The following is a 144179-nucleotide window of genomic DNA, read 5'->3' on the forward strand; positions in this document are numbered from 1 at the left end:
AGGTGGGGCTAGCACTTTTGTGAACACTTGGGGTGCTGTAGCTGGCCTGAAGGGCAAGGCTACAGACTGAAAAAGCTGTTCTACTTCGAACCGCAGAAACCTTTGGTGAGCGGGAAATATAGGGACATGCAGATATGCATCCCTGATATTGATAGATGCCAGAAGTTCTCCTCCTTGTAGGATAGAAACTACTGACCTGAACGATTCCATACGAAAGGAGCGGATCTTCAGGAACTGATTTAGACTCTTTAGATCTAGAATGGACCTGACATCTCCATTTGGTTTTGGTACCGTAAAAAGGTTTGAATAAAACTCCAAACCTTGCTCTTCTAAGGGGATCTGTATGATCACCCCTTGAGCCAGTAATCGATCTAATGCCCAAAACAGAGATTGCCTTCTCCCTGGATCTTTGGGAACGTTTGATCTCAGAAAACGAGATGGTGAAAAACTCCCGAAATTCTAGTTTGTATCCTAGAGACACCGTGGAGATGACCCATCTGTCCTGAATTTCCTCTTACCTGACTTCTGAGTATTGCAAAAGTCTTCCCCCCACTATGGCGAGGGGGGGCACCTCTTCATAATGAGGCTTTAGAATTCTGCTTTACAGATTTCTGGCCTCAGGTCTTCTTCTGTGCCTGGGCCTGACCCCGAGGCTTTCCTCTAGAGTCTGACGGTGGAGGCCGTCACCACTGACTAGAGGCGGATGCCCCTGGCACAGGGAAAGGAGTCAGTTTAAATGAAGGATGTTTATACTTTCTTTTGGGCAAAAGAGTACTTTTCCCATTAGAAATCATTTAGATGTATTTATCCAAATCCTACCCAAATAGACGATCCCCATGAAAAGGGCAACTATTCAGAAGCCTTTTGCAAGGTGCTTCGGCTGACCAATTTTTTAAACACAGGGTTCTACGCATGTGTACTAGCACAAGCACAAGGCGGGACGCCTGGTGAAGAGAGTCTTTCATGGCGTCTATGGCAAAACATAGTGCCCTTGGTAGTTCGGGCAAATCGCAGGCCTTTTGTGCAGGGACCTCTTTAAGGGCCTGTCTAAACTGGTCCCATAGGGACTGACAGATGCCTATTGCCGCAACTGCAGGCTGAGTAACCGCACCTGTCAAAGAAAAAGAGGATTTTAACAGATATTACAATCTTTTATCAGCTGGATCTTTAAGCATTTGTGCATTGTCTACTGGACAAGTTAGATTATTCACACTGGAAATTGCAACGTCAACTGCTGGTACCTTCCATCTTGTGGTGAATTTCTCCTCCATTGGGATAGAGTGCTGTGCATCTCTTTGGAGGGAGAAAATGTTTATCTGGGTGATCCCATTCAGTATAAATAAGCTTTTCTAATAATGCATGTACAGGAAATGCATGAAAAAAGACTGTGAAGGTTTTAAGGAACCTAAGAAGAAACAAAACTATCAGCTGATTCTGCTAGAGGTAGCTTGAAAGAGGCAGAACCATCTCTATAAGAGACTGTACCAGCAATCTCTCAGATTGCAAGGCTGAAAAACGTTCATCTACCGCTGTTTCCTCCGCAGAAGAGTAATCGGTTTACCTTTCTTCCTGATCACCTGAGGGTAACACCTCACCCTCAACCCACTGTTCCCTTGGTAAGGGGTGTAAGGTGGGGGAGGGGGATCTAACATGCTTCCTATCCTTTTGGATAGCGGATGCGATGAAAGTCGCTAACTTTCCTTCTAGGCCCTGCAGGGCAGAGAAAAACGCATTTCAGTCATGTCATACAGGGGCTGAAATGTGAGAAGCAATTGCACCAGCAATTGGTCCCAATGACTCACCCTGGCTTGCCATATCTGTTATCTCAGGTGAGGATAACAGTGTGGAGACACGACTGGAGTTCCCAGCGCCTAGGGGTGGAATTTTTGGTACCTTTGGGGTGTCTTTTTTGGGAGCCATAGTGCTGAGGCACTAGCAAATGCAAAACTCGCTGAGCAAAATAGTCTAGCAAAAGACAATGTTAAGCTTTTTAGTGTTGTTATAATGTTATTTCCTGTACTGGAAATGCCTACATCCCTTACGCGTCCCCAGCACTCTGGTTCTGTGTGTCTGACTCCAGCTGTAGCTATGAGCCTGTCTCTATCCCCAGCGCTTGCGCTGTGTGCTCCTCGTGTACTTATGTACCGCAAATGGCGCCGCGCCTTAGCCACGCCCTTAAGCCACACCCCCTCCGTCAATCAATGCCTGACGGCTGCTCTGTGAGCGAGAGAGGAGGCAAGGGAGGGCTGGGCAGGGCAAAGTTTAAAAACTTCTGTGGGGATAAAAGAATAAACTCCATATATATGAAGCCGCTGACGCCGCCCGGGGGGAGGGATACAAGCTATAGTCGTACCTCCCTCCCCCAGGGGAGAAATGTTCTGATGAGGATCCCCCTGGCTTGCTGAGACCACACACGTGCTGTTAAGCTTGGACTTCTGAGCTGACTGAGAAGCAACGTACTAGGTATGCATGTACTTCCTCTAGTGGAGACTTTATATATAGTTACATAGTTACATAGTAGGCGAGGTTGAAAAAAGACACAAGTCCATCAAGTCCAACCTATGTGAATTTAGGCATGACAACATTTATTTATGTAAGAAAAAAGCATAGGTAGACTTTTTACAGTTCTTAGGCTTCTTCCCTTACCTTTTCCTTACTGCAGGATACTGCTGTGACAGATCCAAACTTCAACCTTCATGGCGGGCTGCGTTAGCAAACCTTCCAGGACCGGGTCCCTATTATAGGGGGTCCACTGCCTTGGACCTGTATAGCACCCCTCAGGAAAACTTAAAGGTAATGTAGCATGACCAAAAAAGTCCTGGGTCCTGGGGTCCAGCCCTACAAAGAGAGGCGTTACAGGCAAAACCTCGTTCTTCTTATGCAAGGCCTGGGTACCATCCACTTTGGCCTCAGTGGCTTGGATGTATCTGGTGTGGCGGCTATTTAAATCCAGCATGGATCCCTCCAGTGGAGCTCCTCAGAGCACATCTTCAATCGTGATCAACAGCTTAGACACTGGCAAAAAAACTGAGGTACTCCTGGAAAGAGGGGTTATATAGGGAGTGTCCTATGGCTCTGTGTCCTATGATGTACAATAAAGAAAAATACATACGGCACCAACAAAGAACATATCATAACTTTATCACTATGCATTGAATGCTTCAACAAAGACTTTACCTCCTGTGCTGTGTCTCTGATGAACTCGCAGGATAAAGTTGGGGTTAAGTAAAATTTATCATCATTTCCATTTTCATTTTCCTTCTTAATGCAAGGCTTCTCTTGTTCCTCCATGCTTATAATGTCCACATCCACATCCACTTCTCTTTCCTTTTTAAGAACCTTCTCCAACTCCTCTACCTTACGACAGAGAGCCTCAGAAGAGGAATAAAAGGAAGGCAACGCTAGAAAATACACAATATAAAAATTCACCATAATTCATTTGATATTTATACCCAGGAAACACAACATATTAGGAGGTGACTGCCTGGAGCACACAATGACTGCTGTATATGCTGTATTAGGTGCGCCTATACATCTATGAGTGCTGCCATGGTTTGATAGTCACCTATAGTACTGAGGATCTTTGTTTTTGCACACAAATAGTGAGGTCAGTATGCAGTGAACACAAGTGCATTTACATGGGTGCACTGCAACAGCTACATGCAATGTACAAGTATTTTATGACAAACAACAGGTTGGAGAAAAAGCAGTATTCAAGCTTGTTTTAGGATTCATATGCAAGTTTACCTCATTGATGTCGAAGTGATCAGAGCACATATAAAGCCACCTGATCACTTTTACACAGTGAAAATGCTGGCTATCCTACTTGTGCCCCCATCCCCCTTTGCATGCAATTCCTGGGATCGCCTGCTCTTCCTAAGCGTTCAGAACCACAAAAAAAGGATGTCAGAACAGCATACTACATACAGTGGATGTAGAAAGTGCTCAGTTCTCACTTCCAGGTTAGCGATCTGCAAAGTAACGTCCAAGAGAGAAATGGAGCAGGACCTTTCTGTCCCTGGTCTTTTTTGGCAGAGTGCAGAGGAGGCATAAGGGGTCTAATATACTTCTGAAGTCTATATAAAAAAAAAAAAATCAACTATTACTGATTTGCACATAGCTATCACATTAGCTGTTGGTATGAAGTTCTTGTTATGAAATGCTGTATTCGTTTTATGCCAGATGTAATGGAACGCACACCTTCCAAAAAGTAAAATTTTAGGCTCATCAGTCCACAGAATATTTGCCTAAAAGTCTTGGGCATAATCAAGATGTTTTTGGTAAATGTGAGATGAGCCTTTGTGTTCTTTTTGGTCAGCAGTGGCTTTGGCCTTGGAACTCTCCCATGGGTGCCATTTTTGCCCAGTTTCTTTCCTATTGTTGAATCATGAACACTAATCTTACCTGAGGCAAGCGAGGCCTGCAGTTCTTTAGATGTTGTTCTGGGTTCTTTTATGACCTCCTGGATGAGTTGTCGTTGTGCTCTTGGAGTCATTTTGGTTGGCCAGCCACACCTGGTAAGCTTCACCACTGTTCCACGTTTTCACTATTTGTGGATAATGGCTCTTACCGTGGCTCACTGGTGTCCCAAAATCTTAGATATGGCTTTGTAATCCTTTCCAGACTGATACATGTCAATGACTTTGTTTGTCATCTGTTCTAGAATTTCTTTAGATCACGGCATGATGTGTTGCTTTTTGAGCTGTGAGAAGTTGGCACCCCATGTTTGTAAAACCTGAATAAAAATATACCATTCGTTTGTGCCGCGTTTGTGCTGATTTGTGCCGCAAAAATGAGCGTTTGTGCCGGTTCGGTTTCTGAGATATTAAACATTTAATTTAATAGCAAGCCCCGCCCACTTTGCACCCCATATTGCTGAATTTTAAAAACAAACGAGTCATTCATTTGTGCTGGTTTGTGCCGCTTTGGTTGCGGAGATATTGTGCGTTATATTTGCTGAAACCCCGCCCACTTCGCACCCCATATTGCCGAATTTTAAAAAACAAACATGCCATTCGTTTGTGCCGCAAAAATAAACGTTTGTGCCGCTTTGGTTGCGGAGATATCGTGCGCCCATTTCGCACCCCATATTGCTGAATTTTAAAAACAAATGTGCCATTCGTTTGTGCCACGTTTGTGCTGGTTTGTGCCGCAAAAATAAACGTTTGTGCCGCTTTGGTTGCGGAGCGATTGTGCGTTATATTTACTGAAACCCCGCCCACTTCGCACCCCATATTGCTGAATTTTAAAAACAAATGCGCCATTCGTTTGTGCCGCAAAAATAAAAGTTTGTGCCGCTTTGGTTGCGGAGATATTGTGCGTTATATTTGCTGAAACTCCGCCCATGTTGTCAAACCACACTGACTTTACACCTCGTTATTAAATCTTACATACAACTAGATTTATTTGTTCACAGTTTGTGCAGATTTGGTGGATATTGTACATGATGTTTTACTTCACATGCATAGATTTGCCACCCCCACAGGGATCTCCCCCCCCTTTCGATTCTCTAGCACTAACTGGAAGAACAGACGGAGGAGGAAATCTGGGGAGGGGGCGGGCACAGCTGGCTCTGGCTCTATTGAGCTAGAGCCAGCTTTCAATCAGGCGGCAGGGAGGATCTCAACAGTATTGTCAGTATCTGTCCTGGCTGCAGCGCGGCTCTGCGCTGTCAGGATATAGTGCGCAATAGCCCGCAACGTGCACATGAGTTTTTTTTGTCACTGGAGAACATACTATATGTCATCTTGTGAACAAAAAGAAAACTAAGGCCAAAAGAGGTTGGGCCATAGTTCTCTTTTAACAAAAGTTTAAACCAGGTGTTAACCAAGCAAAACAGCACTCCAGCAAATTCTCTTATATAAGTCACTTCTTTATTTAATTCCTTTTTTTGAAAAACATCTATGTCAGTAAACATTCTTTTCCTGACAGACTCCATGGCAGACTACGTGTGGGTTAACCCCGCCTCCTCTCCACTGCTATAGGACCCCTATCCCATAAATTTGAGCTCACCGCTAGAGACTGTTCCGTAATAAGCCAACTCATGACCAAAGGGTGGGAACTCCGTCTGCCATGGAGTCCATCAGGAAAGGAAAATTACCGTAAGTATTTGACAATAAATTTTCTGTTTTCCTGACAGACTTCATGGCAGACTACGTGTGGGAAATAGCTAGCCAAACCACACGGGTGGGTATGCTGATAAAAAGAAGTTTAATTCTCCCCGTCAACCGACTGGGTTCTTAACCACTTGACGACCGCCTCACGCCGATGGACGTCGGCAAGGTGGCACGGACAGGCAAAATCACGTACATGTACGTGATTTGCCTTCCGCGGGTGGGGGATCCGATCGCTCCCCCCCCCGGTGCCCGAGGCGGTCGCCATTTCTTCCCGGGCGATGAGAGGTGAGGGGGAGGCCATCCATTGTTGGCCACCCCCTCCCGATCGCTCCCGGCGAATGATAATGCTTCCTTTCCCTCTGTAATGTAAACAGAGGGAAAGGAAGTGATGTCATCCCTCCTCGAGCCGGTCTTTTCATCGCGGCGCCGAGGAGAGAAGACATCAAGTAAGTCTGCACAACACTACACTAACAGTAGAACACGCCAGGCACACTTGTCACCCCCCATCACCCCCGATCACCCCCCTGTACTCCCTGTCACTCTGACACCAATAGCATTTTTTTTTTTTTTTGCATTGGTGTCAGTTACAAGTGTTAGGGCAGTTAGGTTAGCCCCCTTTAGGTCTAGGGTACCCCCCCTTAGGTCCAGGGTACCCCCCTAACCCCCCCTAATAAAAGTTAACCCCTTGATTACCCCCCGTCACCAGTGTCGCTAAGCGATCTTTTTTCTGATCGTTGTATTAGTGACACAGGTGACGCTAGTTAGGGAGGTAAGTATATAGGTTCGCTGTCAGTGTTTTATAGCGACAGGGACCCCCATATACTACCTGCTAAAGGTTTTAACCCCCTGATTGCCCCCTAGTTAACCCTTTCACCAGCGATCACCGTATAAGTGTTACGGGTGACGCTGGTTAGCTAGTTTGTTTTTTGTAGTTTATTACAGTTTATTACAGTTTATTATAGTTTTAGGGCACCCGCCGTTTATTACCCTATAAAGGTTTAACCCCCTAATTGCCCGGCGGTGATATAAATTAAATTTTTAGGGTCAGCTTAGGTCTGCGTCGCCCCAGGCAGCGTCAGGTTAGCGCCAGTACCTCTAAAACCCACGCACGCAGCATACACCTCCCTTAGTGCTATAGTATCTGAGCGGATCAATATCTGATCCGATCAGATCTATACTCCCCAGCAGTTTAGGGTTCCCTGAAACGCAGTGTTAGCGGGATCAGCCCAGATACCTGCTAGCACCTGCGTTTTGCTCCTCGGCCCAGCCCTGCCCAGCCCACCCAAGTGCAGTATCGATCGATAACTGACACTTACAAAACACGAAGCACACATAACTGCAGCGTTCGCAGAGTCAGGCCTGATCCCTGCGATCGCTAACAGTTTTTTGGTAGCGTTTTGATACAGTCGCTGACAGTCAGGAGCTTTTTTGCCTGTGAGTCTCACTAGTGTACCCCTAAATTTAGAGCCCAAAATGGCAAATCGAAGGTACACTAGTGAAGAGGCCTACACGTTTCTGAGTATGACAGATAGTGAAGAGGAAGTCACTCATCTGTCAAGTTCAGGCTCAGAATACGAACCTGTAGAGAACAGCGGCTCCATGACAGATAGCTCTGACGACAGAGTTGTGGTCCCTGCTAAGGTCAGGCGTACCAGACCCCAATCTTCTTCTGTCCTTGAAGTGCAAGAACCGCAGGGCTCTCGTATGGAGCAGAGAAGTACTAGCGCCGCTATTCCTTCTGGTGAACTGGCAAGCACCAGCGGCCTAGTACACCCTGGTCGTACATCCAGCACTGCAGTATCACGTGGTGACGTGGCGAGTCCCATAAGTGCAGTTCAAGCTGGCGAGGTGGCAAGCACTAGTAGTGTCCCGCTGCCACCAAGAAGACAAAGACAGGCCCGTCATGCCCATAGTGCCCTTCCTGCTGCATTGGCCAATCCGAATTGGGAACCGTACTTCCCCCTTTCACTGGCCAACCCGGAATTCAGGTGGAAACAGTTGACTTTACGCCACTGGATTTTTATTCACTGTTTTTCACCGAAGATCTCTATAGATCTATTGTGGACCAAAGCAATTTATACGCTGGTCAACACATCGCCGCTAATCCCCAGTCCTCCCTTGCCAGAGATTGGAGACCAATTACGGTCTCCGAATTTAAGACCTTTCTGGGCCTTTCCCTCCTCATGGGGTTGAATAAAAAGAGTAAGTTGCGGTCATATTGGTCCACTGACCCAATTTACCATTCACCCTTGTTCTCTGCTTCCATGGCCAGGGCACGATACGAGCAGATTTTGCGGTTCATGCACTTCAACGACAATGAACTCTGTCGTCCTCGTGGAGACCCTGCATATGATCGGCTCTACAAAATTCAGCCCCTCGTAAACCACTTCAACCAACGTTTTGCAGACTTGTTTACCCCCCATCAAGTTGTCTGCATTGATGAGTCCCTGATTAAATTTTCTGGCCGCTTGTCATTCAAACAGTACCTTCCCAGCAAGCGTGCCAGATACGGGGTCAAGATGTATAAGCTCTGTGACAGGGCCACAGGCTATACATATAGTTTTATGGTTTACGAGGGCAAAGATAGTCACGTAGAGCCGACAAACTGCCCTGACTACATAGGAAGCGCTGGCAAGACAGTGTGGGACTTGGTGTCACCCTTATTCGGAAAGGGGTACCACTTGTATGTGGACAATTATTATACGAGCGTGCCACTTTTTAGTCACTTGTTTGATCAGCAGATTGGAGCATGTGGCACCGTGCGACCTAATCGCCGGGGCTTTCCCCAGCGGCTTGTAGATTCCCGTCTTAGGCTGGGGGAGAGAGCCTGCTTGAAGTATAATAATTTGCTCGCTATGAAGTGGAGGGATAAGAAGAATGTTTTCGTTCTCACCTCCCTTCATGCAGACACGACGACCCAAATTCCTACGGCGACTGGTGTTGTGGAGAAACCCCTCTGTGTCCACGAATACAACCTTAATATGGGAGGGGTGGACCTCAACGACCAGTTGTTGGCGCCATACCTAGTTGCCTGTAAGGCCAGACGCTGGTACAAAAAAGTGTCTATTTATTTCAATTGGCTTTGCTGAACGCTCATGTGCTATACAGAGCTTCAGGACAGACTGGATCCTTCCTTAAATTCCAGGAAGAGATCGTCAGAGCCCTTCTGTTTCCAGACGGTGCTCTACCTCACCTTCCCCAACCAAATGCAGTAAGCCGGCTGCATCAGCGGCATTTTCTTTATGCCATCCCGAGTACCCCTACCCAACGAGCCCCCCAAAAAAGATGTCGTGTCTGCAGCAAGCGCGGATTTAGGCGTGACACCCGGTCTTATTGTCCCTCCTGTCCTGGCAATCCTGGTCTTTGCATGGGTGAATGCTTTGAACGCTACCATACATTAGTTGAGTATTAGCGTATGGTTCAGCACTGCACAGACTAGGCACACTAACACAGGGTCTCCCAAGATGCCATTGCATTTTGAGAGACCCAAACCTGGAACGAGTTACAAAAGTTAAAAGTTACTAAAAAAAAGTGTAAAAAAAAAAATAAAAAAAAAATAAAAACACAAAAAAAAATATAAAATAAAAAAAAACAAAAATAGTTGTTGTTTTATTGTTCTCTCTCTCTCTCTATTCTCTCTCTATTGTTCTGCTCTTTTTTACTCTATTCTATTCTGCAATGATTATTGTTATTATGTTTTACCATGTTTGCTTTTCAGATTTTTTATACTTTACCGTTTACTGTGTTTTGTTGGTAACCATTTTATTGTTTTCAGGTACGCCATTCAGTTGCAGCGCGGATTTATTTATCTTGACAGCAACAGCGTTTGCTCCCACGATATATAAAGCCGTGACTCCAGCGCTGTCGGAGGTGATTTCACCACCACAGTTACATACTTCAGCATATATGCCGAAGCGTGGGGGCAGCAGTGGGTGGAGGAGCAATTTGCTCCTGCCTTTTGCGGGAGGATGCCCCCATGCTTCGGCATATATATATTTTAGGCACAGGTTGCGTTAAATGTTTTATTTTTTACTATGTTTTTTTTTTGTATTTGCTTTGCAGGTATGGTAAGTCTTACTGTTATACTGTAATGTTACTTTGTTTTATTGTTAACCATCATTTGCTTAGCAGGTACGCCATTCAGTTGCAGCGCGGATTTATTTATCTTGACAGCAACAGCATTTGCTCCCACGATATATAAAGCCGTGACTCCAGCGCTGTCGGAGGTGATTTCACCACCACAGTTACATACTTCAGCATATATGCCGAAGCGTGGGGGCAGCAGTGGGTGGAGGAGCAATTTGCTCCTGCCTTTTGCGGGAGGATGCCCCCATGCTTCGGCATATATAAATGGTGCATGTATGCCCATCATTAGAAGTGGGTGGATAAAGGGAGGTATTCTAATGGTGGGCATACCCACCGATCAATATCTTTTTTTCATTCAGCCCACAGGCTGCATAAAAAAAAAGGTTTACAATATATGCCTAACAAGGACCAGCAACGTACTGGTATGTTGCTGGACTTTGAGTGGTTATACCAGAATGATGCCTGCAGGTTTAGGTATCATCTTGGTATCATTCTTTTCAGCCAGCGGTCGGCTTTCATGTAAAAGCAATCCTAGTGGCTAATTAGCCTCTAGACTGCTTTTACAAGCAGTGGGAGGGAATGCCCCCCCCCCACCGTCTTCCATGTTTTTCTCTGGCTTTCCTGTCCCAACAGGGAACCTGAAAATACAGCCGGTGATTCAGCCAGCTGACCATAGAGCTGATCAGAGACCAGAATGGCTCCAAACATCTCTATGGCCTAAGAAACCGGAAGCTACGAGCATTTCATGACTTAGATTTTGCCGAATGTAAACAGCGCCATTGGGAAATTGGGAAAGCATTTTATCACACCGATCTTGGTGTGGTCAGATGCTTTGAGGGCAGAGGAGAGATCTAGGGTCTAATAGAGCCCAATTTAAAAAAAAAAAAGAGTACCTGTCACTACCTATTGCTATCATAGGGGATATTTACATTCCCTGAGATAACAATAAAATTAATAAAAAAAAAATAAAAATGAAAGGAACAGTTTAAAAATAAGATAAAAAAGCAAAAAAATAATTAAGAAAAAAAAAAAAAAGGCACTCCTGTCCCCCCCTGCTCTCGCGCAAAGGCGAACGCAAGCGTCGGTCTGGCGTCAAATGTAAACAGCAATTGCACCATGCATGTGAGGTATCACCGCGAAGGACAGAACGAGGGCAGTAATTTTAGCAGTAGACCTCCTCTGTAAATCTAAAGTGGTAACCTGTAAAGGCTTTTAAAGGCTTTTAAAAATGTATTTATTTTGTCGCCGCTGCGCATTTGTGCGCAATTTTAAAGCATGTCATGTTTGGTATCCATGTACTCGGCCTAAGATTATCTTTTTTATTTCATCAAACATTTGGGCAATATAGTGTGTTTTAGTGCATTAAAATTTAAAAAAGTGTGTTTTTTCCCCAAAAAATGCGTTTGAAAAATCGCTGCGCAAATACTGTGTGAAAAAAAATATGAAACACCCACCATTTCAATTTGTAGGGCATTTGCTTTCAAAAAATATATAATGTTTGGGGGTTCAAAGTAATTTTCTTGCAAAAAAAAATTATTTTTTCATGTAATTAAAAAGTGTCAGAAAGGGCTTTGTCTTCAAGTGGTTAGAAGAGTGGGTGATGTGTGACATAAGCTTCTAAATGTTGTGCATAAAATGCCAGGACAGTTCAAACCCCCCCCCAAATGATCCCATTTTGGAAAGTAGACACCCCAAGCTATTTGCTGAGAGGCATGTCGAGTCCATGGAATATTTTATATTGTGACACAAGTTGCGGGAAAGAGACAAATCTTTTTTTTTTTTTTTTGCACAAAGTTGTCACTAAATGATATATTGCTCAAACATGCCATGGGAATATGTGAAATTACACCCCAAAATACATTCTGTTGCTTCTCCTAAGTATGGGGATACCACATGTGTGGGACTTTTTGGGAGCCTAGCCGCACACGGGACCCCGAAAACCTAGCACCGCCTTCAGGCTTTCTAAGGGCGTAAATTTTTGATTTCACTCTTCACTGCCTAGCACAGTTTCAGAGGCCATGGAATGCCCAGATGGCACAACCCCCCCCAAATGACCCCATTTTGGAAAATAGACACCCAAGCTATTTGCTGAGAGGTATAGTGAGTATTTTGCAGACCTCACTTTTTGTCACAAACTTTCGAAAATTGAAAAAAGAAAAAAAAATACATTTTTCTTGTCTTTCTTCATTTTCAAAAACAAATGAGAGCTGCAAAATACTCACCATGCCTCTCAGCAAATAGCTTGGGGTGTCTACTTTCCAAAATGGGGTCATTTGGGGGGGTTTGTGCCATCTTGGCATTTTATGGCCTTCAAAACTGTGATAGGAAGTGAGGAGTGAAATCAAAAATTTATGCCCTTAGAAATCCTGAAGGCGGTGATTGGTTTTCGGGGCCCCGTACGCGGCTAGGCTCCCAAAAAGTCCCACACATGTGGTATCCCCATACTCAGGAGAAGCAGCTGAATGTATTTTGGGGTGCAATTCCACATAGGCCCATGGCCTGTGTGAGCAATATATCATTTAGTGACAACTTTTTGTAAATATTTTTTTTTTTTTTGTCATTATTCAATCACTTGGGACAAAAAAAATAAATATTCAATGGGTTCAACATGCCTCTCAGCAATTTCCTTGGGGTGTCTACTTTCCAAAATGGGGTCATTTGGGGGGGTTTTGTACTGCCCTGCCATTTTAGCACTTCAAGAAATGACATAGGCAGTCATAAACTAAAAGCTGTGTAAATTCCAGAAAATGTACCCTAGTTTGTAGACGCTATAACTTTTGCGCAAACCAATAAATTTACGCTTATTGACATTTTTTTTACCAAAGACATGTGTCTTTGAGTAAAGTGAGTTTATTGGATTTTTTTTATAACAAAAAGTAGAAAATATCATTTTTTTTCAAAATTTTCGGTCTTTTTCTGTTTATAGCGCAAAAAATAAAAACCGCAGAGGTGATCAAATGCCATCAAAAGAAAGCTCTATTTGTGGGAAGAAAAGGACGCAAATTTCGTTTGGGTACAGCATTGCATGACCGCGCAATTAAAAGTTAAAGCGACGCAGTGCCAAATTGGAAAAAGACCTCTGGTCCTTAGGCAGCATAATGGTCCGGGGCTCAAGTGGTTAAACCAAAGATCGAAGAGGATAGAGAAGCAGGTTCTATGCAATAGTGTGACATAAAGGTGTTAATGGAGGCACATGAGGCTGCCTTGTAGATGACATCAGGAGCCACATGCAGGGCTGCTGCCCACGAAGCCGCAATACCCCTGGTAGAGTGTGCTGTCACCGCCTCTGGAGGAGCCAGGCCCTTAGCCCTATAAGCCTGCTAGATAGACTGGACGATCCAGGTCACAATCGTTCTGGACATTTCCCCTTGTTGTTGCCGGAGTGTAGAGCAAAGAGGAAGTCGGAGCGTCTAACGGAGGATATAACTCGTAGGTATTCCTTCAGCATTTCGCCTACATCCAGAGGATAAACTTCAGAGGAACCTGGGGTCCTGAATGTAGGAAGGACAATTTCTTGGTCCTCATGGAACACTGAAAAGTCTTCAGATTTGAGCCAAGCATAGGGATGAGGACCACCCGGTCCGGGAAGAAAGTCAGGAATGGTTCTTCATGACCCAAGGACCCAATCTCAGAAACCCTTTTAGCCAAAGTGATGGCTACTAGAAAGGCGGCTCTTGCTGAAAAGTCCTTAATAGAAAGATCCCGCGGTGCTTAGTCCAGACAGTGAGTCGAGGACCAGGGGAAGATCCCATCTGGGGAATCTTGGTCTTCTTGGGGGCTTGAGTTAGAGGGTGAACAGCCCACGATGTACCAGAGAAGGCCGACAAGGCAGAGACTTGGACCCTGAGAGAGTTGATGGACAGAGACAGATCTAGACCAGATTGAGAAAAGCTGAGAATATCCTGGGATTCCTGGGTCCCTGAATGATCTGCCCGTAGAGGATGAGAATTTGACAAACTTGGCCCAAATTCTCTCATAGACTTTATTCGTGCTTGCCCTTCTCGAGCCCATGAGGGTGGAAATTACTCCTAAAGCACACCCGAGAGACTCCAGCCTTTCCCTCTGAAGAACCAGACCATCAGTCTCAATAATGCCGGACAAGGATGCAGGACTGTCCCCCTGAGAAAGAAGGTCCGGCCTGAGAGGAAGAGGTAGCGGGTCCCAGAAGCTAAGCTGGGTCAGGAAGGGAAAACCATGGCCTGTTCGGCCAGTAAGGTGCTATCATCACCACCTCGACCGCCTCGGCTTGAAGCCTCCGTAAGGATCTGAGGATGATCGGGAACGGGGAAAAGGCGTACGCCCTGTTGGAGCTTCCACTGCCCCGAGTGTAATACTTCTGGATTTTGAAGTTGCAGGGGGATGCAAATCAATCTACTTCGGGATTGACTCCCAAGGACAGGATCCACTCAAACGTCTGAGCATGCAGTGACTACTGCGCGACAGGAAGTCCGCTTTGACATTCTAGACTCCAGGGACGAAGACTGCTGAAATATTGGCCAGATTTTTCTGAGCTCAGGACATGATGGGCTCGACTTCTTGGAGCAGAGTAGAGCTCCGAATGCCCCCCTGTCTCTTCACATATGAGACCGCTGTGGTGTCGTCCATCTTCAGTAAAACTGACTTCCCCTTCAGGAGATGAGTGAAAGATTGGAGGGCAGACCAGGCTGCCCGTAACTCCAGGACATTCGGTTGTGAAGACGGGCACCCCTCTTGCCTTGAGCAAGTTCTGACCCGCAAAGGGCTCCCCAACCAGCACCACTGGCATTGGTCAAGACCGTGACCCACGAGACGGGGACGATGGAGTGGCAGGTGAGCAGATTTCTGCGCTGGGGCCACCAGAAGAGGCTGTTCCTCATCACTGAAGTTATGTGAATGGACTGATTGTCGTCCCCCAAATTTCATTGTTGAAGAAACCCTATCTGAAAAGAGCGTAATCTCCCCAGAGACCACATGACCATGGGGGTTGTAGAGACCATTGTGCCGATAATCTTTAAGCATTGCGAGGCTTTTAGGTGTGAAGAGCTCAGAGCTCGGAAAATTCTTCCTTGAATGACTGGAATATTTTCCACGGGGAGAGAGATGGAACTTTCTACCGTGTGGAACTAAGTACAGTATATCAGGCACTGGACTGGTTCCAGATTGTTTTTTCCCAGACGTGCTGGAAGAGAAGCAGACGCACCCCCACCCGACCCGCCTGGGCAGGTCCAAACTCAAAATGGCTTAGCCGGCTTTCGTCCACTGGACGCCTGGCTCTTAGTGGGCTTCTGGAAAGATGCCTATCTTCTGCTCCAATTCCTTCTGATATCTCGGCCAGGCCTGTAAGAGCGTGCTTCCCTTGAATGCTCAGTACTATGTCTTCTGTGCTGAGGCCTTTTCTGATTGAACAGATGCCTAACCTGATGCAGGAAGCCTGACCTCCCACCTGTGGCCCGGGCTATATTGCTATCCAGTTTGTCACCAAACAGCGAGGACCCTTTAAGGGGATGCTGGGTCAGCGAGCCAGGGGCACAACCACAAGGCCCGCTTGGCCGTGACTGAGGACAGCATAGTCCGGGCCGACGGGTGGATAAGGTCGATTGAAGCCTCCCTCAGGAAGGCTACCGCTAGCTTCAGCTCCTGGATTACCGAGCCCCTGGCCAGTTCTTCTGAGACTCCTCTGATCATGGAGTCTACATTCTCCATCCAGACCTCCATGGCCTTGGACATGGCAGCAAGGGCCAAGGCGGGTTTGCAAGCCATCCCGGCTGACCCGTAAATCCTTTTAAGATCTTGATCTATTCTTCTCTCAAGCCCATCTTTGAAGGATACCGCATATTCCAGAGGAATACTGACGCATTTAGCTAGTCGCATCAGAGCTGCGTCTACGAGGGCAGCGTTTTCCAGATATTTCACTTCCTCAGCCTTGAAGGGGTATAACCTGGAGGTCCTACTTGACGTAGAGGTGTTCTTATCTACCTTGCTCCATTCCTCGTCCTTTAATTCAGAAAAGAGTGGAAAATTGGAATGTTCTTTCTCCAGATGCTTACAGAATATCTTCTGTTTAGCCGGGGGAGTAGAAGAGTCTTCCCACTTAAGGGCCTCTTTGACCGCTTTAATTGGAGAAACCAGGGTGAAGTTGAAGCCTCCGACAAACTCCTCTCCCTCCATCTCGCTGTGCGAGGAATCAGGGGAGGAATCATAAGGCTGTAATGGGCTCCTGGGCCTCATCAGCCAGGGAGCCAGATAATGTGGTGGACTCCACTCTTTATGGGATTGTTGCACCATCCGTTTGACCAGTGTCTCCATTTACCGGCTTTCAGCATCTTTTTCCCGACTGCCTTGGCATAACAAGGGTCACATAAGGACTTGACTTCCGGGACACGGGTCCCACAGCCCCAGCAGGATCTGTGATCAAAACGGCTGTCGTGGCGGTGGGTGTGGTGTTTGGAGGAGGAATGGTAACATCTCCATTGTTGGGAGGAGGAATGGGAACAACTCCTCTGTTGGGACGAGGAATGGGAACATCTCCTCTGATGTTGGGTCCTAGACGGAGAGTCACGTCTGGACCTTGATGAAGAAGGTGGGCGTTGCGGCCTGGCAAGGCCCCTGTCATCTTGGACAGTTAGCTGATGGTCTGACCTGGAAGGGCTAAAAAGGGAGAAGGGAGAACATGACGTTTAGGGAATCAGTCCATCTGCACGTGGACCTGGCCCTCCCCTTCTCATGCCCCACATACCTAGAGCGTGAGGGCTGGCCGCACGGAGATGGTGATCTGTCCATGGCATCCTGGCGGACGAATAGGAGGCGATCCTGCAGCTTTGAGGGAACACTCACACGTCCTGGAACAAAGGAGTACAAATAGCAGTGCAGCTTCCTCTTTAAGAGGCATCTTAGCCCCCCTTCCCTCTTTTACCATAGCCCCTGGCTGAAGCTGACCATGATCTGGGAACCTGGGGCCTGAGGAGCTGACGCAAGCTGCCTGTAGTAATCCTAATGCCCTGTACACATGATAGGATTTTCCGATGGAAAATGTGATAGGACCTTGTTGTCGGAAATTCTGACCGTGTGTAGGCTCCATCACACATTTTCCATAGGAATTTCCGTCACACAAAATTTGAGATCTGGTTCTCAAATTTTCCGACAACAAAATCCGTTGTCGGAAATTCCGATCGTGTGTACACAATTCCGACACACAAAGTGCCACGCATGCTCGGAAACAAGAGAAGAGCAACACTGGCTATTGAGCGTCATTTTTCTCGGCTCGTTGTACACGTTGTATGTCACCGCGTTCTTGACGTTCGGAATTTCTGACCAACTTTGTGTGACCGTGTGTATGCAAGACAAGTTTGAGCCAACATCCTTCGGAAAAAATCCCATGGATTTTGTTGTCGGAAAATCCTATCGTGTGTACAGGGCATAAGAATGACAGGGCTCTCAGGGATTCAAACATCCCCGCCGGAATGACGTCACCACCATGCCCGGACTGCGCCTGCGCAGTGACAACCTGCCGTAGAGCGCCTGTATGGCCGCCGGGTCCCCTGCCGCACCGCGCATGCGAAAAACCAAGCCTCGGCTTCGTCCGAGGATCGCACATGCGCAGTAGCGAACCGGAGCCGCGGCCTGGAAGAGGGAGCCGAACCCTGGAACGCTCTTGCGTTCCAGGCGCCATAGAAACAAAAAGAAAAAGAAGACAGCAAGGCACAAGAGGGAAAAACAAACAGGGAGCTTTCATATACAAAAACTGCTGCCATGGAGAATCTTCAGACCTGCCAGCCGTTCCACCGAGCCTGGGCATACGAAGGCCGTCCCCACCACAGGACACAGGGGCCTGGAGCCACACACCCGCCCATGGCTGGGCCCTGGGCTATCTTGAAACTGCCCGGCATCAACATCCACGATCAATTTTGGACATCCGTAAACGTAAGTGCATTGACTTGTATTTTCAATGAGAAGGACAAAAAAGGAATGCGGTCTCTAGTGGTGAGCTCAAATTTATGGGAGTGGGGTCCTATAGCATTGGAAAGGAGGCGGGGTTAACCCACACGTAGTCTGCCATGGAGTCTGTCAGGAAAAGAATGTTTACTGACATAGATGTTTTTCAAAAAAAGCAATTAAATAAAGAAGTGACTTATATAAGAGAATTTGCTGGAGTGCTGTTTTGCTTGGTTAACACCTGGTTTAAACTTTTGTTAAAAGAGAACTATGGCCCAACCTTTTTTGGCCTTCATTTTCTTTTTGTTCACAAGATGACATAGTATGTTCTCCTGTGACAAAAAAACTCATGTGCATGTGGCGTGTTATTGCCCACTATATCCTGACAGCGCAGAGCCACGCTGCAGCGCCACGCTGCAGCCAGGGACAGATTCCGACAATACTGTCGGGATCCACCCTGCCGTCTGATTGACAGCTGGCTCTGCCTCACTGGAGCCAGAGCCAGCTGTGCCCGCCTCCTCCCCAGACTTCCTCCTCCGTCTGTTCTTCCAGTCAGCGCTAGAGAATCGGAAGAGGGGGGATCGCTGTGGGGGTGGCAAAACTATGCATGTGAAGTAAAACATCATGTACAATATCCACCAAATCTGCACAAACCACGAACAAATAAATCTAGTTGTATGTAAGATTTAATAACGAGGTGTAAAGTCAGTGTGGTTTGACAACATATACTACTCAATATCTCTGCAACCAAATCGGCACAAACGTTTATTTTTGCGGCACAAACGAATGGCGCGTTTGTTTTTAAAATTCAGCAATGTGGGGTGCGAAGTGGGCGGGGCTTGGATTAAATTGAATGTTTAATATCTCAGAAACCAAACCGGCACAAACGCTCATTTTTGCGGCACAAATCAGCATAAACGCGGCACAAACTAATGGTATATTTTTATTCAGGTTTTGATTGGCTCACTAATTTTCCCAGAAATTTGCACGTCAGATTTTAGGCATCCTCCGCAATGTACTTCTTCACTCCCATTCAGATTCACTTTGTACACTGACATAACCAAATTGCTATTTCTTCAGAAGTTGGGTATACACTAGTAGATTTTCAAGTGAACATTTATACGAAAATTCGCATTACAATAGACGGCTTTGTGATTAGTCAGAGGTAGATCTAAATTTTTTTTGCTTTTAACATTCGATTTTGGAGTGAATGGACCTTACTGAATGAAAACCACATACACTGCATTGCCCTGTACACACGGTCGGACTTTCCGACAGAATATGTGCGATCGGAGCTTGTTGTCGGAAAATTCCGGCTGTGTGTGGGCTCCATCAGACTTTTTCCATTGGAATTTCCGACACACAAAGTTTGAGAGCATGCTATAAAATTTTCCGACAACAAAATCCGATCCTTTAAATTCCGATCGTGTGTAGACAAATCCGACGGACAAAGTGCCACGCATGCTCAGAATAAATTAAGAGACGAAAGCCATTGGCTATTGCCCCGTTTATAGTCCCGACGTACGTGTGTTACGTCACCGCGTTCAGAACGATCGGATTTTCCGACAACTTTGTGTGACCGTGTGTATGCAAGACAAGTTTGATCCAACATCCGTCGGAAAAAATCCATGGATTTTGTTGTCGGAATGTCCGATCAATGTCCGACCGTGTGTACGGTGCATTAGTGTTTCGCTTGTTTGAAAAAGATTTTCCATCCTACTTCTTCAAAATTTTCTCATCACTGCAGTTGAAAGCGAATATCGATTTGACTCCACTAACGATTAGAAAACTGAATGAACGTTTTTAATTAGGTCAGCTCTTTGGACATAGGTAGCACATCCAAAGTAGCAGCCATCAGCTTGTGCCCCATTCTGTCCAGAATTAAACTAGAAGCGACAATGATTTTGTCACTTCTGGTTTCAGACCCGTCATCAGCCAGGAAAGCATGTAACCAAGCAGATCTCTGCTAGGTTAAATGTTTTGGAGGACAGGGTAGACAAGACATTGGGGTCTTTTAGATTCCAATGCCTCCATAAAGAGTACCGGTTATCTGCCCAATGCTATCACATAGGGGTTAATTGTAATAAAGTTAAATAAAAAAATTATAATAAAATGTAATAAAAAAATAAAACTTACTACGCATTGCACTGCACACCCCCACAACGTGCACATGTGCGTCAACCACAATCGCACCACACATGAGGTATTGCCGCAAATGTCAGAGTGAGACCCATAATTCTAGCTTCAGAGCTCACAGTTATCTCTAAACCGATGAGCTGTAAAGGCTTTAAAAGTGCTGGAGATTTTTGAGTATTATTGTTTTTCACAATATCACGGGTGACAACATTTGGAGACTTGTCATGTTTGGTATCTATTTACTCAACACAACCCCACCTTTCATATTTAGAAATTGGTATTCTATTGTGTTTGTGTGTAATCAAATTACCGTACATTATATTATATTTTTCCTGAAAATATGTGATTGATAAACATTTGAACAAATATCATGCGACATAAAAAAATGCAACCACTATGTTTTAGTCTACAATGCCTCTGCTGTCAGAAACTATATCATGTTATGGTGTTTTTAAGCAATGTTATGGCCAAAAAATGCAGATTTTTACATGTGCTTTAACCCAGGTACACACTAAAGCCTCCTACACACGATCGGATTTTCCGAAGACAAAACCTCGGACTTTTGTCCAAAGGCTTGTGCCTGGATTTTGTCTTGCATACAAACGGCAGGGAATTGTCGGCCAACAAACACGAACGTAGTGACTACATGGTTTTTCAGCTCTTTAGCACCACCCTTTGGGCTCCTTCTGCTAATTTTGTATTAGTAGAAGTTTGGCGAGTGTTGATTCGCGCTTTTCATTTAGCGCTTTTCAGTTCGGTTCTGAATGGCCGTTCGTCAACCAGACATGTTGCGGAATCGGAGGAGATAACGTGTTTATTATTGGCCTTGGAGTTATTGCTTTGAACCAAGTCCAGTCCAGGAACAGGAGGAGGAGGATTTCTTGGACCAAAAATTGGTTGCTTTATTAATCGTGACCAATTATGTCATATGCCTTTGCTGCGGGAGCTCCAGGAGAATAATCCAGATGATTTTCGGAATTATCTCCGGATGACGGACCCCTGCTTTCACCAACTCTTGGCATTGTTGACCCCCTATATTAAGAAGCAGGACACATGCATGAGGCTTTTATTTTATTTTTTGGTTGAATAATAATGATTTGATTTGTTATATTTTCTATATTTTTGGATTCATAGAATGCACTTTTTGGTTAAGTTCTGTTGGCAGATAGCATGTTTAGTTTTATTTGTTTTCATTTTTTAATGCACAATAAAAAAATTGAGCAGAATAATACTTGGCTATGTGTTTTACTTCAAATGACAGTTTGGGAGTAGGCAGTTACATTTACAAAAAATACAATGTAAAATTGACAAGGGACAATAACAATAATTTTCCCCAAAAAACAAAATCATAAAATATTATTCTTGATATCACTAGAAAAAAAAAGCCTTTGAAAATTTGTTTGCAATAACCCCATCAGTATCACCAGCAAAGCAGCTTCGTTATTATCACATTAAAGAAGAAGAGAATGTGCGCTGCATTTCGAGATTTCATAATTTGCCACGTCACGAATGTTAATTCTCCATTAGGAATGCTAGTTTACAAGACTGACCGCTTCTGTTCTGGCTCGTCCTTGCTTCCGAGCATGCGTTTTTGTACTTTGGATTTTTGTCCGAGAGACTTGTGTACACACGCTCGGAAAATCCGACAACAGACATTTGTCCACGGAAATTTTAAAACTTGCCATCCAACATTTGTCTGCGAAAAATCCGACAACAATTGTCCGATGGAGCGTACAGTCTGTCATCACACATTTCCCGTTGGAAAATCCGATCGTGTGTACGCGGCTTAACAGTTTTTTTTCATGCACGAAAAAAAAATGATGTACTAACCATGCGAGGTTAGTATAGCAATCTCCTCTGCTCAGCTGTTGTGTTCTGACAGGGGGACCCCCCCCAGAACAGCGCTCTCTGCCATTGATTGAGAGTGCTTGGTTCTCCAGCATGCACGCCAGACAGAAGCCGACTTCTGTCAGACAGACCGACATACACGTTACACGTGGGCCGAATGTCTGTCTCTCCCGACATTCGGCCCATGTGCATGTCATCATTACCATACAATGTAAGAAGTCCAGTTTCTACACCTTTAACCCTTTGTTAAGACAAACTGTTCAAATCTAGTTACAAGTAATAATGAAGATCTGTCTGCACAGTACATACAGAGTTAATTATAGAAAACACAGGTGCCCAGCCCCCTTGTAAACCTACAGAACTACCTCTCCTTTGCTGTAAGGTGCAGAATAAAGCACCTAAAAAGTGCATGTTGCCATTCAATTTTTTTTATGCCATGTTATGCGTATGAAAACATGTAAATAATATAAAGTGGTGTTATCCCAATTTAGAAATACATTTTAACCACTTGCCGACCAGCCGCCGCAGTTTTACTGCGGCAGAATGGCACGGCTGGGCGAAATGACGTTATGTTACGTCGCTTCGCCCTGTGGCCACTAGGGGCGCACGCGCCCGCTGCTCGCCCCCAGAGCCGATGCGAGTGCCCGGCGGGTGCTATGACCGCCGGGCTCCCGCGATCGCTCATGACAGCGAGAACCAGGATCTGTGTGTGTAAACACACAGATCCACGGTTCTCTGAGGGGAGAAGAGACTGATCGTGTGTTCATACAAAGTATGAACACCGATCTCTCTCTTCCCCTAGCAAGTACCATCCCCCCTACAGTTAGAACACAGAGAGGGAACAAAGTTAATCCCTTGATTGCCCCCTAGCATTAACCCCTTCCCTGCCAGTGACATTTTTACAGTAATCAGTGCATTTTTATAGCACTGATCGCTGTATAATTGTCAATGGTCCCAAAAATGTGGCAAAAGGGTCCGATTTGTCCACCGCAATATCGCAGTCCCGATAAAGAAAAAAAAAAAAAAAAAAAAAAAAAATCACAGATCGCCGACATTGCTAGTAGAAAAAAAAAAATAATCAAAAAAATGCCATAAATCTATCCCCTATTTTGTAGACGCTATAACTTTTGCGCAAATCAATCAATATACGCTTATTGGGATTTTTTCTTACCAAAAATATGTAGAAGAATAAATATCAGCCTAAACTGAGGAAAAAATTTGTTTTTTTGAAAAAAAAAAATGTGGGATATTTATTATAGCAAAAAGTAAAAAATATTGTGTTTTTTTGTCACTGTTCTTTTATTTATAGCGCAAAAAATAAAAAACGCAGAGGTGATCAAATACCACCAAAAAAAAGCTCTATTTGTGGGAAAAAAGGATGCAAATTTCGTTTGGGTGCACGACTGTGCAATTGTCCGTTAACGCGACGCATTGCCAAATTGTAAAAAGTGCTCTGGTCAGGAAGGGGGTAAAATCTTCCGGGGCTGAAGCGGTTAATGCAGACTTATTTGAAAAATTGAATCCACAGACCCAGAACTATTTTGCAGTGGGAATTTCTGACTTTTCTCTGTCATTCTGGACCCGCATACCTGTTTAGGGTTAGTGACTCTTAAAACAAGTGGGTCAGAACAACCAGGCAGTTAGAATTTCAAATCAGTAACAGTAAGCAATGGCCATGTAATGGAGAGATAAGGTGCCTTGTACTTACAAGCCTCGTTGTCTATTCGAGTCAACACATCTTCAATAGATTCCCGATCATCATTTGAGCTCTCTGGATCAGGAAGAGTGTAACCATGAATGCGGCACCAGTGTACAATTTCCTTGGTTTTTAGTGGAGCAATAGTGCTAAATTTTGGCTGCTTTTCAATTATTTCTTGAAGCATTTTTTTCATGGCCACAGCTCTTTGCCACTAAAAAAATAAATTAAAAAAATAACAAAAAATAGTACATTTAACGGAAAACAGACATCAACAGATATTCTGTGTCAGATTACTGCTAGGAAAAAAAAAAAAAAAAAAACAGAAATACAGAGATGACCCACACTATCGTATCTAATATACTTATACTCATCTTCCCTTCACAGTGAGATTGTTCCATTTCCCTTAAAAAAGGAGTGCTGGGTGTTTGAGTAGCCTAAATGTTGTCATGTGGGGGCAGGGAGATGGTCTTTAGTCCTGTATAGATAAGCCGGCATGTGGGCCTTTACCACAATTTTGATTTATAGGGTTTATGTCCCCCTCACACGTAATGTAGACAAAAGTTTACTACAAATAGAAACTGAATGGATATATTCCTTGCAGGCCATAAGATATCCTGGATTAAATCAGGCAATCAGTTACAAGCCCTTTTTATAGATACTGATGTAGGACTGTACCTTGCCTCCGTCCGGTCATAACTCTCCAATACATGTGCAGTTTCCTCATCGAACAAAATGATGGTGTGTGTATATTGTGTATTGTAAGTGTACATTCAATGATCAGTGTATAGGAGTGATTATCATGTTTTGCTTTATTATAGCTATTTCTGTAATCATATGTTCATATTCTTTATATGCAGTTTTTTGTGCGTGGACTTTGCTTGCAAGGCTCTACATGCAGTATTGGTAGGCCTTCCTCTTTCGGATACTTGTGACATTTGCCACTGTTTCTATTTTTTTCTTCGCTGACCTATTGGCTACCGCCGTGCCCTATGCCTGTGGGATGTCCAGACCTGCCTTTTGGACCCCCCGTATGGACACCCGGGCAAGCCACCCCAGATGTGATCATAGGAATCCTGCCGAGCCTCTTTTGGCCCCCCCGGGTGTGCGAACTCAGTGCTCCATATTGCAGGAACTATGCTTTGCAGAGGCACCCGCCCTGCTTCCGGTGTCCCCAGGCCCAAAACAGCCTCGGTCACATCCCGCATAAGGCATACTCTCCACTGCCCCAGCAAGTGAATGTAGTGTTTCGTGTAGGTTTATGGCAGCTCACTTTGTTTTATCTCAGCCGCTTTGTGAAGCTATTAGATATCTATATGCTTAATTATACATTTGGTTTATTGACATTCAGCAAAGCCCATGTAAGTACTTTGCAGCCAGGTTCCCTCTGATTTATATGCCCCTTTGTTTATCTGTTTGCAGCCGGAAAAATTCTTGATTGTTACCATACCATTCAAAGAACAAATAGCCCTCATGCACACAGGCTGTTAAAATAACGTTATGAAAATGCCAGTATCTTTGCAGTGATTTTTTTAAACTTTTTTCAGCGTTTTTGCAATAGCGGTTTTTAGCGTTTTTGAGCGGTTTTCCGCGTTAGCGTTTTTTTTTTTTTTTCAAATTTTTTTTTTTTTTTTTCAATGGATCAAAAACGCTAAAAAACGTTGGTGAATGACGTTTTTGAGCGTTTTTCAGCGTTAGAGCATTTTTACAGCTGAAAAACGTCTCTCAGAACCCACTAGTCCTGGGTTTTTTTTACTGCTTAAAAACGCCTATGCCACTTGCAGCTCAAAAACGCCTAGGTGGGCATGAAGCCATAGACTAACATAGACAGGCCTTTTTAAGCTGCAAAAAAAGCTCAAAAAAGCAGCTGTAAAAACGTCCGTGTGCATGAGGACACAGGCTTCCCATACCACCAGCAGATTTAACTCTAGTATGTACTTAAAGCGGAGTTCCATCCTGAATTTTTTTTTCCAGAATCGGACTCCTCTAAACCTATAAAAAAACATTTGGAAGAATTTTTTTTTTTTTTTTTTATACTTACCAGAATCGCCCTGTTGCTATGTAGTTCTCCTAATCTGCCGTTTCCTGGTCCACGGAGCTCCTCGTCGCTTCCTCCCTCGCCTGTGCTCCTGGGAAATGATGTGTCATCATTTCCCAGGAGTCTGTGGGCAGTACTGGGATGTTGCCATAACAACGGGGCAGGACCTTCCTCTGTCGCAACCCGTTGTTATGGCAACTTACAAACAGTCGGCGCTATGGCCGGTGAATCGCACATGCGCGAGATCAAGAGGTGCATGCTGGTTACCCAGCATGCACCCTTCCAAAGCTAATACAGGAAGAGATATTGATTGGGCTTCACATGCCCACAATCATGATGGCAACGGCCACAAAAGGAGGGACAAACTTGTGAGTATTGCATTTATATTTTAGCAACATCCACTATTAACCTGGTATAATCGTTTTTTTATGCATAATGCATTATGCTCGGATCAATTAAAAATAAAAATAAAAAAAGTGTCCGGAACTCCGCTTTAATACTATGACCAGCCTTTGCTGTTTTTGCCTGTTTAAAGAAAATATCTGGTTTATGTATATATTTTTTTTGCATTTTGACCCTATACCCCCCTCTATGGGAGGTCCAGCCTTGGTCATGATACCCCTAGCAGTGGGTTTGGATGGTGCCAGTGGACAGACTTTACTTCCCACATTCACAGATTTTATGGTTCTTTGACTCATTCATTTTGGAGGTTGGGTATCGGGTACTTGTATGGAAGGTACAGCCATGTTTAAGCAGTGTCCATTTATTGTTAATCTTTTGATTTATGCATCATTCGATGTCTCAGTGTGATTTATTTGTTTTATTGGAAGTAGGGTTGCACCGATACCGATACTAGTATTGGTGTCGATACCGAGCATTGCAAATGCTCCGATGCCTAGTCCGACACCTGGGCAGTCAAGGGATGATCAATGCGGCGGTGGGGGCCGTAGATTTAATTGAAATCTATACAGGGAGATTGCTGGTAACGATCCCCACGGCTGCACCGATCATCCCTAGCTGTCCCCTGTGTCCTCCTCTGTGTTCCTAAGGTCCTCCTCCGCTCCGCTTGAAGCGCCCCCACCCCTTCCTCGCACCACACATGAGGTATCCCGTGAACGTTAGAGTAATAGCAATGATTCTATCACTAGACTTCCTCTGTAACTCTAAACAGGTAACCTGTAAAAAAAAAAAAATTTAAAGCGTCACCTATGGAGATTTTTAAGTATCATTGTTTGTCGCCATTCCACGAACGTGAGAATATCTTAAAGGGTGACATCTTAGGTGTCTATTTACTCTGCGTAACGTCATCTTTCACAAAAAAATTGGGGTATATATTGTGTTTTGTTTTTTTCATTTATTAAAGCGTATTTTCTCAAAAAAGAATTGCATTTGAAAAACCACTGCGCAAATACAGTGACATAAAAAATTGCAACAATCGCCATTTTATTCCTTACGGTCTCTCTCTCTCTCTTAGATAGAGATAGATAGCTAGCTAGCTAGCTAGCTATATATATATATATATATATATATATATATATATATTATAAGTAATTTTCTAGCAAACAATATGGATTTAAAAAAAAGTGCCAGAAAAGACCTGGTAAGGCAGGAAGCAAAAAAGAGGATGTTGCACAGCACAGTGAAGACAAGTATACACCTACTGCCCTCCTACTGACCCCCTATGAGGTACACTGTGTGCTGTGGATCAAGTGCATAACAAAGGTTAAGGCCCCTTTCACACGTGCGGACCGTATGTCCGTATTTCATCCATCCGTTTTTGGATGAAATACGGACATACATGCATCCCTATGGGATAGCGGGTGTCAGCGGATGTACATCCGCTGACACCCGATGTTGTCCGCCTCCGCTCTCGTCCGATTCTGCGGACGGAAGAAAATCCTATTTTTCTATCCGTCTGCAGAGCGGATCGGAGGAACACGGACAGACGGTCTGTGCTCATCTGATCCCCCATAGGGGAGAGCGGAGATCTGACAGGGCGGTCCCTGCACAGTGTGCGGGTCCCGCCCTGTCATCTGCCTGCTCAGCTGGGGAAAGCGGAGCGATCCCCGCTGAGCAGCGGATAAACACGGGGCGGATCAACACGGATCCGTCCCGTGTGAAAGGGGCCTTAAGGAAACGGAGTACACTTTCTGAATTTAGTACAGCTGTGATGTTTGCTAGAGCACATTTGTAGCTCGCTGACTGTTTTCTTTTACAAGCAGGAGCAGCAGAGGGAATTTACTTCTTGTGGAGAAGATGCTGTATTGCTGAAAAGAGTGCAGAGCATGTAAACACAACACTTACCCAGCAACTGATGTCAGCTACAAACTGGTGAAGATTATAACCAGAGCTCTTAATCATAAAAATTACAATGTTACAATAATGCTACAACTTAAAATTTGTATTTCTAAAATATTTATACACATTTCCAGAGAACTCCCAGTTTAATTCTTCCAAAAATTACCTCAGATGCTCTTCTTTTTCCAATATTCCAGCTGTAATACTGCTCCACTGAGCTTGCGCAAAATAAATTACTGCCATCCTCATCTGTGGGAAAAAAGCAAACATGTTTTTCATACCTTAATCGCCTCAATACCAGTATTACACTCCCCTTCCTTCCCAGGCCATTTTTCAGGTGGACTGACAATTTCTCAGGCCTGCAACACTGGACCCAAATGAATGTGACTTTTTTTTTTTTTGAGACAGCTTTCTTTTGTTGATGTTTAATGAGTTTTTTCAACTATATAAAAGGGAAATACCTCTATTGATATACAGAAACCCAAAAAAGTCCCTGTCAATCAATATAAGTGGCGCGAATATCAGTGATGACACCAACTGGTGTTCAAAATATTGAACCCTATGTGCTATGATGTTCTAGTGGTATTGCGTGATAATTAAATCAGTGTACCATACACAGAACAATCTATACCAAACATTATATCAAAAGTGGAAACATATTACGTGATAATTGTATATACCATACACAGAACAATCTATACAATAAATGTATATTATAAGTGAAAATATATAAAAAGAACTATAAATGTTTCATCCATGAAGAGTCCATAGAGAGAACACCGTGAAAAAAAGTGTGCGATTTTCTGAAAATGTCCACCAGTTCACTCAGTGCCAGTGATTCCTCTCCCTTTGAAATCAACACTCACCGACTCAATATGCCTCACACTCTCGTGTTTTGGCAATCAAGCATAATCATCTAGATGGTCAGATGAAGGTGACAGCTCCAAGTTCCATCCATTCCAGTATCATCTCATTCCATATAAAAATAAAGATGCACAAATAGTGTGATACCATAAAACATAAAATTTATTCAACTTGTGAAAAACTTCAATCATTGCACTCAAATAAAAACCTCTTGTAAAAAGCCAAAGCCACACTGCAATTCAATCCTCCTCTGTGAAACGCCCAGCACCACTGTGAATGAAGGTCGCGGCGGACCCAAGGTAAGCGATAACAGGCTCTCACCCCCGCTCACTGCAGCTCCTCAAATCGAGCACGAATCTCCCGCTGATACATGGAGATGAGAAGCAGCGTCCCGTCCATCACTATCTGCTACTGATTGATGCCGTACAGCCATGCCCCGACATGTTTCGTCATACCTGACTTAATCATGGGATTCTGTATATCAATAGAGGTTTTTCAGTTTTTATATTTAAGGTGGCTGCTTTGGACAAACTTTACAGATTCACTTATATTTTATAATCACACTAACTTCTTTCACAGGGGTATAACATCTTTTTTTTGGCTTTGAGCGCAGTGGGGGGGACTCAAGGAGGGCGCAGTTTTTTGAGTTTCATTTTTTTTACATAAAAGGGAAATAAACTACAAAAAAAGTTTCCCTTACTTTCTGTTATAAAACATACCATAAAAATGCCAGATTTACCAAAGCCATATAATAAATGGTCAAACCTAAACACTTTCAGTTTGTATCCAATCAGGCAGGCCCTTGCACTACATGGTTAAAGGTAAATCTAAAGGAAATTGAATAAGAAAATTATATAATGTATGGCCAGCTTAAGTGGGACAGTTTTAGAGTAGTACTATAGTCTAAAAGTTTTTTTACCTTAATGTATTCTATACATTAAGGTAAAAAATGCCCCACTACCTATCCAACCACTTCATCCATAAAAACTGACCTGGCACCATGTCACCACTGCCGCATCAGTGTTGCTCCCCTCTCTTCCTGGTTTTAATGGAGAAACCGAGGACAGTGGAGCCATAGGCTTCTGCTTTCAATCAAACTCCTGTGAGGAGGGAGTTTTCTAGTTAGGTGTGTGTCTATGGATACACAGGCACACACAGCTCAGCTTAGGACTTGATGGGAGTGCACATGCACAGGTGCCTCCTTACCCTGTTACAGGAGGTACCTGAATTAAAGGGAGAAGCATACAGCTCCAGCATGGACTGCTAGAAAAGGGTGAAAAGGGAGATTTCTACACAAGTAGGGGTTACCACTTTTTTATTTGAATGTAACGTTAATGTCCTTAACAGCTAGGCATTTAATAGCAATAGCAGTCCCCATATTTCTTTCGAGCCGGGTTTACATAATTTATAAAATTTTTATTTATTATTCTTATATAGCGCTGTCAATTTTCACTTTATATATTTACATATTTATTATATACCCACATCAGTCCTTGTCCAAGGAACTTACAGTCTAAGGTCCCTAACTCACATTCATACCCATACCAGGGCCAATTTATACAGGAGCCAATTGACCTATCAGCATGTCTTTGGAGTGTGGGAGAAACCAGAGTACCCGGAAGAAACATTACGGAAAAGAACAAGTCCAGTTGAATATTAGTACCATAAACTATACCGTGACATGGATAAATAAAAACTTTCATAGACATGAAAGCCAATTGTAAACCACCATAACTTTTTTTGCAACTAAAAACAGTCATGTAAGGCTTCATGTACACAGGACGTTTTTACAACCTCTCCTGAACGATTTAACTTGACAGATAGTAACCCACGTTTAAAATGTCCGTTCTGCCGCGTTTACATGCCGCGTTTGCGTTTAGAAGGATTTGAAAATAGCCAAAAATGAAAATGCCTGTAAACGAAACGTGGCGTTTAGAAGCGGTAGGCGCTTGAAATGCCTCTAAACTCAGCTTCTGAACCCATGCCTCTAAAGTCAACTGCTTAGAAAGGACTTTAAACTAACTATATATATATATATATATATATATATATATATATATATATATATATACACACACATACATATACATACATATACATACACATACACAAACACACACACATACCAACATGGGGTGCAGCTATATTTGCTCATTATTTACTTGCCAACCAGCGAGGTACACGTACATAGCTGGAATTCACGTGGTTATACCGGGATGATGCCTGCAGCTGCAGACATCCCGCTATCTTTTTTAGAGCCGGCGGTCAGCTCTCTTGCAAAAGCAATCCTAGCAGCTAACTAGCCGCTGTATTGGTTTTACAAGCAATGTTCCCCAGCAATACCCCCCGCAGCTTGCTCTGGGTCTCCCGTCCCACCAGGAGACCTGGGCGACCAGCCAGTGTGTCTGCCGGCTGGTCGGACACCCGAACAAAGCTGGGAAAAGCTTTGATCGGCTCTCCGCTATGGTAACCCGAAAGTGACTCCCGGATGTTAACAGCGTGATTTTTTTAAAAATCAAAAGCATTCAAGAACACCAATCATGCTGTGATCAGATGCTTTTAAAGGCAGAGGAGGGATTTGGGGTCTTCATAAAGAGTACCTGTCACAGGTATGAAAAGTCCTATTGAAAGCCTATTGCTTTCAATAGGACTTTTACATTCCTTGTGACAGCAATAAGAGTAAAAAAAATTAATTGAAAGCAACAGTGTAAAAAAATAAATAAAATTAAGGAATAAAAAAAATATATATATACAGTATCTCACAAAAGAGTACACCCACCCCTCACATTTTTGTAAATATTTTATTATTTCTTTTCATGTGACAACACTGAAGAAAGGACACTTTGCTATGTAAAGTAGTGAGTGTACGGCTTGTATAACAGTGTAAATTTACTGTCCCCTCAAAATAACTCAACACACAGCTATTAATGTCTAAACCGCTGGCAACCAAAGTGAGTACACCCCTAAGTGAAAATGTCCAAATTGTGTGTTAAATTTGGTGTTAACGCTCTCACTCTCTCATACTGGTCACTGGAAGTTCAACTTGGCACCACATGGCAAGGAACTCTGAGGATCTGAAAAAAAGAACTGTTGCTCTACATAAAAGGATGGCCTAGGCCTAGGCAACCTTGGTCCTCCAGCTATGGTGAAACTACAAGTTCCATAACCATTGCAAGACCCTGACCATCATAGGCATGACTCCTAGAGGCAGAGGCATGATGGGATTTGTAGTTTCACCACAGCTGGAGTGCCAAGGTTGCCTAGGCTAGAAGAAGATTGTCAAAACCCTGAAACTGAGCTACAGCACAGTGGCCAAGACCATACAGCGGTTTAACAGGACAGGATCCACTCAGAACAGGCTTCGCCATGGTCGACCAAAGAAGATGAGTGTCATATCCAGAGGTTGTCTTTGGGAAATAGACGTATGAGTGCTGCCAGCATTGGTGCAGGGGTTGAAGGGTCAGCCTGTCAATGCTCAGACCATACGCCGCACACTACATCAAATTGGTCTGCATAGCTGTCGTCCCTGAAGGAATCCTCTTCTAAAGATGATGTACAAGAAAGTCCGCAAACAGTTTGCTGAAGACAAGCAGACTAAGGACATGGATTACTGGAACCATGTCCTGTGGTCTGAGGAGACCAAGATACAGTGCCTTGAAAAAGTATTCATACGTGTTACAACCAAAAACATAAATGTATTTTATTGGGATTTTATGTGATAGACCAACACAAAGTGGCATATAGTTACATAGTAGGTGAGGTTGAAAAAAGACACAAGTCCATCAAGTCCAACCTATGTGTGTGATTATATGTCAGTATTACATTGTATATCCCTGTATGTTGCGGTTGTTCAGGTGCTTATCTAATAGTTTTTTGAAACTATCGATGCCCCCGCTGAAACCACCACCCATGGAAGGGAATTCCACATCCTTGCCGCTCTTACAGTAAAGAACCCTCTAAGCAGTTTAAGGTTAAACCTCTTTTCTACTAATTTTAATGAGTGGCCACGCATCTTATTAAACTCCCTTCCGCAAAAAAGTTTTATATCTATTGTGGGGTCACCAGTATGGTATTTGTAAATTGAAATCATATCCCCTCTCAAGCATCTCTTCTCCAGAGAGAATACGTTCAGTGCTCGTAACCTTTCTTCATAATGAATATCTTCCAGACCCTTTATTAGCCTAGTTGCCCTTCTTTGTATTCGCTCCATTTCTCGTACATCCTTCCTGAGGACTGGTGCCCATAACTGGACAGCATACTCCAGGTGAGGCCGGACCAAAGTCTTGTAGAGTGGGAGAATTATTGCTTTATCCCTGAAGGTAATCCCCTTTTTATTGCATGCCAATACTCTGTTTGCTTTGTTAGCAGCAGCTGTGCATTGCATGCCATTGCTGAGCCTATCATCTACTAGGACCCCCAGGTCCTTTTCCATCCTAGATTCCCCCACAGGTTCTCCCCCCAGTGTATAGATTGCATTCATATTTTTGCCAACCAAATACGTTATTTTACATTTTTCTACATTAAACCTCATTTGACATGTAGTTGTCCACCCCATTAATTTGTTCAGATCTTCTTGCAAGGTTTCCACATCTTGCGGAGAAGTTATTGCCCTGCTTAGCTTAGTGTCGTCTGCAAATACAGGGATTGAACGGTTTACCCGACCCTCCAGGTCGTTTAGGAACAAAATTAAACATGATTGGTCCCAGCACAGAACCCTGGGGGACCCCACTTCCCACCCCTGACCATTCTGAGTATGCCCCATTTATCACCACCCTCTGAACTCGCCTTTGTAGCCAGTTTTCAATCCATGTACTCACCCTATGGTCCATGCCAACGGACCTTACTTTGTACAGTAAACTTTTATGGGGAACTGTGTCAAATGCTTTTGCAAAATTAAGATACACCATGTCTACGGGCCTTTCTTTATCTAGATGGCAGCTCACCTCCTCATAGAAGGTTAATAGATTGATTTGGCAAGAACGATTCTTCATGAATCCATGCCGATTACTGCTAACGATACAGTTTTTCTTACGAAAATCTTGTATATAGTCCCTTATCCCCTCCAAGAGCTTGCATACTATTGATGTTAGCCTAACAGGTCTATAATTCCCAGGGATGTATTTTGGCCCTTTTTTAATCATTGGTGCTACATTGGCTTTTCTCCAATCAGCTGGTACCATTCCAATCAGTAGACTGTCAGTAAAAATTAGGAACAATGGTCTGGCAATTAATTGACTGAGTTCCCTTTGTACCCACGGGTACAAGCCATCTGGGCCCGATGATTTATTAATGTTAAGTTTCCCAAGTCTATTTCTAATTCCGTCCTCTGTTAGCCATGAGGGCTCTTCTTCTGATGTGTCATGAGGACAAACACTGCAGTTTTGGTTACTGAAGCCCCCCCGATTCCTTCGTGAAGACTGAGGAGAAGAATGAATTCCATACCTTCGCCATCTCCCCATCCTTTGTAACCAGATGTCCTTCCTCTATCTTTATGGGGCCAATATGGTCTGTCCTCCCTTTGTACTGTTTATATACTTAAAGAATTTCTTGGGATTTTTTTTGCTCTCCTTCGCTATATGTCTTTTGTGTACTTTCTTAGCCGCCCTAATTGCACCCTTACATATCTTGTTGCATTCTTTGTAAAGTCTGAATGCTGATGATGATCCCTTAGCCTTGTATTTTTTGAAGGCCTTCTCCTTTGCTTTTATATGCATTTTTACATTGGAGTTAAGCCATTCAGGACTTTTGTTCGTTCTTTTAAAAATGTATTTCCCAATGGGATGCACTGGCTTAAGCCCTTATTTAATATGCTCTTAAAGCAAACCCATCTCTCCACCGTGTTCTTTGTTTCTAAGATTTTATTCCTATTTATATCTTCTAGCAAGGTTCGTATTTTAGGGAAGTTATCTCTTTTGAAATTCAGTGTCTTTGTGTTCCCCTTGTGTTTCCCATTTGTGTGATTTATACTGAAGCCAATTGACCTGTGATCTCTGTTTCCTAAATAGCCCCGTGTTTCCACATCCGTGATCAGGTCTGTATTGTTGGTAATCGGTAGATCGAGTAACGCCTTGTTTCTAGTTGGTGCGTCTGACTCATGAAATTGTGAATTGTGAAGTGGAAGGAAAATAATAAATGGTTTTCAACAAATAAATATGTGAAAAGTGTGGCGTGCATTTGTATTCAGTCCCCCTTTACTCCGATACCCCTAGCTAAAATCGAGTGGAACCAATTGCCTTCAGAAGTCACCTAAGTTGTAAATAGAGTCCACCTATGTGTAATTTAATCTCAGTATAAACACATCTGTTCTGTGAAGCCTTCAGAGGTTTGTTAGAGAACCTTAGTGAACAAACAGCATCATGAAGGCCAAGAAGGCCAGACAGGTCAGGGATAAAGTTGTGCAGAAGTTTAAAGCAGGGTCAGGTTATAAAAAAAATATAAAAAAATATCCCAAGTTTTGAACATCTCACGGAGCACTGTTCAATCCGTCATCCGAAAATGGAAAGAGTATGGCACAACTGCAAACCTACTAAGACATGGCTGTCCACATAAAATGATAGGCCAGGCAAGGAGAGCATTAATTAGAGATTCACAGCTCAGGTGGGAGAAATATTAGGACAACTATTAGTCGTGCACTCCACAAATCTGGCCTTTATGCAAGAGTGGCAAGAAAGCCATTGTTGAAAGAAAGCCATAAGAAGTCCCATTTGCAGTTTGCGAGAAGCCATGTGGGGGACACAGCAAACATGTGGAAGAAAGTGCTCTGGTCAGATGAGACCAAAATTTAACTTTTTGGCCTAAAAAGCAAAAACGCTATAAGTGGCGGAAAGCTAACACTGCACATCAACCTGAACACACCATCCCCACCATGAAAGATGGTGGTGGCAGCATCAAGTTGTAGGGATTCTTTTCTTCAGTAGGGATAGGGAAGCTGGTCAGAGTTGATGGGAAGATGGATGGAGCCAAATACAGGGCGATCTTAGAAGAAAACCTCTTAGAGTCTGCAAAAGACTGGGGCAGAAGTTCACCTTCCAGGGGGACAACAACCCTAACTATACAACCAGAGCTACAATGGAATGGCTTAGATCAAAGCATATTCATGTGTTAGAAGTTAAGTCAAAGTTCAGACTTAAATCCAATTGAAAATCTGTGGCAAGACTTAAAAATTGCTGTTCATAGACACTCTCCATCGATTCTGACAGAGCTTGAGCTATGTTGCAAAGAATGGGCAAAAATGTCACTCTCTATATGTGCAAAGCTGGTAGAGACATACCCAAAAAGACTTGCAGCTGTAATTGCAGTAAAAGGTGGTTCTACAAAGTATTGACTCAGGGGGGCTGAATACAAAATGCACGACACACTATTCACAGATTTATTTGTAAAAAAAATTTGAAAACCATTTATAATTTTCCTTCCACTTCACAATTATGTGCACTTTGTGTTGTCTATCAAAAAAAAATCCCAATAAAATACAATTACGTTTTTGGTTGTACCATGACAAAATGTGGAAACTTTCAAGGGGTATGAATACTTTTTCAAGGCAATGTAAACTTATTTGGTTCAGATGGCGTCAATTGTGTGTGGCGGCAACCAGGTGAAGAGTACAATGTGTGTCTTGCCTACAGTCAAGCATGGTGGTGGGAGTGTCATGGTCTGGGGCTGCATGAGGGTTGCTGGCTCTGAGAAGCTACAGTTAACTGAGGGAACCATGAATGCCAACGTGTACTGTGACATACTGAAGCAGAGCATGATCCCCTCCCTTCGGAGATTGGGCCGCAGGGCAGTATTCCAACATGATAACGACCCCAAACACACCTCCAAGATGACCACTGCCTTGTTAAAGAAGCTGAGGGTAAAGGTGATGGATTGGTCAAGCATGTCTCCAGACCTAAACCCTATTGAGCATCTGTGGGGCACCCTCAAAACGGAAGGTGGAGGAGCGCAAGGTATGCAATATCCACCAGCTTCGTGATGTCGTCATGGAGGAGTGGAAGAGGACTCCACTGGCAACCTGTGAAGCTCTGGTGAACTCCATGCCCAAGAGGGTTAAGGCAGTGCTGGAAAATAATGCTGTCCACACAAAATATTGACACTTTGGGCCCAATTTGGACATTTTCACTTAGGGGTGTACTCTTTTTGTTGCCAGCGGTTTAGACATTAATGGCTGTGTGCTGAGTTATTTTGGGGGGACAGCAAACTTACACTGTTATACAAGCTGTACACTCACTACTTTACATTGTAGCAAAGTGTAATTTCTTCAGTGTTGTCACATGAAATGATATAATAAAATATTTACAAAAATGTGAGGGGTGTACTCACTTTTGTGAGATACTGTATATTTAAAGGCGAATGCGCTTGTTGATCCTGCACGCATGCAAACAGCGATCGTCCCACACATGTGAGGTATCACCGTGAATATCAGATCATGGTGCCGTAATTCTAGCACTAGACCTCCTGTATAAATCTAAAGTGGTAACCTGTAAAGGCTTTTAAAAGTGAAGCCTATGGATAGAAAAATGTACGTAGTTTGTCGTCATTGCACGGGCGTGCGTAATTTTAAAGCGTGACATGTTTGGGATCTTTTTACTCTGCGTAACTTCATCTTTTATATTTTACAAAAAATGGGTTATGTGTTGTGTTTTTTTTGCATTAAGACTAAAAAAAGTGTATTTTTTTCCCAAAGAAAAAAAATTGCATTTAAAAATCCATTGTGCAAATACTGTACGACATAAAAAACAAATTGCAAAACCCACCAATTTATTCTCTAGAGCCTCTGCTTTAAAAATATATATAATGTTTGGGAGTTCTAAGTAATTTTCTAGCAAAAAATACTGATTGTTACATGTAAATAAAAAGTGCCAGAAAAAGTCTGTGGTTAACCCCTTGAAGCCGGCACCACCCGACCCTTTAGGATGCCGGGAGCGGGGTTTATGATGAGCACGCAGGGCGTGTCCTCTCGGCACAACTGTATTTGCACTAATGAACGCAAATATGTGGCCACGCAGTGCCAATGCCCACCCGCTGAGAGGCCGGCACCAAGATGTTAAGGCTTCATGTACACATAGCCTATTATGAATGCTGGAAAACGGAAAAAATCGCGTCACGATTTTACTGCAATTTTGCCGCCAGCGGTCAAAACGTTCCTATCCTGAACGCGATTCTTCTGCATTCAGGAGAGGGAGGTCAAACCTCCCCTAACCGCAGTAGCGCCTAAGTCGATCCTTAAAGTGGATGTAAACCCAAATTTTTTTTTTTTTTGATATCATACTGTAGAGTATAAAATTTCCTATCATTTGAGCCCAGTCTTGCCACACAGAGTTAATCCATCTCTGAGCAATCCTCTTTTATTGTTCAGTGAGAAAAATATTGACAAACTGAGAAAAACTTTGTCAAATACTCCCCCTTGTTGTGAGTGACAGCCTAAGACACATGCAGTATTTTTTAATTCCCTCCCCCACTCCTTTCTTCAGCAGCTTTGCAAGGATTGGCTGTTCCACACCTCAGCATGATTTGGCATGCTGAAGTTATGTAATTACTTTCCTGTCTTTTCACTGGATGTTAGAGATCATAGCAGAAGTTCAGTGGAAGAAATACACAGGAGAAAATGCATATTGACAAGGAATGTAGAGGTGGGCGGGCGGAGTCTACTGACATCACGATCCACCGAGTCTAGACAACAGACCCACCCACAGAATATGCAGTTTTTCGGGTCTCATAACAGACAGAAGGGAGACATTTGACAGGTAAAGATACATGCAGGAGGCATGTATATCCTTATAGATAACCCCTATGGCAGTAGTTTAGAAAGGATGACATTGGGTTTACATCCACTTTAAAGCCTGTGTGTCCACACATAGGCTTTTATGAAGTTGAATTTAGGAGCTTTGGCAAAAAAAACCGCCAAAAGATTCTAAACTCCATTTAGCTGTAGTGTACATAAAGCCTAAAGATGCTGGTTCTGTTTCCAGCTTGGCAGTGTTACAAAATGGGCATGCTTTAATGCTCCTTCCCATAATGTAAAGCTGGCCATACACGGTTCAAATTTCATCTGATTCCTGCTGAATGCACCTAAATTTGAGCTGTGAGTGGTTCTGTTGGAACCACTTGACTCAACAAATTTTGAGAGAAAAAATCTGAATATAATAACCAGCAATAGAGCTGCACGATTCTGGCCAAAATGAAATTTTTTTGCTTAGCATAAAAGGATCACGATTCTCGCGTAAAATCTTTCACATTATACAAAAAAATTGGGCTAACTTTACTGGTTAGGTTTTTTTTTTTTTTTTAATTCATTAAAGTGTAATTTTTTCCCCAAAAAATAGCATTTGAATGATACAATGTGACATAAAATATTGCAACCACCATACCATATAATGTTTGGGGGTTCTAAGTAATTTTCTAGCAAAAAAAATTATTTTAACTTGAAACCAACAAATGTCAGAAAAAGGTTTAGTGTTTAAGTGGTTAAACTTCCCTAATTTTCACACCAAAGTGTGTTCCTTTGATCTAAAGGACAACTTGTTACAATGTTTATACTTAAGTTTCACTGCTAAAGAGTGTTGTGATTCTTGGCAGACTGCCCGTTTTTCTTTCCTTTCTTTTGATGGCTGTCGGCTTTAGCAGAGCAGAGAGAATTATCTACAAGAATCGCCAAATACTTTTTTTTAAGATCGCAACGGGGGAAAAAAATCGTGATAACGATTCTGAACGACTAATCGTGTAGCTCTAACCAGCAGTGCAGATTCCTCCATCCATGCTAAACAGTGTGGATAAAAGAATCTTTGCAAGTATGGATAGCTTGAGCCGATATGTCCACAGCTGTTAAGAAGAAAGGCAGAGTGATTACAAATGTATTGTTTGCCCCAACTGGTGTTTTTTTTTTTCCTACAAATCATCATATGTAACACCATAACACAACTATGGAAAAACAAGTACAAATATGCAAGGCACACCAAAACTGCTTTAAAGTGGATGTAAACGCTCACATATATCCAGTGAGATGAACATCCTCAGATGATACAGAGATGAAACAAATCTCCCTACATAAGTTTTACATGTATATCTGCTGTCTTCAGCTTTATATAACCTTTAGAAAGTGCACATGGTGTTACAGATTTTCTCTTCCTGTTGAGCATTGGAAGTAGATTATTGGCATACAACCAAGACAGCTGATTGGAGGAAAGTCACACCCCCCCACTCCACATTGGCAAAGGAAGGAAGGTAGAGCTCTGCTGTGAGAAGGTAAGCTGTCCGCTAATCCATTTATAACATCCTCCCAGGACAAATTTCAGGCTGCTTTTATCTCCTGTGTTGGAGAACTTGTCAGAAGTTATCAGGCTGATAACAGAGCTACAGAGCAGGAGAAAGACAAGACTCAGTGCTTTGGAGAGAGATAAGAAAACACTACAGATAGATGTGCCCAGCTCAAATTTCATGAATCAGGTTTACATCCACTTTAAAGGAAAACATTGCAATAATAACTAACTCTAAATACTCTTATGTGCTCACTAAAAATACACTAATTTTCCTTTGGCTGTCTCACTGCATATCTAACCTATGTACAAGGCTCTTGGTAGCAACTTTCTGTGCTATCTGCACATATGTATAAGCCATTCTTTTAATTACCTATATCATTACTATTAGTAGTTTTTATCTTGTTGTTCAATAAAATGTATCCTTTTTTACATATGCGTCTCTGCAGTATTGTTGTCTAATGTGCCTTTAAAGTCCCCTTCCATTGATTGAAGGTTATTCCCTTTGTTCGGTCTATACTGGAATGTTGGCACCCTCACAGCTCTCTACCATTTATACTACAAATTTTCCTTCATGTAATAAAACAATTCCAGTGATATGTAGACTGGAACACAATGGGTCTTTTTACTAAAGCTGGAGAGTGCAAAACCAGGCTCACGTCTGCATAGAAACCAATCAGCTTCCAGGTTCTACTGCCAAAGCTTAATTGAACAAGCTGAAGTTAGACGCTGATTGGTTTCTATGCAGAAGTGAGCCTGCTTTTGCACTCTCCAGCTTTAGTAAATAAACCCAAATGGTTTATGTCCAGGGTCAGGCAGATAACAGATAAATAAACAAAGCAGGATTTAGAATACACATTAGTATACTGCATTCTGACTTATATTTCTTACCTCTTTCACCTATAAGAGGGATCTTTTTCACGGTTGCAGTTAATAACTGCTTGAAGTTCTGCAGATGTTCTGTCCTGCAATTATCAACATCATCATACAACACTGTCAAAGTCATGTATACCACAGAAATGAATGCAATTTAAAAGTCTACACTGTTACATATATACTACCAAGAAAAACATACCCTTTCCTGTATTTTTCAGACATTTTTAATTTGAAAACATAGAAATGGAAATATGAAGAAATACAAATGTAACATCACCTGTTCCCGTAAAACAAACATTAAAGCAGACCTTCAGTCATTTTTTTCAGCTTTCCATCTATTAAATCTTCTGCTCTTGTTGTTTTAACTTTGGATTGTAAAACTTTTTTTTTTCCTGCCAGTAAATACCTTATACAGCCCACTTCCTGTTTCTTGTCTGGTAAAAAGCCTAGGCTTATGACATCATGCACAGCTCTCTCTCTCACTCTCCTGAGTTTGCCAGGAAGGGAGCAGGGATGAGTTAAAAGAGGGCCAACCAGAGCTGCAGAGCTGGAAGTGTGCCTCTGTGTGTCTGTGTAAATCCAGGAAGTGAACAGGCAGCAACTTCAGCTGCCCACAGTTAAAATGGATGCAGCCAGACTCAGTGGAGGGAGATTTCTGCAGCATATTTGGCAAGTACAGAATCACAGTATATATAAGATAATATGCAAAGTGGTTGGAGGGAAGCTTCAGAATGGCAAATATGTTTCTATTACAAATTATGCGGGCAGACTGCAGTTCTTCTTTAAGGTTTGGCCAATGGAAACTTCTTGAAAGCAAAGTAAAAAGTGTATCTGAATATTCAAACCAAATTCATTCATACCGCCATGCTTTTTTTTGTTGAGAAATCACTTACACTAGCATTTCTAGCCATGGCCTTATTGAGTAAGACGGTTCATGTAGCATTTACTTCCTGGAATTCATCTGCCCTTAGCTCGGGCATGCAGGAGGGTGTGCTTAGATGAGAAAGCCCCTCCTCCAGATGAAAGAAAAAAAATGCCCATGAAAACCCCTGGAATGTATGACATTATTTTGGCCTAGGCCAGAAAGATAGAAAGCAACTGAAGAAATGCAAAAAAAAAAAAGAAAAAAAAAAGAAGAGGGTTAAAACAGGTAAATATAATATAGTTTCCTATCTATTTACTAATGCTAGCAGCATAAGGATTCAAAATAGTCAAGGTTGATTGCGAGGATGAAGTGGAACTAAACTTTCTCATTTAACAATAACTATTCTTTTTTTTTTCCCCAAAAAAATTAACTAATAGTTATTGTTAAATGAGAAAGTTTAGTTCCACTTCACCCTCTCAATCAACATTGACTATTTTGAATCTTTATGCTGCTAGCTTTAGTAAATAGATAGGTAAGTATATCAAATTTACTTGTGATAAACTTTTATTTTTTTTTACATTTCTTTAGTTACTTCATAGTTTCCATGCCTAGACAAATGAGGTCATACATCCCAGGAGTCTTCAGGAGGGGTTTTTCTCAACTAAGCACACCCTCCTGCCTGCATGCCTGAACTAAGGGCAGATGGATTCCAGGAAGCAATTTCTACATGGATCATCTGCCCTTACTCAAGATGGCCACAGAAATGCTAGGGGTGTTTTTCTAAGTGATTTTGCAAACAAAATAAAGCATGGAGGTATGGATGGATGGGTGAGTTTGCTTTGAATATTCAAAATGAATTAAATAGTGCTTTTGAAGTAGCAGCGGTTACTCTGCTCTCCTGTAAGCAGTTTGAGCCCTGCTTTATGGGGGATTACAAGAGGCTGATCTCAACACATATTTGGGTACTTATGTCAGTATTGTATACAAATACATTTAAAAAAAATAATTAACATTTTTTTCTTCCCTTAAACTCTTAACTTCAGACAGATATAAAGGAAATGTGTAAATGCTAGCTGCCTGGCATTCTTTGAAACTGGACAATCATGTACGCGGTGAACTGTGAATATTTGATGTACACGTTTGTTCCAAATATGTGGCTTAGAAAACCACCGGGGACAGGTCAGCATGCTATCCAGGCAACACCACAGGGTACTTCATATGTTCATTGCTTCTCAGATTATGCTGCCACTTTCAGGTAAATAGACAATGGCCAAAAAAAAAAAAAATCCCCCACCCAGGTATAACCCCTTCCAACTCAGCCAAGTCTGAGTTTTTAACTAGTTTCCTTGGGTAATGGATGAGCCTCCCTTTGTCTCTCTGAAGATTTTTCTTCTATCCTTAGTCCCATAAAATGTTAGCCTATTCCTATTACCCCTGATGGGGGAATGGGGGGGGGGGGGGGCTCTTTCTGGATTGTTTGCTATGGCCAGCAGGCCAAGAGGGACTAAACCTGGACTGCTTGCCCTGTAGCTTGACTGGTGAGTGCCTCTTAATTGTGGAGCAAAGTGACAGTTTCCCCCGCCTGACGTTGCTTCCTGTGCTTTGGCATGTTTCTGGGCAGTTTTCACTTGAGGTGCCATAGAGCTCTCACCCCACCAATACATTCTTTTACTGGCTCATCACTATCAGAGGCTGCCTCACTAGTCTAAAGAAATGTGCAGGAAGGAGCAGGCAAGCTTCAACACTAAAAGAGATGCAGAAATTTTACCTCTCAGAATGGTCTGGGATTTGATAGTAATGATAGTAATGGCCATGTTCTGAAGCCTGCTGCAGGCCTGTGTCAACAGCTCTAGGTGCCTGAGCCCCCATTCACACCAATGCGACTTCAGGTGCGACATGCGATTTACAAAACATACTTGCAGTTGCACCTAATGTCTTTTAATGGCACCATCTTAATAGGTGTGATTTGAAAATAGCTCCTGCACTATTTTTGGCAAATTCATGTGCGACTTGCATTGACATCTGTGCATAAAATCACACAGATGTCCACATATCTCGGTATCCAGCTACCGGCAAAATTAGTGGACCTATAGTCTAGAAATTTTCTCCCCATCCTCAAAACCATCCAGCAAGATCACCAAAAATGGGATCTGGGCCCTTTCTCGGTTTGGGAGAGCAGCCATTGTAAAAATGAATATCCTTCCCAGACTCCTATATCTTTTGCAGACCTTACCGATCAAAATTCCACTAACATTTTTTTCCACATACAAGCAAATATGCAAAAAGCTAATCTGGGGCAAAAAACACCCTCGATTAGGTTGGACCAGACTAGTAACTCCTAAACTGAAAGGAGGACTTGGACTCCCAGATATCTATAATTCCTATTGGTCTTGCCGCTTGGCCAGAATAGTTGACTGGCACTTCCACACAAAGACTAAAGACTGGATCAGACTTGAGGAAGCGTTCTCCCAACTGCCAATCCATCACCTACCGTGGATTAGACCGAACTCGATCCCTAGGGAAATCACTGCCCACCCCCTAATTGGTCCTACATTACAGAATTTTTGCGCTGTGTGCAAAAGGTTTAATATTGCCTCTTCACCCCGGCCGTTGACCCCTATCGACCGAAACCCCGATTTCCCATCAGGGCTTACAGAGCTCGCCACACATAGTTCACATGTAGATCAATCGACTAGGGTGGAAACCTTTTGATAAGGGTAAGCTCTTACATTTTCAAGCCCTTTCCTCCCGCAGCCATGACCAAAACATTCCTTTCTTCAAGTTCCTGCAGATCAAACACTTCTTAACTAGCTCCAAACCACTCTCCAATTGGTGCAGATAATGCACCCCCTTCAAAGCAATCTGCTCTAAATCGGAGCCCCAAAGACACCTAATATCAGATATATACTCCCTACTGTTCACAGCTGACAATCCCAAAAACAACGTGACTAGTTAACAATGGGAAAGGGAACTTGCAAATGACATTTCAAAGGAGGACTGGGAGCGAACACTCTCCCACATACACAAAGGGCCCACAAATATCTCCGCACAGGAGAACGGATTCAAAATCTATTCAAGGTGATATAGGACCCCAGATAAAATCCACAAATACCACCACAATATTTCTCCACTATGTTGGAGATGCAACACGACCCACGGCTCTCTGCTCCACATATGGTGGGACTGCCCACTGATACAAAACCCTACTGGAAAGAAATACCCTGTTTCAGGGCTTTTTTTCCCTCAGAGAATAGGTGCAGCAGGAACCCACCCTCCCCAGTCAACCCACCCCCACCCCTATTCCCGCCCCCAACACCGCCATTCCTTGGGAAAGAGAAGTAAAGTGTTCTTTACCTTCTCTTCTCAGCTCACCCTCTCCCCCCTCTCCACAGCTCACCCCCTCCTCCCTCCACCCACAGGTTACCTTCTCTTCTCTCGTCCACAGTTCACCTCCCTCCCCCCCACAGCTCACCCTCTCCACAGTTCACCTCCCCCCACAGCTCACCCTCCCCTCACAGCTCACCCTCTCCACAGTTCCCTCCCCCCCCCACAGCTCACCCTCTCTGCCCTCTCCACAGTTCGCCCCCAAGCTCACCCTCTCCCTCTCTCTCTACAGCTCACCCCCCCTCCCTCCACCCACAGGTTACCTTCTCTTCTTCACAGTTCACCTCCCCCCCACAGCTCACCCTCTCCCCCCTCCATCCACAGCCAGCTCACCCCCTCTGTCCCCACATTTCACAATTCACATTACCATGCACAGTCCCCTCCCCCCATCCACAATTCCCCTTTTAACCTCTGTCAACATGTCACCTCTGCACACCCCCCATCCACTGCTTACACCCCCAGTCCACAATCACCTCTGCACTCCCATCCACAGCCTATCCCCCCCTCCACATTTCACTTCTGCGCCCCCATCTACAGCTCTAACCCTCTACAACCCCCCATCTTCCACCTCTGCACCCAAGCCCCCCCAGCACTCGTGACCCTGTACACATTTCCCCTGCTCACAACTCTCACTTTGCACAATCTAACCCCCCCAGCTCTGACCTCTGCAGAACATCCACAACTTCAGTCTCTACTCTCTCTGCACAACCAGCCCCCCTTCCTCCCCCTTTCCCTCCACAGCTATCTCACCTTCGTTGGTATTAGAGCCGTGCAGCAGACTTCCGTTCTGTCAAATCAGGCTTTTTTTTCCCCCTTCAGCTTACTGTGCAGTCTCCTCCATGCAGCTCCACCTGTCAGATCAGTGTAGCACAGAACCGAGGAGGAGTTTCAGAGAGCTTCACTCGGCTCACGCGGGGATAGCTGCCTCTGAAATCCCCCATTAATGCCGATAATTGCGGGCCCCCCCACCAGTCAGCTGTGGAGCACATTCCCTGGATGCCTAGCATACAGAAGCTGGTGGAGGAAGTGAATGGTATAGAAAACTTCCTCTACCGGCTTCTGTTTTATGTGACATACTGCAGAGAAGAGGGCTGCCTGAGGTGGCGGAACTGCGTTCCGGCAAGTTCCGGCAGAAAAAAAGCCCTGCCCCGTTTGATTTCTAATATAAACGATCTACACTCCAGACTTCACACCAGCTCAATATTTACTTCACCACACATCCTTACCCCAGTCGACCTACAAATGATCTCTTAACCTACACCTTATCAACGCAGCCAAAATGCTTATACCTTTACATTGGAAGGATAGCTCCCCTCCTAGTATCACAGAATGGCTTAAATGTGTAGGGAGGATCGCTGAAATGGAAGACCTAATCCAACAGGTGAGAGATACCCTGACAAAGTTCAGCAAAACTTGGGCATGCTGGATTTACTTCACAGAATCTGCGGAATTCCGCAGTCTATCAAAAATGACCCAATAGCTTAATCCGGGGGCACCTACACAGCATAAGATAACTAACTGAAACAACTAACTGTACCCTCCCACTTCATTCCCTGTACCCCACTATACCCCTACCCTTCTCTCCACAAAACAGAAACGAAGGTTCCTTAATAAAATTTTGAGCTATACCAGACAGAGTACGCATTACTCAATTCCAATGTACTAGTAGGAGATTCTGCCCTGAAACCCATCCCTGACGATGGGTTTAATACACACACTATCAGAGACACAGAGCAACTCACATATACGGCTCGTATTACCAGTAAGATTACATGATAAAAGCATGCTGTAAGCGCCCCCACCCATTCACAGTTTGCTCCCTTGGTGGCTCGCTCGGATTCTCCACAAACTCCTTATAGAGTCTCTCATATGTCTCATCTTATAACTCAATGGGCTCGACCCAAACGGGTCTTTCTGATTACATACATTGATATGTCTAACTGATTACTAAAGTTATCATTATTCTGGATGTACTCAAACTCTATTTTGACTGTACGTATGTAATTTTCTCTTTTATTTCTTCTCATGTACAATGGAAAATAAAAATATAACAAAAACATTGAAACAAAAACAAAAAAAAAAAACACAAAAAAAAAAAAATCACACAGATGTCAGCAAGACCACAGATGAAATTGCACTGTCCTGCGGCTTTGAAATCGTGCTGCAGTAGCACAATTTCAAAGCCGCATTCAGTGTGAACAGAGGCTAAATAGGATACTTGCAGTATTTTTATTTTATGAAATACAGTTGTTTTAACTGCAATGCATGTTGTAGTGGAGTCTGAGGGCCTGGGTGTGATGACTGACAAGGATCCCAGGAACACAATCCTTGTTGGGCAAATGTACAAATCCTTCAGCAAAAAAATTATTTGCATATAAGATTTGTGTTTTTAGCGGTCTACCTGAAATTTATATTTAGTACACACAGACTAGATTGCAGAACTTCAAGAAGCAACATGGAATAGAATTAATAGAATTACTTCACAGAGCTGGATTCCTGGTCTAAGTTATCTTCTATCTTGACTGCTGCACTGCTCGAATGGAAGGAGGAAGCATTGCTGTGGTCAGGTTCTGCTTTCACTGTAAACAAATATGCAATTTAACATGAAATAACAGCATATAAAGTTTTCACCACATTCACACCTCAGTTGTGCCCGCTCAATGTTATACATGGCACGTAACAGTGTTCCTCAGCCTCTTTCCAGTCGGGGCACCCTTGAAAAGTAATTTAAGTCTTGAGGCACCCCAGTCCAAGGCTTGGTTCACGTTACTGTGTGTCGTGGAACATACACAAAATCGCGCTCGTTCCTGACACACAGACAAATGCTCTGCTCTTTAGGGGTGCCATTAATTCTTAATGGTACCCCACACATTGGCAAACATGGGGTGATTTTGGTGCGGCGCAATTTTTAAAAAAAGGTTGGGGACTTCTTTCCCTGCATTTCTGTGGGTAGGGAAGTCCATTGAAATGAATGGGCTGCCTTACATGCAGCCACACAGATGTGAACCAAGGGCTTGTTCACATGTCAGGTTGGAGGGGGCGGTAAAACCACACGGTAAAACTGTTTTTACCACCAACTTCTCCCCCTTTAGCTGCAGAGACAGCAGCTGGGGGTGTACACATGCTTTGACTGCAGCTGGAGGTATACCCAGGGTGAATGGGGCTGCACTGCAACTACTCCGCAACTGTGTGCATTGCACGGTTGCGGTGTAGTGATGCTGCATTTACAGGCTTAAAACAGGTGGTGAGAAGGCAACATATTGCCTCTTTACCGCCTGTCAAACGCCTCGGATAAGTGATCTGAACATGGATTGCTTTCCAGAGGAGCATCAGTCCTTGCTACTATCACAAACCAGCCCTACAAAGGCAGTTCTGATTGTACAGGAATAGGGGAGTCGGGATTAAAGGTAACATACACACACACACACGTATATATGCACACATGCAGACACACGTACACAGGGTCAGACTGACCATTCGGGCACTCTGGCACTGCCCAAGGGCCCCATGCCACTAAGGGGCCCCATCAGGGTTGCCAGCCTCAATAAAACCAGGGACAGTATGTAAAAATCTGTGTTTTTTTTTTTAAATCCCAAGATTATAGCTGCCCGCCTCTCCAGTACCTTTTTCAGTGTGTGTGTGTATTCTGTGTGTGTATACTGTGTGCGTATATTGTGTGTGTATACTGTATGTGTGTGTGTGTGTATACTGTGTGTCCCCATAATCTATTGCCTGGGGGCCCCATATTCTCCTATTGCCTGGGGGCCCCATAATCTTCTCCTATTGCCTGGGGGCCCCATAATCTCCTATTGCCCGGGGGCCCCATGAGTTGTAAGTCCACCCCTGCACGTACACACACACACGTATAAAGCCCTTTTAAAACGAATCTAGCACAGTACCTTTCCAGTTTCTTATTCAGCCGGGTATTGCAGGGGGAAGCAGAGAGCACAGCACACTTCCTCTCCCTTTACTTTCACTTTTGAGATGTACAGTTTGGCAGGGGATTGGGAGATCGGGCTCATCTGACAGCCCTTCTCTCCCCTGATCCCGCGGCACACTGATTGAGAAAGGCTGGCACATAGTTCCGACAATAGCAATATAAGAAAACCTAGCATTGAGGTCTGTAATACATATGTATCATAAAGGCAATGGTAAATGTACTGACAACTCAACTTTTTAGACTAACAGAGTAATCTAGTCTCAAATAAAACATAATTTTTTGTGGCTGAGATGTGTGACAATGACCTGTTAGAGAAGAGCTGTTGGGAGCCAGACTAAGTGCGACTCTTGATGATAACACTGGTGTGGGTATGGTGCTAGATTTCCCACTGGGTAAAGATTTTATTAGGCTGGTACCAGTAGTGCCTGTGTGGTGTTGGACATGTATTTTGCTTGATGACACATTCTGTGTAGATGTACTGGAGCCTTCTGCAGCCTGTGAAAACAAAGAGGGGTGAAAGTGAGAATCAGTCCATAGATAATAAATGGCTACATTACACGAATGCATTTCACTTATCCTTGAACTCTTATTGTACCTGTTGAATTGATCCACTTGCCAACAAGGATGGCAATGATGTACTGGCCGTAGTTATTACCCCACCAGCGACCCTTAGCAGTGTGGTACCAGGTTTCTGTGTCTGCGATGTCACTGGCAATGACTTCAGAACATTTTCTGATATCTTTACTAATCCAGCTGAACCACTGTTTGCCTTAAATATGAAAGAAAAAAAAAACATGCATCCAAAAACTAGTGCTACCAGAGTTTTTAACAAGACAGCAGAAGACATGTGCATGTCACTGTCCCTCTATGTTAACACCATTACCATCAGAATACATTGTACAGTGACCCTAAAGTAACTTACAAAAGGAATATTACTGTGCTATGTATGTCAGATAAAAATTAGTTGATCATGATGCCTCAGAATGTTACATTATTCCACATTGAAAAACTCAACTCTGGCTCGTGCATACACAAGCCAGGTTCTAACTAAAAATCACTGTTTGTGATTGGGAATTTTTCTTTAATTTTCATAAATTATATAAATTATTACCCAACAGTTGTGTAGCAGTTAACAATTGTCAGTACATGAATGTGAACTAACTTAAAATTCAGTCAAGTAGCAAACCCAAGCATAAGGTGTGCTTTCCAGCACCAGATAATTAGAAAATAATTACATGCATTAGTCATATCCAATTAGAAATAAACCATTACCTGTGCAATCAGTGTGCTCTTCTGTCCAGCAGTTATTTTTATTGTTTGCTGACCCTGTGTAGATGATCCACCACTGCCCTGAACCACAACATTTGATCCGGTTTGCTTTCCAGATGTCTGTGGCGATGGCTGTCCAACTAAAAAGGTGCCCTGTTAAAGATGAACAAAACTAAGCACTGTTGGCAACAAAATAAACAGAAGCCATAGTAAATGTGGAGTCCTTTCCATGGGGCAATATACAGACCTGAGGTGTCTGTTTCAGAATATATGATGTGTAGGTGAGATGTTGGGGTAGCCCTGTAGATGTTCCTGCCGTGCCAGAGCCACCACTGCTGGATGCTCCCGACTGCAGATCTTAAAATACATGTTAAAGATTATTTACATTACAATATCAGTACAAATAGCAGACAAAACATTTGTACAAAAAAGAATGCAATACCAAATAATATAAACTACTGTATCACTTCGAGATGAATGCCTCCTTATGCAAGAACTCATAAACAAATAGACAAACACGACATATGTGATGCTATCTAACAGATATGATTCACCTCTTTTCAAGTTACAGGTTAAAAAATCACCATTTTATCTTCAAAGTGTTAATAAACCCAGACCCTGCATTCACTATATCTGGTCTCCCACAGTACAAAGAACATGGAAATGCATTATTTATTTTAGGAAATATAAACTACTAAATACCTCATAAGCAGTATATAGCAGTCTTATGACTTCTATCACTGTCTGGTTTGAAGCTTGCAGGAGGAGTTTTCATTCTCCTCTGACTGTCCTCTGAGGCTGCATGACCCCTGACCCTCTGTCTGGACAGTGCTGATTGGCCCTGTGCCGATCACATGCACCCAACCAAACTGAGCATGTGGAGAGTGCCTCCAAGGCTCTGTTCTTTCAGCAAATTGATTGGGGACAGCAAAAGAAGGGGAAGATCAGAAAAGACAGGACCAAACAGCCTTATTACACAATGCAGAGGATTAATCCTGTAGGTTCCACAGTAAGTATAACAATCATGCTTTACTCTATATACAAACTGATTTTACTGTTGTGGGTTTTAGTAACACTTTACCGAATGTCACAGAAAAAAAAAATAGAAAAACAAAACAACTAATGAGCACCTGGTGCCTTTTGCACCTTTGCATGCTTGTTCATATAGCCTACTTTACAAAAAGCTCAAATGCAATATTATTAGCGACTGTCTCTAAAGCGAGCTTTAACAAAACATTTCACAAATGTTTCGGAAACTGGTAAATTCTGTGTGCGAGCCAACATCAAATGTTAATAAATAAAGTATAATTAGCCAAAATATTATAAATACATGGTTTGGGTGTTAAACCATATCACAAGTGTATTCTCTGATCAATACAAACATATTCCTTTGCTAATAAAACATTTTTTTCCATATACATTATAAATAAACATGATGTGTAAAATTCTAGAAGTATAGGCCCTGTATGTACACTTACTTGCAGTATTAGCAGCTCTCAGGATTGCGCCTTGAGGTATAAGCAACAGCTTTCCTTTACCAGAAGTGCTCTTGCTGTTGGTGGTGAGGTATAATTTGGTGCCAGGAGGTAGATTTGCTAAGTTACCTAGGTTTGTGGATGGTAGCTGTAGAGTTGCCATTACTGTGGAAATTAAATACAATAAGTTATATCACTTCCAAAAAAAGAAGAAACATTAGGAGCTGTAAGAATGTAACATGAAAAAAAAGCAGTCACTACCAGGACAACTTTGTCTCTTTCAATGATTTTAATTAATCTTGGTTTCCAGACCCTTGCCTGGCTTTAGTTTTTAGATATTCAGATAAAGAAATTGATACAGAAATTGATTGCAATTGCTTAAAATATTTAGTGTGAAAACAGAGTGTAAGATACTGCCTTTAATGACAAAGAGTTGGAAAAGGATGGCAGACACCACTAACACGATTATTAAAGAGGGAGTCCACCCAAACCGCAAAAAAAATAAATATTAAAAGCCAGCAGCTACAAATACTGCAGCTGCTGACTTTTAATAAATGGCCACTTACCTGTCCCAGGGTCCAGCGATGTCGGCAGGCGACGCCGAGAACCCGCTCGGTTCTCGGCAGCTGCCGCCGCCATCCTAGGTGAGGGAATCAGGAAGTGAAGCGTTGCGGCTTCACTTCCCGGTTCCCTACTGCGCATGCGCGAGTCGCGCTGTGCAACGTGAGTGGTCCCCGTTATCTCCTGGGAGCTGTGTGTTTCCCAGCAGACAGCGTGGTGGGGACAGGAAGAGGCATAGACTCCCATGGGAGTCTATGCGGAAGTGGGTGCAAATACCTGTCTTAGACAGGTATCTGCACCCCCCTCCCCCCTGAAAGGTGCCAAATGTGACACCGGAGGGGGGGAGGGTTCCGAAAAGCGGAAGTTCCATTTTTGTGTGGAACTCCGCTTTAATTGGATGCTGAAGTAGGGTAGAAATGCTAAGCGAGCCGGTTTAACATTCTGGACTCAGTGTTAAGCCTTGTACTCAAGAGTTTTTTGTTGGATGCTAGTCTCAAATCAAAAGCGAAGAGGGTACTAACTATCAGAAAATTTTCGGACGAGAGAATTCAACGTCAGAAGTGACGTAAGGTGTTGAATTGTTTTTTGTATGTGTTCTTTCATTCCTGAGCATGCCTAGTCTTGCTCTTCAGATTTTTTTTTTGGCAGAAAATCGTACTAATGAAAAGAAAATCCGACATTGTGGTCACATCAGACAAAAATTTTGGAGCCTGCACATCCAGTTTTTGTCTGCCGAAAATTCATAATCGGCTGTCAAAAGCAGCATACTAACGATCAGAAAATCGGCAGATTGTTCATTGGACGAAATTTAAGTTCAGATTTTCTAAACCGTGTGTATGGGCCTTAAGACTGTAAAAGCCTACATATTCTGAGCAAGGGCTCTTTACTAGGGAATGATCACACCTGGGAGATTTCTTTATAAGACAGAACACATGGGTTCTCTTTGATCACTTCAGGAAAATGGAACAGGGGAACATGGATTAAGGTTAAAAACAGGAAGAAATGTAAAAACAGACCAGACAAAAGGGTGCTATATACATCCTTAAAGAACCATCACTAGGCGAAAAAAGGTTGTTAAATTCCCCCACAGGTCCCATTAAAATGCAAACAGTGGATAATGAATATATACAATATATTACATTTATAATACAGTATAATACATTTTTTAAATTTCTGTCATGCAGGCTTTAGCCAGGTTACAGCCAGCACTGAGCCCTGTCACTTCAAGGCAAACAAGGGCTTTCATTCACAAAAACACAAGCTGACAACAGCACACACTAGCTATCACATTTTCCTCAGACAGCGTAGTGAAGTACCTGACTTGTACGGTTGTCAGCTTGTGCTTTTTGAATGAAAGCCATTTTCTCCAGCTGCAATCATTCACTGGTGTGGGTACTTGAAATAGATTTCCAAATTTCCAGGATTACTCATATCAAATCTAAGCTTTAGCAAACACATATATTTTGTTTTTGAAAAGAAAGATATGTTATACCTTGCATTACAAAAGAGATAGTATCAATTATATGTTATAAAAAATTTTATGAAACTTTTTTTAAGCAATTTCAAGAGAAACAAATGAACCAAAAAGAGTTCATTCATTTTAGTTTGGTACAGCTTAGGGAACTTGAAGTTTGCACCAATTTCTATATTTTGAGCACTGTTGTGACATTCAACAGGAGTCAAGTTTGTATACCAACATCTCATTGTCATTTGTTGGAAATCGATATAGATAACATCATTTTTACAACATCACACACTGTCAGCAGTAAATAGAAGATCCCATAATTAACCTCCACCCAACACCAAGTCGTTGAAATTTTTTTATATTTAAAGAGGTGCAGGAAAAAATCTGCTGGAATACAAAGAGTACAAGAAGGTGTATGCCACATCCTGAATCTGCCTCTTGTTTACAATGCACTAGTTCACTGAGCTGGAATAGTATTGCATTCCGAGAGGAGAGAGGTACGGCTGTCATGCACAGCAGTCACTCTGCCCGACCTTCCTCTAGCACTGGTTAACAGAAAGCTTTGGATTTTGTGAATGGGTTCAAATAATGCAAAGCATTTGGGGGCTGGGCAATGAGCAGAGGGGCCTGAGGTGCGGCAGCAAAAGACCCCATGGCTGCTGTGTAGGACACCAGGAGCTAGGCATTCGGTGCACCAGAAATACAGTGATAGCTATACTCTCAGCGCTTAGTGAAACAGTAAATTGTAAAGAAAATAATGAAAGTGCTCTAGCAGGTGACATACACCTCCGGGCACTTAGTTCCTTTTGTGCCAGCAGATTAAAAAAAAAAAAAATTTGGAGTTATTGAAAGTTAAAATAATTAACATGAATCAGCATTGATGAGCAGAATATTTTTACAATACCTGACCCCTGGGTTCCGGTTTTTGCCGATGCAACTTGTGCTTTTGTCACGTTTTGTGAGGACTGTGTTAAAACACTGGCACTTCCACTGCTAACAACAGCTTTGGCCACACCTTGAGCTACCATTTGTTTGGCTCCCACTGCCTTGGCAGTTGTAGAGCTGGATTTGGCAACAAGGATCTGCCCACCACTTATAGTCACAGATGGTTTAATTGATGCTGGTACAGCAGATCCAACAGGAATTCCAACAACCTAAAGCAAAAAAAAAAATTTAAATCAGCCAGAAAATATCTACTGCGTCATTAAGGACCTTTAAGTAACTATAAAAAGGATATAGTTTACATACAAACAATATTATGCCTTAAAATATGTAACTGAGCAATTTTGCTGTTAGCAATTTTATGCACTGCAGGACACTACCTGTTTATGACTACTCAAAGCTGAGACGGTGAACGGGCAGTATTAATTTATATGCCAGAACCCATATGGTTCTGGCACTCTCAGCTGTGGGCGGTCCACTGATGTCGTCACGTACTTTGCAGGGCTATTAACCCCACATTGTATGTAAAAGAGGTTGGAGTGTGACCACGGCCCCAAATGCAAGGGTACATTTTGTCTAGCCCAGAATTCAACTTTAATAGATTATAACTTCTGCTAAATAGACATAATATTTCAAGAGCTTGCATTTCCTAAAACATGGTTAATTTCTCATAGTGTGCTAAAGATGCTGCATCTTACAACGAGTCTCATCATTGCTGCAAAGTAATTTGAAGTTCACCTAAAGCCAGTTTAATAGCTGCACACCTAGGACCGAATTGCACTACAGCCAACAGCTACAGTTCTGCATCTGTTACCACAACTCCTTTAATTACCTTAGCCCCCTCAGGATTGCCAAGATTCTTTTGGGGTGACACAGCAATCATCTGGTTACCCTTCACAGTTACGATTTGTTGGACTGATGGTTGCGATGTTGAAGGAGTTTCTTGCTGCTGCGAAGTTTCAACAGGCTCTTGTTTTATGATCACCTGATAATTAAAAAAAAAAAAAAATACAGCAAAATATTTTTTCAGTTCCAGCAGATTATGACACATTAATGATTAGAATGGTATACAGAAACAAACTGACAATTAGTTAAGAGATAATGGACATTTAAGTGCTTAAATTTGAAAAAGTGTGTTGGGTTACCTCCCTTACAAGGTCCATAAAATATAAAAAACAGCTCAGGGGTACCCAAAAAGGGTGTTAATTCTGCACAGCCATGTGATCAATATAACTAGATGCATTAACCAGCTGTGGACACAAGGCGTGATGCACATGCCCAAAAAACCTAATTAATGCGCACAGGGCGTATACAGTACCTAGTCATGCCTCTCTGCGCTTGCTGTGATGTGCAAAGTTGATGTGTAAAAACAGCAGCGGTAGAATGTAAAGGCTGCTGCTGTTTAAAAAAATAAATAAAAAATAAATATAAAAAAGAATGTACTGCGACAAAGTGTTTATAAACACTGTTAAGAAGAGATAGAGATGTTTTTTTCTACAACAAAACACATTTCGAGGAAGGGGAGGCTATGGGGCTTTTTTGAGCGTTTTTTGCAGCTTAAAAAGGCCTGTCTATGTTAGTCTATGGGTTCATGCCCACCTAGGCGTTTTTGACCTGCAAATGGCATAGGCGTTTTTAAGCTGTAAAAAAAAACCCAGAACCAGTGGGTTCTGAGAGACGTTTTACAGCTGTAAAAACGCTGATAAACGCTCAAAAACGCTCAAAAACTTCATTCACCAACGTTTAACATTTTTGAGCCATTGAAAAAAAAAAAAAAAAAATTTTGAAAAAAAAAAACGCTAAAAAACGCCAACGCGGAAAAACGCTCAAAAACGCTGAAAAAAGCTGAAAAAAGTTTTAAAAAATCACTGCAAAGATACTGGCATTTTCATAACGTTACTTTAACAAGCCGTGTGCATGAGGCCTTAGTTTACACTAGTTTACAGCTGTAACTAACTCCTTCTTCCCCTTATTTATTTTCCTGATTTTTTTTTTGTTTATTTCTTTTTTTCTAACTATTTTCATTGCCATTTGTTTTGTTTAGATTTTTTTACTGTTGCATTAAAAAAAAATGTGTTCATAACTATTGAATGCTTTGTACCAGAAACCTAATTTTACCATCAATTTAATAGGTAAATTTAAGCCTCGTGCATACTGTGGGGTTGATTTATTAAAACTGGATAGTGCAAAATCTAGTGCAGCTCTGCATGGTAGCCAATCAGCTTCTAACTTCAGCTTGTTCAATTACAGAGGAGCTCCAGGCACCCCCCAACATACTGTAGCTGCTGACTTTTAATATAAAGGACACTTACCTGTCCAGGGGATCCAGCAATGTCCTCCATCGAACCAATTCTTCAATCATCTTCGGGTGCAGATGCCGGTATCTCAAGTAAGGAAAACAGGCAGTGAAGCCTTGCGGCTTCACAGACTGTTTCCTACTGTGCATGCTTTTGAATGGTCCTGTAGTCTTCTGGAACTTATGAGGTGTCCCAGAAGACTGCGGGGGAAGGAGGGGGGGGGTTAGTCAAAGCTATGCCTCAGATCGCCGCGGCACATCTGAACGGAAGTGGGAGCGGATACTTGTCAGAATCAGGTACCCACTCCCCTTTAAAAGTGCCAAATGTAGCAGTTGAGGGTGATGCATATAAGCAGAATTCCCCCTTTTGGGTGAAGTTCCGCTTTAAAGTGAATGTAAAGGCAGAAGGTTTTTTTTATCCTAATGCATTCTATGCATCAAGATAAAAAGCCTTTTGTTTGTGGCCAGATTCAACAAGGTGTTGGAGGGGGGGAGGAGCTGCTGACCAAGATGGCCGCGTAAGGAGATCAAGGGTCTGACATGCCGCCACGCTGACAAGCAGATGCGCTGAGAGGCAGATACGTGGAGAGGCAGACAGGCTGAAAAACAGGAACACTTGAAGGCCAATATGCCGACAGTGGTAACCAGCTAACAAGCTAACAAGCAAGAACATACCTGGAGCGAGATTGAAGGCTCTGAGGCCATTCCGGAATACAGCAGAGCCGAGCAGTGTGAGCGGGAGGAGGAGACGAGGAAGTGGCAGATAGATTGGCGGCACTCGTGAGGATTGGGAGACCCGAAGGAGCGAAGGAAAACAAGCCTGTGGGGTGCCGGGACTGCTTCCGGGGACAGAGCCGGGAGACAGCGGGCGAGGATAGACGGGAGCCTCCGTGAGTCTGCAGTGCGGACGGCGGAGACACTCGTTACGGACGCCCTCTCCGGCGGAGGTCCTGGAGGCTGAGCGGCAGAGATCAGGCGATTTGAATGGACTCTGGGATATCCACAACTGAAAACGGTAGCCGCCGAAGGTAAAGCGTGCAGCCATCTCCAAAAACCAAAACCGCTCACAGGTAGGACTTGGAAATAGAAGCATAAAAAGGGTAAATCTAATCTTATGCAATCATAAACTCTAATCTTTGCAAATTAAGAAGGACATATCATTAATAAAAAGAAATAAAGAGAGATAAAGAGAGATATACTACCAAAGTAAAGGAGGATAATAAATAGCTTACTAACTCAAGGAGCAGCGATTGCTACTGAATTGCTTATTGTTTTGCAGGGGAAGTAAAATTTAAAGGGATATTGTATGCATATTACAGGACTATACTATACTACACTATAAGGAAAGAGGACTCTTTTTTTTTTTTTTGTCCCCTTCCCCCACCCTGGGATAGAAATTAAAAGTCCAACAAACAAAAGGGAAAGGGAAAGGATAATGGCACCTAAGAAAGGCAACAAAACACCGCAAAATCAAAAAGGTAAAAAAGATAAAGGAGAAATCAGCAATAGAGAAACTATAGGGGTACAACCAATACAAACAGCAGATATCAAGGAATTCTTCCAACAATTACAACCACAATCCCCTCATGCGATACAGGAATTACAAACATCACAGGAATCATCAAATTTAGCAGAGTCATCCGTAACATCTAGATCATCTGCAGAAGATCAAGTAAGTCACCCTAGAAATAGTTCACCAATTGATAAAACAGGGTCAACCAATAAACAAAAGGAGGAGGATAAGGAGAAATGGGATATAAGGGCGTATATTCGATCGCTCCCAACGAGGGCAGACATGGATCAATATATTCACAGGCTGGAAGAAACATATAAAATAGAGATACAAGAATTAAAAACATCTACTAAGAATACACAAGAAAGAATACATATGGTGGATAAGAGAGTCCTAAAAACAGAACAAGAAATTAAAAGGATGGAGGAAAAAATACAGAAACAAGAAAAACAACTAAAGCAAATAATAAGCAATGTAGATGAGCAAGAGAATAGAAATAGAAGATCAAATATAAGAATCAGAGGACTAAAAGAAGAAGTAAGCTCAAAAGAACTTGTAACAACACTTCAAAAAGTTTTTCAGGGGGTAGCCCAAGATATTGATATAAAAGACCTAATCATCGATCGGGCACATAGAGTAACAGGAATAAGGAAGACAGATTTAAAAAAGCCTCGGGATATTATTTGTAAAATGCACTTTTCCCATATAAAAGGATAAAATTATGTCCGCGGCCCGTCATAACAAAAATATTCAATACGAGGGAGAACCCCTGTTATTTTTTCAAGATATAACAAAATTTACGCTGGATCGCAGAAGAGCGTTAAGGCCTTTGGTGGAACAATTAATTAAGAACAATGTTCAATATAGATGGAAATTTCCATTTCAACTGCAGGTTCAAAGGGATGGACATACTATATCATTTAGAGATATGGAAGATTTGCCGAAATTTTTGGATATTCTTAAAATTCCAGAAATAACATTGCCGGATTGGCCTATTATATACATGCAGACAGTCAAGAAAGCGTAAAAAGGAACGGGGACTGCGGGGGGTGAGGGGGGGATGGTTGGAGGGAGGGGGAAGAGTTCTTTTTTTTTTTTTTTTTTTCCCCCAGTGTGTTGGCTTATACACTGGGGAATTGAAATTGAAATTGAGGATTTTTATCATTCTGTAAAGATTTAAATTTTTTTTTTTTTTTTTTTTATAAGGTGAAACATTTAATGGTTCATACACTGAGGAATTGAAGTTGAGGATTTTTATGTAAAGATTTTTTTTTTTTTGAGAGGGGTTAATAATAATGAATTAGGTGGAATATATAATGGTTTAAGCACTATGGGGGAATGGAATTTGAGATATTTTTATTGTTTATAATAATATTTTAAGGTGTATGCACTTGGGAATTGAAAATCTAGAAAAAAAGGAAAGTTTTTTTTTTTTCTTTTTTGAAAAAGGAAATTTTTTTTTTTTTTTTATAAGGTGAAGTATTTAATGGTTTATATACTGAGGAATTGAAGTTGAGGATTTTTATTATTATGTAAAGTTTCTTTGAGAGGGGTCAATAATAATGAATTAGGTGGAATATATAATGGTTTAAGCACTACGGGGGAATGGAATTTGAGATATTTTTATCGTTTATAATAATACTTTAAGGTTTATGCACTGGGGGATTGAAAATATAAAAAGGGAAGGGAAGGAGATTTTTTTTTTTTTTTTACAATATATAAGGTGAAGCATTTAATGGTTTATACACTGAGGAATTGAAGTTGGGATTGTTATTATTTAAAGATTTAAAATTTTTTTTTTTTTTTTCTGAGAGGGGTCAGTAATAAGGAATCAGGTGGAATAGATAATAGTTTAAGCACTGCTGGGGAATGGAATTTGAGATAATTTTATAATAATACTTAATGGTTTATGCATTGGGGAATTGAAGTTGAGGATTTTTTATTCTGTAAAGATTTAGAATTTTTTTTTTTTTTGATTCGGTTATGATAATACTTAATGGTTTATGCACTGGGGTATTGAGATTTTTATTTTTTTATTTATTTATTTATTTTTATAACTGCAAGGTATAGTGTGGAAAATTAACTTAATGGTTTATACACTAAGTCACTGTTGTATTGAGTTTGAGATATTATAATGAAATAACAAGGCTCAGAAGTGATAACATTAGAGACTGGTAAAATAGTAAGAGTAAAAGATGAATACAATAATTTATTGATTTATTGATGCATGTACATAGGTAAGGAGTATGAAGCATAAAAGAGAAAGAAATGTTTTTTTTTTTTTTTTCTCTCTCCAATAGACAATAGTGATAAATAGAAGAGTCAATATAATAAGCAGGATATACATATGGGAGTAGTGATATGAAAGTATTTAAATAAAGGATAATAGTAATAAATAGGGAATTATTTTTTTTTTTTTACTCCCCCCCCCCATTCCCCCCCCCCCTTCTTCTCCCCACGGCCCCACCACGTAGTTGTATGCATAATTAAAAAGCGGCATGAAGAGGACGAGTGGGTGACAATTCCTGGTTAGCAGGCTCAAAACCCCCAGATTAGGGAACTTACTATAGATAGTAAGATAGACTTTATTTAAGTCAAATAGAAATAGGGTAGATATAGTGCATGAGGTGTGTGAGTGAGAGTATAACTTTTTTTTTTTTTCTCCTCTCCTTTTCTCTCTCTATTGAATGGGCGAGATTAAATTCTGTTCGTTCAATGCAAGAGGCTTTAACTCTACTAATAAAAGAAATCAAATTTTAAATACATTTAATAAACAAAAAGTGGATGTTATACTGTTCCAAGAGACTCATTTTCGTTCGAATCACATTCCAAAAATTAATAATCAAAATTATAATTTCTGGATACATGATACATTTCCCTACTCCAAATCAAGAGGGGTATCTATTGCTTTTCATAGGAACGTACCTCACCAAGTAACACAAAAATATATGGGCAATGATGGAAGATCTTTGGTTATAAGGGTAATGATATATGGAAAAACTTTCACAATTATTAACCTTTATTTACCAAATCACGATCAGATAAAGACGGGAATAAGGGCCCTAAATAATAGCATGGAAAAAGCAGAAGGTATAGTGATTATGGGCGGGGACTTTAACTTTGTTATAGATACAAAAATTGATACAACTAATATACACGCTTATAGAAACAAGAGCCAGATAGAGGAATTTAGGGGGATAATGGAGAAACATCAGCTGGTAGATATTTGGAGGGCCCAACATCAAACGGAAAAAAAATATTCATACTATTCTAATATACATGATTCTTATCATAGGATAGATTATTTTTTCATTAATCATTTAGGAATGTTAATGACTCCATCATCAGATATAGGAGGATTCTTATGGTCAGATCATGCCCCGTTGTATTTGGAAATTAAGGTAATAGAACGAGAAAAAATAAAAAGGAACTGGAGACTAAATGATAACCTGTTAAAAGATAAAAAGAATGTATAGAGGACATACGTAAAACAAAGGAATTTATAGAGATCCACGAGAAGGACGAAACATCAATTCCCATACAATGGGAAACATTAAAATGCGTATTAAGGGGGACATTTATCAAACATGGCTCAAGATTAAAAAGAAGAAGGGAGCAAAAAAAATCCCAGCTGATAAAAGAAATAGAGGAATTGGATAAAAACCATAAACAGAATTTAAAACCAATAGAAAAAATAAAATTAAAAGAGAAAAGGCTGGAATTACAAACATTGCTCGATGAGGAAACCCTTAGGATTAGAGGCCGTAGAAGGGCACAATGGTATCAAGAAGGGAACAAAACAGGGAAGACACTTGCTAAGATACTAAAAGAACAACAGATCTCAACATCTATAATTAAAATATTAAAAGCAGACGGGGAATATACATATGACCCTAAAGATATAACGGAAGAATTCTACACATATTATTCTAATTTATATAACATTAAAACATCAGGGGGGAATAAGATGGAAGGCGGGAATAGAGAGAAAATAAAAGAATATATTGATGAAACTGCTCTCCCTAGAATCCATAAAGAAATATCTGAAAAACTGGAAACCGATATCTCTCTAGAAGAGATTCAGCAAGCGATTAAAGAATTAGTTCCAGGAAAAAGTCCAGGACCTGACGGATTCACTGCCAGATTTTTTAAGAATTTTCAGGACATAATTGCCCCTATATTAGAAAAAACATACAATTCGATATCTGATATACAAGGCTTTGTGCTACAAAGAACAGAAGCTCACATTACCCTGATCCCAAAACCGGAGAAGGACCATACACTATGCAAAAATTATCGGCCAATCTCATTAACCAACATAGATATCCGCTTGTATTCTAAAATCATTGCAAATAGAATAACACCAATCCTACCTAATTATATACAATTAGACCAAGCCGGATTTACAAAAGGGAGGGAGACTAAAGATAACATCATAAAGACCTGTACATTACTGGAGTATGCCCAAAGAACAGCTATTGAAACGTGCGTGCTGGCCGTAGATGCTGAAAAAGCATTCGATAGGATAGGGTGGTGCTTCTTGGAAGAAACATTGAAACAACTCGGTATGGGTCCGAAAATGTTTAACAGGATTGTTGCTTTGTATTCCAATCCAAAAGCAAAAGTGAGAGTGAACGGCATGTTATCAAAAGACATAAAGATATCAAACGGCACCCGTCAAGGATGTCCCCTTTCTCCCTTGTTGTTTGTACTTATAATGGAACATTTAATTACTGCAATTAGGAATAACAAAGATATCAAAGGGGTTAAGGGTGGGGGAGAAAGAATACAAGGTAGCTGCATATGCAGATGATCTACTAATATATAAGTAATCCCATTATAACTATCCCAAATTTAATGAAAGAAATTAGAAGATTTGGGGAACTAAGTTATTTCAAAGTAAATTACGACAAATCAGAGATACTGAACATATCAATTAACGAAAGAGTTAGCTTATTGATGCAAAAGGATTTTCCATTTAAATGGAAGCAAAATGCAATAAAATATCTAGGAATCTTTCTAACAAAAGATCTGAAACAATTACAAGGGATGAATTACGAGAAAGCAATTGGAAATGGTATTAAATCATTACAGAAATACGATAAATTGGTATACTCTTGGACAGGAAGAGTTAATACCGTAAAAATGGATATACTACCAAAGCTCTTGTATATTTTTCAAACGATACCATTGGAACCCCCAAAAAAACTAATGAAGGAGCTAAGAAAAGCTATAGTTGGATTTATATGGGTGCATAAAACTCCCCGGATAAAAAGAGAAAACCTAATAAGAAAGAAAAGCAAAGGTGGGCTGGCGTTACCAGACTGCACAAAATATTTGCAAGCAGCATCACTGATCAGTATAATAGATTGGTATCATAACAAAGAAAATAAGCAATGGGTCAGTATGGAGGAGGAAGTAATAGGGCCCCAACTAAAAACCCTTCCATGGATAGAACCCCACTTGAGAACTAAGAGAAAGGAGTTGACACTCTTTGGAAATGCAACACTAAAGGTATGGGATGGCATAGTGAAAAGTGGGAAGCTCTCCACGATGCTGGGACCAATGTCTCCACTGTTTTTCAATCCCGAATTCCCTCCGGCAATGGGATGTAAAAAATTCTTAAAATGGAATAGGGCAGAGGATATAAGATTGGTACAAACCCTGGAGAATGGGAAAATACCCACATTGAAGGAAATGGGAACGGAAAATGAAAAAAAATGGTTGCAGTACCAACAACTTCAGACGTTTATAGGACATAAAATAACCAGGATAAGCAGACCACTAACCAAGCTTGAAAAATTATTATTGGGAGAGCAGATTCCAATTAAGAAACTATCAAAAATATATGATGAATTAATCCTGGACGGTCCCCTTATGGAGATAATAAGCGTAAAGAAATGGGAAGAGGTATTGGAGAGACCATTATTGGAAGAAGAATGGGAAAAGGTTTTTGAAACTATACATAGAACAACCATTGCAAATAAATATCAGGAGAGGAACTATAAAATTGTAATGAGATGGTATAGGAGCCCAGTTACTTTAAATTTAATCAATAAAGGAAATACAGATTTATGCTGGAGATGCAAAATAGAAAAAGGTACAATGGAACATATATGGTACGGATGTCACCTGGTGAAAGGTTTCTGGAATAAAATATTTGACATTTATTATAAAGTATCAGGAGTAGAGCTGACTCCGAGCATAGAAATTTCATTATTGTCCCTGATACCAAAATCAATAAAGAAGATTAAAAAAGATATCATTCACCATATGACATCAGCGGCCAGAACAATAATAACAAGAGACTGGAAAAAACAAAAAGTCCAACAATAGCAGATTGGATATGTGAGATGAACGAGATCCAATATATGGAGGAACAGATAAGAGAGGAAGGTTATACTACAAACCAACTTCCTGAGATTTGGCAAAGTTGGGATGAGTTCAGAGCATCGCATGAAATAATGGAATACGTATAAGGAACGAGGATAGAAGGAACTTTTTTTTTTTTTTTTCTCGTCTTAGTACGAGTGTGATACAAATGGAAGAGATAGGTATACGGCGGGGTGGGTAAGGGGTTGTAGATTTTTAGGGGTTTAGGATGAGGAAACCTGGTGATGAATGATATAGACGGTTATAATTAAAATGCATAATCTTTTATGTAATAGAAATATGAAGAACTTGTTGTGAAACGTCTTGTTTAACTGGAAGTTATTATTTTTTTTTTTTTTTTTATGAAGTGATATTTATGATTGTTTATATGAAATGAAAATTTAATAAAGAGAGATTGAAACACAAAAAGCCTTTTGTGTGTAGTAGCCCCCGTAATACTTACCTGAGCCCCATCTAGATCCAGCAATGTTGTAGGATTGTCTCAGCGTCATTGGCTCCCGCTGCTGTGAATCAAAATCTGTCAATCAGACGAGAAAGGGAGCGGGGCCAGGCCACGGCTCTATGTCTGAATGGACACAGGGAGCTGTGACTCGGCTCTGGTGCCCCCATAGCAAGTTGCTTGCTGTGGGGGCACTCAACAGGAGGGAGGGGCTAGGAGTGCCGGTGAGGGACCCGAGAAGAGGAGGATACGAGCTGCTCTGTGCAAAACCATTACGCAGGGCCCGTAAGTATAACACGTTTGTTATTTTTACCTAACTAAAAACAAAAAACAGACTTTATAATCACTTTAAGCTTTGACAAAAAAGCTGGAAGCCGATTGGTTACTTTACAAAGCTGCATTCTCCAGTTCTAGTAAAGCAGCAGCTGCAAAAATGCAGTAAAAAGCTGCATTTTGCATAGGCATCAATGCATGTAGTAGAATGCTCTATTACATAGTGGGTGTACTGGTGTGAAAGCTGAGCAGATTAAACCAGGCAACTAGAGCTCCTATGATACAGTATATGACTTCTTCCTATTTAACAAACATGGCTCCTCTACTAACACACATCCGTTTACAGTCACCACACAGCACACTTTGATTTAACAGCCATCACCAATGTGTCCCTGTTGGGAATTTTCCTCTCCCTTCCAGTTTTAACGTGGACTCAAAATTTTAGCTTTTCCTTCCTGTTCAGTCCCAATGCCAATGGCCACAAAGACAAAGAGAAGGTATAACTTCCCAAAGGGGACACTAAAACTGGTCAGAGGTTCATGAATTCTCAAACTGGAAGTCCACACAAGTGTAAATAACCATTAACTGGATAAATGGGACCCTTCATTAACATACCTTTGTGAAAGCACCAAGCCCTCCAGACACAGGTTTGGGGCTCTGAGATTTTGAGTGACTTCCAATAGGACAAAGTGGAGGCATGGCAGCAAACAGAGTTTCCTCCTGCTGCAAAAAAAAAAAAAAAATTATATATATATCTATATCTATATATATATATAAAAAATATAACATAAAGAGATTACCAAAAGCACGGTGGATGTGTTTTGGGAAAGGGAGACAATGGTGTTTTGTCAATATCAAGTTTCTATTTTATAATAAACTGCTCTTTACATTATTTTTTTTCATTCGTTGTATTAAAAAATGTACAAATGCTCATTTAATACAGGGTGCTTCCATTATACAGAATTTGAACAGGACCCTAAGCATTTGCTACTCACTTTCTAAATTACTGTATCCAACACACTTATAATGAGCTGTATGACCATGGTGAGTCTCCCTTCTCTCATCATTCAGCTATGTGTGTGTCCTGAGTGGCAAATCAAATATCTATGGCTCATTTGGTCAAAGATTCAGCAAAGGTGGTGGAGAAATTATTCGATTGCACCACTTGCGATCTATCCCTATGCAGTATGAATATTAAGCTGACTAAAAAAAAAAAAAATAAATAAAAAAACTTGCCATGCCTCTAAATACTATGGGCTGCCTACTATCCAAAAAATTGATTTTTAAAACAGCTTACCTGTAAAATCCTTTTCTTGGAGTACATCATGGGACACAGAGCGCCATAGTAATGACTATCTGGGTTTATATGCTACCTTTAGGTGATTGGACACTGGCAACCAATAGTAAGAAGGTTCCTCCCATATAACCCCTCCCATACAGGAAGTACCTTCGTTTTTTAGCAAGCAATGAAGATCCCAGAAAAAGAGGGGAGGGACCTCTGTGTCCTGTGATGTACTCCAAGAAAAGGATTTTACAGGTAAGCTGTTTTAAAAATCCATTTTTCTTTATCGTACATCACGGGACACAGAGCACCGTAGTAATGACTATCTGGGATGTCCTAAAGCAATGCCTTTGAGGGGAGGGAACATACCTAAATCCCCCTTATTTTAGGCTCCAAATTATAAAGCTGCTTGCAGCAAGCTCTGGCCAAAAACAGTCTCCTTTTGAGATCTAACATCCAGTCGGTAAAACCTGGTGAATGTATGCACCGAAGACCAAGTGGCCGCTTTGCAAACCTGAGCCATCGACACTTGGCGCACTGCTCATGATGTACTAACTTCTCTGGTAGAGTGAGCCTTGAGATATCGAGGTGGAACCTTGTGTTTCAACTCATGCCTGGATGATGACCTGACGAATCCACCTAGAGATTGTAGAACTAGCTGCTGCCTGTCCTTTCTTAGGACCCTCAGGCAGAACAAAAAAAAAAAAAAAAGAGTAAGACTTCCGAAAAGGGGCTGACATATCCAAATAAACCTTAATAGCTCTCACCACATCGAGTGAATGGAGCAATCTTTCCTCCTTAGACTTAGGGTTAGGAACGAAGGAAGGTAAAACGATATCCTGATTCAAGTGAAAACTGGAAACCACTTTGGGTAAAAAATCCGGACGGGGCCGCATTACCACCTTGTCCTGATGAATAAACAGAAAGGGTTTCTCACAAGATAGGGCGGCCAACTCAGAGACCCTTCTTGCTGAGGTTATAGCCACCAAAAAGACTAATTTTTTAGTCAGTAGGATCAAAGGAATACGCTTAATAGGCCAACGGGTTGACTCTGTAGAGCTGAAAGCACCAAGTTCAAGTCCCATGGGCACAAGGGCGGTTTAATTGGTGGCCTCAAATGTAGTACTTTCTTGATAAAGGTTCGTACTAAAGAATGAGACGCGATTGGCCTCTGGAAAAAAAACGACAAAGCCGAAATTTGTCCCTTAATGGTCCCTAAGGATAAGTTTAAGTCAATTCCTGCTTGCAGAAAGGCAAGAACCCTTCCAATTGTATACTTGTGAGGGTGCCATCTTCTCTTCTCACACCATGAGATGTATGACTTCCAGACTCTATGGTAAATTTTCCTAGACACTGGCTTTCTAGCATTTATCAAAGTAGCCAGAACAGAACCACTGATACCACGGTCTCTCAGTACTTTGGTCTCAATAGCCATGCCATCAAATTCAGCGACTGTAAAGAAGGATGGTATATGGGGCCTTGGGACAGCAGGTCTGGGCGGAATGGAAGACACAATGGGTCCCCTACCGCCAACCTCACAATCTGTGAGTACCAAGACCTCCTTGGCCATCGTGGGGCCACTAGAATTACCCTTTTCTGCTCCACCTGTATCCTGCGTAACAGGTGCGGCAGCATCTGAATCGGAGGAAAGGCGTAAATGAGAGAATACCGATCCCAGGGAACCACCAATGCATCCGTCCCCACGGCAAGTGGATACCTGGTTGTGGACACAAAGCTGTCCACCTTGGCATTGAACCTAGATGCCAGGAGATCCACCTCTGGCATCCCCCAACGCTGGCATATTTGAAGGAAAACTTCGGGGTGAAGGGACCATTCCCCTGGTAACAACTGCTGACGACTTAGATAGTCTGTCTGCCAATTGTCCACCCCCAGAATATAGACTGCTGAAAGAGATGGCACGTGTCTCTCTGCCCAAGTCAGAATATGATTTATTTCCTTTTGGGCTGCCTAGCTCCGGGTACCCCCTTGGTGCTTGATGTATACCACCACTGTGGAATTGTCAGACTGGACTCTGACCGGAGACCCCCGCAGCCTGGCCGTCCAGAATACGAGGGCTAAGCGAGCTGCTCAAATTTCCAACAGATTGATTGGCAAGGTTTTTTCTACCTGGGACCATTTTCCCTGTACGGAGGCTTCTTCCAATACTGCTCCCCAGCCGAGACGACTGGCGTCTGAAGTTACCACCTTCCAAGTTACTGGTGGAAAGGACTTCCCTTTTTTTAAGTTGTTGGTCTTTGACCACAAAGAGAGGTCCTGTTTTACCTTTGGGGATAGGGACATTGGATGATCCAAGGCTAGGACAGACTTGTCCCAAGCCTCCAGGATTGTTCTCTGGAACAACCTGGAGTGAAACTGCACATAAGGAACTGCGCTGAAAGATGACACCATCTTCCCCAGCAGCCTCATGCACAATCGAATTGAGGGTCTTTCTACCCTTTTGACTTTCCTGATCAGCTCTACTATTGAGCTGACCTTCAAGGGGGGTAAAAACACCCTTTCCCGGGTCGTATCCAGGATCAAGCCTAGATATGTCAGGATTTGAACTGGATGAAGAGCTGATTTGTCCATATTCGGAATCCAACCTAGGCCTCTTAGAACATGAACTGTAGTTGAAACGTTCTCTAACAGGGTGGAATAGGACTGGTCCTTCAACAGAAGGTCGTCCAGATATCCTACCACCGATATCTTCTGGGACCTTAGAGAAGCCAACACCGGAGCCAACACTTTTGTGAAGACTCGAGGGGCCGTAGCCAGACCGAACGGTAGTGCTACAAATTGGAAATGACAGCCCTCTACTGAGAAACGTAGAAACCTTTGATGTTGGCCGAAAATCGGCACATGCAGGTATGCATCCTTGAAGTCTATGGATGCTAAAAAGTCCCCTTCTCTTAGAGATGCCATTACTGAACGAACCGATTCCATCCGGAAGGTTCGCACTTTTAGAAAGGAATTGAGGGATTTGAGGTCCAGAATGGGCCTTACTTCACCATTTGGCTTCGGCACTGTGAATAGGTTTGAATAAAACCCCTTGAACTTTTCTTTGTGCAGAACCTTGATAATCACCCCCTGCCGTTTTAACTGTTTTAAGGCTAGGAATAGGCTTTTCTTTTTCTCTAGATCTGAAGGAACTCTTGATCTCAGATACCGATTTGGGGGAAAATCTCGGAACTCTATTTTGTAGCCTTGTGCTATAGTGGAGATAACCCACTTGTCCTGCACCAACCCTGCCCAAGCATCTGCGAACCGCCGCAGTCTGCCCCCCACTTGTAATAGTGGGGGCGCCCCTTCACAAGGAGGACTTGGCATTGGCCTTATTCGGCTTCTGAGTCCAAGTTCTTTTCTGATCCCGAGGTCTTTTAAAAGGCAGGTGGTTGAGGCCGTCGATACCTCTTGGGAGAAGATGCGCCTGGCCCAGGAGCGTTCGGACTTTTAAAGGAAGGCTGCTTATTCCTTCTTTTCACAGGAAGCAAGGAGCTCTTCCCGACTGAGATTTTTTTGGATATACTTATCCAGATCTTCTCCAAACAAACGTTCACCATGAAAGGGAAAAGCCGCGAGTAGCCTCTTGCATGGCATCTCGGCTGACCAGTAGCCACAAAACTCTGCGCATATGTATTGAGAGTAGCGCAAAGCGAGACATCTGCTGGATTGAGTCTTTTAATGTGTCTACTGCAAAACATAAAGCGCGAGGAAGTTCTGTTAATTCATCAGAATATTCCTCCTGAACAGGTAGGTTCCTGACCAGTCTTTTAAAATGGTCCTTCAGGAATTGACAGATCCCAATAGCCGCAACAGCTGGTTGTACTGCTGATCCGACCACCGCAAAGGAGGCCTTTAGCAAGGATTCCAGCTTTTTATCCACTGGATCTTTAAATCCTTGGGCATTATCCACTGGACAGGTTAAGCTTTTATTTACTGAAGAAATAGCAGCATCCACTAAAGGCTTATCCCACCTTTTTTTGAACTTTTCCTCCATTAGGTACAAAAAAAAAAACCTTTTAGGAGGTAAGTATATTCTGTCCGTATGTTCCCAATCAGCGTAAATCAACTGCTCCAATAATGGATGCACAGGAAATGCCTGAGAACCTTGCTGCGGTCGCAAGAATCCCAATGTAGAACAGGAAAGTTCCGGCCCTTGTACAGGGGGCAACTTGAATCCTGCTCTTACCATTTCGGTTAAAGACTGGATAAACAGCTTTTGGGATTGCGAAGCTGACAACGGTTCCTCAGAACCTGAGTCCCCCGCTGAGGACTCCTCAGCTTCAGCATCTTTATCCCCTATGGCCACCTCCTCAAAATCCTCTGCCCATCCAAATCACAAGGACCCAATTGGCTAAGAGAGTCCTGGTGCTCAAGTGACTCCACTGGGACCAGGCTCAGGAGAGGGAGATCTATTTTGTTTCTTCCCTCCCTGTGTTACTGAGGCAATCATACCCGCTATTTTGCCTTCAAGACCAGCGAGAGCTGACTTTAAGTCATCCTTAGTAACATAAGCCGAAGCAGGGATATTGGTGGTGGTCACAATGCCTGACAAATGCAATGGCTCATCCAGGCCAAATACCTCAGGTCTTTCAGGGGAGACAGGTGCTGCAGTAGCCTGAGGTTGATCTCCTGTTTTTGAAGGAGTCACTTTAACCCCTGGATTAGCCCTGTTCCCTACACCTTGTTTTCTGGAAGACATTGCTTACAGGTTTTTGAGGAAAATTCACTGTGCTATATGTTGAATCAAAGCCAATACTATAGCCTCCTTACAGAGTTTGCAAATGCCCGACTCACATGCCCCACTCTGTGTCCCACTGCGACCGCCTCCTGGCTTCTCTGAGCCAACAAGAACAGCACTGACACACGCAGGCGTCTGACTTCCCTATATGTGCGTGCGGCGTCACGTGACGTACGCACGCCCGGGACTTACTGCGCATGCGCACACCCGCGGGAAACATGCGGCCGCGATGCCACCATCGCGCACGCTAGAGCGTGCACAGGAGGGAGTGGGCTGCCCATGCATGCGCCAACTGCACGTGCGCGCTGCCCGCCTGCATGCGCCCGCGACCCATCCACGCGGTCCCCAGCGGGAACCTTAGTCTGAGTGCTCCACTCTCTGAACCATCACAGTGGACACAAACAGACACTACAATCTGGCATGACAATCTGCATAACATTACTTGGAAAATAATGTAAAAAATGGGCCTCCAAAGGAAGCACTCACCGATCCTCGCAGCAGGGCCTGAGATAGGCCCAATCTTCCCCCATCACCACGGGTAATGCCACTGAGGACCTTCAGGGACCGGGTCCCCTTTTGTTTAGGGTCCACACCCTTGGACCTGTAAAGCACCCTTTAGGTTTCCTTGGGCAAATAAAAGACCAGAAATACCATATCACAAGGGTCCAGCTCCATAAGGAAACATTACAGGCAAGACCCTGTTCTTGAACCAGGGCTCTGGTACCATCCACTTTAGCATGATATGCCATCCGAATGTATCCGATTATAACATCCTCACTGGGACATTACCTGAAGAAAGAGCCGTGACCATCACCTTCAAGACACTGACAAAAAACTGAGGTACTTCCTGTATGGGAGGGGTTATATGGGAGAAACCTTCTTACTATTGGTTGCCAGTGTCCAATCACCTAAAGGTAGCCTATAAACCCAGATAGTCATTACTATGGTGCTCTGTGTCCCGTGATGTACGATAAAGAAAGGCATAATTTGTGGGGATACACGTACTGTCCTGGCGTTTTAGGGCCTCAAGAAATAAAGGATGCCAGTACATCAGGATTGATCAATTTTCAAATATATAAATACACCATAGTTTGTGTATACCATACTTCCTACAGACTAAATAATATATACTGATTTGGAGTTTTTTTTTTTAACCAAAAAAAATGCAGCAGTATACATTTTGGCCTAAATTTATAAAGAAAGATTATTTATTTACAAAATTTTATAACAGGAAAGAAGAAAAACATTATCTTTCAAAATATTCAAATCTTTTTCCATTTAATATTTAGCAAAAAAAATAAATAAATCCAGTGGTGAGTAAAGTTGTAGTAAACTCTGTTACACCACTTGTACCTACAGGTAAGCCTATAATAAGGCTTGTATAATTTAATTATTCTGCGCTCACCAACTAATAATGTGATCGATATTATAATAAGATTATATTAAAAAATCCTATATAAAAAATACAATTCATATGTAAAAAAGGTGAAAAAATTAACAAAGTAAAAAAAAGTGTGTATTATGCTGCTATCTCAAAGAATTAAATACTCATTTCACAAACATATATAGAAAAAGGAGATTGCGCAAAAAACTCAAACACATCAATAAAAATAGTGCAGAAACACGTGAGTGATAAAGCAATTATTGTGTCAAAAAACACATTTCCCTGTAACAAGCATCAACTGAGAACCGATATGTCTCTCTTCCCAGTCGATGCTTGTTACAGGGAAACGCGTCGGTTGGAGAGAATCTTGTGACGTCACCACGCACCAGCTGGCAGTTTGATAGCTTGTAACTGTGTGTTACTTGTATTTCTTCGCTGTGCTTAAATTTTGGATTCGCTGTGCTTAAATTTTGGAAATAAAACTACCATTATTTATTGCACTATGAAGTTCCTCTTTTTCTTCTAAATCCCTTTGAAACTTGTTGGAGGAGTACCAAGCAAAGTGGCTGGAATGCTGGAAAGATATTAAATCATCTTGTTATCCCGGATGAGAGAGAGCAGCTATCCCTTTTTGGAGCAGAGCAGGTGAAACATCACTGCTGATACTGTGGATATCAGGCGGATTTGACCCCTATAATTTGGGGTCCATCGTGTCTGGCAAGAGGCCATCTGGCTACTTTTAGCTTATTTCTCCGTTCGGATATTAAGCTTTGACCAGTCACAGCTGCAGATTTCCAGGAGCTGCTTTAGAAGCTATCTTCATTGTCATTCTATTTTAAATTCATTGTGTCCGTTCTTGGGACGTTTTAACACATTCATCACAAGTTGTTTATGGATTTTTTATTTCATAGTTTATACAGTGTGTATGTGTGTGGGACTTTTTTTGACACGATAATTGATTTAAAATGATTATTCACTCACATGTGTTTCTGCACTATTTTTATTGATGTATTTGAGTTTTTTGCGCAATCTCCTTTTTCTATATAATAAGGCTTACCTGTAGGTACTGTGAAAATCTCCTAAACTTGCACTGTTTAGGAGATATTCAGAGTGCATGCAGCTGATGACATCAACATCACCCATGCCCTCTGAAGGTCCAGCACTGTAAGTCGGAGCTTCAGAGCCCGTGCCTGTGGTACCTGAGTGCGGGAGTGACGTTATTGCATACTCGGCCACTTACGTAGCCACGAACACGGAAGGAAGACCGGGGGGAAGATGTCAGCCCTCTCGGTGACATTGCAGCACTGGAGGGCTTAGTTCTAAGGGAAGTCTTGCATAATGTGCTAGTATGCAATACTTGCACATTATGACATTATCTTGCAGGGATTTATTTTTTATTTATTTGTTTTTATTTTTATTTTTTTAACCACCTGTGGTTTACTACTGCTTTAAAGTACCACCAAAAGAAAGCTGTCAAAAAAAAGATAACTTCTTTTGGGTACAGCATTGCATCACTGAGTAATTGTCATTCAAAGTGTGACAGCACTGAAAGCTGAAAATTGGGGCAGGAAGGGAGTAAAAGTGCTCAGTATTGAAGTGGTTAATAAAGGTCTTATTTACACATGTATGCTGTATTCAACTGCTTTTTTTTTATGAATAAAAAATATGCATATACATTTTTACCTTGATATTCTGATTAACAAAACTGCTCCCATGAATTTTTGGCAGTGGAGAACGGGTTCCAGCCTGTGAAATACTGGAATGCTTGCTTGTTGGACTACCTTAAAGTTTAAAATAAAAATCTTATTAAAACTTAACTATTTCAGTGAAATGTTTCTCCTTAATAAAAGAAAAATAAGTCTTCATTCTACAAGCAAAGACACTGAAAAGTAGCGTACCATATTCTATTTAAAACACAGACAACCTGAATCCCAAAGGACAACTGGCAAACAAGACAGACAGATCGGCCACAACACCCACACAAAGCTCAGACAATTGCTTCAGTCTTTCATCTACAATATCTCATTTACATAAACAACATTTCTTAAAGAATTTAGCATTGATCTGCAAGAGGATTTTACTACAGCCCCAATTCCAAAAAATGTTGGGACATGGTGTCAAATTGCAGATAAATAAATATAGGATGCAATCAGCGCAAATAGAACGTACAATGGTTTGCCAGCTGAGCACTAAAAGATTAAAGTGTTAATAAACCTAAGGGGTTATTCTTTTGCATTGTTTATAAAGGCTGTTTGATTCTGTCCTCTCTGACCCTCCCTTTCTTTTACGGTCTCAAAAAAAATAATCTGATATTTACAGAGTCAGGGGACGAGCTGCACATGCTCAGTTTGGTGTATATTGTTAGAGAGTTGTTTTTTTTTTTTTGGGGAGGGTGGATGTGATCAGCACAGGGCCAATCAGCACTGTCCAGACAGAGGATGAGGGGAGAATGAAAACTCCTCCTACAAGCTTTACTAGGAACTGATAGAAGTCACAATGATGCTATATACTGCTGATTTATCAGTTTATATTTACTAAAATAATTGCATTTCCATGATCTGTGTACTGTGGGAGACCAGATATGGTGAATGCAAGTTCTGGGGTTGGGAACACTTTAATCACAACACCTTGAACAATATCAAAAACATAGAAAGTACAGTGCAAAATGCAAATATGAATAAATAAAAAGAAAGAATTAAAATGATAAAAACTGGACCCCTAAGCTAACAGGATGTGTCCCCTTAGGGGTAAGATGGAATCAGGAAGTAAAGCGATGTTTTCCAGATAAAGCTCAAAAATTCTCAAGCATGATCAGCATATATCCAGGAGGAAGAGCTACGCTCGGATGACGTCCCCCATTGCCATCCTGTCCAATGGAGATGTGTATGCTGATCATGCTTGAGAATTTTTGAGTTTTTAAATCACTGCATATATGTGAGTAGGATTTTATACAATAAAGCACTGACCTTTTTAAACGGAGAGCACTTAGATCCTCTTTTTCTTTACCTACATGTGTTGTGGGGGCGTTATATGAAGAACATCGCTTTACTTCCTAATTCCATCTTACCCCTAAGGGGACATGAGCTGTTGACTTTCTGTTAGCTCAGGGGTCCAATTGCTAAGGTGAGCGAGCAAGCATCTCACAGGTGGAGGGATTGTCACATATTTCCTTGTGTTCCTGGATCTCCCCTTTCCTGCACGTGGAGGATCTATGCTGTTGCTGTTTGGTTTTGGTGCTTTGGACTTTGGACATTTTTATCATTTGAACTAGGGTTGTCCTGATACCACTTTTTTAGGACCGAGTACAAGTACCAATACTTTTTTTCAAGTACTCGCCGATACTGATTACCGATACTTTTTTTTTAATGTTCCGTGACAGTGTTTTCTTTTTTTTTGGGGGGGGGGGGTGAACGGTGTATGTGTGTGTGTGGTTTTTTTTTTTTTTTTTTACAATTTGTATTTTTTACAATAATATTTTTTTTATTCTTTATATGTTTTGTTTTTTTTTTTTTAATCAGCCCCGTTGGGGGGCTTTGGTGAGATATCAGGGGTCTTAACAGACCTCTGATATCTCCCCCTTGAGACAGAGAAAGAGACAGAGGATAGAGATTCCCCAGTCCCTTTCTCTGCAGCCTCAGCTGCACTGAGAATAAATGGAGAGAAGACAGCGGCTCCTCTCCATTCATAAACTGACACATTGTAATCACAGGAGATTACAATGTTTCAGTTATGTGAATAGACAGAGTCAGCCGACTCTGTCCATTCACAAAGGAAGGAGGAGGAGGACGGCGGAACGGAAGGGGGAGAACGGAGGGGGACAGAGAAGGAGAGGGGAACGGAGGGGACATCGGAGAGTCACAGCAGAACGGAGGGGACAGCATAGGGGGACAGAAAAGGAGAGAGAAACGGAGGGGACAGCGGAGAGACACAGGGAAGGAGAGAGGAACGGAGGGGGACAGCGGAGAGACACAGCAGAACGGAGGGGACAGCGGAGAGACACAGGGAAGGAGAGAGGAACAGAGGGGGACAGAGGAACGGAGGGGGCATGGAGGAGGATGCAGTGACAGTCAGCGGTGAGCGATCACAGCTGTATGTCACTAAAGCTGCTGAAAGCCGCTGGGGGAGAATCTTGTAACTCCCCCACACGCCGATCACAGCTGTCTTCCAGGTATCGGGGGAAGCTTCGGGAGCATATGCCCGAGTACAAGTACTTGGGCAAATGCTCGGTATCGGTGCCGATACCGATACTAGTATCGGCATCGGGACAACCCTAATTTGAACGCTTTCTTTTTATTTATTCATATTTGCATTTTGCGCTGCACTGTCTATGTTTTTGATAGTGTAAAATTGACATAAAAACAGAATGCAATGATTTGCAAATCTGATAAACCCATACTTTATTCACAATAGAAAACATATCAAACTTTAAACTGAGAAAATGTACCATTTATAAATAAATAAATAAATAAATAAATAAACAAATAAATAAAGGGCCCTTTCACACTGATGCTGTTTTACCCATCTAAAAAACACAAGGAAAATGCCATACAAAAATTTCCCTTTAAATCCTATGGGACGCTTCACACAACTGTGCAGCAGGTGTATTGCAGTGCATTTTGAAAAGTCCTGCATGCGGCATCTTTGGTGCAGTTTTCAAAACCACACCATAAAACGCAGCTCCCCACTAAAATGAATGAAAAATGCATCAAAACACACACTGTGGTTGAGTTTTTGGTGCATTTTTTGAGTTATATGTCCATGGTTCACAGGTGCATGCCAACCAGGAAAAGTTTCGGAAACACATTAAAAACGCATATGCGTTTTCAAAACATTTTTTTTTTTAACGGAGCAGTCTAAAAGCATCCAAAGCTGAAAAAGCAAGGCCGGCCATAGACAGTTTGAATCTCGGGTGTTTCAGCAGGAACCGGCCGAGATTCAAACCATGTTTGGGCAGGCTGAATGTAACAAGTCGATCGATCTGGATTTTACTTGCGATTATCGCTAGCAGGTGCTATAGCCGCTAGCAATAATCACTGTCTTCTCCTTGTGGGGACTGCTTCCCCTGCCAGAAAAATACATCTCGGCAGAAAGGATTCCCATGTCAGCACTGTCTGTGATGTGTGTCTTTGTATTGCTTCCCTTATGTGAAATCACTGGTGTTCCTGCCAGTCCCTCTGCTTTCCTATTAAAAACTGACCACACTAAGCAGGAGAACACATCGTGGTCAGTTGTCTAGCTATGCTGGGAACTCGGTGTGCTCTCCTCCAATAAACAGACTTGTCCTGACATGCCACGCTGCACAGCCATTCACTGGAAAGCTCAGTGTGTTGCTGCTTCCATCCCAGCTTTTATCATTTACAATCACTTTAACCTTTCACCAACTGAAAATATTTGGAGTATCTTGAAAAGTAAAATATGAAAAAGATGACCCAGGACTGTTGAGCAACTAGAATCCTATATGAGGCAAGAATGGGACAACATTCCTCTCCCAAAACTCCAGCAACTGGTCTCCTCAGTTCCCAGAAGTTTACATTGTGTTGTTAAAAGAGGAGATGGTACACTGTGGTAAACATGGCCATGTCCCAACCTCCGGAAGATTTAGTTTATGCGATTGTTATAGCATCTACAAATTATGGTATATATGTATTGTTTTATTTATTTTCTATACTAGTAATGGAGGCGATCAACAAGTTTTAGCAGGACTGCGATATTGTAGTGGACAATCGGACACTGACACTTTTGACACTTTGTGGAGACCAGTGACACTAATACAGTGATTAGTGCTAAAAATATGCACTGTCACTGTATTAATGACACTGACTGGAAAGGGGTTAAACATGTAGGGCGATTAAAGGGTTAACTGTGTGCCTAGCCAATGTTTTTGTGTACTGTATATGCTGCTTTTACTATGGGAAGATATGGATTCTAGTCCCTCAAAGTCAATCCCCCCTCCCCCCTCAGTCAGAAAGGCGATCTGCACAGCAGAAGCGGCCCACCAGCGCCCACTGCAGGCGGAAGTACAGGGTAACCTAAATATACACATGATGCTGCACAGAGCTGCCGCCCTGTAGCAGTAAAACTGCTATAGGGTGTTCGGCAAGTGGTTAAATTTTCTCAGTTTAAACATTTGATGTTTTATATTTCAATGATTTTCATTGAAATTGAAAATAGTCCCAGGGTACAAATGAGTGTCTAGATCCATAAGTGAAATGAAGAAGTATCCATATGTTTTCAATTGTAAATAAAAAATGGGTTTATGAGATTTGAAAAGCATTCTGTCTTTATGTAGATTTTGCAAAGTGTCCCAACATTTTTGGAATTGGGGTTGTATAAATGACATATATGGCAACTTTTATAACAAGATCTAGCACAGAAACAATAAACAGGAAGCAATAGCTTTTACACTTGCTATGGAGACTGCCAAATAGTAACAAAAGTTGTTCAGTGGATAGGACACAAAAAGCAGGAGAGAAAAAAGGTAGGTTTGCTAAAGTAACATGAACAACAGGGAGCACAAACAGTTTTAAATTTTAAGCGCAAACAGCAGTTTAAGCAAGATGATGCACCAAAGGAAAAGTCAGCTATCAATTAGAGTCGTTTAGGAAAAGCTATAAATTGGAAGCACTCATTCTTATGAGCCTGTCATACTGACCTACCTATGACTGAACACTCCTGTGCTTAGAATGATGGGTGCAGTATGTAAAGGACTCTGCTACAAAGTCTAATGGGGCGTACACACGGTCGGACTTTTCGTCTACAAAAGTCCAACGGACGCCGACGGACTAAAGCTGGCTGGTAATCCGATCATGTGTGGGCTTCTCCGGACTTTCAGCAGACTTTTTCAGCCTCAAATCCGACGGACTTTAGATTTGAAACATGCTTCAAATCTTTACGTCGTAACTACGACGGACCCCGAAATTCGCTCGTCTGTGTGCTAGTCCGACGGACAAAAACCCATGCTAGGGCAGCTATTGGCTACTGGCTATGAACTTCCTTATTTTAGTCCGGTGTACGTCATCACGTACGAATCCGTTGGACTTTTGTGTGGTCGTGTGTAGGCAAGTCCGTTCGTTAGAAAGTCTGCTGCAAGTCCGCCGAAAGTCCGCCGGAAGTCTGTCGGACAGGCTGTCGGACTTTTGTAGACGAAAAGTCCGACCGTGTGTACGCCCCATAACACTTCGTACACACGGGCGGACTTTTCGACCGGACAGGTCCGACGGACTTTCGAACGAACGGACTTGCCTACATACGATCACACCAAAGTCCGACGGATTCGTACGTGATGGCGTACGACCGGACTAAAATAAGGAAGTTGATAGCCAGTAGCCAATAGCTGCCCTAGCATCGGTTTTCGTCCGTTGGACTAGCATACAGACGAGCGGATTTCTCGATAGGAACTGGGTCCGGTGGAGTTACGACGTAAAGTTTTGAAGCATGTTTCAAATCTAAAGTCCGTCAGATTTTCGACTGGAAAAGTCCGCTGAAGGTCCGATGAAGCCCACACACGATCGGATTGTCCGTCCGGTCGAAAAGTCCGCAGCATAATAGTCACTTCCTTTTCCTGCTCTCCTCAACAGACAACTATTAAAACTCACACTTCTCCCAGCCTGAAGCTAGAGTTATGTAAAGGAGAGATATCCTGTGCTTTTTACATCAATTCGGTTACAATGGCAGTTAAAATAACCCTGACAGGGTTGTAATAGGAGTAGTAGAAGTACAATAACACTTCTTACAGAACAGGGAAATCAAATGTGTTATATACCTTTACAACTGGCCAATGTAAGGCACAATATCAAGAACATAAGTCCCAAAAAAAGACAGCTTTGTGAATGGGGTATGTTGTTTATGGCTCATTTAAGTCAATAGTCATGGGCACAATGTTGCAGAGTCCAAGGTGTGTTTTGACTGAGCATCCATGAGTACTGACAACCAAAAAGAGAACAAATGCATGCACGGTGCATGTTGCCAGACTTCAGGTAAAGTTGCACAGGAGTGTTAAGAAACAGGCAGGCACAATGTGACTGGTGTCAATATATCTTTCATTATAGCTGATGATGCAACAAACAAAATTTGGAAAGAGACCATACCAGACACAATTTTGCAGCTCATTGTGATTGGCTGGAAAGATTTCCCAGGGGACTCAGCCAAGCTTGTTGCCTGTCCTTGGGGGACAATCTTGCAGCTGGCAGTGATAGGCTGGAAAGCAGTGCTGCCATGAGCTCCAATAGTAAACCTCTGAGTCATTTTTGTTGGTGTGCGCTCAAGTGCTGAGGTCTGAGTGTACAATGAGGGCTCTGAAGTCATGCTAAAACCTTGTTTTAATGAAAAAAAGATGTGTGCCATTAATAATACAATGTCACATTCATACAAAATGAATCCTCAAATTTCAAACAAAATAAGTACAAAATAATTGAATGCCTAAATCTTGCTGCAAATACAACACTTAAATTGAACAGGTTAGACAAATTAAGCTTCTACAATAAGACAGTTGTCGACTGAGGGCATGTGGTTCTCACCTATGGGCCCTTAAAGCACCAAAGGACTGCACATATTCATATTCACAGTATTCATAATGTTACAGAAGACTGTCTGAGATATGCTAAAGCAGATGGTCAAAGACTGCAAACATGTTAGCGCTTTGAGACTGAAGACTTCTCTACAGTAGACAGTCAAAGAACAGGGACTTGATGCTGCCATTACAGCACCATTGTAAATGAATGCTCCCACTACCCAGGTCATAAAAAGGGCCACATGTGTCCCTCGGGCCCCTGGTTCGGCACCAGGGTTTGAAGGAGTCAGAAATTATCTGCAAAGATGGCTGACATGATTCCCCAAATTAAGCTCCAGAAATAATTTCTTATGCATCTTGGCTTCCTAGATTAGAAGGCTTACTGTACAGTATTATAGCCCAAAGGTAAAGTTTATCTAAAGCCAATTTTTCCCTCCATCTAGGAAAGAAAGGTGAGGGGTTAGTACCTCTGTCAGGTATTATTGTAGTCTGCGTTTCCGGTGAGCACTATTAAAGTGCAGGAAAATCTGGCATTTTAAAGATAAAGTGCACTTTCACACAAAGCGCATGTATTCTTTTACGCCCCTCTCCTTTTCCCCCTCCACAGATGCATACTTACTGAGATCTGACACCCATATGTTGACATCCAGTGCCTTTTAAAGCGGAGTTCGGACAATAATTTTTTTTTATGCTAGTATTTTTAACGTAATTTAAATAAGCCTATACAATGTTCTTAATAGATTCTTCAAAAATATATAAAATTTACTGTAATATTGAAATCCTCACGTTCTCTTCCTGGAGTATGCATGGAGAGGGGCATGCTGGCTAACCAGCATGCACCTCTCGATCTCGCGCATGCGCGATGCAACGCCGGCCGTCGCGCCGATTGTTTGTAACGTTGAAATAACAATGGTCGGAAGGTCCCACCCCGTTGTTATGACAACATAACGCGATTACAGCCCTCGGCGCTCGCCTAGTTACTCCTGGGAAATGATGACAGACATCTCCCAGGAGCACCAGCGAGCACGGGCGCTGAGGGAAATAGCATCAGGCGCCTTGGAGAGGAAGAGGCAGATTACGAGGGACCCCCTAGCAACAGAACTGAAGAGGTGAGTAAAAAAAAAAAAAATTTTTCCAAAGGTTGTTCTAGGTATTGAATGGAATTGAATAATGTAAAAAAAAAAATTCTGACTGGAACTCCGCTTTAAGTGTAAGGGGCTCATATTCCTGAATTTCCCAGCCAGGAGATGGTGGTAGGTGAGCCCCATAGAAGTCCCAGGGAGAATAGACTTGTGGTGCTAGATGTCACCAAAATCCAGCTTCAACAAAAGTGTTGGATCTCAGTAAATCTGCATTTGTGAAGGGGGAGAGTGGGATCTTTTAGGTCAGGGGAGTATAAAGAATAAATATTGGCCTGGACTTAAAGTGGTTAAAGTTGTCACTGGAACAGAGGGAAAATCCAAAATCGGGACCTGTTCCAGTGACAATTGTCTAAGAGAAGGTTTCTCTTATTTGGAGGGAAGTGAAGAAAAAACTCCCAAATAAGACACAAACAGGCCAAAAAAAAACTTAAACTCTTGATGGGGCATTACTCATTATTGCTCTAAACAAGCCGGGCAATGTTGCTGCAAGCATCCAGGTGCCTTGTAGTGCTATGGTATAGTTTTTCTTAAAGTCACTACACTAAATTTCATGTTCCAACTTTCAAGTGTGCCCCAGGAGCCCCAAAATCTGGAGCACTCTTTTATACAATCATCCTCATTTAGGACACCCGATTTTGCTTCCCTGCTCACCACTGTTCAGTGTGGCTGACCATCAACCCATGCCGACCAGCGCACGACGATGTACGTCGGCACAATGGCAGGGCTGAGCAAATGGGCGTATGAGTACGTGCCCTTTAAATCGCGGCATTGCGGGCTCGCACCCGCCACGTACTCCGTGACCACTCCCTCAGACTCGATGTCCGCCAGAGGCCCGCGATCGTGTCACGGAGCGGCAGAACGGGGAGATGCCTATGTAAACAAGGCATTTCCCTGTTCTGCCTAGCAACATGACATCTACTGCTCCTTGTCATTGGGAGCAGTGATCTCTGTCATGTTCTAGTGAGACAATCGCCCCCACAGTTAGAATCACTCCCTAGGACACACTTAACCCCTAGATCGCCCCCTAGTGTTTAACCCCTTCCCTGCTAGTGTCATTTACACAGTAATCAGTGCATTTTTATAGCTCTGATCGCTGTATAAATGGGGACCGATGCTGCATCCACCTAAGTAAGTACGAAACTGCAAAAAAACTGATTCCCATACTTCTCCTTTAAAGCTACATAGGCACCTGCTACAAAAAAAATATACTTACCTTACACTGGCTTCCACACTTCAGAGAGTGACAATAAGGACCTTCTGGCGAGATCTGACTGGTGGACTACTAAAAGAGCTGCAACTTTACCCTCACCTGTGTACTGCAGGATCAAACTGGTGCAAGGTAAATATATTCTTTAACTTTTCTCCACAGGTGTATTTTTCTAAATACGCAATGCTGCATTTTAAAATGGGGGAATAATCAGACCTTGCATTGTGGTGCAAAGTCCACACAAATGATTTTAGTTGGATGGTAATAGCAGCTCAAGGATTGCAAAACTGAAGAGAATTGTAGCCATGCTGTGAAGATTTGCTTGTCTTCATCCTGCTACTTTTGCTGTATTTCTCACCAAATGGGACAAATGCATAGAATCAGGCCTGGTTCATTCACACCTGTGCATTTTTTAGTGGGTTTTCAATTTTTGCAGAAACACACTACAGTCCATTTAACATGGTTTCCTATGGATGTAGTTCACATCTGTGCATTTTATGGAAAGGGCAAGGGATTTTTTTCTGATTTTTGGTTCCATAGACTTCAATGGATCAAAAATGTATATTGAAAAATGCAAAATGCACCTGGAATATGCAAACTGCAACCTGCCTCAGAGAGTAAAAGCCGACAGAATAGTAGACTGAAGTAAAATCTTAATATGGCATCTGTTCACAGCAGGAACACACAAGAATTTATTAAACTGGAAAGCCAGTGCCCTTTTTACCCATCACCATAAAGTAAATTATTATGTTTTGGTGCATGCGACATGCAGGTTCATCTAAAATACATGCAATTCCTATGGAGTTGGAGTGTCCAGGACAATACTCAACTTATTTTTAATATTTTGGATAGAATGGAGAAGTGTTACATATTCTGTAATGTGCTTTATTCTGTTATTGACCTCATTGGGGAGATTATGCCTCACTTCCTGTCCTTGTGATGCCAATACAAGATATGGAGACCAGATTCGAGATATAGCCAGTAATAAAACGTTAACAGAGGCTATAATGAACATTTTGGCTGGGGTGGATTTTAAAGCACTGCCAGCAGCCATATAAGGATTATTTGGCTGCACGTATGGAAAGCTCTCATCAGGTTTAGGTTAGGGAATTCTTTTACTATATTTTTTTTGAAGAGAGAGAAACATAACAGAAAAATTGCACATACATAGTACAGTTACAACACGTGCCATGGTGCCTATGCAGAGGCCTAACCCTGAGTGCTTAAGTGGGGTACATAAATTCCAACAAAAAAGGACTGACTGATATGCAAGAACTCTAACAGATGTTCATAGAGCTCATGGATTGTTCATGAAGCACCTGTGTCCCGTCTTTTCTCAGCTCTAAACAACAAGTAGCAGAGTAGAACTGAAAACACTATTTGTAACAAAATTCACTAAATCATTCTCGACTTTGTGGTTTCATTATGCTGTAGCCATGGGGCAATGATGTTAGCCATTTACTGAATTTTAATTTAATTTTGTGGATAAAAGTAAGTGAATACCCTCTCACATGCACATTAGCAGGTTTGTATTGCTCGTTCAGGCTTTATGGAAAATTTTAAAACAAAAATGGATAATAACACATTTACCCTTTTCAGCCAATTCATGGCTTCCTTTGTGAGGAGAAGAGGCTTTAACTATAACAGGTCCTGGAGTGCTCCCATCAGACTGAGTAGTTTCATTGGAAGATTGTGAATACAGATAATCCTCGCCAAGGGAATGTCTGAGAAGCTCAACTTCAACAACCTGAAGATTACAGCAAACATGGGAGGGGTATTACAAACAGTTAGAAATCCGGGGGTCATATAATAAAGGAATAGCATCACATAATGTGGATTACTGATAAAGCCAGCTCAGATTCAACCAGAATTATATAAAAAAATTAAAGATCACAGTGCTCGATACATTAAAATATGCATAAATGAATCCAATATCAGTGGATAATTTAAATCAGTGCAAACAATGGATAGTCCATGCAAAAAAATGTATAAATAATAAAAATGAAATAGTGATGAAGAAATTGAATTTGAAATTTACTTAGCACATTCATAAGAGTGTGAACAGTACCAGCAGCATACTCAACCTACCGTTTGCTTATCATTTAGAAACTCGCAGGATTTTCACAATATATCAGATTCAAGCAGGTTGGGAGACCATTGTCAACTGTTAATCTTACCATACATGCTGCAACTAACTTTATGGTGTTATAGAGGAGCTCCAGCCTGGGCAAAAAAAATAGAAAAGAAAAGTCAGCAGCTACAAATACTGTAGCTGCTGACTTTTAATATAAAGAACACTTACCTGTCCAGGGATCCAGCGATATCGGCACCCCGAGCCGATTCTTCACTAAGGGAAACTGTCAGTGAAGGCTTCAGGCGCTGCTCTTTCTAAATGGTTCCGCCTTCTTCTGGGACTTGTGTGTGTCCCAGAAGGCATTGGGGAGAAAGGAGGAAGGGCGGGAAATACTCCCCCCTCCCCCGAAAAAGTGCCAAATGTGGCAGTGGAGGGGGGGGGGTTATTTAGGGTGCTAACAAGTGGAGCTTCCCCTTTTGGGGGGAGCTCTGCTTTAACTTTTGACTTAAGCAAAAGATAAACCTCCTTTATGAATATGTCTTTATTCTAAGAATGATGCATTCTTTTGTATTTATCCCTAAACACCTGGAACTTAGCAGCAGTTACCACCAGAAGAGGAATATACTATATGTTACTAAACACCCTCCCCCACAAACACACACTTTTTGACCCCTTTTTTTCCCCCATGGAGGGAATAATCATTGGTCTATCTCCCACATATTAGGGGCAGCAGGAGCAATCCCTGAATTATGGCTGCTATGGAGGAGATAAAAATTATAGGCACAACAACCTATTCTCTCTTTAATGCCGCGTACATACGGGCGGACTTTTCGATGGACTAGGTCCGGTGGACTTTGACGGACTTTCGAATGAATGGACTTGCCTACACACGATCAACCAAAGTCCGACGGATTAGTACGTGATGACGTACGACTGGACTAAAATAAGGAAGTTCACAGCCAGTAGCCAATAGCTGCCCTAGCGTCGGTTGTTGTCCGACTTTTCGACCGGACTCGAGTCCGTCGGAAAGATTTGAAACATGTTTCATTTCTAGGTCCGTCGAACTTTTGGGGAAAAAAAGTCCGCTGGAGCCCACATCCGATCAAATTATCCGACAGAGTCCGGTCCGCAGGACCAAGTCTGCCGTAAAGTCCGCTCGTGCGTACGCGGCATTAGACTCCTTTTGCTTCCCTCTCAGGACTAAGAGTTAAGCCATCTAAATCCAAGGCATTGTCAGTCAATCTTTCTCCTCCAGTGCTGAGGGACTTGAAATGACCCTTTCCATTTCACTGGCCTTCTTCCTTGCCCTATCGGGGTATCCGTCTCACTTCCTCCTATGCAGGAATGTATCAGGCCAACTTTCCACCCTTGCTCAAAAAATTGTCCGATATGTTATCCTCCTGGTCCCACTTACCTTTATCGTGGTTCCGTAGGATAACTGCAGTTCACATGTTTTACCTTCCGAAACTACTTTAGTTTTTTGAGCTTTGCCCGTTCAAGTGCCTTCACATATTTTACGGATACATCAACGTAAGTTTTTACACTTTATTTGGGGATCCACCCGTTCTCGAATTAGTAAACAAATCTTGTACGCTAAGAGGATTAATGGAAGCCTCTCGGCTCCTAATCTACAGGCCTATTATACCGCTGCGAGCATAGCACCGCTGTCTCATCTTCATGAAACACATCAACTACCGCTATGGGCCACAATCGATCTTGTCGATTCCAATCCCATCCCGGTGTCCTCCCTGCCCTGGTTCCCTCCGGCAACTGGGCCACGTTTAGCACACTCCATGAGATTATGGGATTCAGTTAAATATTCTGCGGGTCTGATCTCCCCCCATCTCCCTCTTTTAAGACTTCTTTATTGCCCATTTATCCCCCCAGGTTGCGACAATCCGGCCCAATTTTCCTGGTGGACTGAGAATGGTTTCACAGATATCCATTCCCTGTGTACTCTTACCAGGATCCTAACTTTTGATGCCCTACACTCTTCTCACAATATCCCTTTGCGAGAACATTATAGCTATCTTCAACTCAGACATTTTCTTCAGCAACCTATTAAATCTCGCCCTACTCCATATACTGTGACTCCTTTTGAGAGCCTATGCAGGGCTAGATCCAACTCCCCGGGCATTAAATCCCAGGTATATTCCTCTAAAATTTCGGCAAGAAAACCCCCATTGAGGCCGCATCACCTCCAATGGGGAAGAGAACTATGGAGGCAGTTAGACCCAGAGGATTGGCAAATAATGACCATAGTTCTTTCAAAGAGTTCCCAAAACGTCCTTATCTTGGAGAATGCCTATACAGTATTGTATAGGTGGTACTACACGCTAGCTAGATTGGCCCGATTTATCCCAACCTACTCTCCTCTCTGCTTTCGGGGGTGTTCACAAGAAGGGACAATGGCACATATTTGGTGGTCATGCCCAAGTGCATGCAGGCTATTGGTCAGAATCTATACCCTTCTTCACAATCTATTTCATGTTAACCTCAAAAGGGATCCCTATGATGCCCTACTAGGCAAGCCAATTGTTGAACTACTTCACCCGGAAAGGCAAGTTTGCTTGCGACCAAATTAAGATTGCCAAAGCATGGAAGACTCCTTTGCTTAGCCTTGAGGCTGTCAAAAATCGCAAGAACGGTATCATGGTAAATGGGAAACTAACAGCCATTCTCTCAGATACACATGATAAATTTCTCAGAGTTTGGCAACCGTGGATCACATTTTCTCAGCCCTCCCGTTTCGATAGTACGCTCCTCTCAATTTAACGTTTCCCCCGACACATACCCCGTGGACACTTCTCTCTCCTTTTTCTTTCCTTTTTGGCCTTTTCTCTTTCTTTCAGGCTTCTTCTCTTTCTCCTTTTCTTTTTCTGTTCAATATGCTTTATGCATTAAGTTAATATGGATATCGGGCCGACAGGTATTGCCCTGGTCCGGATGGTTATTTCAATAATACTGCTCTTTATGTTATCTTTGAATTTCCCCCCCTTTTTTTTTGTTCTACCCTCTCCAACTGGGAGACACTAGACTATGCATGCCTTCGTTCAGATATCTCAGATTCAACATTTGGTCATTTAGGTCTGTAGACATGCTATGACCTCCAGGATACCTCGAAAGGCTGCTTTTGGACTCTCCCTTACATTCTTAGTAACCTGGGCCATTATGTTTGTGACCTTTATTTGTCCTTGTTTTGTTAATAATTTTTTGATCTCATGTCGTTTACTATAAGCTGTAACCATCCCATTGCTGTCCGTATATGTTGGATTGTCTATTAATAAAACTTTTGTAAAAGAAAAAGTGTAACGCCCAAAATTTGCCACCTTGTATGGAGGAGGAGGAGGAGGAGGAGAATGAGCTGTCATTGAGACCTGGTGTAAAACGATGGTGCGTAATCACTGGCATCATACTTGAAGGGGACGCGTCAGATAAGACTGAGCCTGTTTTACCCACTGACCATGTAACCCCAATAGTCGGGTTGTTGGGTGTTAGCATGGGAGTATCCAACTGTAGTCAAGGCAAACCCCCCAGGATGCAGTCTGAAAAGGACTTTTCCAACAGGACCCCTTCTTTGTCTAAATGGATATTTTTATGCGGAATGTAGTATCACTTTTAATGCGCCAGCCGTTGAATTGTTATTTTTTATGTCTTTTAATTTGACACATAATAAAGAGACATGATTTTATGAACAAAATTGTAACACATTACCTATAAAGTCCCATGAGAATGGAGTTGCTTTTTCAAAACAGTTACCCAGAGTAACATTCAGGGATAACCTTTTTGTAACTGAAGCCTTTCTTTTTATTTATTTTTTAATTCTGTGTTTGTAATTAAAACTGTAAGAAGCTGTCTTGTGTAGGCAGCAAAATGTAGAGCCTGACCACTGTTGCCACATAGCTCTAGCTCTACAGAGCATTGAGAGGAAGAGACCAAAGAATCTCCTCTAAACCACCTCAGAGATAGAGCCACTGTCTCTTTCCCATCCCACCCTGGAACAAATGGGAAACCTTGTTAATAAATTTTCCAAAAGGATCATATACATTACAGAAATAAGTCCCTTGGATGACTTTTTTTGTGTTTTTGTTTCCTGGAGTTTTGTGGGATGTGTTTATTGTGTAGTGTTTGTATTGCAATGTTTTGTGACAAAATGGGAAAAATGTAACTAAATAAAATCAGATTAAAAAAAAAAGCTATTTTCTTGTCTTATTTACACAGTCTGACTGCAAAATATGTATGAAAAGCAAGACTTTTGTTGGGCTTTAAAGGAGAAGTTCATCTTTGGAAACATGTTACATGTCCCACCTGTTTTTAGGGAGGAACATGTAACATGTTCTCAGTGCTGCAGCTGCTGCCTGATCCCCCCCCCCCCTTCCCTGTGGCCAGCAGAATGGGGAGAAATTCCCTGTAGTAGCGGGGCCCCAATTAAAAGTTCTTCCATGGATAGAGCCCCACTTAAGACCTAAAAGAAACGAATTAACACTCTTTGTAAACGCTACATTAAAGATATGGGATGATATAGTGAAAGGGTGGAAGCTCTCCACGTTGATTGGACCTATGACCCCATTATTTCTCAATCCCGAGTTCCCTCCAGCTAGGGGAGTCAAAAAGTTTTTAAAATGGAATAGATCTGAATATACAAGACTGGTACAAGTCCTTGAGAATGGGAAAATACCCATGCTGCGGGAACTGCGGGATTGGAAAACGAAAACAAATGGTTACAGTACCAACAATTAAGGACGTTTATAGAGCCCAAAATATTTAAGATAAATAGACCGTTAACTAAATTTGAAAAATTACTGCTGAGCGAACAGACCCCAGTTAAGAACCTATCAAAGATATATGATGATTTAATTCCAAATAGCTCCCTCAAAGAAATAACAAGTATAAAGAAATGGGAAGCAGAAATGGGTAGATCCTTATCAGAGGAAGAATGGGAAAAAGTTTTTGAAGTCATACACAGAACAACTATAGCAAATAAATACCTAGAGAGAAATTACAAAATAGCAATGAGATGGTATAGGAGTCCAGTTACCCTAAAATTAATAAATAAAGTAAATACAGACTTATGCTGGAGGTGCGAAATAGAAAAAGGAACAACGGAACACATATGGTACGGATGTCCCCTGGTGAGAGGATTCTGGAACGAGATATTTGAAATTTATTATAAGGTATCAGGAGTAGAGATAACCCCAAGTATGGAAATCTCGTTACTATCTCTAATACCGAAATCAATAAAGACAATTAAAACAGATATCATCCACCATATGACATCCGCAGCAAGAACAATAATAGCAAGAAATTGGAGGAAAATAAAAAGTCCTACAATAGCAGACTGGATATGTGAAATGAATGAAATTCAATATATGGAAAAACAGATAAGAGAGGAAGGATATACAATAAATCAATTACCAAAAATTTGACAAGATGGGATGAGTTTCGGTCATCGAGAGAAATATTAGAATATCTATAAAAAAATATAGAGGGAATGTGGTGGAAGGGAATGGAAGGAAAAAGGTAAGGAGGAAAAGAGGGAGGATAGAGAGAAAGAGAAAAAAGGAAAGAGGAAATTTTTTTTTTGTTTTGTTTTTGTATGAAAGAGGTATGGATGTAGATATAGATATTGGGGGGGTGGGAATGAGGGAAAAGATTGTAAGGTTGAATAGGTCTTGGACAGGTATGGTTTCACAGTTTGCAAAAAAAAGGAAAATAATTATGTAATTTGAAGTATGAAGTATATACTGTGGAACTGTTTATGTTCAATTGGGATGTTTTGATACAAATGATTGTTTTATATGAAAAATTAATAAAGAGAAATTGTAAACAAAAAAAAAGCTATATTCTTGTCTTATTTACACAGTCTGACTGCAAAATATGTATGAAAAGCAAGACTTTTGTTGGGCTTTAAAGGAGAAGTTCATCTTTGGAAACATGTTACATGTCCCACCTGTTTTTAGGGAGGAACATGTAACATGTTCTCAGTGCTGCAGCTGCTGCCTGATCCCCCCCCCCCTTCCCTGTGGCCAGCAGTATGGGGAGAAGTTCCCCGTAGTAGCGGTCACTTTTTGAAATCAGCACAGCCATGTGGGGCTCCGCCCACACAGCAGCATCATTCATTCACACAGCTTTGTAGGTGAATGAACTACAAGCCCCAACATCCTTTGCAACTGTCGGCTTGTAGTTCTCAATAAACTACAATGGCGCTGTGGAGCGAAGTGTTAGTTCATTGATTCTTCATGTCAGATTGTATCTGCTTGCTTGTACGAGATGAACAAGCACACAGATACACTCATAGATCTGCAGGAGACCTGCATGGCACCAGCAATTTGCTGATCGCTGGTGCCATGCTTTACAGGCTCCAAAAATAAATAATAAATGCAATTTTTTTACATACAAAAAAAAGTGCATTTATTGTTTTTTTTCAAAAAAGTGAACTTATCCTTTAAAATGGAGCTCCACCCAAAAGGGTTCGCACCCTCCCTCTCTTCACTGCCACATTTGGCATTTGGGGGGGGGGGGGAGCAGATACCTGTTAAAACCAGGTACCCACTCCTGGGTAAGATCGCCAAACAACGATTGCGGCGATCTACGAAATATCCTGCCCCTCCTCCTTTCCCCCCCACTGCCTTCTGGGAGACACACAGATCCCAGAAGACAGCGGGACCATTCAAAAAGTACAGCATGACTCGTGCATGCGCAGTAGGAAACAGGCTGTGAAGCCGCAAGGCTAGGGGTGCAGACATCGCGGGATACCTGGACGGGTAAGTGTCCATATCCAGTTGCCTACCTTCAGAACGTCTAATAAATCTCTTCCTCTGTACTTCAGGCTTGTATTGTACTTGGGGACTGCCTGCAGTTTCTTATCTCCCCTGCTCCTTCACTTGCACAGCTCCGTGAACAGCTCCATGAGACCCGGTGTGTGTAGAAAGAGGAGCTGCTGATGCTATGATCAGAAGAAAGGAGAGAGCAGCGCCATTCTGAGTGCAGTATGTAATAAAAAAAAAAATTTAAAGGAGTTCAAATAAACTCACATGTAGGCAGTATTTAACAGGCGTGTATAAGATCCTTTTGCTCCCAAGACATGCCTGACGAAGGAGCATGTACGCTCCAAATGTGAGCTGCTCAAACTACGCCCCCTGTCCATCAATGCTGATGTGCTGATCGTGCTGACATCATCCAGCCTCGGAGCTGCAGAAACCACCGGAGTGGCCGGGGACTGACACACCACCGCTGCCCAGCCGGACATCAAGGGAGCAAAAGGATCTTATACACGCCTGTTAAATACTGCTACATGTGAGTTTATTTGAACTCATTAAATTGTTTTTGATTACATACTGCACTCAGAATGGCGCTGCTCCCTCCTTTCTTCTTATCAAACACAGAGCCTCTTCTACTCTCCTGAGCTGGCTGCTGTTCCTGACACAGACTAGAACCTTATCAGGTCTGGTCCTGGGAGCATATGGACTCTGCTTTAGAGCATATTCTTGGACGTTTTAGACTGTCCCAATTTCCACTAGTTGCCTATTTAAGCGCCTCATTTGTCTTATACTGATGCTACGATCAAGGAGCCAGTCAGAAGCATTTCTCATTGAATGATCTCTGTGACAGCCAATCACAATGACCAGTGTGTATATTTTAGCAAAAGTAACAGTAGCTGTCTTAGCTCCTCAGTGCCCTGACACACATCGATTTGTGAGATGAGAGGGCTGCAGCTAACACAGATAAGGGTTTATTGTGTGCACAGGGAATTTTAACCCTTAATTAATCTATACATGCCCTTATTTAACCTTCATTTTACCATTTAACCCATTCATTTCAGTAAATCACCCTGTTTAACAGTTTCAAAGGAAACCTTGTTTTTTGTAAATAACATTAACATGCTTTGTATCAAAAATGTTATTTTAGTGTGCAGTAAATAGAAAAAGCAGCAGAATAAAATATATACAATTTTCCTATAGTAATGGTACTTGTGTTAAAAATATTGCTGATCAAACTTGAAAAAATATAATTATTTTCACATTTTTACTTGTTTTTCCCTTGAAATGCAAATAAATTCATAAAATTCCCATAAGACCTTAAGATCACAAGAAAGCCCTGTTTGTCCCCCAAAAAATGATATATGTATCAATTCTGTATCATAAGTAATTACAAAGTTATAGCCTCATGTATAGACATAGCTGAAATGTGAAAAAATGGCCTGGTCCATAAGGGGTAAACAGGTGTGAGAGCTGAAGTGGTTAAATTAAAGTTATTGTAAAGGCTTGTTTTTTTTCCTATAAAAATAACAATCATGTTATACTTACCTGCTCTATTGCAGGATTTGCACAGAGCAGCCCGGATCCTCCTCTTCTCGGGTCCCTCTTATGTGGTCCTGGCCCCTCCCTCCTATTGAGTGCCCCCACAGCAAGCTGCTTGCTATGGGGGCACCCGAGCTGAGTCACAGCTCCCTGTGTCCATTCAGACACAGAGCCCCCGACCCGGCCCCCTCCCCCCTGATTGGCTAGCTGACTTTGATTGACAGCAGCAGGAGCCAATGGCGTTGCTGCTGTGTCTCTGCCAATCAGGAAGGAGAATTTCGGGTGGCTGAGACACATGTGGACATCGCTGGACAGAGAAGGACCTCAGGTAAGTATTAGAGGGGCTGAGGGGGGCTGCTGCACACAGAAGGCGTTTTATCTTAATACATGGAATGCATTAAGATTAAAAAAAAAAAAAACTTCTGCCTTTGCAACTCCTTTAAAAGTCAACAGCTACAGTATTTGTAGCTGCTGATTTAAAAAAAAAATTACAGGCTGGAACTCCGCTTTAAGTATGAAATGGGCAAAGAAAAAAAGCTTACCGTTTCTGCTCCTAGTGTCTGCAATCCAGTGTAAGTTTTGTCCAGCTACAGGAGTGCAACAAAAAAATAATAATTTGCATTAACAAGTTTACAAAATATTTAGCTGATATCATGTTAAATTTATCTCATACTTGATGCTGTTTAAAAAGAACCTCTAAAAATTGAAAAATAAATCAACTATTTGAATAAATAAAAAATACTGCAAGCCAAAACTGATTTAATCACTCATCTGCTTTTCAAAAAAAACTCAGGGGCCCTGGAGCAGAGCTATCCGCGTGTAATCCCATCTCCACTCTGTTTGCTGCTACACAGACCGATCTCAATCTTTGGGCTGCTATTAAAGTGGAAAATCCCTTTAAGCAAATAATTTTTGTGTTGTAACTACATATACTGAGAGACCCTGATCCTCAACGTCCTGTTCAGTCTTTATAAAAGGTAAATTACACAGTGCTGTACCGGCCACAGCAAGTCTGATGATAGAACACTACTGCACTTTTGTTAGCTGGCAAATGTATTGTGCATTATCCACTTTATTCACATAGCAGCCTCTCTCTGGATGCAGCAGCGTCCTTTTAACCACATGCCCACCAGCCGCTGCAGTTGTACTGCGGCAGAATGGCACGGCTGGGAGAAACGACGTTATGTAACGTCGCCTCGCCCTGTGGCCACTAGGCGGCGCGCCGCCAGAGGCGCACGAGCCAATGCAAGTGCCTGGCGGTCTCGATCACCGCCGGGCTCCCGCGATCGCTCGAGGCACACAGAGAACTGGGATCTGTGTGCGTAATGAGGGGAGAACTGACAGATCCTCTGTTCATACAGTCCACAGTCCACATCCCCCTTCAGTTAGAACACTTCCTAGGACACACATTAACCCCTTCACTGCCAGTGACGTTTTTACAGTAATCAATGCACTTTTAATCGCACTGATCGCTGGATTAATGCCAATGGTCCCAAAAATGTGTCAAAATTGTCCGACGTGTCCGCCATAATGTCGCAGTCACGATAAAAATCGCTGATCGTCGCTATTACTAGTAAAAAAAAAAAAATATTAATACATTAATATAAAACTATCTACTATTTTGTAGACGCTATAACTTTTGCGCAAACAAATCAATATACGCTTTTTGCGATTTTTTTTTTACCAAAAATATGTAGAAGAATACGTATCGGCCTAAACTGAGGGAAAAAAATGTTTTGTTTTTTTTTTTTATATATTTTTTGGGGATATTTATTATAGCAAAAAGTAAAAAAATTATGTGTTTTTTTCCAAATTGTCGCTCTTTTTTTGTTTATAGCGCAAAAAATGAAAACCGCAGGAGGTGATCAAATACCACCAAAAGAAAGCTCTATTTGTGGGGAAAAAAGGACGTTGATTTTGTTTGGGAGCCACGTCGCACGACCGCGCAATTGTCAGTTAAAGCGGCGCAGTGCCGAATCACAAAATGAACATGCTGTAACTTGCCAAAAGGGAATCCATCAGTCATTTTCTGAAAGCCTGAGCGTTTAGCCTTTGTTCATTCACATTCTGTCTTTTGTCTACATCAAAAACAAATGGGCACATTCGAGAATCTGGTTCATAGTACCACATGCCCCTGTTTCTCAGTGAATTTAATCAAGATCATGATAAGGATGAGTACTGGAGGTTTATTTCAATAGTCAACATACTTGTTCCATATCTGTACCTTCAAGTTATGTATGATATCTATCCGTTTGTTCTGACTGTCCTTAAAGTGGATCTGCACTCTCACAGGAAATTCACCCCATCCTCTGCGTGTTAAATGGAAAGGAGGCTCTCTAGAAACAAACCAAACAAACTCTAATCAGTCACTCTGCTCAAAAATAAAATAGAAAAATACTAAGAAAGAAAAAGAATTATTGCAACCTCAAGCAATGGTGTCCATTTTTTTAACGTTTATTAGTAAAAAAAAAAAAAAAAAAAAAAAAAAAAAAAAAAATTATATAATTAAATATATTAAATATATATATATATATATATATATATATATATATATATATATATATATAAACCTCTCAGATTGTTATGATAATGATTTTAGAAATAAATAGCAAAAAAAAAAAAAAAAAATAATAAGCAAAATTTTTTTTTTCTGAAACTGACTGCCTGTATTTAAAAAAAAAAAAAAATCTACTACTTGCTCCAAGCAGGGTTGCACCGATACTAGTATCAGTGCAGATACTAAGCATTTGCAAGAGCACTGCAAAGAATCGCATGCGATTTGAACAGAAAAGCGGTGCGATTCCTGTCCGAATCACATGCGGTTTCCCCCACCTCTCCTGAGTGAACCCAAGCTTGTCGTAGTGCCTTCAGCCTGGGTTCACACAGGAGCAGCACAGGAACCCGCATGTGATTTGGACAGGAATCGCACCGCATTCCTGTTCAAATTGCATGCACTTCTTTGTAGAGCAATTTGAGCTCATTCATTTCGTATAGTCTCAACTCGCACTGCAAAGGTATCAGTACTCGGTATAAGCGAGTATTTGACCGAAAATATCAGTACTCTTCGGTAAAAAAAAAAAGAAAAAAAAAAAAACAGTATTGGTGCAACCCTAGTTCCAAGACAAACTTCCCTTGTATGCATACAGTGAACAGTTAGATAATAGTCATGCTGGAGCTTACCTGACTTCTACAAGATCATTAGGCTTGTAGCTTGGGTGCAGGAAGAACCAAACCTTTTTCACAAAGTGATGAATGCTTGGCTCCTTTCTAGAGCCACGTACATAGACCATCCATTTATGTGTAGACTGATCATTCTCTTCTCGTTTGTCAGGAGGAATGTACCTTAAATCAGAAATAAAACAAATAAATAAAATTTACATACATTAAAGTGATTGTAAAGTCTCACTTTACAAAATAAAAAAAAAAAAAAAAAAAACACAACAACAACAAACATGTTAAACTTACCTCCTCTGTGCAGTTGGTTTTGCACAGAGCAGCCCAGATCCTCCTTTTATATAGTTACATAGTAGGCGAGGTTGAAAAAAGACACAAGTCCATCAAGTCCAACCTATGCGTGTGATTATGTGTCAGTATTACATTACATATCCCTGTATGTTGCGATCATTCAGGTGATTATCTAATAGTTTCTTGAAGCTATCAATGCTCCCCGCTGAGACCACCGCCTGTGGAAGGGAATTCCACATCCTTGCCGCTCTTACAGTAAAGAACCCTCTACATAGTTTAAGGTTAAACCTCTTTTCTTCTAATTGTAATGAGTGGCCACGAGTCTTATTAAACTCTCTTCCGTGAAAAAGTTTTATCCCTATTGTGGGGTCACCAGTACAGTATTTGTAAATTGAAATCATATCCCCTCTCAAGCGTCTCTTCTCCAGAGAGAATTTCAGTGCTCGCAACCTTTCTTCATAATGAATATCCTCCAGACCCTTTATTAGCTTTGTTGCCCTTCTTTGTACTCGCTCCATTTCCAGTACATCCTTCCTGAGGACTGGTGCCCAGAACTGGACAGCATACTCCAGGTGCGGCCAGACCAGAGTCTTGTAGAGTGGGAGAATTATCGTTTAATCTCTGGCGTTGATCCCCCTTTTAATGCATGCCAATATTCTGTTTGCTTTGTTAGCAGCAGCTTGGCATTGCATGCCATTGCTGAGCCTATCATCTACTAGGACCCCCAGGTCCTTTTCCATCCTAGATTCCCCCAGAGGTTCTCCCCCCAGTGTATAGATTGCATTCATATTTTTGCCACTCAAATGCATTATTTTACATTTTTCTACATTGAACCTCATTTGCCATGTAGAAATTTTTCTTGGGTCCTTCTTTGCTGCTCCTGGCCCCTCCCTCCTGACAAGTGCTCCCATAGACCAGCAGCTTGCTATGGGGGCACCCGAGCCAAGCTGAAGCCCTGTGCACATTTAGACACGCAGCTGTCGTTTGGCATTACATGCCATTGCTGAGCCTGTCATCTACTAGGACCCCCAGGTACTTTTCCATCCTAGATTCCCCCAGAGGTTCTCCCCTTAGTGAGTAGATTGCATTCATATTTTTGCCACCCAAATGCATTATTTTACATTTTTCTACATTGAACCTCATTTGCCATGTAGTTTCCCACCCCATTAATTTGTTCAGATCTTTTTGCAAGGTTTCCACATCCTAAAGGAGAAGTTATTGCCCTGCTTAGCTTAGTATCATCCGCAAATACAGAGATTGAACGGTTTACCCCATCCTCCAAGTCGTTTATAAACAAATTAAATGGGATTGGTCCCAGGACAGAACCCTGTGGGGACCCCACTTTCCACCTGGACCATTCCGAGTACTCCCCATTTATCACTACCCTCTGAACTCGCCCCTGTAGCTAGTTTTCAATCCATGTACTCACCCTATGGTCCATGCCAATGGACCTTTGTACAGTAAAGGTTTATAGGGAACTGTATCAAATGCTTTTGCAAAATCCAGATACACCACGTCTACAGGCCTTCCTTTATCTAGACGGCAGCTCACCTCCTCATAGAAGGTTAATAGATTGGTTTGGCAAGAACGATTCTTCGTGAATCCATGTTGATTACTGCTAATGATACTGTTTTCATTACTAAAATCTTGTATATAGTCCCTTATCATCCCCTCCAAGAGCATACAACTGATGTTAGGCTAACTGGTCTGTAATTCCCAGGGATGTATTTTGGGCCCTTTCATAAATATTGGTGCTACATTGGCTTTTCTCCAATCAGCTGGTCCAATCCAGTCAGCAGACTGTTCGTAAAAATTAGGATAAATGGTCTGGCAATTACTTGACTGAGTTTCTTAAGGATCCTCGGGTGCAAGCCATCTGGTTCCAGTGACTTAATAATGTTAAGTTTTTCAAGTCTAATTCTAATTCTGTCCTCTGTTAGCCATGAGGGTGCTTCATGTGACATGTCATGAGGATAAACATTGCAGTTTTAGTTACTGAAGCCCCCCCGATTCCCTCGTAAAGACTGAGGAGAAGAATAAATTCAATACCTTCGTCATCTCTCCATCCTTAGTAACCAGATTCCCTTCATCATTCTTTATGGGACCAATATGATCTGACCTCCCTTTCTTACTATTTATGTACTTAAAGAACTTCTTGGGATTTTTTTTTTTACTCGCCTCCGCTATGTGCCTTTCGTGTTCTATCTTAGCCGCCCTGATTGCACCCTTACATTTCTTGTTGCATTCTTTGTACAGTTGGAATGCTGATGATGATCCCTCGGCCTTGTATTTTTGAAGGCCTTCTCCTTTGCTTTTATATGCATTTTTACATTGGAGTTAAGCCACCCAGGACTTTTATTAGCTCTTTTAAATGTATTTCCCATTGGGATGCACTGGCTAATGCCCTTATTTAATATGCTCTTAAAGAATACCCATTTTTCCTCCGTGTTCTTTGTTCCTAAGCTTTTATCACAATTATTAACGTCAGCTTGTTGAATTAAACTTTGACAATAAAACCTGAAAGCTCATTGGTTTCTATGTAGAGCTGCACCAGATTTTGCACTCTTCAGTTTTAGTAAATCAACCCCAGTGTGTCAATTTTAGCTGACAAAAAAAATGGGTCATAGACATCATTTTGTGTATAAAAATCATGGACTGACTTATGAGTAGGAAAAAGCTGGATACCTGTTGAGCTAATGTGTGTCTACTACCTGAGGATGAGCAGGTGTTCAGTGCTTGTATGCATTTTAATGTGCTTTACATTTAAACCAATTTCAGCACACATACACCCGAACACGTGTCTGTATATTAACAAGATAACTGGGTATATTATATTATATAGCAATGTTTAGTGCATTAGACACTTCCTAAACATTTACTGCCTTGAGATGCCATGACTGCTTTATAGCATGCCAAGGTAAAGCCCAGGTACAAGACTACGTCCCACAGTAATCTGTAACAGAGCCCTAATGCCACAAGCTTGTAATGTGGAGACTAAACATAGGACAATCACATGTAAACAGCGTGTTTGATAAGAATTCAATCCCAATAAAATACTTGTAATGATGAAAGGTCAAAAAAGGGCATGACAAACATCTCCAACTAAAGAGCATTTGTTATTACTCAGAGATTTTGCAGCTTACTTTTGGGGTGACCACTACCTTTCTATGTCCAGGCTTATTTTGCCAAATAATCTCCAAACCAATCTCAGCAAAAAAAGAAATATACATTGCTTTTTAGATAGCAAGATTATAAAGTACACATCCACGTCTTAAAAAACAAACAAAAAGCCATCTGCAGATGACAGTAAACATACCTGGAGACGTTTCCAACAACCAAAGTTTTCTTCACAAAACGCCTGGAAGTGTCCACAGATCTTATAAACCCAGCAGTCTGGTTGTCATTTTCTGTTGGCACGGAATCCTAAATATACATTTCAAACGTAAAGGTTTTGTAAACACAACAGCTTTAGAAGGAGGAGCTATTAAGGTCTCTAAACACAACCAATTAACACGATAATCTGCTTTTCTTGCAATTAGTAAGTAGCTATCATGTCAGCCACCTCCACAGAATCATGCTTACTGACAGCACAGCTTAGGCAGAACATACTAACACACTTTTACCTCTTTAGTGGAGTTTTTTTTCTGTCATTTAGAAAGGTTCAGCTATGACATGCAGCGCAGAAGGGCCAATAGGTTAGTAACTCAATAAGGATTTTAATAAATCTGGACACGGGATTGCCCCAAGTTCTGCTGACATGCTGTTATCCCTCGGATGTTGTTGAGTAATTTTTCATTATTAAAATCAATAATGAGTTATTACACTATTGGTCCTTCTACTCTGCTTTTCTCTTTGTCTATCATTTTCATGAAATTGCAGCCCCCACTCTTCTTCAAGCAGGCCAGCTGCATACATTTTCCAATTATTGTCACAGTCACTCTTGAATTGTATAAACAGGACTACCTCCACATGATTTGTATGAGTGCAACCGTTATTTTCATACATTATTCTGTGTGATTAAATGTGCTTATATCAACACTTTAGTAGTGTGGCCACATTCAGCCCTGCATCCATTGAGACAAAGTTAAGCGCTGAGAGCTTTGCTGTTTTTTTTTTTGTTCTTGGGTCAGCTATGACATGCTACTGAGAAAAAGCATCTACACACAGGAGCAAATGGCTGAATTTTTCTATACAGGTGGGGCAGATTCTTAGATTCAGAGATTTCGTTATAGTATTGTATGAAATACTTGCAGCATTATGGATGATTAGTTGCCAACAGCATCCAGATTTCAGTAGGCTAACATAAATATTAATAAAATTGTACAACAATTAGCTACTATTAGTTACTATTCATTCACTTGCCTGAATATCAGCTCTTATCCTCTTTTCCTTTCCTTACAACTGCTTGAAAATCTTTTTCATGTTGTCCACTGAGGGACACAGGAAATCTGACCTTCAGGTATACTGGTGCCTACAGGTGGATTGGGCACTGGCAAACTAAAAACTGTAGGCCATCCCAGGCTAACCCCCATACTAACAGCAGGCCATAGTTTTCTAGCACAGCAGTACAGAGAGCATGATAGAAAAACACAGAAAAGTGGAACCTGTGTTACTCAGTGTATTACATGAAAAGTTTTTTTTGGAGAATACAAAAATCAAATCTTCTTTCTTGTCTGTTGAGGAACACATTAAGTCTTTTACCTACAGGATGTCCAAACTGAGGGTGAACAACACAGAAAACAAATGCTACAAGGCCCCCAAAAAACAGCAGAGAACTGGGGACTAGCTGCAACCTCATAGAGCCACTTGAAGGACCCTGGGCACAAAGCTGGTATCAGATGAGACCATAAAGTCCACCTGGTAGAACTGTGAACAGAAGACCAGGTGGCAGCCTTGTAAATTTTGGGACAAAATTGAGTTGATGTCAAAAGGCCCAAAAAGCACTCACAGCTCTAGTAAAGTGCGCCTTGTCAGGAAAGGAGGAACCAGATCCTGGAGGCCATATGCTTGAATGATGCTTTGAGTCACCTAGAAATGGTAGCAGGTGAAGCCCAAGTACTCTTACAGGGAACATTCAGGATGACAAAAGGAAATCAGTCTTTCTGAAAGAACCATCTTGAAAATGGAAAGACATTTCCTTTTGGTTAACTGCAATGCAGTTACAGCCAGCATCCCTGAAGCAAGGTGGCAGTGCCTAAAAAGTATCCAACAGGAATGCTACCAAATTGCTGCATCACATCTGCCTGGGCCAGTCTGGAAAAATGAGGCTGACTAGTACACTCTCCATCTTGATCCTGAGAAGTATACAACGAAGAAGCTTGTGTACTAATCCCACAGAGCCACTAGAGCATCCACTGCTTCCACTAAAGGATCCCTGTGCCTGAAAACAAGCCAGTCCAGATTGTTAAACCTGAAAGCCAGGAAATCTACATCTGGCATTCCTCACCTGCAATACAGGTCCTGAGACACCTCCAGGCATAGGGACAACACCCCAAGGTCCAAGTGCTGTCGTTTGGCAAAGTCATCCCGCCAATTGTCAATGCCTGTGATGTACATGGCAGGCAAGGCTGGAGCATATAGTTCTGCTCGATATAATGTTTGATCCACCACTCTTGCTGTGGTGAGACCTCTGGTTCTTCCCTGAGGCTGATGTATGCCACTACTCCAGCACTGTCCTGCTGAATCTGGATAAGATGACCTTTCAGCAGGATGGTTCAGAGCTGCAGAGACAGCCAAGTCATTCCAGGATGTTGATCAAAAGACAAGACTTCCCTAATTATGAAGCTTCCTTCACTGACTGAGCGTTAAGGACCCCTTCCCAGCCCTACAAGCTGGCATCCGAAGATGATCCAGAAGATGGAAAAATAAGGCCTTCACTGAATTCAGACCCGGATTACTTACCTACCAGGCCAGGTAAAGCTTGGTCCTTGGTGCCAATGAACTGCTCTGTCCAGAGACTTGACTGTTTTCCCCCTAAATGACAGAATCTTGCATTATAGAGGTCTGGAGTGAAACTGGGTAAATGGGCCTGCCTAGAATGATTCTTTTTTTATAGTTATTTATATAGAACCAACAATTTATGTAGCACTTTATATAGTGTACATTTACATCACTCCCCCCCTAACTTACATGCATTCGTATACATACTAGGGCCAATTTTGACAAGAGCCAAATAACTTATCGACATCTCTCAGGGAGAACATGAAAACTCCAAGCAGGTGGTGTCCTGGTTGGGTTTTGAAGTGTGGACCCTGCTGAAAGTCAGGAGTGCTAAGCCAGAGAGCTTGAATCTGGAGATAGAAAAGGTAAAACACTCTGAACAATATCCAGGACTAGACCCAGATACTCCAAACAATGGGTAAGTTCCAGTGAAGATTTTAGGCCGGCCATACACTGTGCAAATTTCTCTCCTGCAACCATGGATTGCAGAAAAGAAATTTGCATGATTCTTCCATTAACACAGACAATGCTGACAGGGGAATCAGCAATTGTCTTCTCCCGCCGGGGGAAGCTGACCCTGCCAGTAGAGGACAGCGATTATTGCTAGCTATAGGAGCCACCAGCAATAATCGTAAGTGAATCTGGTCAATCCACTTGGTACATTCAACCTGCCCATTAACAATTTGAATCTCGGCTGGTTCCCGCTGAACCGTCCAAGATTCGAACCGTGTATGGCCGGCCTTAAAGTTCAGGATCCATCCAAACCGCTGTACTGTCTGGATAGTCAATGTCACATTACCCGATGGAGCCCAGTGTGACTGTTCCTCAACAGAAGGTCGTCTAAGCGTCCCACAATGAGGATCACATGAAAACAGTAGGGCTAATACTGGGGGCAGCACCTTGCTGAACACCTGTGCAAATGAGAGACTAAAGGGAGAACAAACTGTAGTGTCAGAGCCCCACAGCAAAGTATAGGGTCGTGTAGTTAAATATTCTTGACGTTCAAAGAAGCCAGAATGTCTCTCTGGTGAAGGGAGGCGAGGACCAACCTGGAGGATTCCATGCAGTATTCTCTAGGTCAAATGATAACATTCAGAGCCTTGACATCCAAGATGGGACAGATTTCCTCTTTGGGATTGGGACTTTGAATAGGTTGGAGAAAAAGCCTTGAGACCTGTCACAGGAACTGTGGGCATGACACCTTGGTTCAAAAGACTTGAAAGGGCTTGATGGAGATCTGCCAATCTGTGTGGAGTCAAAGGAAATTTGGAGGTGGTAATAAACAAAATTCTAGTTTGTAGCCCTGGGTTACCACCTCTTCCACCTAAGCATCTATGATGTCATATGACACATATGATGTCCAAGTGTCCGCAATGGACAACAAACATCATTAAGGGCTTCGCCTTTATAATGAAGAAGGTTTGTCTGAGGGTTAGGCAAACTTTGAGCTTCAGACTTTTTGGATGGACTGGGAGTCAAGCCTGGGAAGTCCTTACGTGGAGGGGAGTGGAGAAACAAAAGGAACGTTTAAGAGGAAATGATAAAAGGGAGAATATTTTGCAGTATGTTCAGAGACCTCCCTTGAAAGCAATGGGGATCAGATGCTTCCTGAAGATGGGTTCCGCAATTCAGCCCTTAACCACAGTATGTTATGCATATGTACAGACAGGAGACCCGTGCAAGCACTCACAACTGAGGTTCATAGACATTTTCTCCATGCATTCTATAAGCACGGGATCAACTTTAACAGTGGTAAGATCTCTTTATAGATTTTGACCAGTCAGCCATAGTTTGGAACTGTAAAGTACAGCCAGGATGGGGTGAAGTGCACGACTCTCTAGTGAGAACAGAGTGGGCTTCCATCCACTGAACAACAGAATTGTCAAAGACAGATGAATCCTCTACCGGCATGGTAGTTGATTTGTTAAGACAGGAAACTGCCAGAACAGTGGCGATAGACCCGCTTTTTAAAAAATCCTTCCCAAATGGGTACAAGACTAATAAGAATTTGGGAGGAGCAAACAGCTTGTCGGAGTATTGCCAATCTTGGTAGGGAAAGAGTTGGAAAAACTCTTGTTTTGGGTCTTTTGGTGGCTCTAGAAGACCCAAAACAAGAGAAAGCACTAATGGAAACAAGCTGATATGCATTGATAAGGGCTACAGTGTTCTCTTAACTTTGAAATAATATCAGAGGACTATGACTTCTCAGGGTAAAGCTCATCAAGCAAAGACTGAAGCAACTCTCACTCAGACAAAGTCTCTCAGCTACTCAGAAGCAATCAAGGCTGCGGGCAGATCAGATGTAGAGTCTGCAGGAAAAGGTGCAGGACCGCATTTGTGGCTTTCGGAGTCAGAGTCTCTATATAACTGGGTGATTTGAGTCATAGGGTTTTGTGTAACTATAGTCAAAACCTTGGCCAAAAGGGAGCAGGCCACACCCAACAGAGCTACACTCTGATGGCAGAATAGACTCTAGGAGTAAAGAGCAACAAATTCCAGGCTGCAGACGAGTGCTTCACCATCAGACAGCACAATGAAAGCAGCCATGAGTAAGAGTGTCAGCTGGGGGGCACACATGACAACAGTACTGTAGGTGGCAGTATAACCCAAAAGCGAAAAATAAGGTGTTGCTCAATGGAGGAGAATGATTTACATTCTCCACCACAATGTGTATAATGTGTAAAACGCTCAAATATTTACATCAGTGCAACTTTTTATTTTTGGTGCAGGCTACTAAAACCTCAAAATTCATACCTTCCCAAGTTTTCCATCTGCAGCAGAGGTCCCTTTGTGCACAGTTTTGGTAGCTACATGACTATCTTTATCCAGAAGCTCACTGGGAGTACATACAGAGTCAGTTTCCGAATTACTGACAGAAGGGGTGTCTGAACGATGGTTTGCAGGAGATGAAGCTCGTGAAGGGGATTCCAGGAATTTTTTGATAGATGGATGATTTAGAATTGTGGGATCACAGGCAGAGGTGCCCTAGGGAAAACAAGAACATATCTACTATAATAAATAATGTTTAAAAAAGGGGTTTATTAAATTGTTGAAAATCCCTGAATAGAATATTGGAATGAAATGGAATACATTGCTTACCTCATGTCCTTTACCAAACCCTGCAGAAGCGTAATAATTAGCCACAATGTATGCTCTGAGTTTATCCATCATACGTCTAGCCTCATTCAGTCTCTAAATAAGAAACAAAAAAAAAAAAAAAACACAAAATAAGAGTGAGCCAAAATAGCACGACATTTTTGTCAGACAGCTCACTTACAATAAATCCTATACAGTATGTTTCTAAGGACAAAGAACCTTGACAAACATCTTGCTGCTATAGAAGGTTGAGGACAAGGCTTTAGAAAGAAAAAAAAAACATATTATTGTAGTTTAATAATTCACATCACATTAGTTTCTCTTACCATTCCACTGTTGAATGAATAAAGGAACAGCTCTTCTCACAGCAGCAGCTAGGAGTTTAGCTCTAATTTTCACCACACCCCAGTGCCAACTCATCTTCGTGACATCAACTGACATCACACCAAAAGATACCTTCATGCTTCCAGCTTAGGCTGGTTGTAATAAAATAAGGACAGAGTCCCAGAAAGTCACCCTAGTTCTAGGTACAGGTCTACGAAGCTGAATGCACCACATCCACTGGCAGAGACATCACTGCCCTACAAGAAGTAAATCAGCCTCATCTGCACAGTGCAAGCCATGATTTTACAGCCTGCTTCTGGGCAGAAGAGAGCATGAGAATAAAGTACACAGTACATTAAGGGCTGTGCATTCCACAGGTTCATAAACATTTTAGGGAACTGGTGCTGATACACTATAGGAGCCGCAGACTGCTATTGGTGCAGGTTCCAGGGCTGTCATCCTAATCGTGGCTTCTTTTGCTAGTAAGAAACTGAGAAAAATTCAGGCTTTCCTAGTTGGACTATTTGTGTTGTGTCAGTTTTACCTTAACCCTTCAGGATTACTGCATATATGTAGGTCCAGACAGTATCCATTTTTTTTTCCAAAACCTCCCTCTCACCTTAAGCTCATCCCTGCAATGTTTCTGTTTTATCCAGTTTCTGTGGTGAGAAAGAGCATTTATCACTCCCTGTAACATCATTACGCTTATAAAACTCTTGCAGCGGGAACTGTTGGGAGTTCAGTTCCCACTGATACAGGCTTTCCCCTAAATTACATCTTCCAAGAGCCCTTTCTCTACATTGTGTGAGCAGGCTCTTGTGAGTAAAGGCAGCAGCATTGTTTTGCTAGGAAAGAAGTCAATGGGGATGATTCACTAAAACTGGAGAGTACAAAATCATCAGCTGCCCGGTTTTATTGACAAAGCTTGATTGAACCAGCTGAAGTTAGAAGCCAGAAGCAGACTGACTACCATGCACAGCTGCATCAGATTTAGTACATCTACCCCCGTTTGTGTACGTGGGTGGGTCACAGAGGGTTGGGGGATAGGAGTTTTGTAGTCAGGCTGGTAACCCTGATTAAGCTCCTAGGTTGGTGTGAAACGTGTTAGCTGGTGGCTATATTCCCTGTTTGTACATTGTGAATTGTCGCTGTGAATTATGAATCAATAAAGGTTGATTTTATGAAAAACATGTGGCCAACCAGATCTTTCTTCACATCATGGCTGTTAAACCCTAGTTGGCATTTCAGTTCAGCAGGAAGTTTGGAGCTGACTGGATTTCTGGCAGATCAGCGGGTATTTTTCTGTACTTGCAGAAAGAGAAAACATGGTGAAATCAGCATGTATTGCAGAGAATATGTTTTTTTTTCTTAATTTATTTTGAATGACATACATTTTAGGGACTTCATTTGCAGCTCACTGTGGTTAAAACATACTTATAAGTCCTTATGTTATGATAAGCTTTTAGGAAATATAGGAACTCAAAATATGTGGCTCTAGCTGTCAGATGCATTCAAATAAACAAAAACAAGTGGTGATTCTTCAGGTGTATTTATTACTGAATGTCATGTTAAGCCTACAAGACTCCTCAATATGCAACTCATTTCACTTTTAAAGATACTCTGATTTTGCTAAAATAACTGGAATTAATTACAATCTCTGCTGTAGGCCTTAGCAACACTAAGGTGGAGATTTACTAAAACTGGAGCACTCTGGTGCAGCTGTGCATGGTAGCCAATCAGCTTCTAACTTCATCTTGTTCAATTAAGCTTTGATAATAAAAGCTAGAAGCTGATTGTTTACTATACACAGCTCACCTGCACCAGATTTTGCACTCTCCAGTTTTAATAAATCTCCTCCTGAGAGACAACAGCAACATGATGCAGAGATGGGAAGTGAGATATGAATAAAGCAGCCTTAAAGCCAGTCTTACAAGAACAGGACAGATCATTCTGTAAATTCTCCAGTAGATTTTGTGCAGAAGATCACCGATTGGTTCGTTTTTAAAACCCAAGTAGATATGCCTTTCAGATACCACTAGGTTATTCTTACCTGATCAATAACTTCAATCTCATGTTCTTTATTCTTCAGTTCAACAGCAAACTGATCCTTAACAACAGATTCTATCTTCAAGATTGCAGAATCTCGAGCTATATCAACAGGAAAAGAAAAGACATGTCAAGTCAACAAGCGATGATAAAATGATGATAAAGTAGTACATAGTGCTACTGATAATATAATATATAAGTTTGGGAACAAAATTGCCATTTCATTAAAATATGAACCAGCTGTAACTGATGTATGATGCTAGTCAATCCAACATGTAGCCATTACTTCATGCAGACACTTGGAGTTGGCCCTTTCTATCTGGGCAACGGGGATGAGCTTGTGCATGTACAGATCAGTCTGAATCCACCTGAGCTATCCTGCTAGGAAGCCGTCATTGCACAAAGCCAATCAGAAGATGCCAAGGGCTTCCCAGCCCCCCAGCTACACGTATACACGTCCCTTGTGTTCATGAGGGGCAGGGAATGGTTTGGCCGCTTATGACTGGACCAATACAAGATACAGATACCTAGCTGGCTCACTCGGGTGGGTTTGGACTAGGATCTGAACACCCCTATTAGATAGTAGTAATTTGTTCCTGTACGAAGCCGATTACTTTGGGAAACAAGGCAGTAATCACTTAAAATGAACAGTATGGTCAATACAGTATTTACATTGCATGCTGATCTGTAATCAAGTTACATGCATTGTAAAATAATAGTTGTGTCAACTTACAATTGTAGAAATTGTATTTCCTCCTTTTCTTAGCCCATGGTGATATAGCCAATGCATCCCAGCTGTTCCTGGGAAGACTACCTCACCAGTGCCTTCCAGGGAGTTCTTTTTTTTTTTTGTGTTTTTAATCCTCTGCCCTTACTGAAAATGGCCACCGGGATATGAACAGTGCACACAAAAACACTAAATCACAGAAATGAAAGCAAGCAATTAACAGTAAATATATTGTTTTAAATTTGCCATTTCACAACAGTTTTAAATGTGCCTTTATTTACTTTTTAACGATTCAGGTGAAGTTCCTCTTTAACCCTTTCATTTAACCCTCTTTAACCAGAGCCATTTTTGCATTTTGTTTGCATGTTTAAAAATAATTTTAGGTCTGAAGATTAGCTAAACCCTCAAATAAAGATTTTCTGAAACCAGAGACTCTAGAGAATAAAATGGGAGTAGTATTTTTAACAAAAAATACAATAGCGTTCATTTTAGGGCACAAATAAGCAACAAATTACCCATTTATTTAGTAAAATATAAAAGATGAGGCTGCACCGTGTAAGAGAACAAAACATGTCCAGGCTTAAAAGGAAGAGCACCTGTGGAATTTTCCATAGGCAGCGGTTTAAAAGCCCATACAGGTCATTAGTTTAGAGTTAACTCTGAATAATGGCACTAGAATTATTGCTCTCACTCTGGTGTGCAATATGTAACAAATATATAATATATATGTGTGTATAGGCATGGCACATAAACGCATATAGAAAGACGCACGTGTGCACATATGCACAATTGAAAATGATAATAACCTCATTGGTGGCTTTTATCTGAGAACATAAACTATGTTTTCACATAAAAGCCACCAATGAGGTTATTATCATTTTTAATTGTGCATATGTGCGTCTTTCTATATGCGTTTATGTGCCATGCCTATACACACACACACACACACACACACACACACACACATATATTATATATGTATTATATATTTTTTATACATGTTTTAGATATATTTTATATTGTTATGATTTTAACATTTGCATTAGCGTCTGCAATTCTACCTCTATATTTGTTTGGTGTCTTGTTTTATTTAGAGTGCTGAGATGTGGAAGGATAACCTCTACAGCAAAAGAGAACCTGTTCGCAACACTATACTACCTATGTAGTGTTACACTACCCATCCAGCTTCCTTTATCTATTTTTATACATTTAAACACAGACTAGATTTGACTCTCTAAGGCTCTGACGAAGAGGAAAACCCTCGAAATGTGTTAGCCAACCAGTCAAGTATCCCTTGTGTGGATAGCATCACAAATCAATCTATTAAATGTCTAAAATCGCTTTTATTCATATGTACGAATATGTATTATTTCTTAGTTTATACCCATTTTGTTTATATTAAATTCCTTTTTTTAACTATTCATGCAACAGGCCACGCTCCTTCCTTTTCCTTGTTTACATAATACTACGGACTTCCCCTAGTCGGCATAGGCAGCGGAGCTTGCATGATCTCTTCACACATACACCATTAAGAAATACTACCACCCCTACCAAGGCCCTCTGCACCAGCGCAGGAGAATATCTTTTCTGCTTATACCTTTATTGTGCAATATGTAATTGTGCAATCAATATTTTTGTGCGCAGGCTCTCCCAACACTCGTGTTTACTTTTATATGTGCACTCAACTTTACTTTTATGTAAGGGACCAAAAGTCTCACATGCGATAGCATTTTGCTATGACCAGTTCTCTGAACAGATCCCTGATGTCTCACCTACCTTCTACTAAAGCTAATGAAGCACAGTTCAAGCTCCATTCACTTCTATTTGGGCCACAACTCTACCCAGCACCCATCATTTTCTTCTATTCCAGCCACCCCTCTATCCAGGGGTACACACCATGAGGGTCCTTAACCTGCACTTGGGACAACAGAGCTCGGGAAACATAACTATTCTGGGGTCTGTGGAAGCGATCAGGCAGCTGTACAGCTGACATTTGACTTATCAAGATGCACTCCTGGCAGTGTGTATAAAACCCCCCACTGCTGCTGCTGACATATGACATAATTCATTGGCACTAAACGAGTTAAGGACAGATTCACACTAGCTTAGGGCCATGCTGGACTGGCTTCATGGGGCAGTGCCTTGCTTTATTACACTGCAAGACCGTTTATTTTCTTTTTTTTTACCTGGAGTAGTGCAAAAAAAATGCAAACAAGTTGAATTTTTCCACACAGCAATTCGCCTGCATTCCAATGTTAACAGGGCATATAGAAAAACACTGATCTTCACACAACTGTAAAAAAGCCATTGTGCTTCTCTAAACCTAAAATCAACCATTTATATATTGCAGCTAATCAGTTCTTAGATGTGGTGGCAGCAATAGATTTTTTTTTTCCATTCTTTTTATTCCTGGTATTTTCAATTGGTGATTCTGTCAGTAATACATTTCCTGTCCTAGGAAGACAACACTCATGGACTGCACTGTATTCATGAAAAAGCAGTGTTGTCAATCTAGGCTGCTTACCTGATCTGGAATACAAATAACTCCACTGTCCTTATCGCCAATACATAGGGAGAAGGTATACTGTAGGTCACAAAATATACTTGGGAAAGCTGATAACATTGTTTGAGATATCAGACAAAGTGGTTGTAAAGGCTAATGATTTTTTACATGAATGCATTTTCTGCATTAAGGAAAAAATATATTTATATTTATATTTGCCCTCCGCCGCTTACCGGAGCTGTCGGTAAAAGGGAAGATGGCCCCCACCCGTCTCCATACCATTGCAGGGCGGAAGCGACGTCAAAACGTCACTTCCGCCCATAGCTCTTAAAAGGGCTCGTAAAAGGGTCATTTTTTTTTTTTTTTAAACAAAAATGTTTTTTTTATTGTAAATATGAGATTGAGGTCTTTTTGACCCCAGATCTCATATTTAAGAGGTCCAGTCATGCTTTTTTTATATTACAAGAGATGTTTACATTCCTTGTAATTGGAATAAAAGTGACACCTTTTTTTTTTTTTAAAAGAACAGTGTAAAAATAAAAAGGGAAAATAAATAAGAAAAAAAAAAAATGTCTAAACGCGCCACGTCCCGCCGAGCTCACGTACAGAAGAGAATGCATAAGTGAGAAGTGCCCACATATGAAAACGGTGTTCAAACCACACATGTGAGGTATTGCCACAATCAGTAGAGCGAGAGCAATAATTCTAGCCCTAGACCTCCTCTGTAGCTCAAAACATACAACCTGTAGAATTTTTTAAACGTCGCCTATGGAGGTTTTTAAGGGTAAAAGTTTGTTACCATTTCACGAGCGGGCGCAATTTTGAAGCTTGACATGTTGGTTATCAATTTACTCAGCGTAACATTATCTTTCACAATATAAAAAAAAAAAAAATGGGCTAACTTTACTGTTGTTTAATTTTTTTTATTCAAAAAGGTGTATTTTTTCCCAAAAAAGTGCGCTTGTAAGACCACTGCGCAAATACGGTGTGACAACGTATTGTAGCGACCTCTAAGGTGTTAGAAAAAAAAATGTATAATGTTTGGGGCTTCTAAGTCATTTTCTAGCAAAAAAAAAAAAACCTGTTTATAACTTGTAAATAGCAAACCTCTGAAAGAGGCTTGGTCCTTAACCACTTGCTGCTTGCCATATAGCAATATGACGTCGGCAAAGTGGTTGTGTTATCCTGACCAGACGTCATATGACGTCTTCAGGATAACAAGCCGCGGGGGGGGGGGGGGGGGGGGGGGGGTGCGCATCACACTGATCTAGGTAAAGAGTCTCTGACGGAGACTCTTTACCACATAATCAGCCGTGTCTAATCACGGCTGATCACAGTGTAAATAGGAAGAGCCGCTGATCGTCTTTTTCTCACTCGCGTCTGTCAGACGTGAGTAGCGGAGAGTTGATCAGGTGCTCCTCTGACAGGGGGCTCTGTGCTGATTGATTATCAAGTGAAGTGGCTAAAAGAGCAGAAAGGCCTGTTTCAGGTCTATCTGTGCCAGTTTCTATTTCTGCTTTAGAGTAAAACAGAAACTGGTGTGGGTTCTACACCTAATTAACAAAGAGATAGTGGGGGTTTTAAGTATAGAAAACTGTCACAGATCCCACCAGGTCGGACCTGACGTACAGAATGTGAACTGCCTTCTGGCGGCTCACATCTATTCCACTGCATGAGCAGAGTCTGCACAGCCCTCCTCCTCCCTCCCAATCTCAGTTGAGCAGGAATGGCCAGAGGGACTGGAGCATGCACAGAACAAGGAGAAGCTGTTTTTTTCTATAAACAACATAGCAAACACAGCATAGAACAGGGGGCAGATAGGTCCTAATTAACAGGAGGCACTTTCGCCACTTTTGTTAAAGCATAAACATTTGCCAGCAGACCACAGTTCTTCAGAATAAGTCTGAATGTTTTTTTATTGAAGAAAAACAACATCACAAACTGTAAAGTTTCAGAGCCACACAGGACCCCTTCATCAGATATGCCTGATGAAGGGGTCCGGTGTGGCTCTGAAACTTTGTACTTCTCTGTTTGTGATGTGATCTTTCTTCAATAAAAAAAAAAACAATTTGGACTTATTCTGAAGATCTGTGGTGTTCTGGCAAATATTTACACTGTGTCGTGCGTGCTTCGGTATCCAAATGACGGCTTCTGCAGCACTCAGTACTTTTAAGAGTCCATTCCAGGAACGTGTGTGATGGGAATACGGTCTATTACTATTATTGTTACAGCGGAACTAAAGTTCCCTTGTCCCAAACAGCGAGCAGGCAGGCTGCTTATTGAAATAAAATACAAATTAAAGTGATTGTAAAGGCAGAATGTTTTTTTATTCCTAATGCATTCTATGCATTAAAATAAAAAGCCTTGTGTGTGCAGCAGCCCCCCTAATAATTACCTGAGGTCCCTCTAGATCAGGGATCTCCAGACTGCGGCCCTCCAGGTGTTGTGGAACTACATGTCCCATGAGGCATTGTAAAACTCTGACATTCATAGACATGACTAGGCATGATGGGAATTGTAGTTCCTGAACAACTGGAGGGACATAGTTTGGAGATCCCTGCTCTAGATCCAGCGATGTTACAGGAGTGTGTCAGCTGCCCGGAACTCCCCTCCTCATTGGCTGAGACAGCAGCATGGCGCCATTGGCTCCTGCTGCTGTCAATCAAATTCAGTCAGCCAATGAGGAGAGAAAGGGGGTGGGGCAGGGGCTGTGTGTCTGAATGGACACAGGAAGCTGCAGCTTGGCTGCCCCTATAGCAAGCTGCTTGCTATGGAGGCACTGAACAGAAAGGAGGGCCAGAAGCACCGAAGAGGGACCTGAGAAGAGGAGGATCTAGGCTGCTCTGTGCAAAACCACTGCACAGAGCAGGTAAGTATGACATTTTTGTTATTTTTAACTTAAAAAAAACAAGACTTTACAATTACTTTAAACACACCTTCCATCAGCAGCATGGTCCCTGTGTGCAGAGCTGACTAAATCCTGCACACTTATAGGAGTGACATCATCCTGTGCTGGTCAATTAAGATGGCCAAAAGCTGCCATCCAGAAGATGCTGGTACAGGCAAGGGACAAGGACCATAGAAGGAAAGGTGAGTTTAGCTTTAGTTTAATTGGAAGCTGGATCTGCTCAGTAGGGATAGGCTCAGGCGTGTTTTGGATTGTGGTCCCAACCCACCTGAGCAATCCCACGGTAAGCCGTTACTGTAGAGTTGCCACCTCATCCCTTTAAACCTGAAACACATATTAATTACACAAATTCTGTGGCTGATTAAGGTGGTAATTAAACTCACTTGTTGCCTTATCTGCATTTAATTAGCCTCAGAACCTGTGTAATTCATATGTGTTCGGGTTTAAAGGGATGAGGTGGCAATCCTACGTCACTGCACACCGCCAATCATAGGCAGCGTGTGTATGTGCAGCTGTGTGCTTAGAAAATGCATCACTGCCTATGATTGGCGGTGTGCAATGGTGGCTTCCTGGCGGGATTGCTCAGGTGGGTTGGGACTACGATCCAAACACGCCTGAGCCCATCTCTACTGCTCAGTAAGGATGAGCTCTGGCGTGTTCGCACACCCCACGTGCAGAGCCCGCCAGGAAGTCTGCATTGCGCTAATCACAGGCAGTGAGACGTTTCCCGATCTCTGCAGCCGTGCATCGGGACAATATCTCACTGCCTGTAATTAGCGCAGTGCCGACTTCCTGGTGGGCTCTGCATGTGGGCTGTGCAAACACGCCGGAGCTCATCCTTACTGCTCAGCTTAGCGGGAATAAAGCCTGTGCCACTCTTTGTAACCCCCCCCAGTGAGCAGCCCTGAATAAGGATGAGATCAGGCGTGTTTGCGACTTCCTGGCGGGCTCTGCCAACACCCCAGAGCTCATCATTAGCCCTGAATACCCTGCTTTGGGAATGACGGTCTGCTGTAAAAAAAAAAAAAAAAAAAAAAAAAAAAAACATTTTTGTCATCTACCTGATATTTCATTGGACTTATGCCGCTTGTTCTGATGAACGACTGATATATCTTCATAATCCGGATCCTTGCCTTCAATGGTTCTTTTTATTCCAGACATTTTCTTTCAGGAATATTTAACTGCTGGAAAAAATACAAAAAAATGAGTATCCACCGTGATGATAAAATGCAGCCTTTGTATACGGGTGAAGGGCTCTCGTTCCATCCTCCTACTACATAGCAATCACTACAAACAAGTGGGCTATCCTCCCTACCAGGGCAAAGGTAACAATAACATTGCACAGTGCAGCACAAACCCACTTCACTTTCCAGCACTACAGTAAAACAAGGCTACAGATTGGTGATTTAGTACACATTCCTGCACTCAGCACATGGCTCTTCTGTTAAATTAGCCCTGAGATATAAAAGCCCTGCTCTTAGAACACACAATGGCACATGCATTTCACTGCTGGCGGTGAATTAGTTAATGACGAAGCCGCACCCCCCTTGCACACATACTCAGAGCACGGTCTGCCTGGCCCTGGAAGGGTTAACACTCCGCACTCTATTCCTCTCCCGGCATAACACAGGGGAGGGTCCCCGCGTGGCGAGATCACGTGATCACACAGCAGCCTGACAACACCGGGAGCTCGGCGTGCAGTCTCTACGAAGGATTACCTATCCCATCGTTCCCTCGGCTTACGTTTACGTTATGCCGCGATCACGCTGGAAGCCATGTTGGAATCTGGCAAGAACGTGAATACAGTACATTACATGTGTTGTTTTTGTAAATTTAATGTGATTTTCTTCTATGAGCACTTTTTTTTCAAAGTAATGCACATAATCTTGCCCACAGTGCATTCATAAGTTTGCATGACACCTGCAGCATAAGATTCCAGAGTACGGTTGCCACCTTTTTTTCAAGCCAAACCCGAACACTTTAGCGGTCTGGAATACCTTTGGGTGCCCCAAGAAGAGTAGTGATGCGGTGCACATAGCGTGCCGCAGCAAAACGTCGGTGTGGCCAAATTGCGCTTGCTGACATCACACCCTGCACCCCAGTGATGCCGAACCTGCCCCCCCAGACAGCCGCCCACAGCTCCTGAACGGCAACAGATCTGTGTGTGACTACCTTGGTTACTTGGGGAGCCACAGCCCTGTCTATATAATGTGTACGGGTTTCAGTCCGCAGAAACCCGGACACGTGATTCAAAACCCGGACTGTCCAGGGGAATCCCGGACAGGTGGCAACCCTATTCCAGAGCCCTGAGTTTCTTTCCCACTGTGTACACACTACACTGTGTTCATGAAGCCAGTGTGTGGGGCAACTGAACACTGGGGGCTCTCTGTGGTTCTGGATGTATACTACACTGGGGACCAGGGCTTTTTTTCATCTGGAACTTGGAACTCAGTTCCACAACCTCTGGCTCAGGACCTCTGCTCCCTACTCACCACTATCACGTATAAACATAGAAGTCCAGCTTCTGTGCTTACAAGCGACAGCTTGTCTTCCAATGGCTCCCATAGATCTCTCCTGAGTGGCCCCCACTGAATGCAGGATGAGGACAAGGGAGATTCAGATGCCCGGGGTGCAGTGCGGATGCCGACAACCCCACTGCATAACCTCCCCACAAGTGAGAGAGTTGGAGCCAACTACAGTGTGTGGGGAGGTACTAAATACGACTGGGTGCTTCAGCCTAATGCAGAAACAAAAGTAGGACATGTGGAAGATGGTGTTTTTAAGGAGGTGGGGAGAAGATGGGGGGCAGAGGAGTGGGGGGGGGTATTGCATGCAGAGGTCAGAGCTGAAAAGGGGTGAAAGTTAGATGTGGATGGGGGATGCAGAGGTAAACAAATGTGGAATAAGGCTGAACTCTGCACCCTGTATGCAGTGCACCCCTGAACACTGCACTCTGGTTGTAACTCCCCCCTCCTTCCTGAACTCTGCACTCTGTATACAATGCACTCCTTAACCACTTGCCAAACGCTGCACGCCGATATACGTCGGCACAATGGCAGCGCTGGGCAAATGGGCCTACCTGTACGTCCCCTTTAAGAGCCGGGGCTAGCAGGCGCCCGCCGCGTACAACATGACCGTGCCCGCGGGACCGGCGGACTCGATGTGCGCTGGTCTTCCGGCGATCTTGTCATGGAGCCGCAGAACGGGGAAGTGCCTGTTCGACCATTCGTCGAATTACGAATGATATGGGCCGTTCGCGCCAAATTCGAGTGACGCGTCACTATGACCCGCATGCTTGGCCAATCACAGTGCCGCCTGTACAGAGAGCCGTAATTGGCCAAAGCCATGGTGGCTTTGGCCAATTATGGCTCAGGGGGTTTATTACATGCCCCACACTATATAAGGCCGCCTGCACGTCGGCCCAGTGTAGTGTGTTCCGGCGTTGATAGAGAGAGAGAGACAGTGTCATTTGATTTAAGTTAGATAGAGTAGGCAGGCAAGTCAGTTAGCTGCACTTACAGTGTATTGTGTATTCATATATGCATCCTAGGTGTTGTGTGTGTGTGTGTGTGTGTGTGTGTGTGTGTATATATATATATATATATATATATATATATATATATATATATATATATATATATATATTACTGTATTTAGTTTAGCTACATCCGTTCCTGTTATTCTCTTCCTACTGACAGGCAGGTGTTTTTACAGTATGTACAGCTACCTGAAGAAAATTGCTGGTGTTCTTCTGATCCTATTAGTCCTATTAGCTACAGTATTTACAGTTAGTGCAGTGCGTGCTCTGCACAGTGTGCACCTAAAGCTACCTGAAGAAAATTGGTGGTGTTCTTCTGATCCTATTAGCACCGCAGGCAGCTGCAGTATTTACAGTTAGTGTAGTGCGTCCTCTGCACAGTGTGCACCTAAAGCTACCTGAAGAAAATTAGTGGTGTTCTTCTGATCCTATTAGTACCGCAGGCAGCTGCAGTATTGACAAGTTAGTGTAGTGCGTCCTCTGCACAGCGTGCACCTAAAGCTACCTGAAGAAAATTGGTGGTGTTCTTCTGATCCTATTAGTACCGCAGGCAGCTGCAGTATTTACAAGTTAGTGTAGTGCGTCCTCTGCACAGTGTGCACCTAAAGCTACCTGAAGAAAATTGATGGTGTTCTTCTGATCCTATTAGTACCACAGGCAGCTGCAGTATTTACAAGTTAGTGTAGTGCGTCCTCTGCACAGTGTGTCCCTAAAGCTACCTAAAGAAAATTGGTAGTGTTCTTCTGATCCTATTAATACCACAGGCAGGCATCTACAGTATTTACAGTTAGTGTACCGTGTCCTCTGCACAGTGTGCACCTAAACCTACCTGAAAAAAATTGGTGGTGTTCTTCTGATCCTATTAATACCACAGGCAGGCAGCTACAGTATTTACAGTTAGTGTACTGTGACCTCTGCACAGTATGCACCTAAAGCTACCTGAAGAAAATTGGTGGTGTTCTTCTGATCCTATTAATACCATAGGCAGCAGCTACAGTATTTACAGTTAGTGTACTGCGTCCTCTGCACAGTGTGCACCTAAAGCTACCTGAAGACAATTGCTGTTGTTCTGCTCCTATTAATACCACAGGCAGGCAGCTACAGTATTTACAGTTAGTGTACTGTGTCCTCTGCATAGTGTGCATCTAAAGCTACCTGAAGACAATTGGCGGTGTTCTCATACTAATAATACTACAGGTAGGCAGTTGATTCTGCTAGCTGCTGTATCAGTATATATATACATCCCAGCTTTGTGCAGCTACATCTCATTGCAGGCCATTAGTATGTCTGGAAGGCCAACAAGGAGAGGCAGACCATCACAAGCCAATAAAAGAGGGCAAGCAGGCTCTGTGTCTAGAGGCAACAGTGTTGGTCGTGGAGACGGTGCATCTTTATCAGCACGTGGCCATGGGACACGCTTGTCCTTTTTTTCGGCAGCTGGCCGTGTTGAGCCGCAACATGCGGAAGACTTGGTAAAGTGGATGACCAAGCCGTCCTCATCCTCCTCATCCTCTCTCACCCAGGCTCAGGGTACTTTGTCTGGCAAAGCAGCTGCCAACACGGCCTCTTCCCTCGGCTCAATGGCATCAGTCACTCCTTCCCTAGCTCCACTATATCCTCCTGAGGATTCCCCCGAACTGTTTGACCACAGTGTTGGGTAAATGCTCCAGGAGGATGCCCAGCGTTTTGAAGGCTCCGATGATGGTACCCAGCTAGAGGAAGGCAGTAACGTGAGCCCAGAGAGAGGGGGTGCCCAAGAAGGACAGCAATCTGGCAGTCATGTTCCCCCAGCTGCAGCATACTGTCAGGTTTGCTCCAGTGATGAGGAGGAAGGGGATGATGAGGTCACTGACTCCACGTGGGTGCCTGATAGGAGTGAGGAGGAGGAAGAGGCACATCACCAACGAGGCAGGATGCCCGCCAGGTACCAGCTTAAGGGCAGCACACCGACTGCATCACACCGCAGAGCTCCGCGTGTGCAGGGCGCTGTGCTTGTTATTCCAAAAGTTCTTTGGTGTGGGCCTTTTTTGAGACGAGTGCATCAGATCCCACCGCTGCTATTTGCAACATATGTCTCAAGCGTATCTCGCATGGCCAAAACATCACCCACTTGGGCACCTCATGCTTGACCAGACATATGTCGGCCTGCCATGCAGTTCATTGGCAAGCGTACCTAAAAGACCCACACCAAAGAACAAAGAGGACCTCTCCTTGCTCCTCATCAGCTGGGATCTCCAACCCCACTATACCTTCAGTCCTCTCTGAGACCTGCACTGAGAGGAATGAAGGTGTAGAATTAGGTGTGTCACAGCCAAGTACTTGGGGGCAATCTGCTATCGGTACACCGACGTCAGATTGTACTAGGCATATTTCCCTGCCCCAGCTGCTGCACCGCCGAAAGAAGTTCACTCCCAGCCATCCACATGCGCAGCGGTTGAATGCTAGCTTGGCTAAATTGCTAGCACTTCAACTGCTGTCTTTTCAGTTGGTAGACTCTGCCCCCTTCCGTGAGTTTGTGGAATGTGCGGTTCCTCAGTGGCAGGTTCCCAAACACCACTTTTGGCCATGCTGCAGCATCTGCACATGCAGCAGAGGGCCATCAATGAGTACCTATGTGACTATGGCACCAGGACAGGGTCAGGGGACCTTGGTTTTTTTCCCAACACCAGTGGGCTATGATCAGGGATGCATGCACTGTTCTATCACCATTTGAGGAGGCCACAAGGATGGTGAGCAGTGATAGTGCATGCATCAGTGACACTGTACCTCTTTTCCACCTGTTGGAGCACACGCTGCATGGAATAATGGACAGGGCACTTGAGGCAGAACAGAGGGAGGAAGAGGAGGACTTCCTTACCTCTCAAGGCCCCCTTTATCCAGACAGTGTTCCTGCGTGCCCGCCGATCACACATGAAGAGGAGGAGGAGGATTGTGAGGAGCTTGGCACTCAGCATTAGCAGCAGTCTTCAAGGGATCATTTACAGTACCAAGAAACCCATGGACTTGTACGTGGCTGGGAGTAGGTGGTTGCGGATCATGTCGTCCTTAGTGACCCAGAGGACTCCGGACCGTAATGCCTCAGCAAACCTACGCTGCATGGCCTCCCTGATCCTGCAAAGCCTGCGGAAGGATCCTCGTATTCATGTTATCAAGGACAGGGATCAATACTGTAAAAACGGGGAACAATCAGCGCAAACAAATATAGATCACAAAAAGATATGCAAGCTGGACACTTAGGTAATCACATATGCCTACAGTCGTATATAATAATGGGGGTAGTGCAGCGCAATAGAGAAACTAAACTGAGAAAGTCCAATATGAATCCAGAAGATAATGGCTGTCGCATATCCTATGACACATGAATGGTGAGTATGCAATCTCACAATCGGTCATAAGCAGCTTCTCCCAGATAAACAAAAATTGCGCTTACCAGATTCCGTGGACCTCTGCGAGCAGAGGTCAAACTCACGTGTATCCCCAAGGGATGATGGTAATGCCTGGTGCAGTCTTGCAGATTCTCTGTGGAGTCTGATGTAACAACCTGCCAGCAGATGAGTGTCCGGATTCTGGATAGCTGGGCCAGCGGAGATGTGTACTGATCGTTCCAATGAGTGAAAAAATAGGAACACAATCTAAGTGCACTCCGTATAAAATGTAATTTATTTAAAAGTCTTTAAACATAGGTTAAAAACTAGCGCTCCACGGCGCAACACTAAAGGATAGGCAGCAGCACAATCCTATGGCTAATAACTGACAAGCACAGTGTGGCAGCGGGTGACGTCCACAAGAAAAGCTCCTCCCCCCGTATGTGGCGTTACGTCCTGGCTGGAATTCGTCAGCGAGGGGTGGAGCTTGACGATCACCCAGCAGTTTATAAAGAATTGGGGAGTGTCCACAGGGATTACGGCGGCCAGGAAGAGAGAGGAAGATTTCCATGGCAACCACACACCGCGGAAACACCTCCCATGTATATGTAAATGCAGAGAGTCTCAATACAGGCAGTGGAGGAACCGGAAATAGGTTAACCTCCACCTATTAGTACAGGGACACCTCCTCTAGTCACCTGCCCTGACTGCAGGTATTATAGAGCATGAAATAAGGGCAATTATGTGTCCCAATTTGGGTAAAGGCATAAACCGAATTATATAGATTGTTAACAGAACCTCTATCCCGCTGCCATTACTGTGTAAAAATCAAAACATGACATACCATTACAATAAACACAATTAAAAACTAAAAAAACAAAAACAAAAAAGAGGCTAAAAAGAGGAAGGAAAAAGAAAGAAACATCCCTAAAAATAAAACTACTTATTAGAAATAAAACAGTTGAGGTGAAATTCTACGTTTAACCCCTTGGGAACCATAGCCTGCGTCTCATGGATCCACATGGATTCACGCTGACTTAGCTGCCTGATGAAATTCCCTCCCCTCCAATGTGGATGCACTTTTTCTAAGCCCCAGAATTGTTAGCACCTGGGGTTCCTCCCGAGAAAGATTCTAAAATGTTTAGAAACATTGTGTGTGACTAATCCTCTTTTAATATTGTTTACGCGTTCGGCTATGCGGACTCCCATAGGTCTGGAAGTTCTACCTATATATTGGAGGCCGCAGTCGCACTGCAACATGTAAACAACCCCTACTGTGTTGCACGTAATAAAACTTTTTTTCTGATAAGACTTATTCGTAGCTGATGCAGTAAACTCTTTTCTCCTTTTGAGATTGTGTCTACATTGTTTACATGCAGGACATTTTCCACAGGCATAGAAACCTGTCAGCAAATTAAAAATCCGATTATCATCTTTGCTCTTAGGGGGGTCAATTACAGTTGGTGCCAAAATATCCCTTAATGTGGGAGGTCTTCTATAGACAAATTTTGGGCGCAAGGGCAACACTGACCCCAGGACACTGTCCTTTTTTAAAATGTCCCAATGCTTATTGACAAATCTTTTGTACTGAATATTGTAGTCAAGGATAATTTTGTATTCAAAGTCACCCTTAAATTGCTGTTTTCTATCTATATTACTAACCAGAGCGGTACAGCCAAGGTTTCCGACACTGATGATATCACCTGTAATGTGTTCTTTGGCATAACCCTTTTGTAAAAAGCGGTCAGCCAATGTGTTGGCTTGTACATAATAGTCCGAATCTAGGGCACAATTCCTCCTTAAACGGATGAATTGTCCCTTTGGGACGTTATATAGCCAGGAGTGATGGTGACAGCTATCTAACAGAATAAAGCCATTTCTGTCGGTACATTAGCGGTACTGATTTATCAGAAGAGGAACTCAAAGTTTTGGATAAAGGACTCAAATTCGCTCCAGTTAGGAATTTCAACAAATTCCAAACCTACATTAGTTTACAAAAGTTAATTAGGACCCTCAATATCAAAAGGTATTTCTTGTCTAGACCAGGGGAAAGGTCGAGCCAAGCTAGTACCAGTGTGAAAAGTGGGATGCACTCTGGTTTGGCAAATAAGTCAATCTTTAACCCTCCCAAGAAAGAGAAGCCCATAGCTGAGAAGGAACAAGTCAGCGGAGGGGGACATGACAGGGTGATAAGGCAAGCCAGCAAGGTCAGGTCAGGGTGTGGCATATAGTTGTAATTAAATGGTTATTTATTGGTTAATATTTGGTGCAAAGGGGGGGAGCCAGTAGTTAATAAAATAAGGAGGAGTGGGTGGGGCTGCAACAGTCTGCTGAACTGGACAAAAGCTTCTGGTCAAGAGGTCAGGACTTTGTACTTTGGGAGTGGAGATCTCCTTAACGATGAGTGAGCTACGGCAACTTTTGGCTCAGCTTAGAGCAGCTGCGGACATACATGGAGCGGCCTGGATACAGAGCCAAGTCGCAGATTCGCTGCAAGGGGTCCAGCAGAGTCCCCCCAGTTTGGGATCTGCGCCCCTGCGCGCTAGGAGGTCTAAACCCCCTGAGCGCTTCACACCTGAAAGGACCCCTCAGACTCAGCGCCGCAACGGGAGCCCGCAAGCGGAACCTTCAGGCCCCCCTGCCAAGCGCACGCCTGCCTCAGACAGGGGTGAGCCTGGAAGGAATCCCCACCTCAGGCGGAGTCTGCGGGGGATGGGGTCTTCCCGGCGATCCGCGCCCCCCCATCCTCCATCGTCAGGATTCCGGACAATGCGGCCAGTGTGACCAGCGATGTGCCTGTTGGTGCACTGGCCCGGCGTGGGAGAGGCCTATCTACAAGCATTGGCCTGGAGCGGGATGCGGCCGGTGGCTTACCTGTGGATTCGGATGGCCGGCGGGAGAGGAGGGGCATGTCTGCCCGAGATCGTGGAACGCCTGCAGTGCGCACCTCCGGACGACAGGTGGCACCTGCGTGCCCGGGTCAGGCCGGGGCGCAGGCTGATGACGTCGGCGGCGCCGGACGTCGGAGCGGCGCAGGCCCGTGAGCCGGTCAACACAGCGCTCGGAGACAGCAGAAAGAAGAGAGAGAGGGCGGTCGGCGCAGCGGCGGCTGCCTGTGCAGGACGGAACACAGGATCAGCCTGGATCGGATGCCAGCAGCGCGGAGGAAGGAGAGCTGGTGGAGGAACACAGGGACGCCGAGAGGGAAGTCGGGACGGCGGCTGGAGGGGTCTTCCGCCCCATGCAGCCTGGTGAGTCACAACCTGTATTGCCTTTTTTGTCTCCTTCACTGCTGTCAGGTTTAGGTTCCCAGGAACAAGGGGGAGGGGCGGATGGTAGCCCAGGGACGGATGGTCTCACACGGGAGGTACTACTGGGGATCAAAGATTTGCTCCAGAGGCTTGGTACTGGGGGGGCTCGGAGGAGCGGCGGCGAGAGGAGAGGCGTCCGTGGGACCGGCGGAGACTGTACCAACTTCATCCACCCCGGTGACAGTTGGGACGCATGTGGCTGGTCAGGTGGTTACGCCGGAGAAACAGAAGGAGTCCCAGGACAAGGAGGCCGACAAGATAAGGCTGGCGGACGCAGCGAAGTGCGAAGTGTATGTGTGCTTCGAAGGGCCCCTGGGTGCACACCTTAAGCAGGAAGTTTGAGGTAGGATTTGGAAAGGGGAGTATGTGGAGATATTTTCTCTACTTCCCCTGGAAAAATTTAATCTGGACAGGGTCAAGCCAGATGACAGTAAAAAAAAGGACGAGGAGAAACGAAGGTACCGCCTGATCCCTCGCACGTTTAGTAACTGGTTGCAGGCATTTGCCATTTTAGCCAGTGTGGTGGGGGAGAAGGAACCGGAAAGCTGCTCCGCCTTGTTCTGTTATCTTGATGCCATCGGGGAGGCATATAGGGTGTATGGCGGCGTGGCCTGGTTGCGCTACGACGAGCAGTTCCGGCAACGTAAGGCGGTCCGTCCTGCTATACGCTGGGACCACAAGGACATAGGGCTTTGGATGAAACTGATGACCCCAGCCAGGAGCGGGAATCAGTTTTTTCCAGGGGGGGGCTGGCGGTGCTTCCACCCCAGGTGCGTCGGCCAATAGAAAGAAGGGGGTCTGTTGGCAGTTCAACGACAGCTCTTGTCATTTCGGAGGGTCATGTCGATTCAAACATGAGTGCTCTGGATGCGGGGGCAGCCATGCCTTTACCAGGTGTTTCAAAGCTGGGAAACACAAGACAAGAGAAGGGTCTGGTAAAAGGGAGGACTCCGGTGAGGGTGGGAAGGATGCTTCCTTTCCTAAGTAGATACCCGGATCGGGAGTCAGCTCGACTCCTAGAGGAGGGGTTCTCTGTGGGTTTTAGAATCCACTGTTCATTGAATACAGTTCCCCCTATTCCAGCTAATCTGCAGTCAGCTCGCCTATTCCCTGAGGTGGTTACGGAGAAACTCCGAAAAGAAGTTTCTTTGGGCAGGATGGGCGGCCCCTTTTCTTCCCCACCATTACAAGGATTGATTGTGTCCCCTTTGGGAGTGGTTCCCAAAAGGGAGCCGGGCAAATTTCAGCTGATTCATCACCTTTCTTTCCCGAAAGGGGCGTCGGTGAATGATGGGATTGACCCGCAGGCCTGCACGGTTACCTACACCTCGTTTGATGCCGCAATCACTTGGGTTCGGAGGTATGGACGGGGCACTTTGTTGGCAAAAGTGGATGTGGAAGCAGCATTTCGTTTGCTTCCAGTTCATCCTGACAGCATGCATTTATTGGGCTGTAGATGGCAGGGGTCGTATTTTGTCGACCGTTGTCTGCCCATGGGATGCTCCATATCCTGTGCGTTGTTCGAAACCTTCAGTTCTTTCGTAGAATGGGTGGTACGTGATGTATCAGGTCTAAACTCCGTCATCCATTACCTGGATGATTTCCTGTGTATCGGCCCGGGGGATTCCAATGCTTGTGCGGTGCTGCTTGGCACATTGCAACACATTGCGGAGCGCTTTGGAATTCCTTTGGCACCGGAAAAAACTGTGGGCCCTACTACAGAGTTGGTCTTTTTGGGAATAACGATTGATTCCCTGGCCATGGAGTGTCGTCTGCCGGAAGACAAGCTTGCTGCGTTGAGGCAGGCAGTTAAGGAATTGGGGAGTAGGAGGAAGGTAAGGGTCAAGGAACTACAGTCTCTGTTGGGCAAATTGAACTTTGCCTGCAGAATTATTCCGATGGGGAGGATATTTTGCCGTCAACTTTCATTGGCAATGGCTGGAGGCAGTGACCCTAGGTATTTCATCCGGCTGACACGGGATCATCGAGCGGACCTCGGAGTCTGGGATACTTTCCTGGCTGATTACAATGGGAGGTCGTTGTGGATGTCGGGCCCGGTCAGCAATGTGGACATGGAGTTGTTTACGGATGCGGCAGGGTCAGGAGGTTATGGAGCATTCTTCCAGGGTAAGTGGAGTGCGGGAGATTGGCCAGATACATGGAGAGAGGCGGGTTAGTTACGCAACCTGGCACTTTTGGAATTGTTTCCGATAGTGCTGGCCGTGGAGATCTGGGGTGCCTATCTGCAAAATAAAAAAGTGCGTTTCCATTGTGATAATTTGGGAGTGGTCACCGCCATAAACAATTTGTCGGCTTCTTCGCTTCCGGTGGTGCGATTGCTGCGCCATTTGGTGTTGTTATGCCTTCGCCTTAATGTGTTCATCTATGCGGTTCACATTCCGGGGGGTTTCGCATCGGAGTCGCCGCAGGATTGATTCGCAGGTCGTTGAGTGAGGCGACGCGGGGAGCCTACGCTGGAGCATGGCGGGAATGTACTTCGTTGGTGGCGGAGGTAGGGGGGTGCGAGCCCCGAGATGATGGGTCGACGTTAGTATTGTAATCTGTCTCGGTGTGTGGTACCGCAAGGGTTACAAGGTTAGGGATCAGAGGCGCCCAGTATCTTTTGGAACACTGAAGAAGATAGTGGAGGTTATACCACGGGTGTGCGTTACGCAATACGAGCAGCGTTTATTTCATGCGGCATTTTTATTGGCATTCTTTGGGGCTCTGCGCATAGGGGAGCTGGTGAGTCCAACTAAGTACAATGCGGGTGGTCTCGGTGAGGAGGATGTGTCGCTGCAAAAGGACTCGGTGAGTATTATTATTCGGAAGTCCAAAACGGATCAAAGAGGGAGAGGGGCAGTTTTAGAGCTGTTTAGGGGGGTCGTGGCCGGACTATGCCCGGTCACGGCTGTATCACAGCTGACGGCAGTCAGGATGGCTGGGGGAGGACCTTTCTTGCGACACGTGGATGGCTTGTTCCTTTCACGTTTCCAGTTCATTGCGGTTTTCAGAAAATGCCTTAAGGCGGCGGGATTTATTCCCAGTCAGTTTGGTTCGCATTCGTTTCGGATTGGAGCTGCTACGGAGGCGGCCAGATGGGGCCTAGGGGATGCTGTCATTAAAAGGATAGGCAGATGGGGTTCAGGACCTCATCTTCTTTAAGTATGTGGTGTGTTTCTATTGTTCTTCCGGCAGTCAGCCACTTTATCTTTCTTATCTGTGTTATATTTGTGTATTGTTTGGTGGTACTCAGGTGCTGGTGGTGGGGCAATGTTTCTCATTTATTTGTTACAGGTCACAGATGCCTGGTTTGGATCCTCGGGCATTCCTTTGTGTATTGGGGGGCAAAGAGGGCGGAAATGAGGCCAGCGGCTAGACAGCTAGGTTTGCCCTGGGACGTGGGTAATGTCCGGTGGATTGGCGTTAGGGGCATGATGTGGAACAGGGTGGTTCCGGAGATTCATAAATTTGCACGATGGGACAGGGCGCCTGATATTGTAGTTATCCACGCAGGGGGAAATGATCTGGGAGTCAGACGTTCAAGGGAGCTCATTCGGGACGTTCGGTTTGATTTTCTCAGACTGAGGTGTGACTTTCCGGGCACCGTATTTATTTGGTCGGAGATTGTGGCTTGCACTTTTTGGAGAGAGACCAGATCAGTGGACCGAATAAATAAAGCCCGAGTGAAGGTCAATAAGGAGGTAGGGCGATTTTTCATGTATGGTATCCTCGAGTGGAACGGTTCACTGGCTAGTGACCGTGTAGATTAAGGACCCTGGGGGGTGGCTGAGGTCAGCTGGGTTTAGGCCCTGAGTCTTTAGAAATAGCGGCTGGGGTGGGAACTCAGTTAGATGGGCCTCGGACACAAGCAAAGAGGGTTGTTTATACATTGGTACCGCCTTGGATCTTCAAATAAAGTTATACATTTTCAGTGAGAATAGTGAAGTTTAGGTGGGTGTTATATTATGCAGTGTTAATCAAAAGTTGGTTATTAATAAAAGGCCATGTTGGCCATTTTAACCCACCTCAGGTGTTGTGTGATTATTTAAGTGGAATGATGGGGTGTTATGGTAAATAGGTAAGTAGTATTTAGCAAGGTAAAGCTCTTAGCTACCCTTGTCATGATCATCGCCATATTGAAGTTTTCAAAAATATGGTGGCCAGTGACTTACAGGATATGAAAATTAAGAAAGTAGGTGATCCCTCATATTTAAAGAAGGGTATAAGTACATTGGAGAAGAACAAAAATGTGGTGATCCGCCCTGAGGATAAGGGGGGAGGAGTGGTGGTTATGAGTAAATCCTATTATAAATTAGAAATGGAACGTCTATTATCAGATAGAAATACTTATCAATTGCTAGGAAATGACCCGGTTTTTAAATTAAAAAATGAGCCACAAACACTCATTTCCTTGGGAAAAAATCAGGGAGTGCTGAATAAAAAAGAGACGTCATACTTAGATCCTAGCACCTGTAGGCGACCAGTAGTGTATTTTTTGCCCAAAATACACAAGCATGCGCGATCCCCTCCAGGCCGACCCATTGTAAACGGTATTGACTCTGTTACAGCACGCCTGGTTCAATACATAGACCATTTTTTGAAACCGCTGGTATCCACCACCAAAGCGTATCTTAAAGATACGAAACACATCATCCAAATTTTAGAATATATTCCATGTAAAGGAAATAGCCTTCTTGTAACCGCTGATGTGAGCTTGTTATACACCATCATTGGGCATCAAGATGCCCTGGATTCTGTTAAATGGTCCCTCGGTGGATCTACCCTTCCCTCCCCATTGCAAGACTTCCTTCTGAAGGCATTAGATTTTTGTCTGGCCAGAAATTATTTCTGGTACGATGGAAAGTTTTTTCTACAAACTCTCGGAGTAGCCATGGGCGCTCGTTTTGCACCCAGCGTTGCTAATATTTTCATGGCATTGTGGGAGGTGGAATTTGTCTTTGGGGGCAGACCAGCTCAGCTCATCAATATTTGGGAGGGTGATATTATTAGCCTCCAACTGTTTATGTCCCGGCTCAATGGCAATAGTAAGGGGATCCATTTGTCTTGGAATGCTGATGCTGGATGCATAGCCTTCCTGGACTTGGAAATCTTTAAACAAGGGGACAGTTTTAAGACCAGAAACCATTTTAAGCCAACCAACAGAAACGGCTTTATTCCGTTAGATAGCTGTCACCATCACTCCTGGCTATATAACGTTCCAAAGGGACAATTCATCCGTTTAAGGAGGAATTGTGCCCTAGATTCGGACTATTTTGTACAAGCCAACACATTGGCTGACCGTTTTTTACAAAAGGGTTATGCCAATGAACACATTACAGGTGATATCATCAGTGTCGGAAACCTTGGCTGCACCGCTCTGGTTAGTAATATAGATAGAAAACAGCAATTTAAGGGTGACTTTGAATACAAAATTATCCTTGACTACAGTATTCAGTACAAAAGATTTGAGAGGATAGTCAATAAGCATTGGGACATTTTAAAAAAGGACAGTGTCCTGGGGTCAGTGTTGCCCTTGTGCCCAAAATTTGTCTATAGAAGACCTCCCACATTAAGGGATATTTTGGCACCAAGTGTAATTGACCCCCCTAAGAGGAAAGATGATAATCAGATTTTTAATTTCCTGACAGGTTTCTACGCCTGCGGGAAATGTCCTGTTTAATGCCGCGTACAGGGGGAGGAGCTTTTCTTGTGGACGTCACCCGCTGCCACACTGTGCTTGTCAGGGATCAATACTGGCTGGCAACTCTCCTTGATCCACGTTACAAGGGTAAGGTTGCGGACCTTATCTTGCCATCGCAGAGGGAGCAGAGGATGAAACATCTTAGGGAGGCCTTGCAGAAAGGTCTGTGCAACGTGTTCCCAGAGACTGGGAGGTTACAAACTCCTGTTCCTGGACAACGTGTTGCTGAGACTTCGGTCAGTCAAAGAAGGAGAGGTGGAGAAGGTGGCCGTCTGACCGATGCGTTCAGACAATTTTTTAGTCCGCAGCCCCAAGGTATAATCGGTTCCAGCAACCATTGCCAGCGTCTGTTTTACATGGTGCAAGAATACCTAGGGGCAAGATCTGACTTGGACACCTTTCCCACTGAAAATCCTCTGGGTTACTGGGTCTTGAGTATTGATCACTGGCCAAAGCTTGCACAGTATGCAATTTAATTGAGCTACTGGCCTGTCCTGCATCCAGCGTTCTTTCGGAATGCACATTCAGTGCTGCTGGAGGCAGTGGACAGGGTGCGCCTGTCCACCAACTCGGTCGATCGATTGACCTTCATAAAAATGAATCAGTCTTGGATCACCACCAGCTACCAGGCACCTGATGCTGATGTAACCGAATATTTTTTTTTTAAATCTCAGACCCTCTCAAGACTGCCTATGCTGATGCTGAGTGACTATCCTGTTATGCTGAGTGATTATCCTCTTCCTCCTCAATGATCATGCTGATAGCTTGTAAGAACATTTTTGGTTCTGGGCGCTGCCACCAGTGGCTAAGGCCCAATTTTTTTGTTGCTGTGCTCAACTAGAGTATCTGTGAGGGGTTGCAGTGTTGTGGCACCAGCACCAGTGGCTAAGGCCCAATTTTTCAGCCCCTGTTTAACAGGGGCGTGTAATTACAATTTTTGATGCAATATTTTGCCGGAGGGTTCATTGCTGTGCTCAGCTAGAGTATCTGTGAGGGGTTGCAGTGTTGTGGCACCAGCACCGGTGCCTAAGGCTCAATTTTTCAGCCCCTGTTTAACAGGGCCCATTCCAGCGCCCACCAAGAGTAACTGTGAGGACTTACAGTGTTGTGGCACCAGCACCACCACCATCACCAAAGGCCCAATTTTTCTGCCCCTGTTCAACAATGGCATGTAATTGTGTGAAGGAATGTGATGTAGATAATAATAATAGTAATCTGAAAATGTCTATTTTCTTATGTGCATACATATTTTTCTCCTTACTCATTATATAAGTATACAGATTAGCTCTGTTCCTATATTTTCTCAAGATGGCGGGTACCCCCTACATCCCACACATCAGAGGAACGCGGAACTAAAGATAAAACCAAAGACAGTCAGACCTCTTTATGAAGATTCTCCATTTTCTTTTTCTATCTTAACCAATGAAATGTACCTATTAGACTAACATAGCAATGACGTATTTGTGTGTATAAAACATTAACACCGCCTTGAATAAATTAGAAGTGTAAAAGGTAACGGTGCTGAGCGTGTCTCAGAGTGTTTACTTTTATATGCATGCATATCAACACTTTTCAAATTAGAGACAGCAGCAGATAACCTTGGGCTCGATTGGAGCTCTTAATCATTTCCATAACAGATGGTGCCGAAACCCGGGACCTCAGGCTACAGTCGAAGTTATACCGCGACAAGCATTCGGGCGTTAACTGATTGATGAGAGTGGGGTTTGCGCAGCCCTAACAGTACCGGTGAGTTTGATTTATATTCTTACCACTGTACGACTCTCTTATCTTTCGGTTGACGGCTGGATTCTGTCGGTATGCTGAGACTGTCTTAGAGGCAGGTATTTCCTCGCCTGAGGTTGTTTAACGAACCTGCTGATGGGTTTCTGCTGACTGTATTTGTTCACTGTCTGACATTCTTTGGGCTACGAAACTCAGCAGTCTAAGGGTGCTACATGTGTGAATGTGTGTTCTCATTTCCAGACGAGCTGTCGGCTTCTGGAATGAGATGGGTTATTGTGGCAGTCGGTTATAGGACGGGTTACTCAAGGATTTGTCGGATCTTTGAAGGGAAATCTCAGCTGCTGGCGTTGCAGTCTGAAAGCATTACAGATGTGTCACCCCCAGATGTGCTGTCGGCCTCTGGGAGGTAACTGTAATGACGGCCTATAACTGGATTGTGAAGGGGGTGATGTCTGCCCCTGGGGTTATCTTAGCCTGCTGAAATTTTGCAGTTCGAAGAGTGGCAGGTGTAATGTCCTGTCGTGAGTGTATTTGTGATTTACTGTTTGCTATACACGAGAGGGGTTGGGGAGGGGGGGCTGCCCGGGGGATCTGTTGGGTCGCGGGCCGTTGCTCCTCACTACCCCTGATGTGTTTGTTCTTGTTCTGAGATTAACCGTACATTAGTCTTATGTGCCCCCACCGAAGGAATTTGCTGATAAGAACGCTGAGAAAAATATTAACTCCTTGGTTGTATGTATTCCCCTCTCAAGCCGTTAGCCGAGAAACAGAAAGTGATATTGTAAAGAAAGTGATATTGCAAAGAAGAAGATGTTGAAATAGTTAAAGTTGAAAGAAGTGGCGAAAGTTATGTTGCTGAAGAAACAGGGAGAAAAATCCTGTGTGATAAAGAAAATTGGATAAAGGAAGTTAAGAAAGATGGCGATTGTATTATGTATGTGTATCACAGAGCTGATGATATGTTGGAACTTGAAACAAAGGAGGGGAGGGACAGCACTGCCCTCCGTCTAACAACTACTCCTTTCTCACCACCCAAGCACAACCCACTGTGACAACTCAGCCCGGCGGCCATCTTAGTGCACCCATGCCTTCACTTTCTACCCAGCCCAGTGCACTTCCTGCCGGCGGCCATCTTGGTACACCCAGTAAGCTTAAACAGCCTGTACCCAGCCCTCCCTGTTTTAAACCAAGATGGTTCATACCACACACCTGTCTTCCCCAATACGGGAGCATCACATTCCCAGGCCGGATATGTTAATGATGAAGAAGCATCTGAGTGGGAAGCCCAACAGCAGGCAGCAAGGTCACCCACTGATTTAACCCCCAATCCAGCTCCAGACTCTCAGTTCCAAGAGGATCTCAAACACATGCTGGCAACCGTAAGGAACAGTGCTTCTTGCGAGCCCCCGCCCCAACAACAGTCTTGGTTACCAGAAGGGGCACCAGTGATGTATGTCGCTTTTACTCTATCACAAGCAGCGGCCTTAGTGACAAGTCTGCCTGACCCAGAGAAGCAGCCAATTCGCTTCTACAACAGGATAGTGCAGATACAAGAAACTTACTCAGCTGCCTGGAGAGACTTGATCAGCCTATGCCAAATCAAAGCAGGATATGTCTTTTGGCCAGTCATGCAGACGGCCTTCAATGATGCCAGCCTGACAAGTGCCACTTCCTACACCTCAGGCGTGGAGTTCTGTGCACAACTCCACGACTGGGCAAAGGAGAAGTTGACGGATCAGAAGACCACAATCCAAGATATTACCCAAGATAAAGGGGAGTCTGAAGAAGTATCATACTAAACTCATACAGGCCTTTGATGATCTGAGTTTCTCCCACTATGAAAAGAGACACACACGTTTCCTGCGTGGGAGTGGATGGGGTGCTCCGCTCCAGTCCATTTGTAGAGCCACTCCAAGTGGGGACATTTCCTGATTTGCTTGCCAGATTTGTGGTGTCCTCTACATGTCCCTTGAATCTACTAGGAGCTGATGTGTTGTCCGGACTACAGGCCTCAATCAGGACACGCCTGAAGGGGGGATGAAGTTACATACTCCCCTATCTTTAGAAGACTCATCTGCCTTGTGTTCTCTGCCTCTCCTGATGACACTTAATGAAGAAAAAAACTTCAAGTTCAATACTGCAGGAAGTACTTGACAGAATCCCTGCGTGCCTATGGTCCACAGGACCGGAAGACAACGGTCACTTAAAGGTGCCGCCAGTTTCAGTCAAGCTAAAAGAGGGCGCATCATTGCCCCGGAAACCACAATAACCCCAAGAAGAGAATCCTAAAAAGAGAACCAGGTACCTGCTGTGGATGCCTTTGACTGCAAAATACCTCACAGAGGTGGACCTTACAAACGTTTTCTTCAGTGTCCACCCTCACCCCTCCTGCTGGTACCTTTTTGCATTCATCCACGGAAAGAAACGGAAACATACCTAAACAGTTGTGCCACAAGGGGTACAGAACTTTCCAAGCCAGTCTGCAAAAACTATGGCTATCATCCTTGACACATGACAAGAGGAACAGCCGGAAGTGATTCTCTTCCAACATGTTGATGACCTTCTCCTTTGTGCAGCTGACTTACCCCCTGTTGAAGTCACCTCAGAAAGCCTGTTGTGCTATCTTGCCAACCAGGGCTGCAGAGCCTCAAAGCCCAAATTGCAGTGGTGCTCAACACCTGTCATTTTCCTTGGACTAATTTCCTAGTGCAGAGCATGGATTCCAGAAGCCTTCCTACTGATGCTCTGCAATCAGACCCTTCCAGATGTCTCCTGAAGAAATATCTAAAGTTTGAAGCCTTTAAGTGCGCCACCCCCGGCGCTAGGGCTCCCGGACTACGACAAAACGCTCAAGCTCTTTGTATCCGAACGTCTGGGACATGCTGCAGGTGTACTCACCCAATCACACGGCATCAGCCTACGCCCCGTAGGATATTATTCCCGTCGGCTGGATGCGGTAGCAAGAGGAGGCCTATTGTGTCTGCGAGCTGGATTTGCTATACAAGCCTTGCTTGACAAAACTTTGAACTTGGTCCTCGGACACTGCCTCGTTCTGCTTGCTCCCCATGACGTTGTTGCCATATTCAACCAAGATCCAGCCGAAACACTTTTCCACTACCAGACACTTGAGACTCCTGTGTTCCCTCCTACTGGACAGCATTACTCTATTAAGTTGTCAAACACTGAACCCTACCACCCTTCTTCCACTTCTCGAGGGGGGAAAGGAGGAGGAGGAGTAGAGTCTTGACTTGTCACCCCATGACCACACAGGACACGCGGTCACCACTGAAATCAGGGACCAGCCTTAACAACAACCCTTACTAAAGAGATTTGGGCAGCACTGGGGGTTCAGTTGGCACTACACATCCCATACCACCCTCAAAGTAGCGGGAAGGTAGAGAGGATGAATGGGACACTAAAAACAGGATGTTGAAGATGGCCCAAGAGACTAACATGAGTTGGCCAGACAGTTAGCCCATTGCCCTGTTCAGTGTCAGACACACCCCCAGGGGAAACATGCCCTATCCCCTTATGAAATTTTGTTTGGTTCAGCTCCCAGACTTGGTTGTTACTTTCCACAACAGTTACAGTTACAGTCTGATGTGTTGACTAATTATGTAACCATTTTATCACGAGAATTAACCTGAATGCATGTCCAGGTGTTTTCTTCCATTCCAGATCCTGAATTAGATACAGGAACACACCAACTACTGTCTGGAGATACTTGAAGCCAAGTTATGATGGTCCATTCCAAGTTTTGCTGACCACAGCCACCTCAGTCAAGTTGGCCAGGAAGAACACCTGAATGCACGCTTATCACTGCAGGAGAGCATGTTTTCGGGTGCTGCATATCCTTTTTCTGTTTGATCTAGGGGGGAGGGGCCCGGGAGGTGGCCATCACAAAAATGATAACATAATTACGTTTTAGTGTAACTCTTCAGGTACACATGTGACCACCTTTACCTTAGATTACTGTGACATAGTACCTTGTCCGTTCGACCCTTCATGGTGATGCCATTGGTACAGTGATATCCCTGACGGTAAGGACATATATGTATGCCACACAGACAGTTACTGGGGACAGAGTTGTGGTTTCTGTGGGGGCCAGTGGGTTGGAACACAGGGCCAGACTGGGCGACCACAGAGTGCATTAGAAAAAAAAAAAAAAAAAAAGGAAGATGAAAATAGAAAGCCCCATATCCTAACCAAAGATACCCCTGATACATACACTGACCCAGCACACAGTCAGAGGAGGAAGCGAGCAGCTCTCTCCGGAAGCTTTGATCCTCATGTATACATACATGTCATAGGGGTTACAAGGGGGGTCCCTGATGAGTTTAAAGCCAGGGATCAGGTAAAAGCTGGTTTTGAGTCTTTGATCCCCATAACAACTGTCAGCAAGAATGTAGATTGGATTAACTACATGTCATGGTTATGCAATAGAGTTTGTCAATCAGCATACCTGTCTCCATGTGTTCATCTCTAGAGACCAGCTGACCCTCACCTGATTGCTTTTGTAACCTCTCCTATAAGCATGGCCCCACCCCAGGCCCTATCAGGGAACCCTATATTAACCTGTGCACTGCAAGCCAGCAGTGCTGATCAACCACTGTGTGTTAGCCTCTGTGTGTACTTGCTGTGTTTCCTACATCTGATTTCTGTTACCGACTTTGGCCTGTTCCCGACCATCCCTGTTTGCCTGTGACCCTGATGTTCCAGCCTGCTGCCTCCTTCCTCTTCTCCTGTAGTCTACCGTGAGCGTGAGCTGTGAGACCCTGGGGGCCGCGACCTGGAGCCAGACTGCAGCGCAGTCCATCCTCACCACTAGAGGCTCTGGTGAACACCTGCTGGCTCTTAGACTCCGCGCCCTGGGGAATCTATGCTCTAGCTCCCTGTGGGATCTGTGTCAGTGATCCAGTAGACCTGCTTCCCGAACCTCTCAGGGTTCAATCCGCAGCAGTCAGCCGTAGGGTCCACTACCTTGCGGTGCACTCCTGATCCCGACGGTGTGCATCTGTCACCCAGCCTCTAGGTGACCTGACACTACACATATTATAACCAACAGAGATTTGTAAATTACACTAAAGATGCCCTCCAGCGAATTGCTGACCAGTTAGCCCCCACTTCCTACATGACATTCCAGGACCTGATGGCCTTAGACATGGTGCTAGCTGGGAAAGGAGGTGTTTTGTAAAATCATAGGAAAAAACGGGAACCTGTTGTACATACATTCCTGATAATACTGGGCCAAATGGTAAGGTTACTTTAGCTATAAAGAAATTAGAAGATCTGTCACTGGAGTTGAAGAAGAACTCAGGTATCACAGATCCATGGGACCAATACTTTAGCTGGATGAGTGGGTGGCAGAAGGTGCTCGCCCAGATACGGGTAACAGTATTAATAATCCTGGTTCTTTTAGCCCTGATTGTATGCTGTATTCTACCTTTCATAAAAAGTTAATGAGCAAGGCTGTAGACAATAGCACACCTACATTTCTCCACCAAGAAGAAGAGGACCTCCTTATGATGGAAGATGACAAACCGTTCACTCCTCTACAGTCACTGCCTGTCCAAAATCTCACAATCCTATAGGGTTATAGGGATAGATAGCGCCTGACTGCACCTCTCCAGCTGTATCGAGGAGGGAAGTGAACAGTTGCTGCCCAATTCTATATACAGCCTAAAAGAGTTGCTGAGGAGAAGGGCCAGGCCAAAGTGGGACCTTTAGTATTAGGGACAGAAAAGAGAAAATAGTCATTTTAGGGGGGATTGTGAAGGAATGTGATGTAGATAATAATAATAGTAATCTGAAAATGTCTATTTTCTTATGTGCATACATATTTTTCTCCTTACTCATTATATAAGTATACAGATTAGCTCTGTTCCTATATTTTCTCAAGATGGCGGGTACCCCCTACATCCCACACATCAGAGGAACGCGGAACTAAAGATAAAACCAAAGACAGTCAGACCTCGTTATGAAGATTCTCCATTTTCTTTTTCTATCTTAACCAATGAAATATACCTATTAGACTAACATAGCAATGACGTATTTGTGTGTATAAAACATTAACACCGCCTTGAATAAATTAGAAGTGTAAAAGGTAACGGTGCTGAGCGTGTCTCAGAGTGTTTACTTTTATATGCATGCATATCAACACTTTTCAAATTAGAGACAGCAGCAGATAACCTTGGGCTCGATTGGAGCTCTTAATCATTTCCATAACAATTGCAATTCTTGATCTAATATTTCACAGCAGGGCCCGTTCCTGCGCCCACCAAGAGTAACTGTGAGGGCTTACAGTGTTGTGGCAACACCAACACCTAAGGCCCCAATTTCTGCAGAGTATATAGGGCAGGCCCCTACTTTCAAACATCCAACTTACAACAACTTACCCCTAGGAAGGGAAATTCTCTCCTGTAAGAGTTAATATGGGAAAAACGTGTCTCCTCTCCACTGATGCTTTATCACCAATCCTTGTTTCACTAAAAACCCCAAATTTTCAAAAAACATTTGTCATTGGGACAGAAAGTGAGGTGAAATCTTCTGAAGAGGTGCACAGACAGCAAAACAAATGTTACAGGGGGTGATAACCCTTCTCCATGTTTTCCAAAAAGCTTAAAAATAGATTTGGCTGGAGCTACACTTTAAAAATGTACCAGTTCAAAATTACAAACAGATTCTACTTAACAACAAACCTACAGTCCCTGTCTTGTTTGCACCACCTGTATACTGCTGTTCAGAGTTTATAGGGGCCCCACGCCTTTCCTTTTTTAAATTTGGGTGCGGGGTTCCCCTTTATATCCATACAAGACCCAAAGGGCCTGGTAATGCCCGTTTGTCTCACTGATTTTCATCCATATTGCCGGGACTCAACATTACATTAAAGCCGCAAGCAGTTTTAAATTACTTTTATTCCTTTAAAAATGACATTTTGTGCAGGGACTGTTCTAAGCACAGGAAACACGCACCACTTTACGGGCATACTATAGACACGCCCCAGGTACGATATTTAAAAGAATATTTCACTTTTTTTTTTTTTTTTTTATTTAAGCATCATTAAAATCACTGCTCCCGAAAAAATGGCAGTTTTTAAAACTTTTTTTTGCATTGATACATGTTAGTTAAAGCTACGCAGTGCCGAATCGCTAAATGTGGCGTGGTCAGGAAGGGGGTAAAATCTTCCGGGGCTGAAGCGGTTAAATACCCTCCCACTGTTAGTGACATTTGAGCACACCCAATATTTGATGCGGTTTGGAGGGTGTGGGGGGAGGGGTCTTTTGATGGGGTTGTATTGGAGTTCCTGTACCTATTTTATGAGAAAAAAAGCCCTGCTGGGAACTATCTGTGGTTCTTGATGCACACCACACTGGGGACTATCTGTGGTTCTGGATGCACACCTAGGGTTACCACCTGTCCGGGATTCACCCGGACAGTTCGGATTTTGAATCATGTGTCCTGGTTTCAGTCCACCTGAAACCCAGACACATTATTCAGACAGGAATATGGCTCAGAACAGGGCGTGACAGGAAGGTGAGGAGGCACTATGTGTGCCACATTACTATTCTCTTTGGAGTGCCCTAAAGTGTCCCAGGTCTGTTACAATCCTATAGTGTATACTGGAAAAAAAAATTGCTGTACGCCGCTAAAGTGTTCGGGTTTGGCTTGAAGAAAAAGTGGCAACCTTATGCACACCACACTGGGGACTATCTGTGACTCTGGATGCACACCACATTAGGGGCTATCTGTGGTTCTGAATGCACACCACACTGGGGGATCTCTGTGGTTCTGGATGCACACCACACTGGGGGATCTCTGTGGTTCTGGATGCACACCACACTGGGGGATCTCTGTGGTTCTGGATGCACACCCCAATGGGGGCTCTCTGTGGTTCTGGATGCACACAACACAGGGTGCTCTCTGTGCTTCTGGAAGCACACTACCATCCCTGAAGCTGTCTCCAGCCAGAACTGGTTTTGTTTTGAATGTTATGCTATTTGTGTCCCATTGAGATTTCCCATCTCTCTGTCACAGATACACAACAGGAAGTGAGAGGAAGTTACCCAATGTGAATGGAAATTCCTTATTAGTTGTCACCAGAACAAGGCGTTCCACTGACCATTGTAGAAATCATTGTTGCCGATTCTGCTGGATTTTTTTTTCTCTAAATCCAGGACACCTTTCACAACTATGATTTCTGTAGTTGTACACTCAGCATCAGTGCAGAGTGGTAGCCAGGTTCTAGAATGTTCTCTCTGCATCCCAGCACTGTACAATCATCTCCACCTGACAGTAGAGCTATAGTTCCTGGAGGAGAGCGGAAGCAATATGGGAGTGAAGAAGACCACCAACGAAAGGGGGACATGTTTAGTGCCGCCACTGACCACCAATGAAATGGGTGAGGAAGGGGTGATATCACTGTAACGAAACGTCCCACACTCCACTTGAGTGCTTTCGTCATATACCGCTTCCTCCAGTCTAAAAATAGATATCAGATATTCCAACCGCTTACAACCAATAACTAGGCAGTACTTGTTTTGGCTGCTGAACATGAACTGTTTATTGAAACACATGTACACAGAGATACACTCAGGGGACAAGCCCCCCTCCTTTACATAATGAAACAGGGGGGATAGACGTTACCTCCACGAGTAGCATGACACAGGTGTAGTCAAACTTCTCATCAGTAGACTGTCTTTGGGAGCGGCTGCTGAAGAAATCCCCCCCCTGCCCTCTCACAGCTAATCCACAGACATATACATCCCATAATAGGTTGCTCCCAAGGCAGACACAAGCAATAGAACAATGGAACACAGCCACACCCCAAACGACCCAACAGAGAGCACACCATAGTATGAGACAATATAAAAAATATATATATATTGTGGCAGACTGAGGCTCTGTCCCTATGAAAATGGGGTTAAAGTGGACACAGAGGGGGTCATTTACTAAGATGAATGCACTGCGCTGGTTCAGCCCTCAATTGGTGCGCTGGATAGATCCTTAATCCAGCGTGTGAACCAGCGCACACACAGGCGTATCTGCACGGGAGAATGTTTCCAGCGCGATAGGATCTCACCCCAAAGCACCTTGTCCCCATGTTGATGAGGACAAGGGCCTCTTCCCGACAACCCTGGCCGTTGGTTGTCGGGGTCTGCGGGCCGGGGGCTTATCGGAATCCGGGAGCCCCCTTTAATAAGGGGGCCCCCAGATCCCAGCCCCCCACCCTATGTGAATGAGTATGGGGTACATCGTACCCCTACCCTTTCACCTAGGAAAAAAGTGTTAATTAAAAAAAACACACTAGACAGGTTTTTAAAGTAATTTATTAGGCAGCTCCGGGGGTCTTCTAGCTAGCGGAGGAGCCCGGTCTTCTTCCGACTTCGGGGGTCTCTCAGGCCTCTTCTCCCTCTCTCCGGTGTCGTCGCTGTGCTCTCTGGCTCTTCCCCGATGCCTTCTTCCTTCTGCCGGGCTCCTCTGCTATCTTCTGCTCTTTTGCCGCTCTTTTGCTAGCGGGGGGTCATTTACTAAGATGAATGCACTGCGCTGGTTCAGCCCTCAATTGGTGCGCTGGATAGATCCTTAATCCAGCGTGTGAACCAGCGCACACACAGGAGTACCTGCACGCGAGAATGTTTCCAGCGCGATAGGATCGCGCTGGTTCTCGGCGAGGTACATCTCGCGCTCGCCGCTGCAATAGGAAAAATACATCTTCCTATTAAAGCAGCGCGAGAAAAACCAGCATGGGTTCCTCCTTCAGGTGCATGCCAGGCCCTTCGGTCTGGTATGGATATTAAGGGGAACCCCCTACACCGAAAAAACGGAGTGGGGGTCCCCCTCAAATCCATACCAGACCCTTATCCGAGCACGCAGCCCGGCCGGTTAGGAAAGGGGGGTGGGGACGAGCGGCCGCCCCCCTCCTGAACCGTACCAGGCCGCATGCCCTCAACATGGGGGATGGGTGCTTTGGGGAAGGGGGGCGCGCTGCGGCCCTCTCACCCCAAAGCACCTTGTCCCCATGTTGATGAGGACAAGGGCCTCTTCCCGACAACCCTGGTCGTTGGTTGTCGGGGTCTGCGGGCCGGGGGCTTATCGGAATCCGGGAGCCCCCTTTAATAAGGGGTTCCCCAGATCCCAGCCCCCCACCCTATGTGAATGAGTATGGGGTACATCGTACACATACCCATTCACCTAGGAAAAAAGTGTTAATTAAAAAAAACACACTAGACAGGTTTTAAAGCTCCGGGGGTCTTCTAGCTAGCGGAGGAGCCCGGTCTTCTTCCGACTTCGGGGGTCTCTCAGGCCTCTTCTCCCTCTCTCCGGTGTCGTCACCACGCTCTCTGGCTCTTCCCCGATGCCTTCTTCCTTCTGCCAGGCTCCTCTGCTATCTTCTGCTCTTTTGCCGCTCTTTTGTTAGCGGAGGAGCCCGGAGGAGCAGCATGCGGCCTGGTACTATTCAGGAGTGGGGGGGGCGCTCGCTCGTCCCCACCCCCTTTCCTGACCGGCCAGGCTGTGTGCTCAGATAAGGATCTGGTATGGACTTGGGGGGACCCCCACGCCGTTTTTTCGGTGTAGGGGGTTCCCCTTACACTTATAGCGCCTGAAAAACGCCCTAAGGAAGTGGGTCTATTCACTACAGTGTGAATCGGGCTTTCACACTGGAGCGGTGTACTAGCAGGACAGTAAGTTTTTTTACATTGTATATAGCCATTTGCTAAGGAGGGGGCCAGGAAGCCGGCCGCCGCATCCTCAACAACCGATGAGTCATCAGCTGACTTCCCGCTCAATGTATAAAAAAAAAAAAATGCTGGCTAAAAAAAAATCGAGAAAAAAAAAACAGCGTGGGGTCCCCCCCAAAATCCATACCAGACCCTTATCCGAGCACACAGCCCGGCAGGTCAGGAAAGGGAGGGGACGAGCGAGCGCCCCCCTCCTGA

The 144179-nt window shown here is 43.2% G+C and overlaps 1 protein-coding gene across 4 annotated transcripts; it reads right to left on the reverse strand.

The window, feature by feature from the left end:
* Positions 1-3036: 3036 nt before the first annotated feature.
* On the reverse strand, positions 3037-117358 carry YEATS2 (YEATS domain containing 2). 4 transcript variants are annotated; one of them, XM_073625817.1, is made up of 25 exons: positions 117300-117358; positions 116643-116765; positions 109448-109545; positions 107077-107169; positions 106732-106962; positions 101354-101460; positions 97753-97914; positions 96797-96908; positions 95115-95159; positions 85789-85945; positions 81428-81652; positions 75024-75121; positions 66549-66656; positions 55852-56004; positions 54982-55231; positions 52055-52216; positions 50824-50933; positions 50580-50729; positions 49903-50076; positions 49613-49802; positions 47847-47946; positions 41134-41207; positions 28296-28378; positions 23806-24007; positions 3037-3401 (listed from the first exon to the last, which is right to left on the reverse strand). In XM_073625817.1, the coding sequence occupies exons 2-25, from the start codon at positions 116740-116742 to the stop codon at positions 3052-3054; spliced, it is 3534 nt and encodes a 1177-aa protein (XP_073481918.1). In that variant the 5' UTR covers positions 116743-116765; positions 117300-117358; the 3' UTR covers positions 3037-3051. The 4 variants fall into 4 exon arrangements, with proteins under 4 accessions (XP_073481918.1, XP_073481917.1, XP_073481919.1 ...); XM_073625816.1 differs by having other exon boundaries at positions 116643-116762; positions 117141-117323; XM_073625818.1 differs by having other exon boundaries at positions 49724-49802; positions 117141-117323.
* Between the last annotated feature and the right edge of the window lie 26821 nt (positions 117359-144179).

Source organism: Aquarana catesbeiana, linkage group LG04 (assembly GCF_042186555.1).
Source record: "Aquarana catesbeiana isolate 2022-GZ linkage group LG04, ASM4218655v1, whole genome shotgun sequence".
Taxonomy (NCBI): Eukaryota; Metazoa; Chordata; class Amphibia; order Anura; family Ranidae; genus Aquarana; species Aquarana catesbeiana.

What these genes read in the sequence shown, in the direction of transcription:
- YEATS2 (XM_073625817.1), bottom strand. Translation starts at nt 116,742, where the DNA reads ATGTCTGGAATAAAAAGAACCATTGAAGGCAAGGATCCGGATTATGAA. An exon ending in GAGCTGCAAAATTGTGTCTG is followed by an intron (nt 75,122 to 81,427) that starts GTATGGTCTCTT and finishes TTAAACTTTAAG; the next exon opens with GTAGTCCAACAAGCAAGCAT. An exon ending in CCCTCTTATAGGTGAAAGAG is followed by an intron (nt 28,379 to 41,133) that starts GTAAGAAATATA and finishes TTTTTCCCACAG; the next exon opens with ATGAGGATGGCAGTAATTTA.